The sequence below is a fragment of the Scardinius erythrophthalmus genome (genome assembly GCF_964197995.2).
Source record: "Scardinius erythrophthalmus genome assembly, chromosome: 12".
Taxonomy (NCBI): Eukaryota; Metazoa; Chordata; class Actinopteri; order Cypriniformes; family Leuciscidae; genus Scardinius; species Scardinius erythrophthalmus.
This window is the reverse complement of record NC_138232.1, coordinates 29,082,794-29,226,972: the sequence shown is the minus strand read 5'-3', so window position 1 is coordinate 29,226,972 and position 144,179 is coordinate 29,082,794. Positions and strand designations below refer to the sequence as shown.

Genomic DNA, 144,179 nt, shown 5'->3' with positions numbered 1-144,179 from the left:
CATCTCTATACGATGTTCTGATGCAGAGATATAGGTCTTGCTAAACGGTTGCTAGGGTACTCTGTTTGGTTGCTAGGGAGTGACTTGGCAGCTGCCAATGATGAAATTAAAAAGGCTTCTTGTCACTATGAATGATAAAAAACCAACTCCCATGCATCTGTGACATACAGAATGGAAGATATCCCTCTTTGGATTTTTGTTGCTAGGGTACTCTGTTTGGTTGCTAGGGAGTAGCTTGGCAGCTGCCAACCATAAAACTCCAGAGGCTGCTTGTCAGTATGAATGATATAAACCAACTCCCAGCTCTATACGATGTTCTGATACAGAGAAATAATTTTTGCTAAATGGTTGCTAGGGTACTCTGTTTGGTTGCTAGGGAGTGGCTTGGCAGCTGCCAGTGATGAAACTGCAAAGGCTTCTTGTCACTATGAATGATATAAACCAACTCCCATTTCTTTGTGACATTCAAAATGGAAGATAACCCTCTTTGGATTTTGGTTGCTAGGGTACTCTGTTTGGTTGCTATGGATTGGCTTGGCAGCTGCCAATAATGAAACTCCAAAGGCTGGTTGTCAGTATGAATGAAACAAACCAACTCCCATGCCTTTGTGACATTCAGAATGGAAGATATCCCTCTTTGCATTTTGGTTGCTAGCGTACTCTGTTTGGTTGCTATGGAGTTGTTTGGCAGCTGCTAATGATGAAACTGTAAAGGCTTATTGTCAGTATGAATGATATAAACCAACTCCCATCTCTATACGATGTTCTGATGCGGAGATATAGGTCTTGCAAAACGGTTGCTAGGGTACTCAAGTTTGGTTGCTATGGAGTGGCTTGGCAGCTGCCAATGATGAAACTGAAAAGGCTTTGTGTCACTATGAATGATATAAACCAACTCCCATTTCTCTGTGACATTCAGAATGGCAGATATCCCTCTTTGGATTTTGGTTGCTAGGGTACTCTGTTTGGTTGCTATGGAGTGGCTTGGCAGCTGCCAATGACGAAACTGCAAAGGCTTCTTGTCACTATGAATGATATAAACCAACTCCCATTTCTCTGTGACATTCAGAATGGAAGATATCCCTCTTTGAATTTTGGTTGCTAGGGTACTCTGTTTGGTTGCTATGGAGTGGCTTGGCAGCTGCCAATGACGAAACTGCAAAGGCTTCTTGTCACTATGAATGATATAAACCAACTCCCATTTCTCTGTGACATTCAGAATGGAAGATATCCCTCTTTGAATTTTGGTTGCTAGGGTACTCTGTTTGGTTGCTAGGGAGTGGCTTGGCAGCTGCCAATGATGAAATTAAAAAGGCTTCTTGTCACTATGAATGATAAAAAACCAACTCCCATGCATCTGAGTGACATACAGAATGGAAGATATCCCTCTTTGGATTTTTGTTGCTAGGGTACTCTGTTTGGTTGCTAGGGAGTAGCTTGGCAGCTGCCAACCATAAAACTCCAGAGGCTGCTTGTCAGTTTGAATGATATAAACCAACTCCCAGCTCTATACGATGTTCTGATACAGAGAAATTATTTTTGCTAAATGGTTGCTAGGGTACTCTGTTTGGTTGCTAGGGAGTGGCTTGGCAGCTGCCAGTGATGAAACTGCAAAGGCTTCTTGTCACTATGAATGATATAAACCAACTCCCATTTCTTTGTGACATTCAAAATGGAAGATAACCCTCTTTGGATTTTGGTTGCTATGGTACTCTGTTTGGTTGCTATGGAGTGGCTTGGCAGCTGCCAATAATGAAACTCCAAAGGCTGGTTGTCAGTATGAATGAAACAAACCAACTCCCATGCCTTTGTGACATTCAGAATGGAAGATATCCCTCTTTGCATTTTGGTTGCTAGCGTACTCTGTTTGGTTGCTATGGAGTTGTTTGGCAGCTGCTAATGATGAAACTGTAAAGGCTTATTGTCAGTATGAATGATATAAACCAACTCCCATCTCTATACGATGTTCTGATGCGGAGATATAGGTCTTGCAAAACGGTTGCTAGGGTACTCAAGTTTGGTTGCTATGGAGTGGCTTGGCAGCTGCCAATGATGAAACTGAAAAGGCTTTGTGTCACTATGAATGATATAAACCAACTCCCATTTCTCTGTGACATTCAGAATGGCAGATATCCCTCTTTGGATTTTGGTTGCTAGGGTACTCTGTTTGGTTGCTATGGAGTGGCTTGGCAGCTGCCAATGACGAAACTGCAAAGCCTTCTTGTCACTATGAATGATATAAACCAACTCCCATGCCTCTGTGACATTCAGAATGGAAGATATCCCTCTCGGATTTTGGTTGCTAAGCTGCTCGACAATGGTTGCTAGGGAGGGGCTAGGAAGAGTTGAGGTGATTCATGATTGGCTGTTTGCTGCCCCAAGTCAAACGAGACCACCCTCTAGTTTCTATGACAATTCAGTCCGGAGATATCCCTTTGAACTCTTTCAATGGAAGTCTATGGGACTTGTTGCTAAGGTGCTCTAAATGGTTGCTAGGGCATGGCTTGATAGCTTCACAATGATCCTGAGAGACTGATTGGTCGTCTGAGTAAAATGAGCCCACCCCCTTGTCTCTATGATACTGTGATCCAGAGCTACGTTCATTACAAAATCCCTATGCAATTTACCATAGTAGGAAAAGCATGTGTGTTTCACGGGACATTCCTTCCCCATAGTAAGTCAATGGGGCAACTTTGGGACGCTCCTGCCCCCCAGGGGTGCAACTTTTACCCCATTGTGAGGTATGTTCTTACAGGGCCTGTCAGCCTCTTCAAATGTGGCAAATCACACGTTTCTGCGAAATCCTCGCTCAGAGCTATGAGTGCTCAAAGTTCGTCGCAATGTTAAGTCAATGGAACTTTTTGGGCCGCTTTTTCGCCCCTGGGGTGAACACCGCACCCCCGATCGCTTATAAAAGTCATAGCACACCTCTCCTCAATGAGCCGGTCGATTTGACACCTCATTCATGGGTCTGTGACAAACGGTGTGGGGCGAGTTACGCGCCAAACTTTGTCCAGAATAATAATAATAATAATAATAATAAGAATAATAAGTATGAGCAATAACAATAGTGATGCCTTGCTTTCAGCAAGCACCACTAATAAGTATGAGCAATAACAATAGTGATGCTTTCAAAAAAGCACCACTAATAATAAGTATGAGCAATAACAATAGTGATGCTTTTAAAAAAGCACCACTAATAATAAGTATGAGCAATAACAATAGTGATGCTTTTAAAAAAGCACCACTAATAAGTATGAGCAATAACAATAGTGATGCCTTGCTTTCAGCAAGCACCACTAATAAGTATGCAAGAGAACACTAATGATGCCTTGCTTTCAGCAAGCACCATTAATAAGTATGCAAGAGAACACTAATGATGCCTTGCTTTCAGCAAGCACCATTAATAAGTATGCAAGAGAACACTAATGATGCCTTGCCTTTGGCAAGCACCATTAATAAGTATGAGCAATAACAATAGTGATGCCTTGCTTTCAGCAAGCACCACTAATAATAAGTATGCAAGAGAACACTAATGATGCCTTGCTTTCAGCAAGCACCATTAATAATAATAAGTATGAGCAATAACAATAGTGATGCCTTGCTTTCAGCAAGCACCACTAATAAGTATGAGCAATAACAATAGTGATGCCTTGCTTTCAGCAAGCACCACTAATAAGTATGAGCAATAACAATAGTGATGCCTTGCTTTCAGCAAGCACCACTAATAAGTATGAGCAATAACAATAGTGATGCCTTGCTTTCAGCAAGCACCACTAATAATAATAAGTTTAAATAGGATTTCAGTAAGTTGGCTTTCCCAAGCCAACTTAATTAACATTTTGAACTCACTCTTGTGAAGTTAGCATCACCATTTGAGGCAAAGTCTCACCTCAGAATACATCTCTCCCCCCACTCCCCCTCTCTCATGCTGAGATCACATGAAAATCACCCAAAAATCCATATGATTTAATGTGAATAATTATCATTGAGTATTATACATGTTTGATATCATTTGAAATGTCTCTGATACAAAGGTCTCATTCCCAAATAAGTAAAACAAAAGGTAATAAGGCTTTTAAGAGTTTAGAGATAACTGGCACCAGGGCCGGCCCGAGGCATAAGCGAACTAGGCTGCTTGGGGCCCCCTCGCCACCAGGGGGCCCCCCAAGCGAGTTTTTTTTTTTTTTTTTTTTTTACTTATTAATTAACTTAAACAAAAGACATAAATGAATGAATGGATTAATAATTCAAGACAAGAAAATTCTGATTTCAGTACTGCCTACAACTGGTGCTGTGACTGCCAGTGTTTGAATCATGCGCATAACCTTGCGTGCACAGACAATTCGTGCGCAAAGTCACGGTAATGATAAGCCATGTCACAAAAATTTGATTTGATCAATGATTTATCCTTTAAGTTTAATGATATTCAGAACAGAACAAGGATAAAAAATAACTATAAACAAGCCAAAACGAATTAATTTAAAGCGAAAGTGAAAGCGGCGTTGGGCTCACGTATCTCTCTCATTAGAATCAAAATGTTTCAACATTCGCGATGGATTTGGATGGCAAACTATTCTTTATTATAGGCTTATTTGTACTTCACCCACGTTCCAATATCGAAGAAAAAAATAATTGTGCTTGAAATCCAATCGAGGGGAAAAATTATTCTCTTCACATGCGCAAAAATGTGCTTGGAAACATCACAGTGGGGGGTGCTTAGGCTGCGCAGCGCTGAATGGTACGAATTAGGCTACTACTGACTATTTAAACAGAGCAGTGTAATTTGTATATGTTAGGTTGACTATTTTTTTATTATATTTTATTACGGCTATAACGAACAGGCTGCGATATCATTGCAATGGTATGTTGTGTGTCTGTGTGTGTGTGTGTGTGTGTGTGTGTGTGTGTGTGTGTGTGTGTGTGTGAGGCGCGGACGCGATCGAACAGTGGAAACATAAAAACATACTCCGTCATGTTCATACAAGACATCATTCAAACTGCAAAGTGTTGCAAAAATGTTGGAGGATATTTTGCAAATTATTATTTTTTATATGTTTTGTGACAATTTGTTTTCAGAAGTTTCAAAGAGTTAGTAAAAGAGTAAAGAAGAAGTTAAAACATTTTTATTTAAGTATATCTATTTTTTATTAAGTATTTATTTTGTATTAATACATAACCTCATTGTATTAATTTATAATGTAACATTATAGAGTGACATTGTGTCAATAATCGTCAAGCACATGTGACTCCGCATGTTTGGAGGGGGCCCCCAAATCAAATTCTGCTTAGGGCCCCCAAAAGGCTCGGGCCGGCACTGACTGGCACACAAAGGAAGGTGGTCTCTAGGCAAATAGTCTCCTACTCCCAAAAGGTGTCAACTCTGAATGTAAATTCCCATTGTTAGCAGATGTTTCCATGCAAGAAGTTTCTGTCTACAGTATAAAATGAAATGCAACTAGAGGATCGAAGCGATTCTGTACCTCAGATCAACCCATGATGTTGTAGGATCTCAAAGACTTAAGCATCATGTATTTCCTAATGTCGGGTTCGCATCTCTTCTCTTTATTCCAGAGCATTAATTGTGATTGTCAAAACATTTGGTAACTAAATAGAATTTTATGAAGTTTAGTGACAACATGTTACAATGTTTACATTGTACAATGACTGGTAGGATACAGTTTTTATTATTGCTTGACAAAAATGTCAAGTTTTCAATTCCATTCTTGTGATTTGATTCCGATTTTGATTCAATATTGACTAATTTGGATACATGTTTATTTTAAATTTTATTTAAAAAAATAATCTCACCTAATGCTGTAAACATAGAGGGCCCAATCTGCTGGTATTATTAAAAAATTAAAAATAACAAATTAAATGAAATATAATGCAGTTTTTGTTATAATAACAATTATTTAATGACATAAGTAAAAATATGATAAATATGTAATATAGTGCTCAGCAAAATCTCCTCTCTAGCTATTTTTTCTATTCAATTAACATGCTATGGTCATTAAATGGCTTTCCTGAGGTAAATGTTACGTTATGTGACATAATTGTTCTCCTGCTGTTATATTGACCTCTTTCCGTGGTTGAAAAACACTAATTGGTCGATATTATGTATACTTTCGGTAAGTTGTACTGCATCTTTAAATAAAAAAGTAACAGATGATCGGTTCACGTGCACTTAAAGGTGAACTAAGTAACTTTTTTTACCTTAACTCAACAGCTTCGGAGTCATTGGAATGGTTATATTACTTATTTCGGGTTGAATGGGGGTCGTTTCCCACCCCCCTGGTGCCCGTGAGCGGAAAATACGCACTTGCAACTTTGAGCCGGCGGGCCGCCGGCCGCCGCGTCAGGAAGTCTCGCGTGATATCAGGTCTCGCGATGTAAACAATTGCTTTACGGCCAAAAGAAATCTGCTAAAATGCTGTCATTATTGCGCTCCCTCACGCTGTCCGAACCTGGATGAAGAAGACGTTTTAAAGAATGTCCCATCTGCTTTGATGTCGTTGATCTATAGCCTCTGGTGTCTGAGAATCACCAACGAGTTTTTACAACAGTGTTATCAAATATCTATTCCGAAGCTGTGGGGGGAGCTCTAGAGAGAAACCTGCGAGCAAAAAGCGAGAATACAGCGAAGAAATCCCGAAGCTACTGAGTGCTGCTTTAATCTGAGGCGCTCAGCGATCTGTCACGTCACATTTACAAACGCCAAACGTATTTTTGTCTGAATAGGGCTTGGGCGTTGTGACGTCATACTTGGCGTGGCGGCCATGTTGATGGCCTCGCGAATGTAAACATACAGCAAGTCGAACGAGGAGAAGCAGAGTTGGGAGAAAGAAAAAAGATGTTAAAATCCCGTAAAGGATGTAGAGTTTACCGGGATACGTTAAATAGGGAAACCAGGGACCAGTATGTGGACAAATTTTCCTGTAAAATATCCCGTATTTGAATACGTTACTCTCATAACATTAATGTTAGCCCTTCCATCGGACCTGTCAGTCTCTGTACTGTTGTTACCCCCTTGCCCTTCCAGCGAAACAGATGTTTTCAAAGCATCGGTTTGCTTACTTGAAGGCAACCTTAGCGTGATATTGGCCTTTTTAAGATAACAGCGTGGTTGTTGTGAGAGCACGATTTCATGCCAATCTGTAAGCAAAGTCACGTTAGACCTAGCTTCACAACTCGCTTAGTTAATGCTGCAGTTTTGTAGTACGAATTTTTGCTGTCAGCAGAGGGATAGCAACAGAAAAATGAATGTTGAAATTTTCATTTTTCGGGATATTTTATAGGAAAATACTAAAACGGGAAGACAGCGGGAAAAGAGCTCAAATGCGTGAGAAACCCGGAAAAAACGGGAGGGTTGACAGCTACTAACTACACTTTTTGCAGATTTTGTCCACATAACGTTACTGGTCCCTGGCTTCCCTATTTAACGTATCCCCGTAAATTCCACATCATTTTCGGGACTTAAATATCTCTTTTCTTTCTCCCAACTCTGCTTCTCCTCGTTCGACTTGCTGTATGTTTACATTCGCGAGGCCATCAACATGGCCGCCACGCCAAGTATGACGTCACGACGCCCAAGCCCTATTTCGTAATAAAATTGACGAAATCTAAGAGCTGAGAATTAGTTTAATATTAAAAGTAGGTTACCTCTTTGCTCCGCAATTTTTCTGTGCGTGAGAAAATGGATGTGTGGCGTGAGAGCGTGTGAAAAGTGTCAGTTGCGTGAGTCTCACGCTCAATGCGTGAGAGTTGGCAGCCCTGAGTGGTCCACTCGTTTATTGCACAGTATCTGGTATGAAGGTTTTAGCCGCGATGCTAACTATGTTGATCTAATGAACAAATGGAAATTATTGACTTATTGTCTTAGATTGATTTAGTCATTCAATTCAACTTATTTTGTACAACTGTGTCTTCAAATTGCTGATGTAGCCTAACTTATAGCTGATTCCTGCTGTTGTCATTGGCGTTTGTTATGAATAACAAAAGCAGGTTAATATAGTTTGGTCTGTTTTTGTTTAGCCTAACTTTACTTACTACAGGTGCCCTCATTCTCTCAAATACCATTTTAAAGCCATTTACTGGTCAATAAATATTATGTTGTGAATAATCAGCTTTGTTCTTTTGTTTCCCCAGAACAACCAGTACATTTCTAAAATAATCTGAACATTTCTGTGGCAACATTGAATTACAGTAAGTTACCTGCACCACATGCAAGTACTTTATTACTATGAACTTTCTCTGTTTGAAATTGTATTATTTGACTGTGTACTTGTGTTTTTTAATCAGTTATTCTCTGAAAATCTTCCCTCATGCTCTCAAATCTCATTCATGTTACTAATAATATAATATCAATGTTAAAAATAATATCACAGGTTTGGTGCCAATAATGCTATGCATTTTTTCTTATATCTATTATCATTTGCATTTGAATATACAACTTTTTAACTCTGAATTATAACTTTAAGTTTAGTGTTTTTCGACCCAAAAAAATAAAATAAAGCTGTTATATGGCTTCAGAAGACATAACACAACCCATAACACATGAGTTGTGAACTCATTGATTATTTTTAGGATCTTTTCTGGGACATTTTTGGAGCTTAACCATTTTTACATAAATTGTTGCATTGAATTGAACTAGACAAGTGTACATAAGAATGGTTTCATGAATGATTTACACAATGATTTACAATTTTGTTCTGCTTGTGTTTCATGCAGTGAAACTGAATGGTCACAGGGGTTGCATTATACCCGAGATCTGCTTTTGGGTTCCACAGACAGAAAGTCAAACAGGTTTGGAACATCACAAGGCTGAGGAAATTATTTAAATTTCACAACTATCACTTTAATAACCTTACTAACAGTAAATGTTGTACTTTGCAGGGATCTCGGTAAGCTGAAATACAAGTTTGAAAAAGAATAAAAGTCCTGCTGTAGACCTGAAAATCACTGAAGTGCCTGGACCATCCACCAGAAAAGAGGAAAAACAAATGGAAAACGAATCTGCTGTACCTTTTCACTTTTCTAACTCTTTAAGTACCTCACATGTCCCTTTTGAAGATTTTATTATTGATTGCATTTTATGTTGCAGCGAGTAAAGGTGCGTCACATTTGTGAATTTCGTGAAATTACACAGGCAAAAAGGTCCATTGACCATTGTCAGCAGTGTAGCGACGTAATGTATGAAGCACAGCTCACACAGGAGTCACTTTCAAGCAGCTTTCTGTTGGTCAAATCCAGCGAATTCCAGTGACCACCTTGGTCCCATATTGACATTTTTGACCACAAACGAAATTGCTGATTGTGTGGATTCTTATTGAAATGACTGGAATTCACCAGTGAACATTCACAGAACAACAGATAATTTTACTGCACCTTAATAGGGGAGAGTGGGGTGAGTTGTGCCAGTTTTTACTCAAAGTGGCTTTAAAGTGAGGCCATGACAGTAATGCCTTCAACTTAAGGATGTACATGTATTTTAGGATGTTGTGCATCCCTGAGAATAATAACTTTGGATCTGAAATAAATTGTTTCAGAAATATAGCTTTTGGGAAAAAAGTGGTCTCATGGCACAACTTGCCCCTGGTGCGGGGTAAGTTGTGCCTTTTGGGGAAATATGTTGGGGTAAATTGTGCCAGTGCTTTCTGAAGTAAAACAGAACATTTTACTGTTATGAACCGTATGCTATATGAAAGCAAGAAAAATTCAATACAAAATGACTAATTTAAGGTTTATTTAGATATTGTCACCCTGGAATACCATAGCATGCGTTTTTCCTACTATGGTCAATTGCATAGGGATTTTGTATTGAACACAACTCTGGATCACAGTGTCACAGAGACAAGGGGGCGGGCTCATTTTACTCAGATGACCAATCAGTCTCTCAGGATCATTGTGGAGCTATCAAGCTACGCCCTAGCAACCATTTAGAGCACCATAGCAACACAATATATGATATTTGTGAATCATTTCAGGCAAAAAAGGCTTTGGCAATAGATGCCTGTTGACAGAACGCTGTCTGTCAATTATGTAACATAAGAATAAAGTTACTAGGCTAATTTTCTAAACATCCTATTGTGACTTAGGCCACTTAAAAACGGAATAAAACTTATCTTTAATAACATAGTGCAAGCTCAAAACTGAAATCAGTGTTAGCTAAATTAAACAAATAGCAGGCAGGCCTAAGTCAAACAATGATGAGGCATGCCCATCTCCTCACTTCTCAAGATTATCCCCTGTGAGAATGTAGGTCTAGGTGGTCTGGATCTGGCACAACTTACCCCATGCCCTTTGGCACAAATCACCCCAGACCCACAAGTTTGAATAATTAGCATGATCCAGCAGTTAAGAGCTAACATCATGCTAACTGTATAGACTCATTGTGTAGCCTACTAAAGCACTAAAGCATGTGTGAAATGTTTTCAAACTTGTCTATAATTGTCCAGACACTACAATCAAAAAACCTTAATCATAGAAAATTTACTTTGAAAGGGAAAAAACAGTTTTTTGCCCTAAAATGTGCTTAACCCTCATGCCATGTATCTCTCTTTTTTGGAGGATGAGTAAAATTGATTGCTTTTCAAAATTATGTGGTCACATGACCAAATTATTCTATGGTTTTCCAGAACAAGGGGTGGAACTACTTCCCCCCCTGGCACAAATCACCCCACTCTCCCCTACTGTTTCCGGGTCGAAGCCTCTACTTCCACTTCCTCTATCTGGTTTCATGAGAATACTCAACAACCATTTATGAACACTGTTGATTCAAGTCACACATTTAAGCTTTTGAAAAGCCATAGTGTACATTACAGTCTCCAGTCTAACGGTATCCCAGACTTCAACATTTTATGATTCAAAATAACTGAATAATTAACCATCTGAGATTTCGGTATAGAGATAAAGGTTAGGATCACAATTTTCAGGAATATTACAGCACAATGGCCCTCATTTATCAAAAGTGCGTACACCAAATTTCCAGCGTACACCTGGCGTACACCCAAAACCACGTTGACTTTGAGATTTATCAATATGGACGTTGGCGTACGGCACGCTCAAATCCTACGCCAGCTCAGGAGGTGGTGTACGCACGTTTTGAGTGCGGGAATGCGCAAAAAACAATTCCTAAACACCACAAAATGCACTGACAAACTAAAAGATATGATATAATATGACCCACTGTAAAAAAAACAGTAATTATAAACTTCAGTGTTTATTTTTGTGCAACATGGACTTCAATGTTTAATTTGTGTGACTTTACCAAAGCATTTGAACTGTAGGCATATGTATTCCTTAAGTTGCGAGCCTGTGCGCTTTACCTGACGTTTCAAGCCTTGTTTATACTTTCGCCTGGCTCCGCAGCGCGAGTCTCCGCAGACTGCGCGCGCACCTCCCCAAACGGACGAGGCGTTTATACTCGATGCGCTCGCCGTTGTGCTATTCTTTGAAACGATGGTTAGGCCAGGGTTAGGCCCGGCAGGTATGCACGGATTGGGTTTAGTAATGAAAGGCTTTCAATGACCAAAAAAAATAATTCAGACTGACAAAATAATAAAAATGCCATTCTTCTTCTTTTAAATAATAATAATACAAATAATAATAACGACATTCTTCTTCTAAATAACAATACGCGTCATTAATAATAAAAATCTAGAAATCAATTTTGTTTCTTTCCACTTCCCTGGTTTCGCTTTCTCTTTCTCAAAGAAGTTTCTCTTTAATTTGCCGTCTTCCGTGTGTCCATGGCGTAAAATGAGGGCGTGGGGGGAGCGGAGACTTGAATATATAGGGGCGTGTTATTCTAATGACGATCGATTTCAGCCGCGGCATTTATCAAGGGCAGGTATTGCGTACACCAGAATTTCAAAGGTACGCACAGCTTCATAAATCAGGCGATGAGAGGAGTGTAAGCATAATCTTACGCCAATATATACGCCCGTTTCTACGCAGGATTGATAAATGAGGGCCAATGAGTGCATATTAGCACTGTTTGTTTTTGGCATCGGATAGATCTTTTGGACTTGAAAACAGTGATGTCAGACCTACCATCGGACCGAAACACAAATGTTTTAAAGTTAAGTGAAGGTGGACATTTTTAATTAGTCAAAAAATGTTTTTTTTTTTTGTACATTGATTTATTTTGTGGAACATGTGTTTCCATGCATTTTGTTGAAATGTCTTTTCTTGTATAGCCTATTGTATATACATGCTTGATTATTCATGTTGCTTATGTATTATACTATTGGTGAGGTTTGTGTATTCATTTATATTAATCTATAGTTAGCTTTTTTTGTATAAAAATGAATATAAAATATGTAATAAACAATTCTTATTTTGTATTTGGTTCAATTTGTTTATTATAATAGAAGTCAAAGGTAACCATAGTAACAACATGAAATTAAATATAAAAAAAAAATGAAATTTGATTCCTGGAGGCACCCAAAGTGGTTCCACACAGTGCCTTATATAAGAGTTCCTCAGGAAACCTGTGTGGTTCCTCAGAGAACCGGCCCTTTTTAAAGGGTGCCTTGAGGATCTACAGACGGTTCCGCCAGTGTGGCAAAGTGAAGAACCCCAAAAGGTTCCTCCAGGCACCTTTTATTTTTACAGTGTGGAGTCAGATGAAATAACGAGAAAATACATATGAGAAAATGTATTTCATTTAATTAAATTACTTAATTACTTAAATTACGGAAAGACAATAACACACAGAGACCTTCCCCCGCTGATCGGATGCCTACAATGGGCCGATTGAGCGCGGACTTACACATATACAATTATCACACCACAATACCTTTCCCAACAGTAAGTAAGTTGAAGACAAAGTAAAGAGAAAGAGAGAGAGAGAGAGAGAAAAAATGATAATAATAACTAAAGTAGGGGAGAAGGAAGTTTTTTCAAATTGTAAAACCAAAATCTTCCAATGAGTACAAATTCACTGCTTTGGGGCTTTTCATCCCTCTCAATGTCTCCAAATATATTAGAAATACCTCCTTAAAAAAACAATAATCATGGAGGAATTTTGAGAAACTTACATTTGTGTTTGTAAAATTTCAACAAAAGCAACACAGTATTTATTACATAAGATACCTTTTTATCCTTAATTAATAGTCAAAACTTAACAATTTCCCACGACAGTATCAGCCTTACAGGTATTCTTTGTTGCAACTGAACGCATCATTCCAGAATGTGTTTACCAAATTGCACTGAAAAAACAAGTGTTCAAACGTTTCTATCTCTAACTAGCATATTTGACATAAATTTGAATCCCCAACATTAAATCTAATTCTTACAATTTTTTTTTTGCAGGGTATATATGAATCAGAATTTTAAAGTGCACCTCTTTACATTTAGGATTAACGGGAAATGAAAGCAAATTAGTCCTAATTTTGAAAGAAACACTTCTTTCTTCTTATAATGACGGAATATATCATTTCTCAATACCTCAAACATTGATGTACTAAACAGTCTCTCAAAAATTTGTTAGAACATTTTCTGTCACCAAAGCTTACATTTTCTATAAGAAGTTATTGTAGTTTAGGTATTATCATTCAATATTTCAAATGTTCACTTACTAATTTAATCATCAGTAATGGGATATTCTTGATAATTTTTTCATACATTTTAGAGGAGCAGCTTAGATTGTATTTCCCACAAAAAGCATCATGGCTCAGTATATTCCCAACATTGCCCATCACATGTGTTAGTGACCATATGCCTTTCTTCCACCACTCATCAATAAACAAAGATTTCCTGTTCACGGTTATACATCTGTTGTTCCAGATTGACATGTTATGAGGACTAAAATTATGCTTGAAAATCAATGTCCAGTATAATACTTGTTGATGGAAAGCAGAAAGTTTTACAGGGAGTTTGGAAAGTTCGAAGTCACATTGCAGCAGAAAACTTATGCCACCCCATTTTTTTAATATAGGAATCTCAAACCATAAAGAGGACTTATCGTTAATGAAAGACTGTAACCATCTAAGTTTAATGACCACATTCATAATATCAAAGTCAATCATTTTAAGATCACCTTCTTCATAATCTTCAATTATTACTTTTACGAATATAATGACATTTTCCATCTAAAATCAAAGTTTAATTTGTTAACTGCCTTTATCTTTTTTGCAGAAACTGCTAGAGATAAACATGGATAGATGAATCTACTTTCGTCAATAAAATTCTTCCAAAAATCGTTATGTCTCTCTGCAGCCAAGTATTCATTATTAATTTACAATTTTCCAAAGTTTTATCAATATTTAAAAGTTCTAAATTATCCAACATCTTAGATAACCAGATACCTAAATATTTAACTTCATTTTTAACTGGGATATTGTATAATGTAAAATTAGGATGATCATGAATGGCCGATAGCTCGCATTTTGATCTATGTAGCATTAAACCTGAAGCTTCTGAAAAAAACTTGATTAACATTGCTTAAAAGTGCTAGGGATATTTGCCGTTAATTTCTAAAAAAAAAAAGAAAAAAAAAGAGTAGTGTCATCAGCAAATTGACTGATAATAAAATGATTACCCTCTAGACCAATGCCAGATATGGTTCCCATTTTGAGTAAAATAGACAACATTTCTGCTACCATAATAAATAATAAAGGTGAACATCCACATCCTTGCCTGATGCCTCTTCTAACCTCGAATCTTGGACAAGTACCTTGAGTAAGAGCTACAGAGCTGTTTATGTCTTTATAAAGCATTCCAACAACACTAATACATTTAGGACCAAAACCAAAGTGTTTAAGAGTTTGAAAAATAAAAGAATGCTCCACCATGTCAAAGACCTTATAGAAATCCAAAAATAAAATGAAACCATCTTCTTCAATTAGATATTCAATCAAATCAAAAACTAACCTAATATTATGCATTGACCTATCCTTTAAGAATCCTGATTGGGTCACACTAATAATTTGTGATATTCCTGTTTTTAATCTAGAAGGCAGTGCTTTAGTAAACAGTTTGTAATCTGTATTTAGTAGTGTTATGGTGGGTAGGTTATCTAATATCCTCTTATCTTTTCCTGGCTTTGGTATCAAAGCCATAAATATCTGTGGTTAACCCACCAGGACCCGGTAATTTACCAGGTTTACTCTGTTTAATAGCCGCATCAAGCTCTTGCATGGTTATGTCTGATTCACAAAGTTCTTTAAATACACAAACTTCTTTAAATACACTATCAATTGACGGGATATAATTTTTTATACAATTTATATAACACCTCTTTTACTATTAAGTTATGATTTGATTGTTCTACTTGGCCTGCTATTAAACTATTGATCGCATTTTTTTCTTGTCGTCTTTTCTCCAAATTAATGAAGTATGAGTATGTTTTAAATATTCCCAATTAGTACCACTTGGCATCTTTTTCACTTTAAATTCAGCAATTATTTTTTTAATATATGCACAAAAGTCAATGAACCACGAAAAGTGTCTGGCATGGATAAGCAGAAATTTTGAATAATTCTGTAGGGTAACTAGTTTTTAGGTCATTTATGACATTTGTTATCGTCTCCAACAGGCCTTTATTTTGGGTTTGGACATTACACCCATACACATTAACTAAAATGAAAAATATTTTGTCTAAGTGTAGGACCACTGCAAGCCAATGACCATTTGCATCAGCCTTGTGAGTAATAATCTTGCCTGGGCATTTATTCATGCATATAGCAGCCCCTGAAGACCGATTTGAACCATGACAAAACATCATATCATCCCCCCACTTTTTTTTCCAAAAGGTAGCATCTGCTGACTCTGAATGTGTTTCTTGTAGAAAAAAAAAAGAAGTGATTTTTGACTTTTGCAAAATAAAAAAATTGCCTTTCTCTTAACGGAGTCCTTTAAACCCCTACAATTTAAAGAAGAAAATGAGATGTCAGATTTTAATGCAAACATGAACAATTAAACAGATAGAACTTCAAATTGAATACAAAAAAAATGGAACCAAAATAAAGATGTAGTCTAGACTACAGACGTGTAGAGTTTGTGGGATAGAAAAACAAAGTCCCATTTCTTTATCACTCCATCTCACCTCATATCAAAGAGAAGCAGTCAATACCCTTTTTAAGAGATACGTTTACCCCTGATATATCCAAATGGACCTCTAAAGCCAGCTGCTTTGCCTTCCTTTCTGGCTTGTTTGATTCTTGGCCATAATTCATGTCTCAAAAGTCTATCTTCCTTCGTCAGGTCTTCGGCAAAACAGATGCCAGCTTCTTTGCACACTGAAGACGTCTTGGTTCTTTTCCATAGTTCATCACACACACGTCTGCATGTAAAGTGAATGATCACCTCTCTTGGACGGCTGCTTCCTTCCCACTCGATGCACGACATCCATAGCCTCCCCCATGTTAGAAGCAAATTCAGGCGTTATCTTGCCCAGAAGTTGAATCATATCCTCTCTTATGCGCTCATTTGAGTTCTCCTTGAGACCTTTTATGTGAAGACACCATCTTCTTTTGTACCTTTCCTCTTCCAACACACAAACTTTCAGATCAATGTTGATTTCGGTCAGTTTTTCAATTTGCGTCTCCATCATTTTGATTTTGTCTTTGCATTCTCGTAACTCCTGCACATTTATTTGGACGGACTTGACAAAGCTCGCAATCATCGCACTGTGCTGCTTCATTTGCATGCTTAATTCTTCGTGCTGTACATCTACCTTAGTTCCAAGGGCTTTAATCGCATCCAGTATAGCTTAATTTTCCTCACTCTCTGTCGTTTTTTTTAACTTTTTCCCCTTTTGGGGTTTGCTTGAACCTACAGCTATGTCCATTTCGTAACAGTGGTCTTCCATATCGATCATATTTACACCACAACTTGGTGTATGTATATTAGCAGGTGGAGGTGGAATAAAACTTGTCAAAGTAAACAAACTTGGGAAATTATGTGAGAGCACGAAACGTCTCAGTTACATATGTAACCCTCATTCCATGAAACCCCCTCGCCAGTCCTGTTCACACAGGTGGACCAATGCCCCTCTCTTCAAGGGGCTGGTCTCGTTTCTTTTGGTGGATCAGACGAGGAGGATGAGAAGGATGACAGCCACACGCAGCAGGCTAGACGACGGCTACAGGCCCCTCAACAGAGACCCGCCCCCTTCTTCCCAGAAGTTCACAGCGAGCTGAGTAAGTCATGGAAAGCACCTAATTCAATGCGTTTAAAGCCTTCCTTTTCCTCAACGCTCTCCACTGTTGATGGCGCTGCGGAAAAAGGTTATGAGGCGATTCCTCCCCTCGAGGAAGTGGTGGCCACGCACCTCTGCACGCCCACCTCTGCAGGATGGAAAGCTAAAGCTACGCATCCATCCAAGCCCTGCCGCGCCACTTCAGCTCTTGCTGGCCGAGCATACGCCTCCGCTGGCCAAGCTGCTTCAGCGCTCCACACTATGACTGTCCTCCAGGTTTTTCAAGCCAGAGTCTGGACCTGAACCGGAAGCTTTTAAGGACCTGCGCAGCGCCACTGATTTGGCCCTGCGAGCCACAAAGTCAACAGCCCAGGCGGTCAGACAAAGCATGGCGAGCTTGAAGGGCACCTATGGTTGAACTTGACTGACATGAAGAATGCAGACAGGGCAGCTTTTCTTGACTCCCCGATCTCCACCGCCAGCCTGTTCGACCCAGCAGTCAAAGGCATAACATATGTAGGTCATGTGCCCACAAAAAAGTTGTTTTACGGTGTGTCCTTTACTCTTAACACCTTTTACCTATTTATTTATTATTCTCAGGTAAGGTAAAGAAAGTCAAATCTGACCTAAACCATAAGCATTCAAAAGGTACTTACAATTTGGTCAGACGACTCCTCTGTGGTATGTTCTCATTAAAAGTCTTCCAGCATCATAAATCTAAGTCTCAGTAGGCAGATTTTGTAATCAATTAAATTTCTTTTAATTGGTTACTTTTCTTTTTATAATAAGCAAAAATATAAAGGCAAATAAAACTTCATCGTTTAAGAATAAAAAACAATAATCATGTTTTGAATCAAAGGTGTAGTAAGCTCTGGGCTTCTTATCTTCTGCTTGGGGTTTCTTGTCCTAAGCTCTGGGCTTCTAGGCGTCGGGGGCACTGGCGTATCAGTATCCCAAGAGGCAGTCAGTTCATAAGTCTTTTATACTCCTGTTGTTTACAACAGGCGTTAGGTTGACACTCCTCCAAAGTTTCCCAGATCCTTCTCCAGGCAGGTGCAAGCGGTCCACCTCTTCATGTCCTTGAACTCCAGTAAACTCAACTAAGATAGCTGAGTTCATTTAAAGTTCTAGGAGTCCTCTAGCGCACACACATAATCACACTTTTCTGCTCCTCTCAACATGGGTTGGCACAGTCACATATACATACATAACCAATTACTGTACATCTATGCCAAAACAATATAAGCCATCTTTTACAACCAAAATAAATAACAACATTGAATGCAATGCATTATATCCAATACATTGGCTAAATACGTGTAACAAAAAGGCATCTACAATAAACAAGGAGGCAGGTAATAGCATTTTCTTGATATTATACAACAAAGTACGCACTCCTACACACAAGCACTGTTCACACAGTTTCAAGCTCCCCCCCCCAGCTTATGCTGGGAATGCAATATATGTAGGTTCTGTGCCCACTATAAAGTACGCACCCCTGCACACAAGCACTGTTCCCACAGTATCAAGCTCTCCTCCAGCTCACACTGGAGATGTATTAAATGTAGTGCGTGTGCCCACTGTGAAGTACGCACCCCTACACACAAGCACTGTCACCACAGTATCAGTTCTCCCCCCAGCCCGTGCGGGAGACGCAATAAATGTAGAATGGGCGCCCACTATGAAGTATGCGCCCCTACACATGAAAACTGTTCCCACTGTATTAACAAAAGTGCTCTCTACTCTGTTCAGAGTACAGATTATTTCGCTAGCAGCTCTTCCCTCGCCAGAGGACGAAAGATACGCGAATCTACTTTAACCGGTCAGGGCTCTCAGAGTTTATCTGGAACGTTCTGTCTCGTTCAGACAGTCAGAACAACTCTTTATATGCTTTGGCGGCCACACCAAGGGGCTCGCTGTTACAAAGCAGAGATTATCGCGCTGGATAGCAGACGCTATCGCGCTGGCTTATGAGTCTAAGGGCCTTAGTTGCCCCTTAGGCATCAGAGCTCATTCCACGAGAGGTATGGCCTCATCTTGGGCTTGGTCAAGTGGAATACCTATTGAGGATATCTGTGCGGTGGCCGGCTGGGCCTCGTCGTCCACATTTATGAGGTTTTATAATTTGGAAGCAAGGGTTCTTTCAGTATAAAGTATTAAGCACAATCCCCCTTAACTTAGGGCACGATATATGTCTGGCCCTGGTCAGACTCGAGCTACGGATCTTATATACAGTATATATATATATATAAAGGACTTGGCCCTTTAAGGCCCATTCCTTGGTTCCCCTATATGTAGCCCGTCAGAGACTAGCTCTATTAGGACTCATAACTTTACTCTTCTATGAGCCTCAGGCTTCCTGCCCTGGGCTATAGTATGGGGCGAAGTTTTAAGCACGCACAGCGTTTTGAAGGGGGTTCCCATAGCGCAAACTAAGCCTTACGCAATTCGAGAGACCTCTCGAAAGGGAACGTCTCGGTTACTCACGTAACCTCGGTTCCCTGAGATGAGGGAACGAGTATTGCGTAACCCGCCGTGCGACTGTGCTTCGATCAGGGGATCGCTTCAGTCGATTAAACCTGAATGCCATGGCTGAATGGGTGCCTATATAGTCATAGGCCACGCCCATTCAGGCGGGCTTTGGGGTGGCAGGGCGCGAAGCGACCTAATTGGTTTACACACCAGAGCCGCCTCGCCATAGGCTTATGCAGTTGCCGCAGCTGCGTTTGAAAAATTTGCTTCAATATTCTGAGAAAATTAGTTTTCCCATAGCGTAAGCGAAGCCTTATGCAATACTCGTTCCCTCATCTCAGGGAACCAAGGTTACGTGCGTGAGTAACTGAGATGTTTTCCTGTACCACATTTACTCAAAGTTGTCCTTGTATATTTTACTTGAAGTTTTCTTTGCAAGGAACCTACTCACACTGAACGAATAGATCGCATGCGATGTAAAGCCAAAGCTCAGGATTTATGTGCTCACACTGGCCCTCATTTATCAAAAGTGCGTACACCAAATTTCCAGCGTACACCTGGCGTACACCCAAAACCACGGTGACTTTGAGATTTATCAATATGGACGTTGGCGTACGGCACGCTCAAATCCTACGCCAGCTCAGGAGGTGGTGTACGCACGTTTTGAGTGCGGGAATGCGCAGAAAAACAATTCCTAACACCACAAAACGCATTGACAAACTAAAAGATATAATATATTATGACCCACTGTAAAAAAAAACAACAACATAGTAATTATAAACTTCAGTGTTTATTTTTGTGCAACATGGACTAAAATGTTGTGTGAATTTACCAAAGCATTTGAATTGTAGGCATATGTATTCCTTCCATTGCGAGCCTGTGCGCTTTACCTGACGATTCAAGCCTTGTTTATACTTTCGCCTGGCTCCGAAGCGCGAGTCTCCGCAGAATGCGCGCGCACCTCCCCAAACGGACGAGGCGTTTATACTCGACGCGCTCGCCGTTGTACTATTCTTTGAAACGATGGTTAGGCCAGGGTTAGGCCCGGCAGATGTGCACGGACTGGGTTTAGTAATGAAAGGCCCAAAAAAATAATTCAGACTGACAAAATAATAAAAATGCCATTCTTCTTATTTTAAATAATAATAATAATAATAATAATAATAATAATACAAATAATAATAATAACGACATTCTTCTTCTAAATAACAATAAGCGTCATTAATAATAAAAATCTAGAAATCAATTTTGTTTCTTTCCACTTCCCTGGTTTCGCTTTCTCTTTCTCAAAGAAGTTTCTCTTCTTTGCCGTCTTCCGTGTGTCCATGGCGTAAAATGAGGGCGTGGGGGAAGCGGAGACTTGAATATATAGGGGCGTGTTATTCTAATGACGATCGATTTCAGCCGCGGCATTTATCAAGGGCAGGTATTGCGTACACCAGAATTTCAAAGGTACGCATAGCTTCATAAATCAGGCGATGAGAAGAGTGTAAGCATAATCTTACGCCAATATATACGCCCGTTTCTACGCAAGATTGATAAATGAGGGCCACTGTACGGTCCGAACGTCGAGCTGCGACTTGACTGCTCACACTATACGTGTGAAATATGCGCGAATCAGCGCGATAAATCCTCGTGCCGGGTTGCGCCTATGGACGATATGTAGCCTATCCAGAGATATTGTCAAAACAAGCATCAGCTATCAATATCAAGAAGATTGAGCATTTCCAATTTATATATTAAATTATTAGTAGGCTAGTATTATTGTATTATTATTAGTATTAGGGAAGGCTACTATTATTATTAAACTGATAGGCTATTATAATTAAATAGCCACGCAACAATTTCATAGCGCATCACCGCATAACCAATGCGCTGTGAGGATCATAAAATATTAGCCTACATAGAAGCTTTACTTCTCCTCATTAAAAATTGTCTAAAACATTTAGGTTGATTACAATGAATTATATACATATATAATTAATTATTAACAGTCTATAATATGTCCGAACACTGCAATAATTCATCAATGAAAATTAAAAACAGCTTTATTTCAAAAAATTTTTTAATAATAAAAGAGGCAAAGTGTACATCGCAGGTGGCTTGGAAGAAGTGGGTAATGGTTAATCCATTTTGCAACACGAACTGGAGGTAAGCAACAGTAATAGCTTTGAACTACAACTTAAAGATTTCCCTTTTTTTTTTTTTTTGCTGCAGCTGAAACTGTTTTCGCGCAGGCGCAGTGAGGGAAAAAACACTGAGTTTAGGGCAATCGGTTCGTAGCTCTGCTTCAACTGTGCGATATAGTCACGAGGAGTGACCAAAATTGCCTGAAATTCTTCCGACCATCCGATTGCCGGTCGTGAGAGGTTAATCGCCTCTCGTTTCCCCCTGTACACTGCACGAACACTGCACGACAAACAACGCAGACAAAGCTGAAAATCGTCCCGACCCGAAAAAGAGTCGCACGAGTCAGAATTCGGCTCAAAATCGGACGAAAATCGCACAGTGTATGCCCGCCTTTAGACACTTCAACTCCAAATAGAAGCAAGAAAAAGGTGGCTTTGATCCTTGTTTCTATAACCTCTCTCAAACTCCTCAGTGAGCGCCCTCTGAGAACCCCCCGATTCTAGTGTCCGCTCTTCCGAAGAGGGCTAGACGAGAGCGGCAAAGCTTCCCCAAAGCGGCATCGATGCAGTGCGAGTTCCCTTTCGAAAGGGAACAAGTGCTAAGCACATACAACACTGGACCATGGGGGAGAATAGGTGAGGAACTTAAATACTCAATGGTAATGAACATAATGACAAACAGCTGTGATGATTAATGAGTGTCCATGGAAACTGATGAGTGGTTGGTGTCACATTATTAAATAAAAGAGATCAGGCCCATTGAACGTGTTTACTTGTCATTCTTTTATTGCTAAACCCCCTCACACAAAAGCTGGTTCCTCCAGCCCCTCCCAGCCTCTGTCTCTTAAAGAGGTCCATAACAAACACATAATAATCACACCACAGAGGTAAACTTGAAAAAAGGAAACAGGGAACTGATGAATATAAACTAAAAGTCCATGAAAATGAATCTAAGGGAATGTTTACACAATTGTCAAAATCCCCATTCACACGGATCCGCGAAAACAACTAAAAACGCTGTATTCTGCTGTCAGGCCATTAGATGGTGAAAAAACACTAGCCTATAGACTAAACACGTAATATGAAGGTGCAAGACGTCTTCAGAGATTTGCGTTTTTGTTGTTTAAACTCGTTTTCAAAAGTTTGCGTTTTAAGGAACCCAAAATGCTGTTGTGTAAACGAACGGCTAAAATGCATAAAAAGTTTTATGTTTTTAGTTGAAAACGGTGTCGTGTAAACGGCCTCTAATGGCGCTTTTCCACTGCATGGTACGGCTCGGTTCAGCTTGGTACGGTTCGAATCGGCGCTGAACGGTTCGGCTCGCTTCGCTTTTCCACTGCGTGGTACGACTCGACTCGGTACGGCACGGTTCGCTTTAGCTCGGTTGCTTTTCCACTGCAGTTAGTACCGCTTCAAAGTGGGTGGGACTGATCGTTATAGTTGCCGTCTCTACTGCCATGACATCATCATATTAAATGCGAATTTTTCATTCCATGTTGCCCCATCCGCTCCTCGGCAACCAACGAGAGATGCACCTCGTCCACTGACCACGATTCAGCCATTTCTTTTTTTTAAGTTTATACTCTTTTTTTGAAGCAAATACTTTTAAAACAGGTGCTACAGCGTTGGCTGTTGTCTACTGGCTATTTAAATCTAGCGGGTTTAGTGTCTCGTGTTGTAAATACAATGACGCTGGTAGTGATGATTCTGTCTGACCAATCAGTGATCTGCAGTGTTTTCACGTCACATTTTAGTATCGGTACGGTACGCTTGGAACCTCAACAGAACATAATTGTGAAAGCTTAACAGTGATAACAGAAAAATTATGCATTTCGGCTGTTGTTCAGCTGAAAAGTCAGTTCAGTGTTGATTCAGTTCCTTTGTAAAGATAATCAATTAATAAATTAGTTCATTTCATCTATAAAGCAGTTCTACAAAAAAAAAAAAAAAATCATCCAGCTCAGTTCAGTTCTCATACAACAATACAGACAGATCAATAATATTACTGAATATTTATTTATTTATTGAAATGTAAGCACATGGTAGGTAAAGACGCCAATTAAAATGTGGGACCAGGTTTTTGCTACATGCTGGAACAGATTACTGGAAATGTGAAGTGAAATATGAGTTGGGTTTCTGTTGTGTTGTGTTCAAAGGAGCAACCATTATTTATATAGTATAGGCTACACACACACACACACACACACACACACACACACACACACACACACACACACACACACACACACACAGAGAGAGGGACAAGGTAAAACTCTGTTATAAGCCCTACTCTTGGCATTATAATACTTTCATCTATTTCAAATTCAGCCCACTTAAGAAAAAATCTCTGTGCTGTAGGCCTAACTAAGATGTAACTACGCCTATAGCCCAGCAGGTTCCGATGATATACTATAAACTATACTTTTCCTAAACTGAGCTAAACAGAGAAGTTTGCACTATTGCAAAATCAGCTTGGACAATAAGTAAGATAAAGGTCACCTGGACCAGCTCCTTGTTAAAAGTCATGAACAATGAAATAAGTAGCAGTTCTGGTAATTCAGGAGAGTTGCCATTGTACTTATAATTACTGTTAGTCAGATGGAATATAGATCACAAATGGATTTAAAGTGTTGTTTTAACCTTTATGTCAGCCTTTTATTCTTAAACTGACCTCCTTCTTGTTATGTTAAAGGCTGAAAAGTAGAGGAATGTTCAGGAAGTTCACTCAGGAAACAGGAAAATTGTCTGCACACTCCTGCACAACACAGTTATTTATTACTTGAAGAGGTTGTTAAGGTGGTTTATGCTCATAAGTGTTCTCACGGTAATACAGAAAATAGCTGGAGCTGCATTATTATCTTTTATAAAGGTATGTGCATTTTTAAAAGATACCTTTTTTGATTCTCCCAAGAATGTTAACAAACAAATGAGTTACTTTGTTACTAGTGGCAGATCTATATCATGGAAACTTGGGGGGCCAGACAGGGGCCACTTGTTTTATATTAACCTAATTTCAGGATTATTGGAAGTAATTTTACTAGGTCACTTATCACTCTGCAGTCTTTACACATAAGCTAAAATGATTTCAAGTTAATTTATTTGTTTGATAATAATCTTGTATTATAGTGTGATTATGAGCAATGATGACATAACACACTTTTAACATCAACTTTTCTGCACCTGTAAACATACACATACTATTTACTACAAAACAAACTGATAAAAAATATATAATAATCTGCTGCATAATCTTACAAATAGGCCCAACATAAAATGTACTTAGGAAAAACAATTAATCTGTAACATTATCGTGCATGCTCAATTTACAATTTATATACACCCAGCAGAATCTGCAAAATGTTAATAATTTTAACAAGAGGATTTAAAAAAGGGACAATTTTTTTGTACTGCCCTGATGAAGATTTCAAATAACTTATGTTTATTGCCCACAAGACAATATAATATAAAGCAGAAAAAACAATGCCTGTACAAATGTTTACATATGCTTTAAACATGATGCATTAAATTCAGCCATAATTTTGTCTATATGTTAACGTGTGTTATGTGTAATAGCTTCATCAGGGCAGTAAATAAAAACAACATGCAATTTTTATGATCTCTCTTGTTTTGTTAAATTTATAAACTATAAAAATGTATAAAAATAAATAAATAAAATAAACATTTTGTTTGCATGTTATGTTGTAGCCTCATACATCTGGGGCTGTATTCACAAAATATCTTAAGGCTAAAAGTAGCTCCTAACTTGCCGATTTAGGAGAACCTCTCAAAAATAATAGGTGTCAGTCCTGATTTTGGACTCCTAAATTTTTGCTCTAAGAGTAGGCTGTTTTGCAAAAACTAGCTCCTAAATCTGTGAGACATTAGGAGTAGTCAAGAGGACTCCTAAGTCACTAAGACCAAATCACAAATAATCCTAATGGCTGTTGCTGGCAATCCGCCAAAGACAATGTACACCATTGAGACAATAGTGATAGAGTCTGGGTGCTGAACCAATCTTATTTTGCAATACATATTTAGATTTTTAGATTTTCATATACGATAAAATGCCAAAAATAAATCTTTAATAAATAAATAAATAAATAATTTATTACTTGTACTTGTGGCAGTTGCTTTCACGAGTTCACATTTAGGCTACAAATGATTGAATAGGGCAAAAAAAAAATATATAATAGGCTAAGTGTATTTGGCGTGCTGTCCAAGCGGGTTGAGGGCTTCGAGCTCGGAATTTAGCCCAAACCCCAGAGTGCTCCCTCATTTCCCCAGCCAAGAGCGAAGAGTCGGTTGGCGGAGGGATGCAGAAAACTGTCGAGGTAACTAGAGCCCCTTTCACACAGCGCGATGATACCGGCAAATTGCCGGGAAATTGCCAGAACGCCTTCTGTGTGAACGCAAACACGACCCGGTAGGCTATTGACCTAGTAACATTGCCGTGTTCAGTCCCGGAACGCGCGCTGTGTGAACAAAAGCCGTAATAATGCCGTGTCGTGATGACGCTGAAGCCGGTGTTGTGCTGAATTTCGACCCCCGCCAAATTATTACCCCCCTAGCAATGGTAGGTTTAGGATTAATTGTGTGGGAGGGATTAGGATTAGGGGTGGTGTTAGGATTAGGCAATCAGGTACTGACTTCAGCGAGGGGGGTAATAATTTGGCAGGGGGTCGAAATTCGGCACAACACCGGGATGGTTCGCCAGCTAGTGAACAAACGGTAGCCTACGTAATGGGCAAGTTTATGATCGAATCAGAGAAAAAAATGCACAAGCGTGGTTTCTCGAGAGAGAAATCGCAGCTCACAAGCAAACTTAAGACGCTGAGACATTACAAGACATCAATGTCACGTGTCTTTACGGGATTTTTACGGGTTGTGTGTGCTCTGATTCCGGAAAATCACTGGCAGTGTGACTCAAACGAACAAACAAAATCAAACGAACCCGGGTCAAATCCCGGGTCACTTTATCCGTGTATTTTCCGGAATCTCTGTGAGTCGGCTCTCGGCTGTGTATAAATGCCTCCTCTCGAGCTGATTAGTTAGACGGTTTGATCCTCCCGAACTTTATTTATAAAATATAATTTGTCGCTTGAATTCCGTAATCTCTCGAAATGCTGACAATTAGCTGAACATAATTAGTGACACTTTAAAACCTTTATTTGAATATGGCAACATTTTTATTTTAAAACCTTTATTTGAATATGGCAACATGATAGGGCTATACCTCATTCTACAATATTTCTTATGCTGCGTCTCAATTCGCCAACTGATACAACACCCTAAAAGTATACTTTTTTTTTGTGAAGAAAAAGTAGATACTTTTAAGTGTGTAGAAAAAGAGTACACAAGCTTTGGGACATAGGCCTACTGTCACGCCATAAAATGGTGTCTGTCGCTTAATTACATGCATCCTGTCACGTAAACTGACCTGTCAATCATCTTGTCACAGTTAAAATACTCCACATTTAATTTAATTTAATTTAATTTCCTACCAAATCGGAGAGAAATGCAGTAGCACGTTGATCTGCAGTCAGTTCTTTCATTTGGAGAACTTTCCTCATATTACAGGTTTTCTCGATTGCATTTCTTGATTTTTTTTTCTCGAAACATATTTCTTGAAACTATGCCTCGTATTCTCAAAACAGTAAACACAAATCCATAACGTCTCACCAAATTCCCCAAACATCCTATTTTCAGGTCAAAATGAAGCTCTACACTCAAAACCATTCACTCTTGCTGAAAAACCAAACTTTGCCCTTTAGACATCACACACAAGCCCTCACAAACCACACTACAACATAGTCTTAGACACTGGTGCAATAAATTCAAAACAACACTTCCAAAACTGGTAAGTTATGTTGCTTGTGGTTTCCCCCCCCCTCACAAACCTTTTCACATGATGAACACAAAAGACATTTTTATTCATTAATTTACTACACGGTACAACACACACCAAAAAAAAAAAAAAAAAAAAAAAAATGAATTGTTCGGCCTCAGCATCCCATCTCTAGTCTGGGTCAGGCCAGAGAATCTCATCCACATCACAGGCTAAATTGGCCCTAGCCAGGCATGCCTGATCCACCCCTGGCACGCATCTACTGATACGTCTAGGCAGGCTTCTTCCATGGCCTGGAGGAGGTGAACACGCACATAAGGTTCTCGGTCATACACTTTCCACCGCCATGCCGAAAAAAAACTCCTCTATAGGGTTTAGAAAGGGAGAGTATGCAGGCAGAAAGATGTTTGAAAATCTCTGGTTATTGGAAAACCAGTCACGAACCAGAGCAGCGCGATGGAAGCTGACATTATCCCAAAATACAACGTAGTGAGAGTGCTCTGTTTGTGCTGGTTCCCTGTGGTCCAGCTGGAGCATATGCTTTCTTAGACCGTCAAGGAAAGCAAGGAGGAGCATGTTATAGGGTCCTAGAATGGCATGGCGGTGGAGTACCCCTCGTTGGGTGATGGCTGCGCACATATGGCTCATTTCCACTGAGCGGTACGGTACGGTTCGGGTCGGTAAACCATGAATCGGCTAGCGTTTCCACTGCCAACAGTAGCCTTACTTGATAGGCGTGGTGTAGCCTATGCCGGAAAGAAGCGATCGACATCATTTTGGCACGAAGAAGAAAGCGACATAAACATCAATGGATGACATACAGCAGATCTTGTTCTTGCTTCTCGCCATGTTTGTCACAAGAAGCCAAGCGCAGACATTAGGCGTTTCTCAATAGCAAGTACGCAAAGTTCGGACTTGCCAAGTCCAGCTCAAGAGAATGACTCCCGAGGACGCGAGTCCGGTAATTCTGCAAATGGAACAGCGCGTTCTTCAAAGCATCACTCAGCTCGCTCTGCTACTTCGGTTATCTCTGTATGTACATTTTAGGCAACCACAAAACGAAATATGTTATAAAACACCACACTGCCTCTTTACGTTTTCATTTAAAGAAATCTTAAACATTATAGCCTCACAAATGTGGTTCAGGCAACGCGTATGGATTATATTCACTGCATGTAATGTTAGCCTATTTATAACAAAAAAAATAATAATAATAATAATTAACACAACCCTGCCTCTTTTTGTTTAAATTTTAAAAATATTAAACTTATTAATAAGGTTCAGGCAATATGTGCATTTGTACTCTGATTATCTTCACTGTAATAAAATAAAAAAATTACAAAACTAAACCCTGTCTCTTTTTGTTAATTTTCAGTTTTATCAATAATAGCCATTATAAAAGTATAAGTAAAAAGTACAAGAAGCTATACAATAAGAAATAAAGCAAACAATTCAGTCAAACATACAAAGTCAGCGCTTTAGTCTAACGTTACAACGGTAAAGTTAAATAACCTAAAAATATAAAGTTACGAAATTTCACTTAGCCCTCAGTTTGGCCAGGGAACAAATTATAGATTCACAAGACCAAAGATCGCCCGTTAGGTTTACACAAGACAAATTATATCTCGTTTAACCACTACAGAGACGTCAGCGGCAAACGTCAGAAGGACCAGCCGAGGAAAGGCTGTTCCAGGCGGGGTATATGAGCGCCGAGCGCCCGGTGATTGCCTGGATCTCACAACCTGGATCAAATTTTCATAAATCTTTATATATAAATAAACCACATATTTCAGCTTTAAACAACTACATTCTCGCCTGAAAAACTCTTAAAATTACATTTCATGACACAGTAACAGTATTATTATATTTAAACTGTATATTAAAAAATGGCACTTCTTATGTTGTCATTCCCCTTGTAGCACGCGCGAGTGACGATTCTCTGTCAACCAATCAACGTCCTGAAGAGTTTAGCTCCACCCTTTAGTACCGTACCACTGTTCTAGGTACCCCAACGGAAGGGTACCCAAAAAGTGGTACGGTACGGTTCGGCATTTTGGCACCATTCACAACTTTTGACAGTGGAAACGGAAATAAATGCGTACCGTATTGTACCGTACTGTACTGCTCAGTGGAAACGAGCCAATAGTGACATTCCCTCCGTGCTCCTCCTCCTCCTCCACCACCTCGTCTTTCACCACGTCCTCCTCGCCTACCTCATCGTCCACCTCCTCCTCCTCCTCCTCCTCCCCCTCCCCCTCCTCCTCCTCCCCCTCCCCCTCCCCCTCCCCCTCCTCCCCCAAAAATGTTTTGGCCCCTGTTCTCAAATATCGGACTCTTTGCAAAGTTTGCCAGTATTTTTTCATGTTTATATAGTTTGAAACCTCTATTAAAGGGATATTTCACAGCTGGAAAGATGAATGTGTATTTAAATTGGGTCATTTATGTAGTAGAAATCTGAAATTATTTTAGAAGTTGGTGCCTTCTAGACTGAGAAAAGCCAGAAAATGTATTTTTGGCTCATGTGGATGAAAGACAACAACTTCCAGAATGCACTTGCTTTGCTGCCCTATGAGGCCACTCCAAAGCTAACGCCTACCGGTTACAGAGGGCAGTATCGGAAGAAATTATACAACTACGCTACTAGTTGACTCAAAACTGAAAAGACGCTGTTTTATCGTGAGATCCCACCCCCTACGGGCGGGTTGAAAACATGCGGAACTAGCTCCCACTATTGGCTGTAGTCTTTAGCCTCTGGCCAAAATAGCCTCCGATGAAGCAAAATGACAATTTTTGCGTCATCTGAGTTTTTTTATTCAGACACAAAATACAGAAATATCTCGTCTCAAGGGGACCTGAGGGAGGGAAGCATGGTCATTCGAAAATACTACCGGGTCTCTACTGATACAAAGCTTAATGCTAATCAGTAAAGTATCCCTTTAAAACAAATGTCTAAAAGGCAACACCGGACAACTGTGGCGCTTTTCCACTGCATGGTACGGCTCGGTACAGTTCGGCTCGGCACTGCGCGGCATGGTTCGGCTCGCTTCGCTTTTCCACTGCGTGGTACGACTCGGCTCGGCGCGGCACGGCTCAGTTCGCTTTAGCTCTGTTTGCTTTTCCACTGCAGTTAGTACCACTTCACAGTGGGAGGGAATATAGACTGATCGTTATAGTTGCGCGGCCTCTACTGCCATGACATCATCATAAATGCGCCACATTTCAAACGCACAACACAGGAACAGTGGAGCCTATAGAGTCTGTCTTCGTCTTCCTGCCAGCACACGCCTGTGACACCTGGATGCGGGGAGTGGCATGCGATGCAAATCACACTTTCCAATGTAGAATGGCTTGTTTTGTTTCCACTCGAAGGTGATTGGGCTCTCAGGAGAGATTCCAAAACATCAGTTCAGTTCGACGTAATGTTGAACGTGACTGATAGGGAACTATTTGTTTATAGTCACTTGACAAAGGAAAAAAAGTCTCTAGAGGTAAACATTAGGGGTGTAACAATTAGAGCTTAGATTCTCTGCCCGAGCCCGAGCCCGGACTCGACCCGACCCGACCCGCGGGCCGGGTCGGGCCGATATTTCCCGCCACTGTATTCGGGCCGGGTCGGGTCGGGCCCTTGATAGGCTAAAGCACGTTACGTGTCATGCGCAGCGTCTCGTCCACTCTCACTCGCAGTCTCGCACGCGTGACGCATCACACCTGCTGTGCGTGCTGTAGGCTACTATTCTGCTGCTTAAGTGCAACATGGAGCTTGAAGAAGCAAAGAAAAAAATTTAAACAGAAGAAATAACTTTGAGCAAGTTTGGAGGAAAATCGGAGGTATGGAAACATTTTAAACTAGTCGTGCGGAGTGACAATATGTGTTGGCTTTGTCTCGTGCATTAAATGCGGCACGCTGCTCGCCTATGACAGCAAAAAAAAACGGGGACTTCGACGATGAACAGACACATGAAGCAGTCTTGCCATGGCAGAAATTATGATAGTAGTCAGCCTCAGGCCTCAATGTCCTCTTTTGTTACTTTTCCGATCCATTCAATTATTTCTGAATAAACAATGTTTACATGCTTCTTCCTTGTCGCATTATTCATACGATAATTAATAAATGCACGCACATGAACTTGATAAATGTTACAGATATGTTTACTATGCACAAACAAATGCCTTTCCTTTACATGTGCAAAATTCAGAATTAAATGAATGTGCTGCAATTTGTACAAAAAGAGTGTCTGTAGTAACCTACGTGTTTTAGCTATTAAATAAGCACATTTAGTTTCAAGTTTGTTAAGTTTCATTTTGAAGAAAGCTTTTCTTTAAAGTGAATTTCGTTTTGTATAAATTGTATCTTAATTTTAATACATTCCAATTGCCTGGATTTAATACATAAAAAGCAATAGGCCTATAGCAGACAATATAATCATGACATGCAATCGCCGGCGCGTCGCGGTCACTTAGCCTACAGTACACCATTTGAAACTCGTAACACACGCTGTCACCGAATTTACAAATCTTGCTTGTTGCTCACACACATATTATGTTGAAATAACAATATGTTGTAGTAACATTATTAATCTTTAAGAATATTTGATTGAATGCTGAATGTTATGTTTGTTCAATTTAATAAAATTAAAACTTTAATTGTGATAATTAAAATAACTGAATATTTAATATTGAGTGGGCAATTTTTGCTCATTTATTAATAGTATTTATATAATATATATAACTGCGCAGCTCCCCCTGTAGCTTAAATGATCTAGCACAGCAGCACCTGCGTTAAAAAATATTCTGGCGCCGCCCCTGGTTATAACGGCCCACATATGGTCAGGTTTAAATCGGGCTCGGGCTCATAATTACAGTGAATGTGTCGGGCCGGGCCGGGCTCGGACACAACGTGCTCGGGCTCGGGTAGGGTCGGGCTTGATTTGTTGGGCCCGATCTAAGCTCTAGTAACAATACACTCAGCTCACGATTTGATACGTATCACGATACTGGGTTCACGATACGATATGTATCACGATATTTTGAACAAAATTAAAAAATTAAACTGAAAATCAAATAACAGATTTATTTAACATTAACAGATTTATTTAACATTAACAGTGTTCAATAACTGTCTTGTTATACATACAACTTAAAGAATTTACAATACTTCAATATAAATCAAGATTTAGTTTAACCTTCTTTATGTAAAATTAACAATTGACTAGGTGTCACTGACCAATAAAACTGAATTGTATCATGAAATTAGAATTAGGATAGCCCAAGAGAAAACTTCTTTAAGCAGTAAAAGTGCAACATTTTTAAAAATAAATAAACCACCACCAAGTAGTGTCTTGTTCAAGTAATTTCAACACAAACACTTTGGGGTTTGTTTAGATTACTTACAGGTTTTTTTTGCAAGAAAATCAGCATATCTACATTTTCTGGCAGTAGCTGGGATCTTTGTGCATTTACAATATCCCCTGCTGTAGAAAAAACACGTTCACTAGGAACAGAAGTTGCTGGAACTGTGAGGTAAGCCTTGCTGGAACTGTGAGGTAAGAGGTGAAAGAAGTGGGTACATTTGAGCATTTTCTTTCCACCATTTCAGTGGACAGCTAATGAGGGGAATAGAAGTGTCCTTTTTGTACATGTCAATCTCTACTTCTATCCTACTTTTGGACTGGGTGACTGGTGGTTCAGAAAAAGTTGCACCAAAGAGCTCTTCTAGTGCTGTCTTTTTGCTAGGTGGCTGTTCTGGCTCAACTCTGTGTGCTGTATCTCTCTGATCTGCTGCATCAGTGGGATCTCCATCACTGCCACCTCCCTCCTTCGTTTGCTTCACAGTGACAGCCTTAAAATATAATAAATAATTAAGGTATACAAAGTATAGTTTCAGTTACACACACATAAAATGTGTGGAAAAGTAGGTTACACAAACATGCAATTGGAGTGACAAACACACACAAATGCAAATACACTGATTCTCAGACAATTTGTAATGCAGACATACCTGCTGTAACTGGTTTGATTTGTTCTTCAAGCAGTGGAAAACCTCTTCACGTTGTTCAGGGAGTACAACGTGGGGCAATGACCTAAATCTGGGGTCCAAGGCAGTACCCTCTAGCAGATAATCCTGTTCCTCTGTGATTCTGCTTGAGAGGTTTTGCAGGATGGCCGTCTTCATGTTAGCAATAGTTGTGGGGTCTTTCTCGTCCAGTGTCATGCTCTGTTCGATCATGGCTTTCAAGGGCACAATGAGTGACAGCGTGGGGCTCTTTTCGTCAGACAGGACAGTGGTGGCTTTTTTTAGCGGTTTAAGAAGGTTTACGATTTCTTCGGCGTCACTGATGTCAGCGCTATCCATAGTATCGAGTTCAACTTTTTGCGCACCTCTGTGCTCAAGAGGGCTGCCGTTATAGCAGCTTGTTGCTCGAGATAGCGTTCCAGCATCTCCATTGAGCTGTTCCATCGTGTAACAACATCCATGATAAGCTTGTGTGATGCGATCTTAAGCATCTTTTGCTTTGCCGCGAGCACAGCTGTTGTCATGCCATTTTGTGTGCACGTGAGATCCTGATAGGAAATTATGTAATTTCTGCATGAGTGAAAAAAAGCAATCTGCCTCAGTCACCGATTTAACACTATCCACAATCACAAGATTTAAGCAGTGAGCCTTACAATGCACATAAAAGGCATATTTTGCTACCTCCTGAATTCTTGTACAAACACGTAGCCCTGTCCAACGAGGTTACTACGATACTCCAGCCCATGTTTTTCCAAGCATTTTATAATCAGTCTACTTAGACCTGCTGCATCAAGCTGTTCAGCATTCACAAAGTCAAGAAAGCTCTCATTGATGGTACCATTATAATAATACCTCACAACAAAAGACATCTGCTCTTTCTTTTGCAGGTCTTTTGTTTCGTCTGCGATTATGCTGAAGACCTCGCTTTGTTTAACTTCCTTGATTACGTCAAGTTGAACCATCTCTGCAAGCTTTTCTAAAATTTCATTTTGAATGTTCTTACTGGTGTATTTTGCATTCCCATGTGCATTCATGCATTTCTCAATTAATGAACAGGGGCGTGTCTAGAGCATTTTCAGTATGGGGGGCCATGCTGGGGCACTGCCTCCAAACGGGGTGGCCGCAAGTGACCCCCCCAAAAAAGCGAAATTCTACAGTATATTACGTAAATCCTATTGATTTTTTTTTTAACTTGATTACTTACTTGTAAACTTGTAACTTACTTGAAAGTTACTTGTAAACAAATGTAGTAATAAAGCACATTTTTGATTAATTTAGTTTTTTTGTCACCCCTGTAATCCATTAAGTTAAATTTGAGAACCAGTGTTTATTATTTTTAGTGTTTTCATAAAACTAACAAGTTTATAAAATAAAAGCAATTTTAATAATGAGCAATTTTAAAAACCTTTTCTTTTAAAGTTTGGCCATTACAATACAGTAGTTTTATTCACAATCTCTTTCAAATAATAAATAAATAAATAAATAAATAAATCCCCCCACTGTAATAATTCAAATGGTTTGGCCAAAACATCATAGTGTTTCATTCAACATTTCTTTCAAGTTAATTTACAAAAAAGCTGAGTAACACAGAGTTAAAGTTTTAGCACTGTAACAGTTCAAATGAAAACACCACAGTTTAAAAATAAAATATAGAACCATTACATTGTGCTCTGCTAGTCTTTAGTTTAGAAACAATAAACAGTCGAAAAAGAAAGAAGGCAGACCTCAACTAAAACAGCTGGATTTGTCTGTTTCGGTGGTGACTGGCAAACCGTCTAACAAAATTACGGTGCTTACGGTGCGTGTCCACTGGCACGGTGCGAGTGGAGCGGAGCGAACGTTTTCAATTCATTCCTATGGAAGTCGAGCTTCACGCTCGCGCAGTTGCATTTTGAGATTGACAGCGGACCGAGAAAGCGTTGAGAGCGACCGAGAGCGTCAAAAGGTTGGACAGTTCTCGACAAAGCTTGTCTATTTCTAAACGTAATCGCGTGCATCGCTGATGATTATACTGTCCGTGTGTTGAAAAATACTTCGATTAAACACCCTCGCAACAGACACACCCCAGAGCGGAGACGTTACAGCGTTGCCAGCGGCACTGAGCGGACTTTTGCCGCTGTAGTGGACACGCACCGTGACTCCAAGATTCCTGAGTCTGTCATGAGTCATGGTAGTGCGTAAATGTGTTTTTATGAGCTTAAGTGCAGAGAAGCTGCGCTCACAACTTGCAACCGTTGTTTCCCTGGCGCTGCACTTCTTTGAATCGCGAACTTCATTAGTCTATAAACTGAATGGCCGTAAAATGAACCAATCACAAGACATCTTATAGGGGGGGCACCTGGGGTGGCCAATCAAATTTCAGGGGGGGCCGGTGCCCCCCCTGGCCACCACGTAGACACGCCCCTGTTAATGAATCGTGCTGTGCAATTGCATCCAAGATGGCTAAGAAATTGCCGGGGTTATCCGAGCCTTCAGATTCCCTGTGTCCACGCTGAGAAATGTTTTGAACAGCTGTTAAGAGCAGCACCTGAGCAGTGGTTTTGATATATATCTGGTTCTATATATACTCTATATATACTATATACTCACCGTGTTTGTTGACTGATTCTTACTCACCTGAGCTTTTTATGAACTCAAAGGCGCGGACGCGCGAGAGAAAAATAAATAAATAAAAATAGCTGAGCGCACAGGTGGCGCGTTAAAAGGCTAGCGAATTACTAGCGTTTTGTGCTAGTAGTACTAATAACAGAAGGTAGCGATGTCAGGTTAAGCTGAGATGTTGGGTAAAATGTAGTAGTATAAACAACTAGAAATGGTAGTAAATGATGGTTCAAAACAAAGAAATACAAGGCTAAGACGGAGCTTACAGCACCGAAGCAAACAAACACACTCACAGCAGGCAGCGAGGCAGACAGGAGCAATCGATCCCCGTATCTACCCCGAATTGATAAAATAAAATAAAATTCTGTATCAAAATTATAAGGAAACACCAGTACTTTGTTTAGGTTTGGTTTGCAGGGAATTCCAAACCTGCGCACATATATTCAAACGCACATAAAGGCGTCCGCGCCTTTGAGTTCATAAAAAGCTCAGGTGAGTAAGAATCAGTCAACAAACACGGTGAGTAATGTCTTGTCCTGTTATTGTCACCTGCACTTCATGTCACATGTTTAGCATAGCCTTCTCTGTCGGCAATATAGGATTTATATGTGATAAATGTAAGGAGACAGTTAGGTTGACAGAGAAGATTTCAGAATTAGAAACACGCATCCAAACTTTAATTGAGGATAGTAAGAGTGCTAGTGCTTTAGATGTTTTGGATGCGCATGTAACCCCTCTCACCCGGGTCCTTCACACCCCGCTCCGTGCGGGTCTCGAACCCGGGTCTCCAGCGTGAGAGTCAGGCGCTCTAACAAGGAGGCTAAAGACTGCAGCCTCTAGCGTCTGTCGCTAGAGCGCCTATTGAGATCAGAGGAGTGAGGTTTACTCGCACAGCAACTACTAGCTGGCCTCCGTTACACTCACCCCCCTAAACCTCACTCCCATCCGGGTCACGGCACCAATGTAACCCCTCTCACCCGGGTCCTTCACACCCCGCTCCGTGCGGGTCTCTAACCCGGGTCTCCGGCATGAGAGTCAGGCATTCTAACAAGGAGGCTAAAGACTGCAGCCTCTAGCGTCTGTCGCTAGAGCGCCTATTGAGATCAGAGGAGTGAGGTTTACTCGCACAGCAACTACTAGCTGGCCTCCGTTACACGCATAGCATAGTGAACACTTTACATGAGTCGATTCCGGCTGAAGTAGAGCCTGTGCAGCCGGGCAAATGGGTGACAGTGAGGGATCGCTCTAGTCGCGGATCTAAAAACCACTCTTCCGTTCCGATTGCCATAACAAATCGATTTGCCCCGCTCAGTGAAACACCAACTGAGAATGATTGTGCCCTAGTTATTGGCGATTCTATTACACGGAACGTGAAAATAGAGACAATCACCATAGTCACATGTTTGCCGGGAGCCAGTGCTCTGGCCCCCTTCCTGTTCGCAGGAGTGATGAGATAGTTAGTAGATTGTGTTCGCTTAACGGTTGGCTGTCTAAGTGGTGTCCGCTTAATAATATAGAATTCATAGACAATTGGAAAAGTTTTCGGGGCAAACCTGACCTGTTGAAAAGAGATGGTATTCATCCCTCCTGGGATGGTGCTGCTCTTCTCTCTAGTAATATGGCTCATAGTCTTAGAGCTCAAACATGACAATCTGGGGCTCAGGTCAGGAAGCAGACCGACTGGCTAAACCGACCGTCTGCTAGCGGCCTCGCGTCACCAAGGTCAGATAAATCCCATCACATAGAGCCTCTTTCACCTAGCTATCATCACATAGAGACTGTGTCTGTTCCCCGAACTTGGAAATCCAAAAAACGTTTAAACCCATCTAAGGTTAAAAATTTAATTGATGTTCAACAAATAAAAAACAGCTATAATACAGATGAGCAAATGCTAAAGCTTGGGTTGCTGAATATTCGATCGCTTACTTCAAAAGCACTCTGTCACGGTAGTATTAAGAAAACGAGAAAAACTCAAGTGCAGAGAAAAGATTTTAATAAACAAAAGAACAAAGTAAAACAAACACCCACGAGGGGGAAAACACAACTAAATACACAATAACAACTTCCAAAATAAACATACCAGAAAGGTCACGGGAGAACAGGAGACGTATACAAGACAACGATCCGACACAGACTGCAAACACAAAGGAACTTATAAAAGGGACAAATCAGGCAGGTAATGAGGGAACAACAGGTGGGACAAATTAAACCAATAATGAGATAACAAGGAGGGTGGGGTCAAAACAGAGGCAGGAACACAAACACCACATGTGCTACACAAGACAGGACAGGCATGTGACATTACCCCCTCCTTAAGGAGCGGCTACCAGACGCTCCACTAGGGACGGGAGGGACAGACCAGGGCGGGACGGGAGGGACAGAACAGGGCGGGACGGGAGGGACAGACCAGAGTAGGGCAGGGGAAATGGACAGTTCGGGAGGCCAGGGCGGCCCACAGAGTTCGGGCGGCCAGGGCGGAGACCTTCCCTCGGGCGGCCAGGGCGGAGACCTTCCCTCGGGCGGCCAGGGCGGAGACCTTCCCTCGGGCGGCCAGGGCGGAGACCTTCCCTCGGGCGGCCAGGGCGGAGACCTTCCCTCGGGCGGCCAGGGCGGAGACCTTCCCTCGGGCGGCCAGGGCGGAGACCTTCCCTCGGGCGGCCAGGGCGGAGACCTTCCCTCGGGCGGCCAGGGCGGAGACCTTCCCTCGGGCGGCCAGGGCGGAGACCTTCCCTCGGGCGGCCAGGGCGGAGACCTTCCCTCGGGCGGCCAGGGCGGAGACTCTCCCTCGGGCGGCCAGGGCGGAGACCTTCCCTCGGGCGGCCAGGGCGAAGCAGACCATTCATCGGGCGGCCAGGGCGGAGCAGACCATTCATCGGGTGGCCACGGCGGAGCAGATAGTCCATCTGGCGGCCAGGGCGGAGACGACCCCTCGGGCGGCCACGGCGGAGACGACCCCGGCTCAGGAACTGGAACAGACTCCACCGGCTCAGGAACTGGAACAGACTCCACCGGCTCAGGAACTGGCACCAACGGCTCAGGCACTGGAACTGGCACCACCGGCCCGGGCACTGGAACTGGCACCACCGGCTCGGGCACTGGAACTCCCACCACCGGCTCGGGCACTGGAACTCGCACCACCTGCTCGGGCACTGGAACTGGCACCACCGGCTCGGGCACTGGAACTCGCACCACCTGCTCGGGCACTGGAACTGGCACCACCGGCTCGGGCACTGGAACTGGCTCGGGCACTGGAACTGGCTCGGGCACTGGAACTGGCACCACTGGCTCGGGCACTGGAACTGGCTCGGGCACTGGAACTGGCACCACCGGCCCGGGCACTGGAAGTCCCACCACCGGCTCGGGCACTGGAACTCGCACCACCTGCTCGGGCACTGGAACTGGCACCAACGGCTCAGGCACTGGAACTGGCACCACCGGCCCGGGCACTGGAAGTCCCACCACCGGCTCGGGCACTGGAACTCGCACCACCTGCTCGGGCACTGGAACTGGCACCACCGGCTCTGGCACTGGAACTCGCACCACCGACTCTGGCACTGGAACTCGCACCACCGGCTCGGGCACTGGAACAGACACCACCGGCTCGGGCACTGGAACTGGCACCACCGGTTCGGGAACTAGCACCACCGGTTCAGGAACAGACACCAACGGCCCAGGAACAGACACCACCGGTCCAAGTGTGTGCGTAGCCCACACACACCACATGGCTGTGGTCATAATGGCCAGTGTCGCGGTCACTGAGGGCTCAGAAACAGGCACAGGCTCAGGAACAGGCACAGGCACAGGCACAGGCTCAGGAACAGGCACAGGCACAGGCACAGGCACAGGCTCAGGAACAGGCACAGGCTCAGGAACAGACACTGCCTCCGGCTCAGGAACAGACACTGCCTCCGGCTCAGGAACAGACACTGCCTCCGGCTCAGGAACAGACACTGCCTCCGGCTCAGGAACAGACACTGCCTCCGGCTCAGGAACAGACACTGCCTCCGGCTCAGGAACAGACACTGCCTCCGGCTCAGGGACAGACACTGCCTCCGGCTCAGGGACAGACACTGGCTCCGGCTCAGGAACAGACACTGGCTCCGGCTCAGGAACAGACACTGGCTCCGCCTCAGGAACAGACACTGGCTCCGCCTCAGGAACAGACACTGGCTCCGGCTCAGGAACAGACACTGGCTCCGCCTCAGGAACAGACACTGGCTCCGCCTCAGGAACAGACACTGGCTCCGCCTCAGGAACAGACACTGGCTCCGCCTCAGGAACAGACACTGGCTCCGCCTCAGGAACAGACACTGGCTCCGCCTCAGGAACAGACACTGGCTCCGGCTCAGGAACAGACACTGGCTCCGGCTCAGGAACAGACACTGGCTCCGGCTCAGGAACAGACACTGGCTCCGGCTCAGGAACAGACACTGGCTCCGGCTCAGGAACAGACACTGGCTCCGGCTCAGGAACAGACACTGGCTCCGGCTCAGGAACAGACACTGGCTCCGGCTCAGGAACAGACACTGGCTCCGGCTCAGGAACAGACACTGGCTCCGGCTCAGGAACAGACACTGGCTCCGGCTCAGGAACAGACACTGGCTCCGGCTCAGGAACAGACACTGGCTCCGGCTCAGGAACAGACACGGGCTCCGGCTCAGGAACAGACACGGGCTCCGGCTCAGGAACAGACACGGGCTCCGGCTCAGGAACAGACACGGGCTCCGGCTCAGGAACAGACACGGGCTCCGGCTCAGGAACAGACACGGGCTCCGGCTCAGACATGACGGGAACACTCTCGGCGGCGGCCATCTTGTCCGAAGACACAGGCGTGATGTGAACAGACTCGGCGGTGGCCATCTTGTCCGAAGACACAGGCTCGACAGACGTGACGGGATCACCCTGGGCGGCGGCCATCTTGTCCGAAGACACAGGCTCGGCAGGCGTGGCGTGAACAGGCTCGGCGGCGGCCATCCTGTCCGAAGACACAGGCTCGGCAGGCGTGACGTGAACAGGCTCGGCGGCGGCCATCTTGTCCGAAGACACAGGCTCGGCAAACGTGACGGGATCACTCTTGGCGGCGGCCATCTTGTCCGAAGACAGAGGCTCGGCAGGTGTGACGTGAACAGGCTCGGCGGCGGCCATCTTGTCCGAAGACACAGGCTCGACAGGCGTGACGTGAACAAGCTCGGGCTGGGCAGACGTGACGGATCGCTGAGGTGGTGCAGGTAGTGCGAGCAGGATAACTGGAACAGGGACCACCGGAACAGCGACCACCGGAACTGAGGCCACCGGAACAGTCACGGAGGGAGTCTTCTTCTTCCTCCTCCGTTTTGAGACCACTGGAACTGGGACCACTGGGCTCGGGACCACCGGAACTGGGAACACTGGACTCGGGACCACCGGCACTGAGGTCACCGGAACTGGGACCCTCTTCCTGGTCTCTCGCTCCTGCAAGCGAGCGAGACCCTCCACCATAGCCACAAAGGTACTGCGGTCATATGCCCTTCTAAGCACCCAATCCATGGGCTCGTCAAGAGCATAAAAGAAAAGGTCCTTGAGGGGCTCTTCATTAAGGCCCAGTCCCTCGGCTGCACTAAGGAATTCGACCGCGAACTTCCTTAGGTCAGCTCCCTGTTGGCGGAGCGCAATCAGTGACTGAACGCGAAGAATGCGTTCATACTGAGGGCATGAGACGGGGGGAACAAGTGGATGTTGGGAATTCCTCTGCTGAGTTTTTGACATGGTCGGATCGTTCTGTCACGGTAGTATTAAGAAAACGAGAAAAACTCAAGTGCAGAGAAAAGATTTTAATAAACAAAAGAACAAAGTAAAACAAACACCCACGAGGGGGAAAACACAACTAAATACACAATAACAACTTCCAAAATAAACATACCAGAAAGGTCACGGGAGAACAGGAGACGTATACAAGACAACGATCCGACACAGACTGCAAACACAAAGGAACTTATAAAAGGGACAAATCAGGCAGGTAATGAGGGAACAACAGGTGGGACAAATTAAACCAATAATGAGATAACAAGGAGGGTGGGGTCAAAACAGAGGCAGGAACACAAACACCACATGTGCTACACAAGACAGGACAGGCATGTGACACACTCGTTGTTGATGATATGATTTCAGATAATAACCTAGATGTGCTGTGTTTGACAGAAACCTGGCTAAAACCAAACGATTACATTACTTTAAATGAATCAACCCCGCAAGATTACTGTTATAAACATGAGCCTCGTCTGAAACGCAAAGGGGGTGGTGTTGCTGTAATTTATAGTAATAGTTTCAAAACCACTAAGAAATCAAGTTTTAAATATAATTCTTTTGAAGCATTGGTGCTTAATGTAAAAATATATAGTGTAAACGATAAATCACGTTTGAGATTTGTGCTGGCTACTGTATACAGGCCACCAGGGCACCATACAGACTTTATCAAAGAATTTGCGGACTTTCTATCAGAATTAATATTGACTGCAGATAAAGTACTAATTGTTGGTGATTTTAATATACACATCGATAATGAAAAAGATGCATTGGGATTGGCATTTAAAGACATTGTAAATTCAATTGGAGTTAGACAACACGTGTCAGGACCTACTCATCGTCGTAATCATACTCTAGATCTAATATTATCACACGGAATAGATGTTGATGCCGTTGAAATTCTGCAGCAGAGCGATGACATCTCAGATCATTACCTAGTCTCGTGTAATTCGCATTTAGCCAAGGCTGCAAAGCCGACTCCGTGTTTCAAATATGTGAGACCTATCACTTCTGCTACTAAAGATTGCTTTATTAATAATCTTCCTGATCAGTTTCATCATCTCAGCATCCCAGATAGCTTAGAAGAACTAGATATTACAACAGAAACGTTTAACTCTCTCTTTTCCAGCACTTTAGACACAGTTGCTCCGTTGCGCTTAAAGAAGATTAAAGAAAATAGTCCAACGCCGTGGTACAATGAGCACACTCAGGCCCTTAAGAGAGCAGCCAGAAAAATGGAGCGCAACTGGAAGAAAACAAAACTAGAGGTATTTTGCATTTCATGGAAGGAGAGCTCAATTACTTACAGAGATCTGGATCCCTGAGAGAGTTACAGAGAGCTAGATCTGCTTATTTTTCAACCCTATTAGAAGAAAATAAACATAATCCTAGGTATTTATTTGAAACGGTGGCTAAACTAACGAAAAATAAAGCTTCAAGCACCGAAATTTCCAAGCAACACAGCAGTAATGACTTTATGAACTTCTTCACTTATAAGATTGATAATATCAGGGAGAAAATTAGAACTATGCAACTGTCTACTACAGTATCGCATCAGGCAGTGCATTGTAGTCTCCCTGAGGAAAAATTTGATTCATTCGTTGCTATAGGAGAGGAAGAATTTACTAAACTCATTAAATCATCTAAATCGACAACACGTATGTTAGACCCTATACCAACTAAGCTACTGAAAGAGATGCTTCCAGAGGTCATAGATCCTCTTCTTAATATCATTAATTCATCTTTGTCTCTAGGATACGTACCAAAAAACTTTAAGCTGGCTATGATTAAACCGCTTGTTAAAAAAAACGCAACTTGATCCTACAGAATTAGTCAATTACAGGCCGATCTCGAATCTACCTTTTCTGTCAAAGATATTAGAAAAGACAGTATCCTCACAACTGTGTTCCTTACTTGAAAGAAATGATATCTGCGAGGATTTCCAGTCCGGATTTAGACCATACCATAGTACCGAGACAGCTCTCGTTAGAGTCACAAATGATTTGCTCTTATCATCCGATCGTGGTTGTATCTCGCTATTAGTGTTACTAGATCTTAGTGCTGCATTTGACACCATTGACCACAACGTTCTTTTAAATAGATTAGAACATTATGTTGGCATTAGTGGAATTGCATTAACATGGTTTAAATCATACTTATCTGACCGTTATCAGTTTGTAGCAGTAAATGATGAGATGTCTCATCGATCACAAGTTCAGTATGGCGTACCACAAGGCTCAGTACTAGGACCGCTGCTGTTCACTCTGTACATGCTACCATTAGGAGATATCATTAGGAAACATGGAATTAGCTTTCACTGTTATGCTGATGATACTCAGCTGTATATTTCTTCAAAACCTAACGAAACTTACCAATTCACAAAATTAACGGAATGCATTGCTGATATAAAAAATTGGATGACTCGTAATTTCCTACTTCTAAATTCTGAAAAAACAGAGATTCTAATTATTGGACAAAAAACTTCCTCACGTAATAACCTAGAATACTGTCTAACACTCAATGGCTGCTCTGTTAAGTCTTCGTCGTCGGTTAGGAACCTGGGTGTGCTCTTTGATACCAATCTTTCATTTGAAAGTCACGTGTCTAGTATCTGTAAAACTGCATTTTTCCATCTTAAAAATATATCTAAATTACGCCATATGCTCTCATTGACAAATGCGGAACAATTAGTTCATGCGTTCATGACCTCAAGGCTAGATTATTGTAATGCTCTACTGGGTGGTTGTCCTGCACGCTTAATAAACAAACTACAGCTAGTTCAAAACGCAGCAGCTCGAGTTCAGAACCAGGAAGTATGACCATATTAGCCCAGTTCTGTCAAAACTGCATTGGCTCCCTATTAAACATCGCATAAATTTTAAAATATTGGTGATTACTTACAAAGCACTAAATGGTTTAGCTCCGCAGTACTTGAGCGAGCTCTTAATGCATTATAGTCCGTTACGTCTATTGCGATCTCAAAATTCCGGCCAGTTACTAATACCTAGAATATCAAAATCGACTGCTGGCGGTAGATCCTTTTCCTATTTAGCACCAAAACTCTGGAACAGTCTTCCTACCATTGTCCGGGAAGCAGACACACTCTGTCAGTTCAAAGCCAGATTAAAGACACATCTCTTTGACCTAGCATTCACATAATACATTATAGACTTCTATAATTTAATGTTAGGCTGCATAGATTAGGTCAGCCGGAACCGGGAACACTTCCCATAAATCCTGATGTACTTGTTACATCATAAGAAGAATGGCATCTGCGCTAATTTTAGTGTCTGTGTTTATCCCAAGGTTTTCCTGCAGCCTGCCGGATCCAGGCCGTATCCAGATCTGACGAAGGACCTTCGCCTGGACTGATGACAACGCAGTGCTGAAGTGCCAACTAGTCTCTCCCTATGGAGGATCCCTCTACCACTATACAGATAAGGCGTTGTCGGGAAAATTCGTTTCGCGTTCCTACCCCAAAGCAACAAAATAAAATAAAATTCTTTATCTAAATTTATAAGGAAAGACAAGTACTTTGTTTAGGCTTGGCTTGTAGGGAATTCCAAACCTGCGTGTTTTCAAACGCACATAACTATAGAACCCATTCTAAATGCTCATGTGAACGCCATCAGCGTTTCTCACAGGTTCGCGTTTAAAGGCAAGGCAAGGCAAGGCAAGTTTATTTATATAGCACATTTCATACACAATGGCAATTCAAAGTGCTTTACATAGAAGAAATTAAAATAATAAAAAGAAATAAGAATAATTAAAACAGTTTAGAAAAATAAAAAACAAAATACAGTAGAGTACAGTACAGTCGAACGAACATTGGCACAGTGCTCATTCAGTAAATGCATAGCTAAACAGATGTGTTTTGAGTCTGGATTTGAATGTGACTACTGTAGGAGCACGTCTGATCTCCTCTGGAAGCTGGTTCCAGCTGCGGCTGGCATAATAGCTAAAAGCGGACTCGCCATGCTTTGAGTGAACCCTTGGTATTTCTAGCTGATATGATCTTAGTGATCTGAGTGATCTGTTGGGTTTATATTCAGTGAGCATATCTGCAATGTATTGAGGTCCTAGGCCATTGAATGATTTATATACCAGTAATAATACTTTAAAATCAATCCTAAATCTAACTGGGAGCCAGTGTAAAGACCTGAGGACTGGTGTGATATGTTCATATTTTCTGGTTCTGCTCAGAATCCTGGCGGCAGCGTTCTGTATGAGCTGCAACTGTCTTATGGTCTTTTTGGGAAGGCCAGCGAGGAGTCCATTACAATAATCTACCCTGCTGGTGATGAAAGCATGCACAAGTTTTTCTAAGTCTTGTCTGGAAACAAAGCATCTAATTCTTGCAATATTTTTCAGTTGATAGTATGCTGATTTAGTTATTGCTTTGACATGACTACTGAAACTAAGGTCTGACTCTAGTGTCACACCAAGATTCCTGACTTGATTTTTAGTTGTTAGACCCCTAGAGTGAAGGTATGCGTTCACCTTGAGAACTTCATCTTTGTTTCCAAACGCAATGACTTCAGTTTTGTCTTTGTTTAACTGAAAAAAGTTTTGACACATCCAACTGTTGACTTCATCGATGCATTGGCACAGGGAGTCAATGGGGCTGTAATCGTTAGGCGATAGGGCTAAGTAAATCTGTGTGTCGTCTGCATAGCTGTGGTAAGCAATTTGGTTCTCTCTTATTATTTGGCTCATTGGGAGCATATACAGGTTGAACAGGAGTGGCGCAAGAATTGAGCCTTGAGGGACTCCGCATGTCATGGATGTCCACTCAGACTTATGATCTCCTATACTCACATAATAACCTGTCCCATCTAAGTATGACCTGAACCATTTTAGGACTATCCCAGAAAGCCCCACCCAGTTTTCCAGCCTCAAGAAGTATGTTATGATCGACAGTGTCAAATGCAGCACTGAGGTCGAGTAGTACCAGCACTGATAATTTGCCTGAATCAGTATTTAAGCGAATATCGTTTATTATCTTTATGAGCGCTGTCTCTGTGCTGTGGTGCGGTCGGAAACCAGATTGAAAATTGTCAAAGGATCCATTCGAGCTCAAGAATTTGTTCAGCTGATTGAAGACAACTTTTTCAATGATCTTGCCTATGAAAGGAAGATTTGAGATTGCCTATAGTTGCTTAATATGGTCTTATCCAGATTGTTCTTTTTCAGGAGGGGCTTGACAACTGCAGTTTTCAGGGAGTTTGGAAAACTCCCAGAGAGAAGTGAAGCATTTACCACTTCTAGAAGATCTGCTTCTAAACTGTTTAACACACTTTTGAAAAATGATGTGGGAAGTGTGTCAAGAGCGCAGGTTGATGTTTTAAGGTGCTGTACGGTTTCTTCCAAAATTTTGCCATCAATTTCTTTGAAGTCAGACATAGTAACTACTTTCTCAGGTGGTTTGATCTGTCTGACCCCAGAGCAATTCAAGGATGTGCTGATCACCTTTCTGATATTATTGATTTTCTCAGGGAAGAAAGAAGCAAACTCACTGCACTTGTTATCTGAGAGCATTTCACTGGGAATCTGGCTTGGGGGGTTTGTCAGTCTCTCTACAGTAGCAAAAAGAGTGTGTTTGTTGTTTAAATTACTGTTTATAATAGTTGAGAAGAAAGTCTGTCTAGCTTTGCCTAGTTCCATATTGAAAGCATGAAGGCTGTCTTTATAGATGTTATAATGGACTACAAGTTTTGTCTTCCGCCACATGCGCTCTACTTTTCTGCATTGTCATTTCATATTTTTCACTGCTGTTGAGTTTCTCCAAGGTGCTTTTTGTCTGCCACACTTTTTCCTGACTTTAACAGGAGCAATATCATCAAACACACTTTTAACTTTTGAGTTAAAATAATCAAGGAGAAAATCAACAGAGTCTGCAGATATGCTTGGTGTTAAGGATATAGCCTTCATAAATAGTACACTAGTGTTCTCATTTAAGCATCTCTTCTTGACAGACACAGATCTAGCTTCAGTGGCAGGAGAGATCAATATATCAAAGAAAATACAGAAATGATCAGACAGCGCTACATGCTTAATAACAATCGATGAAATTTTTAGACCCTTACCGATAAGTAAATCTAGAGTGTGTCCACGATTGTGTGTGGGTCCATGTATATGCTGAGTCAGATCAAAAGTTTTTAAAACACTTTTGATTTCTTTTGCCATATTGTTCTCTGCACTATCTATGTGGATGTTAAAATCTCCAGCAATGGCAAAACAGTCAAACTCTGAGGTAATTGTTGATAACAGTTCTGTAAAATCCTCAGCAAAGGCTGGAGAGTATTTTGGAGGCCTGTAAATAATGATAAGTAAAATGCGTGGAGCACCTTTTAACACAATACCCAGATATTCGAAAGACAAGTAATTCCCAAATGATATTTGCTTACATTGATAGATATCTTTAAAAAGGGCAGCTAGACCCCCACCTCTCTTAACAGCTCTGCAGACACTCATAAAAGTAAAGTTAGGAGGGGCTGCTTCATTGAGGACCGTTGCACTGCAGCTGTCTTCTAGCCAGGTTTCATTTAGAAGCATAAAATCCAGATTGTTTGTGGTTATTAAGTCGTTGACTAGAAGTGATTTATTTTTAAGTGAGCGGATGTTAAAGAGTGCTAACTTAACAGACTTACTTTTCCCCACAGCAATCTTAGTTTGACGTGTAATAGGCACCAGATTAGTTAGGTTTGCTGTACGGCTATTGAAGGCCTTAGACTTTCTATCTTGTAATAGAACAGCAATAGAGAAAGATACTGGCACACTGGGTTCCCGCTTGTTTTGTAAACATTTGAGAAAGTTACTGTTATCAAAACGGGGACCCGACACATATCACTGAGAGCTGGTATCAGTTGTTTTTGGTTCACCTCGAGCAGATGGAGGAGGGTGTGGGCCCTGGCGTTGTGGCAGAGGCCGAAGAGCTCTCACCGGAGGGGAAGGGCGAGCTGGGCCCGCAGGCTTGGGTGCAGGCTTTGGTGCGGGTGGTTGAGGTGCCTGTCTTTTTTTGGTTGGTATCTGGGGGCTTGCAGCAAAAGAGTGGGATAGTCTGGTTCCAGCATACACCAGTTCTTCCATTTTCTGTGAGAAACACAGAAGTGGCGATGCTGGGGAGAGGGAAAAAGTGTCTGGTGAAAGGCGCTGTTGCTCTGGTGTTATCGGAAGCTGTAACATGCTGTCCTGGCTTCCCTGGCTGTTTTCCAGGAAGTCGTCCTTAGGTGCTGAATCTTCAAGCAGTTCTGATATGTCTGTCTGTAATGAGCTCTGTGGGCAGGGCTCAGCTGAGATTGTGTCCGTGAGCAGAGGTTGTTGTGGCGGAGTGGTGTTATCATGTCCATTTTGCTGCTGAAGTGAAGTCCCGTGGTCATTCATACTGTGTCCAGGTGTGTGTGTGCTGTTTAGAATGAGTGGATTGGCACAAACTGCAGAAGGATGATTGAGGGAGAAGTAGATATTGTCCTTTAACACTCTTGAACCAAGTTTGTTTGGGTGATGGCCATCCCGATGAAACAGTTGTCTCTGACTCCAGAAAAGATTGAAATTGTCAATGAAGTTCACTCCTTTTATATTGCAGGTTTTTGCAGCCATGTATTAAGCCCAAGCAACCGTGAAAACCTGTTTGTTCCTCTTGCTGGGAGAGGTCCACTGATGAATGTTTGAACTTTCAGTCTTTTAAGTGTTTCAAAAAGTTCATGGAAATCCTTCTTAAGGAGTTCTGACTGCTCTTTGTGAATATCATTCTTCCCCACATGAATGATGAGTCGATTTGCAGTCTTATGTTTCATCAGAATGTTCTGAAGTTCCCTGTTTACATCAGAAGTTGTTGCTTGTGGAAGGCAGCACGTAGTTGTATCCCTGCCGCTAATGTTTCTGATTATGGAGTCCCCCACTATCAGAGTCCTGGGCTCGGCTGCGCTCTGAGCTGAGTGCCGCTGTCTGCTCGACCTTGAGCGCCAGTTAGCATCAGTGTTAGCTACTGGCCCATTCAGTCTGTGTTCGATCACATTCATCACGTTTGGGGATTCCTCATTTACATTCCTTAGTACTTAAAATCTGTTCTCAAGATGTATAGGCGGTGGTAGGAGTCCAGTGTTGCAATCCTTGTCAGAGCTGTATCTGGGGTAGAGGATGCTACTGCGGCAATATGTGATGCTCGTGACAATCTGATGTCTCGAGTGCCTTTGGGTCTCACTCCCTGTTTGTGCCATCGATTAGTAAGTCGATCGGCTTGTTTCTCTACCTGTCGAGGAGCACTAGTTTCATGGGACTCACCGGTATGCTGAGGGTGTCCATGACGAAGCTCTGATGTGTGCTCCGTCTGGTTTAGTGGTCCCGTAAGTAACTTTGTTTCAAGAACTGCAATCCTTTGTAAAAGTCTGTGGCAGTTGGTGCAGCAAGTAGATTCCAGAAGAGGCATTTTCTCTTATCCTTGAGGCAGCTGTGTTTTCCTTTCCCGGAATGTAAGCTGGTCGGGTAAAAGAATTCTTAGTTTTTGTAGTAATCCAAACTTTGTCGTATGAGCACTGTGCTGATTTGCTGAAGTTAAAATTAGGTGATAAAAGGAAATAAAATGTAAAAAAATAGGAGATAAAATGTAAAAGCGATAGAGCAAAGCGCGGAGCAGTAAGCAAGAGCGTCTGAACAGTAGCTGAGCAGGAAGTGAAGCCGCAGTACGCAGTATGCAATGTAGAGGGAATGGTGTCGTCTTAGTGGCCCCTAATTTAATAACAAGTGATCGTTGCGACGGAAGCAAATCAATCAAAACTAACTTTAGATGGAAAATAACTTAACTCTGCTATAAAGCCAAAACAATCTCTGTTACCTTAAATTATACGCTTATCTCTGTAAAGCTGCTTTGAAACAATCTACATTGTTAAAAGCGCTATATAAATGAAGATGACTTGACTTGACTTGAGATACGCGAATTGAGTTTCCCGACGACGCTTTATCTGTAGAGTGGTAAAGGGATCCTCCATAGGGAGAGACTAGTTGGCACTTCAGCACTGCGTTGTCATCGGGTCCAGGCGCAGGTCCTTCATCAGATCTGGATACGGCCTGGATCCGGCAGGCTGCGGGAAAACCTCGGGATAAACAAAGACACTAAAATTAGCGTAGATGCCATTCTTCTTATGATGTAACGAGTACATCAGGATTTATGGGAAGTGTTCCCGGTTCCAGCTGACCTAATCTATAATCATAGTGCATGCAAAAACTCTAAAGCTAGCGCCACAGACGTTTGATAAAGTTAACTATAAAATCTTTGCTAGCGCTATCTTAGCAAAAACATGTTAACATTGCTAACAAGTTTAGTGGCTTACAAGTTTATTGGTTTACTTCGACAGTGCTTCCAGCGCTCCTTCCACAATTTAGTTAACAAACCTAAAATAAGTGAGAGCAGCAGCTAAATATCCTTTCATATTTTAATGACAACCAACACGAGGATTTGTGACTCACCAAGAATTGTCTTCAAGTTGGATAGATGGATTCTTTCTCCCGCCTACTGGCATAACGCCAGAGAATGTTCTGGTGTATTGCTTAAGCCAAAGCCATTCACAGTCAAAGTTTCAAGCAAAGATAATATAAAGCCAAGACCTCTGCTTCTTCTCCCAAGTGTTATCGACACATTACTGCCGCCAAATGTTTGGGGGTGGAATTGCATCTGTGATCGTTGCGAAGAATTCTCTGGTTGCTCTTCTCGTCGACGATTGATGGAACGGGGGCCAATCAGGGGCCAATCAGATTTCAGCAGGGGCCAGGGCCCCTGTGGCCCCGCCTCTAGAACCCATATTTGTAGTGTTCGACGTCGTGTATAACAGTGTTTGTTAACAGTATTTACACACAGTTCGTGTTTTGTCTGTTTTTTTACCGTCCTCCTGTCGAGTAACTGGAAAACCAAAATGCTGCCAGACGTCGGACTTGTAAGTGGATGGTGCATCCTCTATTTCAATTTCAGTCAAACTCATTTTGCCCTGCTACTGCTCAGTTCAAGCGATTCATTTGAGCGTGAATGCAGTGAATGCAAGCGTGACGCGGGTGCGGTAGCTCAACCAATAGGATAAAACGAACGTCATATTTAAAAAAAAAAAAAAAGATATCGTCATAACTCTACGATACATATCGTAACATTTTTGCATCGCGATAGATCGTACCACGATATATCGTTACACCCTTAGTAAACATATCAATAATTTTTCTCAAAATAAATTTGTCTGCATTATAATTATTTCCTAATTCATATTATGGTCAAAAATTACTTATGTGCACATATTTGAACAATTTAACTACTGAAAAATAACATAACTCTGCTTGAATTTAATAAATATTATTTCATTTTGCTAAACGAAATTCAAAGATCAAATCAGTAAAATGATACATCACTGCTTTGTAAGGACTAAACAGTTACACACAACATAACTTGTATTAAAAAAGAGAGCTATTTTATGTATTATTAGGTGCGTATCAACCATATTAGTCTGCATTTTAAAACTAAAAATGCAGAACACAGAAGAAGTGTAAAATCATTCATGAAAGGTCATCACACAATGATTTGTTAGGCTACAGTATTTACTAATCGTTGTTAATGTTATAAACATTATAAATAAATTATTTGTATCTGTGTCTGTATTTGGATGAAATCGGACGTGGCAGGACTTAAAGCAGAAGTTTGTCCAAACTATATGAAAAATCCATTTTAAATGTAATTCTGTTCACTTCTTAGTTAACATACAACTCACAAAAAAGCAGCTCAAATCCCTCATTCTTCATAATTTAATGCATAATTTAATGTAACATGAAATACATTTGCAAATTCGTTCGTCGCCGTGTAACCTACTGTGTTGTATGGATGCACTCGACACAGGTTACCTTGAATGAATATATTTAATTGATAGGGAAACGCAAAAAGAATACAAAATGTCGCAGCATATGTTGGCCTCTGTCCAAGCCTCAGACCATTACAACCCATTTATTATAAAATCCGATGACACAGTTCTCTACAACCACTGCCGCACGCAGGTGTGCTGAGTAACCAGCCAAATGGCTAAGAACTGACAGTGAGGATGTCCTAGTACATCTTAAAGGGGTCATGAATTCTTCATTCATTGAATCTTTTGAAATTTAAGAGGTTGTTGTACTATAAAAATATACTGTAAGATTTAGAACTCAAATCTTACACATTAGTCCAAAAACAGATTTTATTGAAAAGCTGCCAAAACATTACCTAATAGCGATGAATATATTAGCACTAGACTGCTTGCACAGACAACAACAATGGCCACTTCTACATCTTTGCCTCTTTGGCCCTGCTTTGGTGGTAAACCAGTAGCAAGTTAATGAATGTTTGTAAACAAACTTTTACAGAAAGATATAGACCTGATAGTAATGCTGTAACTTAAGTAACCATGCTAATGCCTAATCTGTAATCATAAACATCATGCGAAAATGGAATTGCTATGTTGACTATGAAAGTTTACTTTATAAGTAAATCATTTTCTGATCTTTGTGTGTTCACAGAACCATATTTTCGAAAAGCTTTCACAGAAACTTTGGACAGACAATGTGACTGTATAGATATTTCAGAAACACATCGAGTTTAATCTCTTCATTTTCACCACAGGAAAGCACTTCTTAAAAACAAACAGGAAGTGGAAAGACACAAAGCAATTTTCCTATACTGTCCAGCTTTCCTGAGCTTTGTCCAGATTTGACCTTGGTGGCCAATACACGCTCTCTCATAAACTCTCCCAGACAAAAACTAAAAAACATTTTCAGTAACTGAATATATATATAAGTAAGTATATATATATATATATATATATATATATATATATATATATATATATATATATATATATATATATATATAGGAAAAACTGACACTGAACTAAAAGTCTACATTTTCATTACTCTGAAACTATTATAAAATAAAATAAATTATATAATATAATAAAAATATAATAAACATTTTGTTTTGTTGTGTAATAATACTGTAACATGAAGTCACATTTCACATCTAATTTGAAAATGGTAATGCATTTGCATTGAAGTTAATTAGATTAACAGTGTTTATTATGTAGGCTAATTATATCAAGTAAACTTATCATGCAAAAGAAATATTAAAATTCCCTATTTATGATAATTGAAATAATATTGATACTGAAATAATATTTCATTCATAATATGAAAGGACAAGCGGTCAGTGTGTGAATACGGGGAGATCGCTTAAGTGTTTTTTTTTTCTTAATATCCAGTTCTTCTGTTGCTCAGTTTACTATTTGCCACTAGGTAGGGCTATTTTTGATTCTCTGCTTATTTTTAATTTTAAAATAGTTTTAATTTTAAATAGCTGTCCAACAGCTAGTTTCGATTTCTCCCATTTTCTGGATATTTGCTTTTGCTGTGCTAATTGCAAGGGCGGGGACAGCTGTCCTCACTCAAGCATTTGAAAGAATTATATTTATGTAGTGTGCGGAAGTGTTCAGCCTCCTCGTGTGAAGACCAACTCGGGTAAAGACCTTCGACTCTACCTGTGCGACTCCACCGAGCAAGGACACCTCTAAGGCACTTAATTATCTTCTTCTCCACTTTCCTTTCCCACTTTTATCTTATTTAACTTACTCAACGTGCTTTCAATACATTCCTATTGTCTCTCGACAACGCTCTCTCATCATGCACAGAAAGCAGCGCAATACTGCTAATCTGCGTCCCATTCTCTCATCCTCACACACACCTCTCTCTCTTTCTGTGGATCTATGGAATTGTCAGTCAGCAGTCAATAAAGCTGACTTTATTCCAGCCTTTGCATCTCAATCTACTCTTAAAGGGGAAATGAAGCAGTCAATCAAGTTTACATGATTTACAAGATGGATTTCCACTTTAATCAACAATTATATAAGAAACATGACAAATGTAAACATATAAAAGAAAAAAAAGAAAAACCGTTATATCTTTTGCTGCCAGGGCGCTGCCATTGTGTGCAGTATTCTAAAGTGTGACGTCACGGGGTTGGTTGGCTTTAATAAACCTGGCTGAATGTATTAATATCACGACGTGAAACTGTCTACACCACGGAGTTTTGACCGCGAACAACTAACGTTAGGTACAGTCATTATTAGCTAACAGCTGTAAGCATGAACTAGCTAACACTAACTTAGTGTTTAGCTAACTTTAGTGGAGTTTATTAGTACCAGACAAAAAGACGACGTCTAACGTTAACGTTATGTTAACAAACTGCACATGGAAACATTGTTCGCGATGTCTGCCATCATATTCATGTCTCTTGTCAACAACACCATGTAAGTTAGCATGTATTAATATATGCATTTGAGCCGATACGGCGTGGGAACCGAGCAGTGGTAAGTTACGTTGTTATGTCGAACAGCCGGTGGTGGTTTTGGGCGAAGAGCGGGTTGGTAAGTTACAGTGCGTGTGGCTGTTGTAATGCGATGCCCACCGTGTCAGAGTCCATCTGCTGTGTTAGACTTCATTAGTTGTTCGCGAATCGCGGTCAAAACTCCGTGGTGTAGACAGTTTGACGTCGTGATATTAATACATTCAGCCAGGTTTATTAAAGCCAACCAACCCCGTGACGTCACACTTTAGAATACTGCACACAATGGCAGCGCCCTGGCAGCAAAAGATATAGCGGTTTTTCTTTTTTTTCTTTTATATGTTTACATTTGTCATGTTTCTTATATAATTGTTGATTAAAGTGGAAATCCATCTTGTAAATCATGTAAACTTGATTGACTGCTTCATTTCCCCTTTAATATCTTGGGCTTGACTGAGACCTGGATTCATTCAGAAGACTCAGCAACCCCTGCTGCTCTCTCTAACAACTTCTCTTTCTCTCACACCCCTCGCCAGTCTGGAGGGGTGGGGGTAAAGGTCTTCTCATTTCTAACAATTGGAAATACTCAACTCTCTCTTCTCTATGCAATAACAACTCATTTGAATATCATGCTATTACACTTACAACTCCAATTTAGATCCATATTGTAGTCATATATTGCCCCCCAGGTCAACTGGGAAGCTTTGTAGAGGAGCTGGATGTGCTGCTGTCTCTTTCTCTGAGGGTGGCACCCCACTTGTAGTCTTTGGTGATTTCAACATTCATCTAGAGAAGCCGTATGCAACAGACTTCATCTCTCTCCTAGCCTCATTCGATCTCAAATGGCTCATCACCACAGGTAATATGTGTACACTTAGGGAGCCTGTCATCTTCGAGTACTGATAAAACGAGCCAATGCACATTGGCGTGTGAGATTTGCATCTCGCGCTGCACTCCGCCCTGCAGCGCGGGTATAAACACGGAAGTGGATGCACGCACCACTTGTCTTTTGCTTCGGAGCCGATCGGTCTTGATGACAGTGTCTCTGAAGAGCGAGTGTGTCAGTGCTTCTTCTAGAAGTCTCTAGAAGTACAGTGGTGGTCGCAAGCCTTCTGAGCTCTCAACTGCTGTTCTAACAGGATTCCTTTTTGTGTTTGTTTGTCTGACGGCCGGTTGAGGGCAAAGAAAGTGAATGCTTCACTGGTACAGGCTGCACCATCCCTGTCAGTGTTGCCGCGATCCTTCCCCTGTGTGCTCCGGCACTGGTGAGAGTTTTAATTTCCTGAAAGAGCAACACAGGTGTGTTTGAATCTTTTTCAAGATGTCATTCCACCCGTGAGTTTCTGGATGCGGTCGTTCCCTGTCCCCATCTGACGGTCAAAATAGTTGCATCATGTGTTAGGGCTTACAGCATGCTGAAGCAGCTTTTGTGGATGGTTCATGTTCCCATTGCGGGAATATGACCATCTCGGTGTTGAGATCGAGACTCGCCTTCGTCCGCGAAGGTGGAGTCCCCATTACCACACCCCACCCTAGGGTGCCATGTGGGATGGGTGATCGGAGGATAATAGTGATGGCTTCCCCGCCCTGTAACCAATCCCTGTGGGCCCCTCACTCCTCTATCACACCGCAGCATCGGAGGGTGAGCTGACTTCTGGAGATGATGACTCAGCTGCGTTATCTCCCTCTGGGAGTGTAACGTTGCCCAAGCCAGATCCAGAGATGTCAGCTATGCTGAAACGGGCCACCCAGGCTGTCGGGCTCGAATGGAAACCTCCACCGTGTCCCGAACAGTCTCGGTTGGATGATTGGTTTCTCGGGGCGGGCCGCGCTGGTTCTCAGCCCGCTGCCCTAATGCCTTTCTTTCCCAAAGTGCATGGAGAGCTTACCAGGTTGTGGACGGTACTGTTCACTGCCAGAAATTGCTTGAGTAACTACTCCCCCCTCACTACCCTTGACAAAGGAGCGGTGAAAGGTTACGAGGCTGTCGCGGCACACCTGTGTCCGGCGGCCGCTGCCTCTTGGATGGGTGATCCTTGTCTCTTACAAGGCCTCTAAGCTTACAAAGCCTGTGAGCAAGCTGTTTCCTCTTTGCATGCCATGGCGTTGCTACAGGTCTACCAGGCCAAGGCACTCATGGACATTCACGAGTGTTGCCCAGACCGTGCGCTCTTAGGTGAGCTCTGCACTGCAACTGACCTCGCCCTCCGGGGTACGGCCGTTGTAGCTTGCGTGATCGGTCTGGCGATGTCCACCTTAGTGGTCCAGGAGTGCCATCTCTGGCTCAACCTGGCTGATATGGGGGATGCGGACAAGGTTTGGTTCCTGGACTCCCCTATTTCCCAGGTTGGGCTGTTCGGCGACGCGGTAGAAAACTGCGCCCAACAGTTCTCTGCCTCCCAGGTGCAGACGGAGGCCATCTGGCACATGCTGCCCCGGCAGCCCATTGCTGCCTCCAACCCGCCACCGGTGGCAGATCCTCCGCTTGCTCGTCACCAAAGGTGTCCACCTGCCGCTGCTTCTGCTCCTGCTGGGCCTCCTCAGAAGCCTCAACCCAGGCCTCAGCATGGAGCCAGCTGCAGGCAGATAGTTCCTGTTCCGGTTCTCGATTTGTCAAAGGAGCAAATTCCTCCGTTCCTGGGTCCCAAGAGAGCCAGACTGGCGGTGTGCGACCCTGTAAAGCCTTGCACTCCTCAGCCCCCTCTGGTGTCGCCAGCCGGCAGCTGGGTGCGGTTCGAGGACCCGACTACGCCTTCTCACGCACACTCTGCCGACCAGTGGAGACAGGTAAGTGTTGCATCGCACACTCAGACCCAAATTCGGGCCGCCCCCGTGCCTTCCAAGCCAGGTCCCTGTCCTCCACCTTGCTGCCCCACCCCGGGTACATCTGAGGTGCCTCTGGTTCCCCAGGCCCAATTCGTGGAAGCCTGGAGAGTCCTTCCCAACAGGTCCAGCTGGCTCCTCAGTACCATAAGACTCAGCTATACGATTCAGTTCACCCGGCGTCCGCCCAAGTTCAGCGGCGTTCATTACACTTCTGTGTTGAGCGAACGTGCCCGTCGTGCGCGCAGAGATCATAGAGCCGGCCTTTAGCCAATATGAAGACTGGCTTCTACAGCCTGTACTTCATTGTACCCAAGAAAGGCGGTGGGTTACGGCCAATCTTGGGAGTTTTGAATCGGTCCTTCACAAGCTTCTGTTCAAGATGCTAATGCAGAGACGCATTTTCGAATGCATCCATCCCCGAGATTGATTTGCAGCAATCGACCTGAAGGACGCGTACTTTCATGTCTCCATCCTGCCGCGACACAGGCCATTCCTGCGCTTCGCGTTCGAGGGTCGAGCGTATCAGTACAAAGTCCTACCCTTCGGGCTGGCCCTGTTGCCCCGCGTCTTTGCGAAGGTCTCAGAGGCGGCCATTGCTCCCATGAGAGAGCGTGGTGTTCGTGTCCTCAACTATCTCGATGATTGGCTGATACTAGCTCACTCTCGAGAGCAGTTGTGCGAACACAGGGACTTGTTGCTCCATCATATCAGCCAGTTGGGTCTTTGGGTCAACTGGGAAAAGAGCAAACTCGCCCCCGTGCAGAGGATCTCTTTTCTCGGTATGGAGCTGGACTCGGTCCAACAGACCAGGCCTCACAGAGGAACGTGTCCGGTCGGTGCTGAACTGCCTGAATACTGTCAAGAGCAGAACAGTGGTCACACTGAAACTTTTTTTTTCGTGTGACAATCAGCCTGGCCTGCCGCCAAACTCTCAGCCTGTGGTCAGACCCTTCATTTCTCCTGGCCGGAGTGCCCCTAGAACAAGTGTCCAGGCATGCTGTGGTCACCACAGATGCCTCCAACACCGGCTGGGGGGCCACTTACAATGGGCATGCAGTAGCGGGGATCCCCAACTGCATCGGCACATCAATTGCCTCAAGTTGTTTGCAGTACACCTTGCCTTTGAGACGCCTCAAAACGCCGCTGCTTGGCAAGCATATACTTGTCCGTACGGACAACACTGCGACCATTGCGTACATCAACCATCAAGGTGGTCTATGCTCCTGTCACATGTCGCATGTCGCAACTTGCCCGCCACCTCCTCCTATGGAGTCAGAAGCATCTGATGTTGCTTCGTGCCACTTTTATTCCCGGCCTGCTCAATCGTGCCACTGACGAGCTCTCACGACAGCCTGTGGCCCAGGGAGAGTAAAGACTCCATCCCCAGGCGGTTCAGCTGATCTGGGACCACTTCGGGGCTGCACAGATAGATCTGTTTACCTCTCCGGACTCGTCCCATTGCCAGTTGTTTTACTCCCTGACCGAGGGGACCCTCGGCATGGATGCGCTGGCATATAGTTGGCCCCGGGGACTCCACGAGTTTGCGTTTCCCCCAGTGAGCCTTCTTGCACACACACTGTGCAAAGTCAGGGAGGAAGAGGTGCAGGTCTTGCTAGTTGTCCCTTATTGGCCCAACCGGACCTGGTTCCTCGAAATTATGCTCCTCTCGACAGTCCCTCCCTGGCCCATTCCTCTGAGGGAGGACCTTCTCTCTCAGTGACGGGGCACCGTATGGCACCCGCGTCCAGACCTCTGGAGGTTCTAGGTGATCTACCACAATCAGTTGTAGACACCATCACTTCTGCAAGAGCACCCTCTACGAGGCATGCTTACGCCCTAAAGTGGAACCTGTTCGTTGAGTGGTGTTCTTCTAACCGAGAATACCCCCAAAGGTGTTCGATCGGCTCCGTGCTTTCTTTCCTGCAAGATGGGTTGGAGCGAGGGCTGTCTCCCTCCACCCTCAAAAGTGTATGTTGCCTCGATTGTCGCACATCACGATTAAGTGGATGGGAGATCCGTGGGAAAGCACGACCTGATCGTCAGGTTCCTGAGGGGAGCGAGGAGACTGAATCCGCCTCGCGCCCCCTCTATACCCTCTTGGGACTTATCTCTGGTGCTGACCGCACTGCAGAGACCTCCCTTTGAGCCACTGCAGGCAGCTGAGTTAAAAGTCCTGTCTTTAAAAACAGTTCTCCTGCTTGCTTTGGCCTCTATCAAGAGGGTAGCATACGCATTTTCGGTCAACGAATTGTGCCTGGAATTCGGGCCAGAAATTCGGGCCGGCTACCTCTCACGTTATCCTGAGACCCCGGCCTGGATATGTGCCCAAGGTTTCTACCACTCCCTTTCGGGACCAGGTGGTGAACCTGCAAGCGCTGCCCCTGGAGGAGGCAGACCCAGCCCTGGCTTTTCTCTGTCCCGTCCGCGCCTTGCGGTTATATGTGGACAGAACGCAAAGCCTCAGGACCTTAGACCAGCTCTTCGTTTGTTACGGAGGCCAGCAGAAGGGAAAGGCTGTCTCTAAGCAGAGGTTGGCCCTCTGGATAGTGGATGCCATCATCTTGACGTATGAATCCCAAGATGCACCTTGCCCCCCTGGGTTGTGAGCCCACTCTACTCGGAGTGTAGCTACCACCTGGGCATTGGCACAGGGTGCCTCGCTGACAGATGTTTGTAGAGCTGCGGGCTGGGCGACATCTAAAGCGTTCGATAGATACTATAGCCTACGTGTCGAGCCGGTGCTTCCCGTGTGCTCTCTTCGCATAGAAGCCAGCCAACACCGCTCGAAGTGTCGGCTTGCTGCGCCATTCCCCTCCTATGGACCGGATACTTGCGCCATTCTTGCTCTAGTAGAGTTCCTCTTTAGCCGAACCCTCTTTAGCCGACGTGGCCGAGCGTCTGTTGCCAGGCCTATCACTTGTATGCACCTTGAAATCTGTGTTCCCTACGGCGATCCCATATGTGTATTCTTCCATGGTACGGCTCCCTGCAGTGAGCCCATGTCTTTCCCTTAGCAGAGCCACATGTTACCATGTTATCTCCCTACGAGCAGGATGTGGCTTCCGCAGCGTATTCCTTTCCAACGAAAGGGTACGCTTTCCCAGTGCTATCCAAGTCTGACTGAGTGGGTCTTGCGGAACAGCAGTGACTTCCCTGGCCTAAGCCCTGTCCCATCTCCGCCTCAATAATGCGGGGGGATCAGAAGGCTTTTGTCTAGGCACAGGAAGGTGGCAGCACTAGTGGCGTTTTAATAGGAATCCCAATCGGACCTGATTCAACTCATCAGCTCATTAACCCATGTGATAATGAGCTGATGAATTGAATCAGGTGTGTTTGATTAGGGAGACAAAGAAAACGTGCAGTGTTGGGGGTTCTTTAGGAGCAGGGTTGAAGAACACTGGTCTAGAAGGTGAAAAGGGGGTCTGGAACAATGGCTCTTCCATCAGCCAAAAGCCTGCATGTATTCCACAGATCTATAGAAGGAAGTCAAGTCTGTTAAAGTTGTTTCGTTGGTTAGGAACCTGGGTGTGCTCTTTGATACCAATCTTTCATTTGAAAGTCACGTGTCTAGTATCTGTAAAACCGCATTTTTCCATCTTAAAAAAATTGACAAATTGACATTGACAAGTGCGGAACAATTAGTTCATGCGTTCATGACCTCAAGGCTAGATTATGGTAATGCTCTACTGGGTGGTTGCCCTGCACGCTTAATAAACAAACTACAGCTGGTCCAAAACGCAGCAGCTCGAGTTCTTACCAGAACCGGGAAGTATGACCATATTAGCCCGGGTCTGTCAACACTAAATTGGCTGTCCATTAAACATCTCATAAATTTTAAAATATTGCTGATTACTTACAAAGCACTAAATGGTTTAGCTCCGCAGTACTTGAGCGAGCTCTTAACGCATTATAGTCCTTCACGTCTATTGCGATCTCAAAATTCCGGCCAGTTAATAATACCTAGAATATCAAAATCGACTGCTGGCGGTAGATCCTTCTCCTATTTAGCACCAAAACTTTGGAACAGTCTTCCTAACACTGTCCGGGAAGCAGACACACTCTGTCAGTTCAAAGCCAGATTAAAGACACATCTCTTTGACCTAGCATTCACATAATACATTATAGACTTCTATAATTCAATGTTAGGCTGCATAGATTAGGTCAGCCGGAACCGGGAACACTTCCCATAAATCCTGATGTACTCGTTACATCATGAGAAGAATGGCATCTACGCTAATTTTAGTGTCTGTGTTTATCCCGAGGTTTTCCCGCAGCCTGCCGGATCCAGGCCGTATCCAGATCTGATGAAGGACTTTCGCCTGGACCAATGACAACGCAGTGCTGAAGTGCCAACTAGTCTCTCCCTTTGGAGGATCCCTTTACCACTCTACAGACAAGGCGTTGTCGGGAAAATGCGTTTCGTGTTCCTACCCCGAAGTGACAAAATAAAATTAAATTCTTTATCAGAATTTATAAGGAAAGACAAGTACTTTGTTTAGGCTTGGCTTGTTGTCCAAACCTGCGTACATATATTCAAACGCACATAACTATAGAACCATTTCTAAATGCGCATGTGAACACCATCAGCGTTTCTCACAGGTTCGCTTTTAAAGTCTGTGTAGAGAGAATGGTGTCGTCTTAGCGGCCCCTAATTTAATAACAAATGATCGTTGCGACGGAAGCAAATCAATCAAAACTAACTTTAGCTGGAAAATAACTTTATTAAAGAACCGCTATAAAGCCAAAACAATCTCTGTTACCTTAAATTATACGCTTATCTCTGTAAAGCTGCTTTGAAACAATCTACATGGTTAAAAGCGCTATATAAATGAAGATGACTTGACTTCCTTGACTTGAGACAGAGAAAACTTTTTTAATACATACATCCTTAATATGTCAGCCATTTTCACATTTACACTGAAAATAAACTCTATGACAGCCAGAAACAGAAAAAGATTGAAAAGCATAAAAAATAGATCTTTATTGTTCTTTATCCCATTTTTTTGTAAATGCTAATTTTTGCCAACTATCTGATTGTGGCCTGCTTTTATCTTTTATCATATTCTTAGTCAATAAATAATAATGTTTTAGGAACATAACAAATAATTCTAATTTAATATGTTTCTCTCTTTTGAAAATAAAATATTTACCAAGAAGCACAATGGTATTTAACAACATGTTTTCTTCTTCATGCACACCCCAAATTATGTATATTGGTGACATTAGTAAGATAAGTCCTTGCTCATATAACCAAGCTGCCACCTTGTGCCAAAAACGAGCTACATTTGGACAATACCAGAACAAATGTAAAATGTCTTCCTCTTCTTCTCCACAATATCTGCAATTATTATCCTCAGTTATTCTCCAGATTTTTAACATTTTCTTTGTTGGTAGAATCTTGTAGAAATTTTTAACTTGAAAGGCCCATAAATATGTTGAACAAGATGATTTGTACAAATTCTTAAAAATGTTTAACCAAGGAAGCGGAGTATCAAAAATACTCTTCCAGTAATCATGAAAATAATATGGAGAAATTGCTGTATTTTTAAATGATACAAAGAAAGTGTACATATCAAAATTAATTTTTCTATGTCCCAACCATTTATAGTTTTTTATTGCCGGACGGCAAACGCCTAGATGTGTATTTGAGTTAATTAATATTGTTTTCCAAGCTGGAGAAATTGCTGATATCAACTGCAGATACCATAATTTTGAACAAAAGTCTCCATATATTGAAGTAAAGGATTCATAGCTAAGAAAATCTCCTTTATCATTCAGTAAGTCATTTACAAAAAGTACATTATTATCTAAAAAAAGACTGCCAGTATACAGTTTTTTTTTATCTATGCAAATATTTGAGTTTAGCCACAATATCTGCTGTTTAATCTCTAATATATTTTCTGGCGTAGAAAACTGAAAGCAAAACCACATAGACAAACAATCTCTAAAAAAAAGGGAGAGATCAGGGAAAAAAATATTCAAAGTTACTCTTGATTCTTGATCTAGTTGAAAAAAAGGATAAAGTTTGGCTATTGATGATGCACCACATTGCGCTATGAATAATTTAGATGAAAACCAGTGTTGGTTATTATATAATCGTTGGATCCAAGCACCTTTTAAGGCCATATCAAGTGTTGCAAGACTCTTCAATCCTAAACCTCCATTTTCACGTGTATTATACACATATGTACGTTTTATTTTGTCAGTTTTACCATTCCAAATAAAATTAAAAATAACCTTTTCATATGTTTTCATGAACAGTGTATCAGGTGAAGGTGAGGCTTGCAGTAAGTATGTAAATTGTGAAAGTATCAATGAGTTAATTACAGTTACTTTTCCAAATATAGAAAGATATTTGCCTCTCCAAGCCTGAAGAATTTTATTCATTTTTTGGAGTTTTATCTCAAAATTAATCTTTACAAGGAGCTCTTTATCTACTGGTATATGTATACCTAGAAGATTAACAGGGCCTTCTGAGCATTGAATAGGTACAATAAAAGGAAAATTGATTTGATCTTGATAGAGATCCAATTCTAAGAATAGAGCATTTATCGTAATTTGGTTTTAATCCAGAAAGTAAAGCAAAGGAATCCAATTCTGTAATAAGTGAATCTAATGACAAAACATCCGATTTTATGTAAAATGAGGCATCATCTGCATAAAAGGAAGACTTTGATTCTAACCCATTCACTTCCAATCCCTTAATATTTGCATTATTCCTTATTCTAATGGCCAACATTTCAATTGAAAGAATAAATAAATAAGCTGAAAGGGGGCAGCCTTGTCTCACTCCTTTAGATAGAGCAATTTTATCAGAAATATGCCCATTGTTAATTATTTTACTGCAAGGGTTTTGATATAGTACATAAATCCATCGAATAAAACTCTCACCAAAGTTGTAAATGTTTAGACATTGATATATAAAATTCCAATTTATCGTATCAAAAGCCTTCTCAAAATCAGCTATAAATATCAATCCAGGCAAATTTTCTTTATCATAATAATCCATTATTTCAAGCAGGCGTCTAATGTTATCGCCTATGAAGCGTCCTTTTAAAAAACCTGTTTGATCAGGGTGTATTAAGTCCTGAATAACTTTTTTTTAATCTCAGTGCTAAGCATTTGGCTAAAATACATGTATCACAACATAAAAGTGTAAGGGGTCTCTAATTTTTTAATTTCACAGGGTCTTTGTCCTGACCCTCTACGTCATGTTACAAAAGTAATGAAATTAAACCTTCTTTCTGAGAATTTGATTGACAACCAATCTCAAAAGAGTAATTGTAGCATGCCAGTAAAGAATCTTTGATCTCTGTAAAGAATGTTTTGTATACCTCCACTGGTATTCCATCTTAACCTGGTGTTTTTCCATTTTGGAAGGAACAAATTGCATCATATAACTCTTTCTTAGTAACAAGACCTTCACGTAATTTTTGCTGAACATTGGTAAGTTCTGGGTGGGGATACATTTCCATATGCTCAAACAATGAAAGATGAGATAAATGAGGTGCCTCTTCATTAAATATCCCATTATAATACTCCATCAATGTTTCCAAAATGCCATTTTTTTAAATAACATTTGTTCCGTCATCTTTCAAATTTTTTTATATATTCTTTCTGGGATAATTTCTATTTTGGAGTTGCAGAAAATACTTATTACATTTTTCACCTTGTTCCATCCAATTGGCTTTAGTTCTATATATAATTCCTTTGATTTTATTCTGATAGAACCTCTCTAATTCTTTTTCTTTGTCATCTAATTTTTGTAAATCTTGCTCAGTGCAATCAGATCTGTTTGTATCCAAGCGATTTTTAATGTTGTGCACCTCATTTAATAAAATTCTTTCTCTATTACAAGTTTGTTTATATTTCCATGAAGAGAATTTTATAGCATGGCCTCGAAAAGCACATTTAAATGCATCCCAAACAATATGTGGATTTGCTGAGTCAGTGTTAAAAAAAAAAAAATCTGAAATGAATTGTTTTGTTTTAATAATGAAATTACCATCTTCTAACAATGATTGATTGAATTTCCAATAGCCTTTACCCCTATCAATGTCAACAAAATTTAATTTTAATATAATAAGATGATGATCAGATCTAAATCTTTCAGCAATTGTTACTTGAGTAGCTTTTGCTATAAGAGAGAAAGAAATCAAGAAAAAAATCTATTCTACTTGCAGAAGCATTCCACCGCCAAGTATATCTAATTAAGTCAGGATTTTTTAATCTCCAAACATCAAAAAGATCCATTGCAGACATCATAGATGTAAGTGCATGTCTTTTTTGTCCATGACAGTCCCTGCTCTCTCCGGCTCTATCTTTAGAAGGCTGAAGGGCAATATTATAGTCTCCAGCTTGAATTATAGGAATATCATAATTTCGAATCATATTATAAACAGTATCAAAAAAGGTTGGCTCATTATTATTTGGAGCATAAACATTAACCAAACAGAAACGTCTAAAATAATTATAGGACCATCCATGTCTCGTTCTATTTTATGCACACAAGTTTCAAGATGCTCTCTAAACAATATTATAACTCCTTTTTGGTTTCTTGTACCATGATTAAAGTAAATAAACCCCTCCCATTCTCGCCTCCATTTCACTTCAACATCCTGAGTAGAGTGACATTCTTGTAAACAGATTATATCCAATTCCTTTTTTCCAGCTAACCAGGTAAATATTTCAGTTCTTTTTGTGTCATTAGCCAGGCCATTACAGTTATAGCTGGAAATACATAAGGATGCAAGATTGATAATACTTAAAAAAATTGATTTCTTGCCATTAGAGTTTTATTATTAATCGTAGTGGCCTTATTCTGAAGACAAAATATTATGTATGCACAGACAAACAAAAAACTAAACAAAACAAAAGACAATAAACAAAACAACGGAAAATTAAAGGAAACATACCATATGTTTGGCATATTAAAAGACCACAAAGTAGGCTATGTCAGTAGCAACAACCAAAATACGTATTTCAGGGAGATCAATTTTAAATTCATTCTGGTTCACATTCATTTAAGCTATCATCATCACTCGGCTCCAGTAAAAATAGCCATGGTGTGATTGTTATATCTGTATATTTCACCATTGATATAAAGTTTATCAGCAACAAGTCTTACCCTGCCCTTTTCTTTTTTGTTCTTTTTTTCTTGTTTAAATATGCTTTTCGTCTGTCCACAATCTCCACAGGGTACTGCTGATTAATGCCATAGCTTTTACCCTTGAGCTTTGGTCCCAACCCAAAGACCATTTCTCTGTACCTGTAGTGCTCGAAGCAGGCGATGATGGCTCTTGGTTTGGCCTGCTCCTCCACCGCAGCGTTCGAGTATGAACTTTTCTCAAGTCTCGCAGGTCCGAGTCTGTGCACTCTGAGGAAGGAAATCTTCTGAACAATCTCCTTATTGATACCCAGCTCGTTGATAAAAAAGGTTTTGAGCACGTCTTCCACATTCTCGTTTTTCTTCTCGGGGATACCGCTGAATATCAAATTGTCTCGCATTGAGTGCGCTGTCATCTCCAGCATTTTTTCCTTCAGCTTGTGACGGTGTAATGGAATTAACTTATTATCCGTTACAGAACGGTACACAATTACCCAACCAATTCAACAATAATAAAAAAAAAAGATTTATTTTTAGTTTAGGTCTGTCTTAACTCTTTTAGTTTTTCTTTCTTTTTCACGAAAGCAATGTCAAAAGAAATTAGGACATATTTTTCACAGAATCATCACGACTCATAATGAAACAATGTATTTCATCAACACTGATAACGTTACATGTAATATCAATTTCATCAGTTTTTAAACATTTCATGTATTGAGGCCCACAAAATAAAATAAAACAATAAAGGTCTTTGGTTTAATTCAACGTAAAAGCAATAACTCAATGCGAGTAAACCTTTCAGTTCGTAAACAAACCACCTCAGAAATGTTAGCGTTCGTTAGTTAAGTGTGTGTGTATGTGTGTGTGTGTGTGTGCGTACTGCGTAGATGATCACAGTTTATAGCGTCTTTTTCGTTGTTGGTGGGGCGAGTGAATGAATATCTTGTAAAAGGAAGAGTGGTGTACTATTCCAGTCCTACCTGGAGTCAGACGCACAGTATCTTGAACTCAAGAGTCCACAATGAAAAGGATACCTCACTCGTAGCGCTGTAACGTTCGGCTCGTGCTCAGCCCAGGCACCTCTGATAATGTGTCTTTTAGGACAAGCAACAGCGATGATCCAGACACTCTTTCACAGTGCAGCCAGCAGTTACTTAGGAACACAGCAATCTTCTGTCGAGGTTTGTCTTTTTCAGCAGCGTTGTAGTATCAAAACAATGTCTATTTAACTCACGCACAGCCCAAACGCAGTCGGTGAACGAGCGTCTTTTAGGAATAGCAACAGCAAAATCCCAACACTCTCCCGCAACGAAGCCAGCAAAGTGGTTAGACATCAGGTAACTCAGGCGTTTTTTTGGAAAAACTCCAGCTCGAACTCGTTCACTCAGTGTTCACTCAAACTTCCCCGCCTTAAGCCCCGCACACCTGTTGCTTAAATAATTCGCTACGTACTTCCATCTCACCGCACCGCATTGCATTTTGGTCAGTGTAGTTCCTTATTTTCGCCACACTCTCCTCCCCTTGAACAAAACATCTCATAGTTCTCTATGTAGATGTGTGAATATTAAAATCCTAAGAACTCCTCTTCCTCAGTTAAAGATTCATTGAAGAGATCGAGGATTGTTTGTTTCTCTTGAGTCTCCAATTCGGTGGCAGTTGGAAAACAGGGTTTTAAGTTGCAGACATGGACAATGCGGACATCCTCACCTGTGGATTCCAGTGCTATTTGATAATTCACTGGTCCCATTTGTTGTATTACCCGGTAGGGTCCCTTCCATTTCGGTGCAAGTTTAGCAGTAAAGTTTCTCGTTGCACTGGATTGGGGAAACTGTCGGATCCATACTCTGTCTTTTTCCTTAAATAAGACGTCCCGACGATTCTTATTATAGTTTCTCAGTTGCCTCAAATGTGCTTTCTTACAGTTTTCTTTTGCCTTTGCTTGCAGTTGACTCAAGTGATACACTACTTCATAGTGTGGTGCATCTGGTGAGAGATCATGACCTTTACCTTTTAAAAGCTTGTTCATCGGTCCTTGTAACTTCCTTCCTAACTGAAGTTCCGCAGGAGTCATTCCAGTCGTTTCTTGTACTGCCGAGTTGATGGCAAACCTAAATTCAGGTAGGTATTGGTCCCAACGCTTATGATTTTCATCTACATAGGCAGCCATCATACTTTTAAGGGTTCGATTGATTCTCTCTGTCATGTTCGTCTGCGGGTGATAAGCAGTAGTCAGCTTTGGCGTTACGTTCCAGCTTTCACATAATTCTTTGAACACTGCAGACACGAACTGAGTGCCTCTATCAGACACCAGAAAATCTGGGACTCCCCATCTGGTTAGGATCTCTTTTCTGAAAAGGGTAGCAACTGACTTAGCAGTAGCTACTCGCATGGGAAAAAGTTCTACCCAGCGAGTGAAGTAGTCAACAAAAACCAGAAGGTACTCGTTTTGGTTAGTGCTACGGGGTAAGGGTCCCATGATGTCTACCCCCAACATCTGATTAGGTCGGTCACTGACAATTTTCTGCATCTTCCCAGCAGGTTTCTGTTGGTCAGCTTTTAAGGTTTGGCATTTTACACAACTTTTCACAAACTGTTTGATGTCGGACCACATCCCAGGCCAATATGCCGCATCCTGAATTCTTTTGTACGTTTTATAGATCCCAACATGACCACTCATAGGGCTACAATGATAGTGTTCCAATATACAAGGTACAAGATCTTTGGGAACAAAGATACGGTAATGGAACTGATTCTCTGTCAGCTGAGTTTTGAGGTATAGCTTATCTTCTACGACTTCATATTTGGCTTGCTGGTCATCATTGTTCTCAGCCAAATTTTGGAAGATTTTTGTGATTTCTGGATCATTATGTTGTTTCTCCCAGATCAATTCTGCAGTAACTGGAAGTAGGTTTTGGGCATCCTTCTGATTGGAATACAAGTTACAACTTGTGTGTGGAGTTATCCGTGATAGAGCATCTGGAGCTGCGTTTAATTTACCCTTTCGATACTCAACAATGAAATCGTACTTTTGCAACTGTAGGGCCCATCGAATAAGACGGCTGGTGGTTTTGGGTGAATTCATTACCCACTGCAAGGCAGAATGATCGGTAATGACAGTGAACATTCTGTGATCCAAGTAGTGCTGCCACTTGTCTAATGCCCATACTACGGCTAAACATTCCTTCTCTGTTGCAGAGTAGTTTGTCTCTGCAGGATTAAGGGTTCTACTGGCATAAGCTATTACCTCTTCTATGCCTTGTCTCCGCTTTTGAGTCAGCACTGCACCCAGTCCTATCTCGCTGGCATCCGTGTACACAATAAATGGATGCTCTAAATTGGGATGGCCCAGGATGGGTGGAGTCATCAAGCAAGTTTTCAGTTGTTCAAAAGCCTGTTGGCACTGCAATGTCCACTGAAAAGTTCGGCCTTTTTTCTTTAAGGAGTTGAGTGGTTCAGCAATTCTAGAGAAATTGGGAACAAATCTGTGGTACCACCCAGCGAGTCCAAGGAAACGTTGGACTTCCTTCAGATTTCTTGGCACAGGATAGGTACGAATAGCTTCCACTTTACTAGGATCAGCTGAAATGCCTTGGATGTTGACTAGATGACCTAGAAAAGTAACTTCATGCAAACAGAACTTGCTTTTTCTGAGGTTGATGGTTAAACCAGCATCTTGTAACTTCTGGAAAACAGCTTGGAGGTCAAGGAAATGCTGAGTAACAGATGGAGAGTAAACGATAATATCGTCAATGTACACAAAGCAATTCTTGCTACGTAGCTCTCCCAAGACAGTCTCCATAAGACGTTGGAAAGTGGATGGAGCATTTTTAAGACCAAACGGCATTACATTAAAGTGAAATAGTCCTGCAGATGTAATAAAGGCAGTCTTGGCTTTACTGGAAGCATCCATAGTCACTTGCCAATATCCACTGTTAAGGTCCAGAGTGGAGAAAATAGCTGACCCCGAAAGGGATTCTAAGATTTCAGTAAGATTTGGCAGAGGATAGGCGTCACTTTCTGTTATGGCGTTCAATTTGCGATAGTCTACACAAAATCGAAGACGTCCGTCCTTCTTCGGGACAAGGACTACAGGGGAGGCCCATCCTGACTGTGATGGCTCTACAATACCTGCATCTAACATTTCTTTGAGTTGTTGATTCACTATGGCTCGTTTAGCAGGGGACACCCGATAAGGTCGTTGCTTTATGGGAATTTGGTGATGTGTATAAATTTGATGTTGGAGAACAGCTGTTCGTCCCAACTGCAGAGTACACACTTGAGGGTTGGTTCTTAGGAGGTGACTTAATTGAAGTTTTTGACCAGGTGGTAAGTGAGCTGCATCCACTGCTTGATTAATGAGTGTTGTATTATCCTCACCTTCAACTTTCAAGGGCATGGGTGGCGTTAAGGGTGGAATAGAACTTAACAGGGAAATGCTTGATGTGGAGTAGTGAGCTTGATTTTCATTTAGCAAATGCTGGTACCTCATCTGTGTTGGCACACTTGCATGACCGGGTTGGAAGAGGTAATCCACATCAGGAACAGAAGTAAAGGAATACTTCCCATCCGACACCTTTAGCTGCATCCCACTAAAGAAAATAAAGTCTAATCCCAAGACAATGGAATAAGCAAGAGCTTTGGACGTTAACACAGCAACAGGAAGGGTGCAAGCATGGCCGTGCAGTTCAAGCGAAACATTTAACCATCCCAGAGGTACTTCTGTCATCCCGTTTGCCAAATATAAAGGTCCAAGAGACCAAGGGTTAAGGCTCTGTTCTGTGGGGTTGAATTCTTTCCACAAGTGCTCATGAATTAGTGTAAAACTCGCCCCAGTATCCACAATGGCTTTGCCTACCCAATTACCAATACTAATTGGTACAATTAACTGTTGTGGTACAATAACAGCTTCCTGTGAATGTGTTGTCACTTTCTGTTGTAAAGCATTTGCAGTGGTCATTGAGTTGTTGGTGGGTTTACCTCTGGATCTAGGAGGACAGGATCGTTGTAGATTAGCAGAAGGTTGCTCTGGTGGTGGAAAAGACGGAGAAGGCAAAGAAAAATGTGGGCAAGCACTTGGAGCATGTAGCCCTTTACACCTCCAACACTGTACCTGTGGTTTATCGACTGGCCGGTTAACGGGTGGTAGGGGTCCTTTGAGTCCAGACTGACCTTGTTTTGAGCTCAAACGGTAGTTATACTGTAACTGCTGTAAATGATCCTTCTCAAGTTGCTGTCCCAACCGTACCAAGTCCTCTACAGTTGTTACACGACCACGTAGCTGGCTAGCTAAGTAAGGCTTTATGTTCTTTAAAGTCATTTTAACCAGTTCAGACTCAGTTAAAGTAGGCTTCCACCTTTTGCAAAGTGCTCTATAGGTAAAAGCAAAGTCTCTTATGGACTCCCTCTCTCCTTGAGTTCTGATTCTGACACGCTCTGCAAGTTCATCCTCATAATCTTCAGAGAGAAAAGCAGTAAGGAATGAAGACTCAAACTCATGCCAGGTAGTTACTGTAGTTCTAGCTACTTCCCACCAATCACGTGCTGTACCATGCAAGACTGTTCGGAAAGTAGCCAGGATTTCAGAATCAGTTAAAGGATGTAATGCAAGAAAATCCTGACACTTAGCTAAATACAACAAGGGATCAGAATCGTCTGATGGTCTCCCAAAAGTAGGAAAGGTTAATTTGAGATGGTCGCTCTTGACAGCACCCGCATTTACAGGGGGGATCACATTCATGGATTGACTTGAGGATTCAGAATTCTTCGGTGGATCCTGATCCTCTGTTTTATTTTCTGGACTCTCTTGCAGTTCAGTTATTTTAACACTTAAGTCGTCAAGCTGGGCGGTCAATTGAGTGAAATCCTGGTTTAACTCATCGTGGCTTTTTTGAAAGTTTTGCCGGACAGTTTTAATATCTTTCTGTATCTCTAGTTGAAGTTTCTCCACCATGGAACAAATATTTGAAACTAAAGACTTTTCAATTTTTTGAAATTCATCCAACATGAGCAACTTCATGGTCTTAACCATTTGATCAGTCTCCGTTTCAGCTTGTTGTTTGGTTGTTAATAAAATGGTGGAAATTTGCTGGGTGTGATTGTCCACTTTCTCTGACAGACTTTTCAATTGGCTTTTATGTTGAGCAGAAGTAAGTTTCAATTCACTGGTAAGTGCAGTTACAGCGGTCTCCTGTCTTCCCATGAGATCATATAATTTGTCCCAATTTCCCTGGACTTGAGCAGTGAGGTCTCCAATTCCCCTTGCAGGTGTGGGAATTGTACCAGGCAAATCATATTGGACATGTGAAGATACTGGTGAAGACACTGGTGAAACATTAGTTGCTGCCTCTGTTGGAGATGGAGTGCATAACTGCATCAGTTCCTCGCTATGCACAAAGCTATGCACAGGCGTGCTACGGGCTATATCAGATGAAGCAAATTGCACTTGAGTTCTTGATTGTATAGGGCTAGGTGGAATATAAGGGAAAGAGGGATAGTTAGGCAACAGAGGTTGAGGGGGGCCAGCCGTCCAGTCAGGAGTTGCAACATCTGGAACCTCAATATCAATAAGGGTTGACGATGGGTGTAAGGAATCTGCCATGACTTACCATGTAAAAAGATGTGTTTGTATTTTGTCAGTAGTGTGGAAAAACAAAAGAAAAAGGAGAGGGAAAAAAAGTAAATACTTCAATTACTCACTTCATAGAATTTCTCAAAAATACTTGTGGCAACTGACAACTGAAAAATAGTTAAACTCAATTACCCCCACACTGACTACAACCTTAACACAAAGTTCACAAGACAAGAGTCAATTAGGCTACTTCAGTTTGACATAATCTGGTTAATGTACTCATTTAAATAAAGTGATTTACATCAGTCAAAATAATCACTTTCATACCCCACATTGAACACATTTCATCATTTTCATCAGGCACTTTTAGTTCAGTCCCACAGATGAAGTATAGTTTTAAAGCACAAACACACAAACAAAAAATAGATGCATTAAATAACACAATAGTAAGCAATCTGAGGGACAGGTCAGTACCCAATTATATTACACAATTAAATTCAAGTCCCTGTTCGGGCGCCATTTTCTGTGACGGTGTAATGGAATTAACTTATTATCCGTTACAGAACGGTACACAATTACCCAACCAATTCAACAATAATAAAAAAAAAAGATTTATTTTTAGTTTAGGTCTGTCTTAACTCTTTTAGTTTTTCTTTCTTTTTCACGAAAGCAATGTCAAAAGAAATTAGGACATATTTTTCACAGAATCATCACGACTCATAATGAAACAATGTATTTCATCAACACTGATAACGTTACATGTGATATCAATTTCATCAGTTTTTAAACATTTCATGTATTGAGGCCCACAAAATAAAATAAAACAATAAAGGTCTTTGGTTTAATTCAACGTAAAAGCAATAACTCAATGCGAGTAAACCTTTCAGTTCGTAAACAAACCACCTCAGAAATGTTAGCGTTCGTTAGTTAAGTGTGTGTGTATGTGTGTGTGTGTGTGTGCGTACTGCGTAGATGATCACAGTTTATAGCGTCTTTTTCGTTGTTGGTGGGGCGAGTGAATGAATATCTTGTAAAAGGAAGAGTGGTGTACTATTCCAGTCCTACCTGGAGTCAGACGCACAGTATCTTGAACTCAAGAGTCCACAATGAAAAGGATACCTCACTCGTAGCGCTGTAACGTTCGGCTCGTGCTCAGCCCAGGCACCTCTGATAATGTGTCTTTTAGGACAAGCAACAGCGATGATCCAGACACTCTTTCACAGTGCAGCCAGCAGTTACTTAGGAACACAGCAATCTTCTGTCGAGGTTTGTCTTTTTCAGCAGCGTTGTAGTATCAAAACAATGTCTATTTAACTCACGCACAGCCCAAACGCAGTCGGTGAACGAGCGTCTTTTAGGAATAGCAACAGCAAAATCCCAACACTCTCCCGCAACGAAGCCAGCAAAGTGGTTAGACATCAGGTAACTCAGGCGTTTTTTTGGAAAAACTCCAGCTCGAACTCGTTCACTCAGTGTTCACTCAAACTTCCCCACCTTAAGCCCCGCACACCTGTTGCTTAAATAATTCGCTACGTACTTCCATCTCACCGCACCGCATTGCATTTTGGTCAGTGTAGTTCCTTATTTTCGCCACAAGCTTGAGGTTTTCCCTGGTAACATCTCTCACAGACCTCTGCACATTCTTCACCTTTTTTTTCACAGACTCAAGATCCTTGCGTGTCTGCTCCAGTGATATCCCATTTGCGATCACAGTCTCTTTTAGATCTTTTATATCATCCGACATTGAGTCCAGCTTGTCAAGTTTCTTTAATTTCTCATTTATTTCGCTCAATATTCCCTCCATATCCGGCGTAAAAGAAAAAGAATTATCCGGACTGCTTTCTAGTTCCGTGTTTAGTCGTTTGTTTGGTGGCTCAACTCTTTTTTTGTTTGAAGCTACGGGCGTCTTTGTTGAATCAGACGCCATCAAACAAAAAGGGATAATCAATCGAATCAAAAAGTATGCCACTGGAGCGTAACGCCAACTTAAATTTGGCCCATTCACAAATCAAAAATAATTCTTAATTGAATTCTACCATTTTTTCACGAATAATACTTAAAATTCTCCCATATATTAATACATTTTGCCACGCGACATCACCTGCTGCTCACTCACTCACGCATGCGCACTTCGCACTTCCGAGACAGAGAAAACTTTCCAGGCTTCCATCACAGATCTATAGAAGGAAGTCAAGTCTGTTAAAGTTGTTTCGTTCAGGTTCAATATAAAGAGGTGTTTGTCAAGTCCCATGTTGCCTGCTTTTCTCAAGACTGCAACTGCAGTGTTGGACCAAGCAATATCACTATTATACAGCAGTCTCTTAGCAGCTTGCAGACGAAAGGCCATGAGTCTAGATCTGATGTCCACAAGACCTTGCCCCCCTTCTTGCACTGGCAAAAAAAGGACAGCTGATCGGACCTAATGCTGTCCTGCCCCCCCAAAAAATTACCAGCATCCTTTGAATGTCTTGAACTAGTCAAACGGGAGGCTGTAACACAATAGATTTATGCCACAGCGCAGAAGTGACCAAGTTATTTGCAAGTAAAACTCTCCCCCTATAGGATAACTGGGGTAACAAGCAGTTCCATTTAGACAATCGGGTGCATACTCTCTCCAGAACTCCCTACCAATTTTTCTTCTGAAACTCTTCTGATCCCGAAAACACACCAAGTAATTTTAGCCATATTCTATTCCAGTTTAAAGTACCTGGTAGTTGTGGGAGATTTTCTAAATTTCTTTGACCTGACCAGAAAGCTTCAGTCTTATCCCAGTTTACTGTAGCTGACGATGCCCCTTCATACAACTCAAGTGCTCTAGACAAAGCTTTTATATCATTATTAGAATTGACAAAGACTGTAACATCATCAGTGTAAGCAGTAATTGTAGTTCTTAAATTTTGAGGCATTGTGGGCATTGATAAAGCATTTAGAGTTTTTCTTATATTAAAAAAGTAATGGCTCAATATCAATACTGTACAATTGCCCTGATAAAGGGCATCCTTGTCTAATGCCCCTTGAAACCACAAAGGCCGACTTAGGCTTCCCCCCACCTTAACCATAAAAGTAGTGTACAACAACCGTATCCATTTGATAAATCCTGGCCAAACCCAAATGCAGCAAGTAGATTAAAAAGATAGTTATGATCATCATTATCAAATGCCTTTTCTTGGTCTAAAGCAATCAACCCAACCTCTGCATCAAACATTTTGCAGATATCCAAGGTAGAGCCCTGCACGGGCCAAAAATTCCAGCCCTAACCCGGCCCTGGCCCGTGGTGTTCAAGCCCTACCCGGCCCCAGCCCGACAACGGCTGCAATTTTTCAGCTCGAACCCGACCCGAGACCAACATCAATATCACTTTTAGCTCTCTCTGACGCGCGCTCTTTGATGCAAGCTCTCTGATGCGACGGGCTTGCAGACCTCTAATCCAAGGTATCTCTCACTAAAAAAGATTATCCATTATAGATCTTTTTGGAATGCAATAGGTTTGGTCTTGATGAATTATCAAATGTAAAAACTTCTTTAGCCTATTAGACAGACATTTAGATAAGATTTTATACTCTGATGTTAATAAAGCAACAGGTCTCCAGTTCTTTAACGGAGTCAAGTCTCTCTTTTTAAGTAGTAGGGACAATACAGCACGTTGACATAGCAGGTAGAATGCCATCTTTATAACTTTCACAGAAAACTTCGTAAAGGTCCATTCCAATATATTTCCAAAAATGTTTATACAATTCAGAAGTCAACCCATCAATTCCGAGAGAGCGTCCGGATTTCAACAGGTCCAACAGCAATAGTGAGTTCTTTTGTCAGCAATTTGTGTGTCCAAAACAGTCTTAGAAACAGAGTCTATTTGAGGAAGTTCATGCAAAAGTTGTGCTGCTCAGCTAGAGTTGCAATGATCAGCTTTGTAGAGAGAAGATTAAAAATCAACAGCATGACAACACATTTCTAAAATATCATTTGCAATCTTCCCATCTAGAAGACGTAAACATGTCATCTGCTTATATTGTGCCACTGAACGTTCTAAATGGAAAAAAAAAATAAACACTTGGGGCATCCATCTCAGTGAATGATGTAAATCGTGACCTCACCAAAGCTGCTTTAACCCTCTCATTCAAATGAAAACTTAGCTGCTTCTTTTTCTGTTGTAAGTTGTTGATAAAAGCTGGGTCATGTTTAATTTCTGTCTCTATAGACTCTATATCTCTTTCCAGGGCTTGAATTGTTTCTCTTTGAGTAGTCTTTTTACAACCTCCCACCATTGTTTTAAATTTTCAAAATCATTTTTCTTCCTCTTCCAATGATTCCAAAATACCACAAAATGTTTGTAAAATAAAGCATCCTGCAACAGTTTAGCATTAAAATGCCAATAAGAGGATTTTCTTGGAAACTGTGTCATATTTCCTGAAATAAAAACCAGATGGTGATCAGAAAAACCTACAGGAGAAATAGAGCAATCAATAATCCTGTTATTAAAAATGTTTGAAACACAGATTCTGTCTGAACGAGCAGCACTTATTGTTTGTCTTCTGGATGCTTGATTCTTCACATATCTAAAAGTTCGGCCTCTTTCACCAATCTTGACAAATAGTTGGATGAAAGCATATAAGGCTCTTCATTATTACGGTCAACATTGAAACATTCTGTACAGTTCCAATCTCCACCAATAATGATGTTTCCATCACTAAAATCCTGTTTTAAAACATTAGTTAGTATTCTAAAAAACGTTCTGGTTGCGTATGCAACCCACCGTTCCCTGAAGGAGGGAACGGAGGACGTAGTCGACGTCAACTGAATGGGGATCACGCTTAGGGAGCCTGTCTTTTTCGTACTACTGTTTAATCAAGCCAATTCAACATTGACGTGCGTGATTACACGCACCGGAAGTGGACGCACGCACCAGTTGCTTTTTCGCTGAGGAGCCAAGCGGCCCCCAGAGTCAGCGGTGGTCCAGCAGTAGTGGCGAGGGGACTACGTCCTCCGTTCCCTCCTTCAGGAGGGACTAGTACTGCCACCTTCCAGTGCCTAGACAGAAGCCTCCTGATCCCCCCCGCGAATTAAGGCGGAGAAGGGACAGGGCTTTAGGCCAGGGAAGTCACTGCTGTTCCTACAGGACCACAGGGAAAGCGTTCCCTGTACATGAAAGGAAGGGACGCTGCAGAAGCCACATACTGCTCACAAGGAGATACATGTGGAGTATACATAAATGGACTGGGTGAATTGATGGGTAGTACAACATATGGAATGTCACTGGGGAGGCTCCAGCCTATAACCGGGGGAGCTATTTAACGGACAGTGACGGCAGAAAACTCTGCCAAGCGAAGACACAGGCTCGCTGTAGGGAGTCGTATCGTGGAAAAATACACATATGGGATCACTGTGGGGATTACAACATATGGACCCAGCCTAGCACAAGTTCCACTAGTGCATACAAGTGGTAGGCCTGGCTTCGGACGCTCCGCCGCCGGAGGGTATGGAGGAACTCGACAGGGTTCAGTTAAAGGGAACTCAACTGGAGCAAAAATGGCACATGAATCCAGTCCATAGGAGGGGAATGGTGCAGCAAGCCGACACTTCGAACCAGGCTCGAGTGAAACTGGCTTCATGAGAAGGGAGCCCACGAGAAGCAGCGGTTCAAACATAGGTGTCGCTCAGCCCCCAACTCTAGAATATCTGTCAGCGAAGCACACTGTGTCAACGCCTAGGCGGGAGCACCACTCACTAAGGCTTACATTCTGTGCACGTATAACCGCAATGAAGCGGACGGATAGAGAAGCCAGGGCTGGGTCTGCCTCCTCCGGGGCAGCGCTTGCAGGTTCACCACCTGGTCCCACCTGGTTTAGGGAGAGGTAGGAACCTTGGACACACATCCAGGCTGGGGTCTCAGCTAGTGAGAGTTAGCCGGCCCGAATTCCAGGGCACAAATCGTTGACCGAAAGCGAGCAAGTCCCTACCCTCTAGTAGAGACCATGCAAGCAGGAGAACTGTTTCTTTAAAAACAGAATTTTTAACTCACTGCCTGCAGTGGCTCAGGGACTGTCTCTGCAGTGCAGTAGCACCACAGATAAGGCCCAAGAGGATAAAGAGGGGCGCAAGGCTTTTAGTTACCTTGCTCCCTCAGGAACCTGGCGATCAGGACGTGCTTCCCAGCTACTGCATCATGATGTGCGTCAAAGAAAAATAGAGGCAACATCATTTTGAGGGTGGAGGACACAGCCCTCACTCCAACCCATCTTGCAGGAAAGAGAGCACTGAAATGACCGAACGCTTTCAGGATCTCCTCACGGAGAGAAGACTCACTCAACGAATAGGTTCCACTTCCATTTGGCGAAAGCAACACTTCCTCTTAGGGGGTGCTCTTGCAGAAGTGATGGAGACCACCACATATGGCGCAACGGTCGTAATGCTGTCTTTTCAGACCAGTACCAGCTCGCTGACCAACGTCTTTTTCTGTCGCTCTACATATGTCATCTGGTATAATTGAAGCGGTTGGCTATGAGCTACGTACAGGTGCATTTGATAGACATTCATATCGCCCAATAAACGGCTCTGGGCATTCGTAAACCACGCCTCAAATACGAGAAAATGAACATGTAGTTCCCAGACCAAGTCTCAAATGAGACTTGGTCTGACAAAAGCCAGGCTAATAAGTACTAGTACCTTTACTTGAGTAGTTTTTGGATACTCTGCCCACCTCTGCGTACACATAATCAGTACATATCAAATGTAACAAAGCAATAGTGACACAGTAAAAACTTTTTTACTCACATAAAGTCAAATAGTTGCGCCATTCCTATTGGATCCAATAAAGAAGGCACAGCATAGTTTTTTTAATTTCAGTCTCTCTGCAAATCTAGCATCAGAAGGAAGGTTATGCAGCGATTGTGTTTTTCCAAAACCTGGCACTGCGCAACATTTTGCACTCTTCAAAGGCATGTTTGCTCGATCCAGTGTAAGCATAACGTATGTTATTTACCTACTACATGTTACCTACCTACTTTCACCTATAAATAGACGCATTCCAAAATGAGTCATTCTCTGTGCTTGGTTTCAATAAAAGCTGTTTTTGGACTATCAATTAAGTTTTCAGTTCTGAAACTTGCAGGATATTCTTATAATATGATGACCTCTTATATGTCAAAAGCTCAAGGAAAATGTGATTTATCTATTCATGACCCCTTTAAGGTAATTTATTGTTAATGTTTTTATTGTTTTTTGTTTGTCTGTTTGTTTTTTCATACTCCTAAGGCTGAAATATCTTCAGTATGCAATTTTCTGCTCTTCTCTTCATCTCATCTATATCAGCAGCAGTTGGTGAGTTATTACTCTCATTGATAAATTTATCTTTTAGCATTTCTCATGTGTTTACAATAAATTCTTGAAATCAATCACTGTTAGATAGTAGTTTGCTAGACCTAAAGCAAAGTACAAAAATTTACAAAGATCCTAATTCTGCCATTATTAAATCTGTTAATATGGTATTTAAGTTATACTGTTTATTTAGATTTGCATGTGTTTTTGCTTACTGGGTTAAAGCAACCTTTTGCCAGTTACATTATATTGTGCATGACTCATGGTAACACTTTATGTTCAGTTATAAGTCATTTAAGTTATTAGTTAATGATTAACTAATCATTTACAAAACATGACTATACGTTCATAAATAATTAATAAGTGATATAATAACATTGTATGAATGTTTTGTTAATTCAGATAAAATCCCTTATAAGTTACTAGTTAATGATGAACTAATAATTTACAAAACATGACTAAGCATTCATAAATGATTAATAAGTTCTATGCTAACATTTTATGAATGTTTTGTTAATTCAGTTGTCACTTATATGTTATTAGTTAATTATGAACTAACCATTTTTTAAAAACATGACTATACATTCATAAATTATTAATAAATGGTATGCTAAAAATGTATGAAAACTAGAAGAAATTGTTGCGCTCTAAATTGACAAAAAAAAAAAAATCAGTTTTCTTCAGGTGCGTGGAGCCAAACTCAAAGAGATATGGAAAACGAGCAAGAAGGTAGCTGGCCGCACACTGAATTCTGTACAGACTATAGAAGTCTATCAAAACATTTTTTTTTTTATTTTCTGGATTGCATAGTGCAAAAACTGCAAAGTGAATTAAAAACAAATGAACAGGAGCAAACGTTTCAACACATCACTATCTTCAGTGCTCACTCTGCAACAAACATTCACCCTTTTGTTGGTAAATTAGCATTTAGGGGCCATCAGCTGAAATTCATTATCACAAGTACAACTCTATGACAGGTGGAGCTCCAAGAGAGTCTGATAATTGACATGCATGACAAAATATTACAGGTATTCAATTATAGCAACAACAAAAAAGGAGTATTAAAACAATGCATATAAGAGAACAAAACACAGGAAAAAAAAAAAACTTTACAAAAAACAGGAAAGTTCTAGTTCTTCATTCATACCATCAGGGAATAAAGACTTAAGTTCAAAGATCCAGAGGGCCTCCCTTTGCAACAATTTCTTATCTCTATCTCCGCCTCTTCTATGAGGTAGAATCCTCTCGGTGCCAGGGAACTTCAGTGTCAGACAAAGAGTGTTTGGCAAACTTAAAGTGGCGATAGATTGAGGATGTATCATCCAGTCTTCAAATGGCACTTGTGTGTTCAATGATTCTTGTGCGTAATACACGTGCCGTTTTGCCTACATATAACAGTGAACACGAGCAGATGATAATATAGATCACATATGTACTCTTGCAAGTAATCAATTGTTTAATCTTGTACAGATGGTACGCAACCAGAATAATACCGTTCCCGCGGCAGTAAATTGCGGGTGTGTATTTGCAGCCTCTTACCGCTAAGAGGCGCTACAATCACAGACTTTGCAAAGTGTCAGTTTATTCTCTCTATTGCGAAATCTGCCGCCGCGCCGCGGCTCATTGAGAGCGATTGAAAGCTGGTAGCAAATCAATTCAAATGAAACATTGACCGAATTCATAATCACAATACTGAAATTACTGAAATTAAATTGAATAATGAAAAAAAATTCAACATAAAACATTACAAACAAAATTGATAATTAATAGGCTAATATAAAAATTTCAGTAGTCCAAGTTGGTTCGGGATTTGAACACGTGTTATCTCATTGACCATAACGTAAGTTCTAGCTACCACTCGGCCATGACTTTACTGGTTGCGAAATGCCCAAACGTTCCAGTGTGTGCCAAGTTTTGCTCATTTATTAAAAGTAGCCTATCCTATTATATGCCTAAGTAGGTCATATTAAGACAAGGCCTATATTAAGTTATTTTAGCTGTTATGAGAAAAATAAATCTAACGAAATCTAAAATCTAAATCTAATAAATCTAAAAAATTTCTAACGCCAATTCAACATGGCAGAATAAAACCTGATTTTTGAACAATGCCGCCACTCGGCCTGGTGCCAAAACACTAAATTTTAAACTTCAATATTTAATTCAAAACAATCTCAAAACGCGTTGTGACATTTTTTTTTAAAGCAGTAGCCTATATACATTAAGAGCATTGAAACCAGGATCTTAACTAAAACGCGCTCCGCGTAATCTCTCAAAAATTATTTCTGTAGGCCATGGTAGGGCTATAGGCCTACCCCATGTAGTTTTTTTTTTTTTTTTACATGACTGCTTTTGAAATCACTATAAATTACTATGCAATTATATCGCTCACGAGAGAGAAGCTCTCTTCATTCATCTAATTCCTCAATAGAATAGTAAAAATATTCAGCGTCATTGCTCCTAATATCGTCTCTATTTTTAACTTTTGATTCTATTTGTTCAGTTCTAATATTGATTCTATCTTTGGTTCTATTGTGTTGTAGCCTAATAGGCCTATTTATATATATATAAAAAAAAATGCCTATTAGGCTAGGGTTTTATATTTAACCCACTTACATTTTAAAATATGGCAATTGCTGCTGTTTTGCACAATGCCCCTTTGCGCCACCTGGCGGTCATTTCGCGAACGACTTTGAAATGCGGCTGGTTTATTTTTTCCGTGGTTATTTGCCGCGGCGGTAATAGGCATTCTGGTTGCGTACCATCTGTATGTTTTTAGTGTAGAAGGATGTGTGAATGATTTACATTTGACATATTTAGTGCAATAAGTACAATTAAAGCATGGAAAATTACCCTGGGCATCGACAAGAGTAGTCGGAAAAGAGATGTGAGCGTCCGCATGAACAAGCTTGTTCCTCAGACTAGAGCTCCTATAAGACACCTAAACCTACCCATCTCCACCCCTTAGATGCTTTTACCCCGCCCACTTCCGGCATCAGACTGTTAGGCTGGCGCTGTCATCCTCACACTGCTATGACGTATGGTTCTGCAGTTGGTTAATAATGCTTCTTTGTATTATTTGTGATAAAGTTGCTTTCTTCCTGTGCATGTAAAATACGAACATTCTCAGGTGCAGTATTGAGACACTTACTAGGATATCCCCGTGATTTGAAATCTGTATACAGGTTCTGAGCTTTAGCCTCAAAATCCTCTTTCTTAGAACAGATACGGTGGAGTCTTAAAATGGCTAAACCTTGGCTAAACGGTAACCCATGTTTTAAGTGGATTGGATGAGCACTCTTAGCATGAAGGAGGCTGTTCTTTGCTGTATCTTTTGTATAGCCTACAGAGTAGAGACAATTTGTATATCAACAGTTGATATGCATGTGTCCAAGAAATTGACATTAGTGATACCCACATGATATGTGAATTTGATTGAAGGTCTTAAACAGTTCATATATAAAGCAAATGCTTCAAAATCACTTTCAGAGACTTTGTAAATGACAAACCTATTAAGGTAAAAGAGTAGCAAAACTCGAGAGCAAGTAGATGTGAATTTGAGAACTTGTACAATAAATATTTGTACTTGTACACAAACATTTACACTCACAGCTCCAATGTAAAAACCTGTAAAATAAAAATCTGAAGTTGAATGTTAAAATTTGCACTGTAAGAATAGTCACAAACCTGTATTTTTAATTTGAAGAAGCAGACAAGTAGTCACAAATGTGTAAAATGCCATTCACAGAAATACAATGACAGACACAAACTGCAAAGCCTGCTGCCTGTGTTTTATTAATAATGTATAACGAATTGTTTTTTTATTTTATTTTTTATAACTGTTGGTCCATTAAGCCTCATTAAGCGTTTTCTTGGTTTTCTATGGGAGGAAAATGCCTAACGTACAATTAAACGCGTTGCGTTCATATTCTGTGCTCAATTGCTTTTCTGTATGCTTCGTTTGTAGGCTATACATACAGACGGTTGGTCTGGGAACGCCCCCGGGAACGCCCCGTCACGTGATGTGAATTTAGCCCGTGGGGGAAAACCATAGACTGTAAAAAATATGGACAAAGCGTCTGTGACGTCACCCATAGACTTTCTGAAGAACGTTTTTGAGGCCGTTTATGGGGGGTATGGGCGGCGCCATCTTGGAAAATCCTAACCCCGCCCACCTTCTGGCCAATCCATATATGGGTAAAGGACGCGAGTCCGGTTATTCTGCAAATGGAACAGCGCGCGTCACTCAGCTCGCTCTGCTACTCCGGTTATCTCTGTATGTATATTTTAGGCAACAATAAAACGAAATATGTTATAAAACACCACACTAACTCTTTTCGTTTTCATTTAAAGAAATCTTAAACATTATAGCAACACAAATGTGGTTCAGGCAACGCGTATTGATTATATTCACTGCATATAACGTTAGCCTATTTATAACAAAACGAAATATAAAACACAACCCTGCCTCTTTTTGTTTAAATATAATATAAAAATATTAAACATTTTAATATGGTCCAGGCAATATGTGCATTTGTACTAAACAACAGATGTTGCAGTAAACAACATTACAGATCATCTTCGTTGTATTAAAATTTAAAATTACAAAACTCAACCCAGTCTCTTTTTGTTAAATTTCAGTTTTATCAATATTAGCCATTATAAAAGTATAAGTAAAAGGTACAAGAAGCTATACAAATAAAGCAAACAATTCAGTCAAACATACAAGTTATGAAACTTCACTTAGCCCTCAGCCAAAACGATTGGCCAGGGAACAAATTATAGATTCACGAGACCAAAAATCGCCCGTTAGATATACACAAGACGAATTATATCTCATGTTTAACCACTACAGAGACGCCAGAGTCAGCGGCAAACGTCAGAACGACTAGCCGAGGAAAGGCTGTTCCAGGCGGGGTACATGAGCGCCGAGCGCCCGGTGATCGCCTGGATCTCACAACCTGGATAAAATTTTCATAAATCTTTATAAATAAACCACAGATTTGAGCTTTAAACAACTACATTCTCGCCTGAAAAACTCTTAAAACTAGTCAAGTCAAGTCAAGTCATCTTCATTTATATAGCGCTTTTAACAATGTAGATTGTCTCAAAGCAGCTTTACAGAGATAAGCGTATAATTTAGCGCTGTCAAATTTAGCGCGTTAATAACGCGTTAACGCAAAATCATATTAACGGCACTAATTTTTTTAACGGACGATTAACGCAGCGCGTATTTTCTGTTTGACCCGTGGCCCAAAACCTAGTTGGAGAAATGCAGATACACAGTGTTGACAACTTAGCCACATTGCAGACCCCTTTAGCGATTTTTTTCCCTTCAACAAAGCGCCCAAACCTTATTTAGTTTCTGAGAATATACCGGTACCGCCGGTACTGCTCTCCCAGCACGCGCGCGCGCCTCTCTCTCTCTCGCTCTCTCTCTCTGCGTCTCACGCGGAGGAGCAGCGCTTTAATTCAGTTAAACACAGATATTATGTTGCTTCTCTAATTTTACAAATATAGCCGAAATCAGAGCACGGATATTGTCTTTAGCTTATGTGTATTTGATTTCACCAGACGACGGCTCGATTATCAGAATTTTTGTGCAGATTAACGTCTTGGAAGGGAGAGCTGGTTATGTTTATTTGGTCGCGTTTCAGTCACCATTTCAAATTCATTCCGTTGTTTGACAACAGAAACAGTAAAATATACGTTTTATTGAGAATGTATTGAGAATTTAGCTTCATCAAAATGGGCACAGAGAGAGACAAACTACAATGTAATAATAAATGCTAAATGTACATTTAGCATTTTCAGAAGAGCTGCCCTGTCATGCAAAAATCTAAACATGTTTGTGTTAGTAAATTGCTCAGTGCAAAGAAAGAGAAGTAATGGGAACCTGGTATTTCTTTTTTCTTTCTACATGTGTCTAATAGACATGAACAAGTTCTTTGAAAAACATCTATGACCTTTGAAACATGTCTCGTCTTCATGCTATATTGACTATGGTTTCAATAATAAACATACATTTGCATAAAGCATCTATATTTATCAATGCCCACGTTGATTAGAGTATTACAAACTTGAAAAGTATTAATTTAAGGTATATTTAGAACAAATAAAAAATGTGCGATTAAATGCGATTAATCGCGAGTTAACTCATGACAACCATGCGATTAATCGCGATTAAAAATTTTAATCGATTGACAGCCCTAGTATAATTTAAGGTAACAGAGATTGTTTCGGCTTTACAGCAGAGTTAAGTTATTTCCATCTAAAGTTAGTTTTAATTGATTTGGTTCCGTCGCAATGATCATTTGTTATTAAATTAGGGGCCGCTAAGACGACACCATTCTCTCTACACAGACTTTAAACGCGAACCTGTGAGAAACGCTGATGGCGGTCACATGCGCATTTAGAATGGGTTCTATACTTATGTGCGTTAGAATATACGCAGGTTTGGAATTCCCTACAAGCCAAGCCTAAACAAAATACTTGTCTTTCCTTATAAATTTTGATAAGGAATTTTATTTTATTTGTTGCTTTGGGGTAGGACCGCGAGACGGATTTTCCCGACAACGCCTTATCTGTAGAGTGGTAGTGGGATCCTCCATAGGGAGAGACTAGTTGGCACTTCAGCACTGCGTTTCTAAAACTACATTTCATTGTAGCATATACTACTCTGGGTAAATATGAATTAGCTCAAGAATATGGGGAATTTTGGGAATATTAATATTTATGACTCATGGTCATAATTCATAAGTCGCATGTACATTTATTTTATCAATTATCGAGATTACCTTGTTCTGTAACTGGTCTGACCAATATTTAATTCGTCCAGCGAAATAAATGTAAGATCATTACAGTTAAGAAGAGGTATTCACAAACTCCAAGAAAATTTTATGTTCTGGCCACGGACATCAAACTTTCTGAGTTTATTAATTAAAACTACTCAAGTAGTCTATATATCGAGCTTTGTTGCTTATAATTGGATCTTTTAAGTTTCATTGACTTATAAGGTGGATTTTCAAACACAGAGACAGTGAAAAGTATTTATGAATTTTAATAAATGCAAAACTAGAGATTATATGAGCTACGAATATAAACGTACGTAAAAATGGAAACAATAAACAAACAAACATATAACCAAACAATAACATAAGTGATCAGAATGAAATGAAATGAAAGAAAGAAAGAGAAGAGAAGAGGAAGAAGGGTAACTTAATTCACAGACCTAAGAGATAGACACCAGGAAATCAGCTTTTAGATTGAGAGATAGTACTTGCAAGCTGTTGTACTCTTTCAGTGCGATGCTGGAAAAGGGGGCACGCGCGTGCGCGTGTCCGGCTGGTTCGCATCTAGCTTCGTCTTCTGGGTCGTTTCGCAAGACGATGTAAAGGCTTACTTGAATTTAACGTTACCGAGAGAGTTCAGAATTAGATCGTTTCCCTTTGGAGGGGAAAGGCACGTATGAGCTTAGTTGAAAAGACGGCAGGCAACTCTACATGACGCGGGGGTTTGCGTCCCAGAGGCCAAGGCAAGGCCTGTCCAGCTGGAGCAGCGCTGCACGTGGAGAAGGAGGAGGAGGTCAGGGACCGGAGAAGCGAGGAAGTGGGATCAGCGGGATCGAAGAGAGAAGAGAGCGAGGAAACAGGGTCTCTTGCTTTTTAAAGACATCTGTTTACGCCCTGTTTTCGGTGACAACAGCCAATCAGATTTTCTGATCTGTAGCGGGAAGAAGTCTTCTTTGTGTGAAGAAGACACGCCTACTTTGACCATATGTCTTATGAGAGAAAGGATTCATACTTAGAAATATGATATTTCCTGGAACAAATGCATATTATTGTACTTTGCAGTCAAGATTCGTCTCCGTGAGATGGAGAGGATTACAGAGATATCAATTATGACAGGTAAAGATTGGGGAAACATAACGTTACATTTATATGCATAATTACACACAAATAAAGTTTGATTAAACACACAATGAAATGGTCAGTATTTCCGTTATGGCATGTGAAGACACTTGAGAAACACAGGAATACATATCAAACATTTTAGGGGTACTTTTCTCTGAAAAGCTCCATGAATGGTGTGTGTGTGTGTGTGTGTGTGTGTGGGTCATGAGGTTGTAAAGTCACAGGGAGTCCATGCTGAAATGGGGGTTTTAGAGGGGATTGTCCAGAACAGGGTTCCTTTTGTGACTAAAATGTCCCTCTGGGGAGCAACAGATTGCAATTTTGACTGTTCATAGTAGACTTAGCGGCACCATGCACAGACTGTTGTTTAAGGAGACAACGAAGGATGTGTTTGGAGACAAGGATTTACTAATTGGAACAGCATGTGACCGCATGTCAGGCATTGTCGCTACATTCCCCCTTTGTGTTGGATGAAGACTTGGGGATGGACTTCATCGAACAACAAATAGGCACAATGGATGGCAGGTGGATCATGATGGTCAAATAGCAGGTGGTTGCTAGGCTGATGACTCAGCTCAAGTGAGGTTGAGGTGGTCGATGGTGTGGGACCCCCCCTTTTTCAAGGTTCGTAGGAAATCGCCAGATACGGCTTTGTGAGCTTGGCTGTGGATTCTCACGTCTCGTTGAGTCTGGTACAGGATGAAAGCCAAGACGAGTGTCGGGGCGTGGTCGGTGACCGTGGAGATGCCCATCACAGTGTTAGACTTCCTGAGTGTGAGTCTTGCCTTGGTGATCAGGAGTCGGGCTGCTCTCTCTCCATGCGATGCCGGATGCCGGATCTGGTGATGTCCGATTGTGGCTGCTTTCTAGCGAACCACCACAGCATCCTGTTAGAGGAAAAAGGGAGAGAGAGAGAAAGGGAGGAAAAATTTCAGCGATGGATGTCCTTGGTTGGCTAGGACAGTCTTGTTGCTTCGCTGAGATTGGTATACCACATGCTTTGATGTGCCATGCGTGGCTTTTGTGCTGCGGTGTTCAACACATGAGGCGTCATTGGTGGCATAGGAAAGGTCTGTTCATCAGAGGCCCGCATGACCTTTTCTTTGTACACAGCGGAGGTGGCGTAAGCGGCTCTGAGGCGTGCAGTGTAGTTGGTAAAGTTTGTTTGTGCTGTGTAGTCACTGCAATCGTGATAGTGGTATGTATGTGGCGCAGACATTGGTCTGGTTACACAGCTGCAGGTCAGAGATGACCTTGAAGCAGTAGGTGTCAGTGTTCGTTTTCTGTGTCGGTGTCAGACGTGGCTGCACTGTCTTCATCTGTTGTGTAAGAAGACTCTGGCTCACCAGTGTTCTGGGGAGAGTGGCTACAGGTTCGACGGTCTGGGCTTGGAGTTCTGGACGGCGGATGATGCTGGTTCCAGAATCTTTCTGAGCGCTCGGTCCGACGCTTTGGATGAGCACCGTCACAGTCGTGCTGCCACCTGCTGTCTGGCTCTGAGCAGTGCTCAGAGACGGAGTGAATTGTGTGTGTTTTTACCGTCTTTTCATCCATAGCCCTTTGCTTGGTGTAAGCCTTGTGGGCTAAAGGCGGGCGTACATGGTGCGATTTTTGCTGTTTTTACGAGCTCGCAGATAATTTTTTTCACTCGGGAGAAATCGAGTGGAATCGGTGATGCTCGCATGGTCGTGGCTCGCAGCGTGTGAGAGGAATTACGAGCCGAGCCGAGCACGTTATAAGCACCTCCCCGACCTCCCGATCATCTTTAAACATGTTTAAAAAATTCGGGGAGTCGGCCCGATTTTCACCAGCTGTCCCCTATTTCCAAATTATACACAACCACGTGGGGCTATACTATACCTCAGTGGCAGCAACCATACAGCGTGCGCATACACTGTCTCTCTCCCTCTCTCACACTCTCACACACCCACACACACACACACACACACACACACACACACACACACTTCTCTCAATTCAATTCTGTTCAATTCAATAAAGCTTTATTGGCATGACAAAAATACAATTGTATTGCCAAAGCATCAAAACAGCATAGAAAATTATTTTGAACATTGTACTACAGAAAATAATAATAAAAATAATAATATTAAATAAAAATAATAAAATAAAAATAATAATTCTCTCTCTCTCTCTCTAGTTTTTATGTTGAATGGCTACTGTTCTCTGCTTTACAACAAATCATTTGCACACACATTTCTGTCATTTTTTCAATCTGAAGCTTTGCCTGCATGCAATATTGACGGTCTCTGTGTTTAGCGCGAAAGCTCACGTGATTGCTGCCGGCTCGGGATAAAATTCGTGCAGGACAGTCGTGCCGTGTACCAGCTGCATTGACGCGATTATCAGTTAAACTGACTCGCAACGTGTGCAATATCTCACGACCTCCCGAGTGTCCGATCCTGATCCGAACTCGCACCGTGTACGCCCGCCTTAAGTCTCTGAGTTTTCGAGTAGACATGGTTCGTGGGCAGACGAGCACACCGAGATGTTTACTCACAGTGCTATGTAGATTTCGCAGAAACAAAGTTCTAAAGGTTACATCTTCTTCCATATGTGGAGTGTTGGCTGCTCCGAAGAACGTTTGTCGGAGTCGGCCATAGTAGGAGTGTGGGTGTTCAAGTCGGGCCTGTTTGACGTCAAAGGCCTTGATAAACCCTTGGTCTGATTCTGGATCAGAGAATTCACGGATCAAAGCTTGTCGCAGTTGCTTGTAATCTGCTTTGACAGCCTCTGGTTGGCGATCCAGAAAACTACGCACTTCTCTATTTGCGGTGATTCGTAACAAGTACAACTTGTCCCAAGCTGTCACGTTAGCGACAGTTTGCAGGTGAAAATCAATGTCTTGAAGGTATGAATGAACACTGTGGTCTCCGGCAAACGTAGGAATGTTTCTGGCCAGCTTGTCAAGGCTTGTTGGACGAGAGCTGTTGCTGGGGGCCCAATCCGTCTGGAGAGGATTCTGACCCTTTACAGCTCCGCCCCCTTCAGCTTTTGGATTTTGGCTGACAGGGTTGGGGTGGCTGGCCGGGAGAAACTCTGTGATGTGTGTTTCTCTGTTCCAGCCACTCTGCAATCTGTAAGAATGTTTAGTTCTGCATGAACAGTGTCAAGTTCATCTTGGAGCTCGTGTCTCTGCTGAGCAAGCTGATGGATTTTAGTCTCTGCTCTCTCAAGGAGAGCTCCAGCCTGTTGGAGCCTTTCGTTGAGTTCCTTCCGGGTGAGTTCCTCCGACTGCTGTATTTGGTCTTTGTGCCGATGAAGATCGTCTAGGGCATTTTGAAGTCTTTCAACTTCCTGTTGTAGCGTTGTGTCCGTCTCATCCTCTTCCTCGGTCAGGAAGAGTAGCTGGTCTAGACGGCTCTGTGTGTGTGCTCGGTCCTCCAGGGCCTCTGTGGCCTGGAGCTGTAGTGCGGCTGCCTTCTGCTCCAGGTCGAGGTTGGTCCTTTCGCTGGCCCGGGCCTTGATGACGAGGTTGAGTGCGAGTTTTCTTTAGATTTTGGCAAGCTGCTTGTGGTCGTACTTCTGGGCTGGATCGTAGGTCTCAACCTGGTCCAGGTCCTGAGGGTCAACGGCGTCCTGGGCTAGGATGGTTGCCGTCATTTCTCTCAGCCATGTTTCGAGAGTGTGCCAGCGGACTGCGGGACTGGGTGAGCACGACATCTCTGCTTACTGTGGTGAGAAAAGCACAGCACACACAAAAAGAGACAAAATGCAAGTTTGTTTTAGGGTCAAATGAGCTATACTCATACGGGCTATGCCGTCTATGAGAATTTCGGGCTAACTGATGCCGACAGTTAGCGGAGCCAATTTCGTGGGTAAGGATAAAACCCACAATAGAGATTTTGACAGGCGGTAGCCTGGGGGTCGTCTAATGACGCCGGCTTTGATCGTTACTCTATTATTCAGCTTTCCTGGGGTCTCTCTTAGGTTCTGTCTCTAAGTGAAATGAGAGAAACAAATCACAACAGAATGGAGAAAGACAAAGTTAGAGGTAGGGAAGAAAAGGGAAACACAACACAAGGAAGTGCATTGGTCTGCAATGAAATGTCACAAACAATAACACGGGGAGCGTTATTAAAAATAATATATTAAAAAAAATGAATCAAGAGGCCTAAGCCTATTAACACTGCTAGAGTTATCGGGACAGGACCTCGAAAGAAGGTGTGTCTTAGAGAGAAAAAGGTGGGCCAAACACTTAAAATATACCAGGAGGAATATCTAGTATTCTGTGGTTCATAATAAGTTCTATCAAATTTTAGTTACCTGGGGTGAATAGAGGTCATCCAGGTGGAAACCAGCGGGCGCGGTCAGACCCCCCGACGGTCCCAACACCAGACAGAGCGCAGTGTCAGTAACGTCGGACAGATGATCCCCGCCCACCGGAAACCAACCAGTGATGACGTCTCAATCACCACAGTGCACTGACTGAGTCCTGCCAATAGATACACAATAAGGGATTAAGAGGTTAGATTTAATGTAAATTAAGGCTTTCTGGTTTCATCAAATTGAGTAAATATGTATGCAGGAGTCAAAGGCTTTACTAAAATAGTGATACAATAAAAGGGAAATTATGATAACTGATGGTGATTTATCAGAATAACCTACCCCCCCCCCCCCCCCCCCAGGCAGAGGGATAGGCCCCGGCAGTGGGTTTGTGCCACCAGGGTGAGGGGCGTATGTCCTCTCAGTGGTCTACCTGGTGGATTAGACACAATTTTAAATCAAAATTCAAACTAGTTTGAATTGAAATTCAACTAAGCGTGCAAGGAGAGGTCCAAAATAATAAAAATAAGTAAGGAAAGAAAATTAGAATGATGACAGTGATGTATCAATACTGAAATTAATTAAACTGAAATTCAGAATGACTTCCTATAATCCTTACAATAACACTGAAGTTATTAGTATTGCTTATAAAAATAATCAAACGAAAAGGGTAGCAATAAAGCACTTCCATGCAGACTGGGACTGGGTGGACTATCAATAACCTGAGTGAATCAAGTCTAAGCTTTAATTCGAAAAAGTTTTTTTTTTCGAACTTCACTTAAAGTGTGACAGTCAAAAAACAGAAAAAAAAAAAAAAGAAATGTCTAACTCCAAATAATATCATCATAAGCTAAGCTTTGAATACAGTTAAGTATTGGAGAGAGAAAGTGAATGCAGAGAGAGAAAAAGAAATTGAAAGCAGGTATTATCTGAGAACGCCACCAGAGGGCGTAATTGTGCTCGCGCAGGCTGACGTCAGTGGGAGGCGACGCTCACGCAGGATGACCGGTGGGGGCGCGTAATTTGAGAACTGCCACACACTTAAAGGCTGCCCTCTAGTGTCGGTCAGTGGCATGATTCAGCAGATTTTTTTTTTCTCTGTGGAATCACGAGTATTTTGCGCTCTGTTGCATGCGGAAAATTACACGAGTTTCATAACATGTGACTAACAGGGATTACACATCTGTTAAATTACACATTATATATGAAACGGTTTTACAATAAAAACAGGAATTAGCATCTGTTTACTTATTACATTATACACAAAAATGGTTTACATAAAAACAGGTATTAAAACTTCTTGTTTTAATTAATAGAAACTGTGAGCAAACAGGCATTAGACTTCTGTTTACTTAAGCTGTGAGCACACAGGCATTAGACTTCTGTGAACAGGAATTATCTTCTGTTTTATTAGGCTACTACAGCTATGAACAGGTATTATCTTCTGTTCATTACAGTAACAGGAATTATTCTTCTGTTCACCTCCCATAAACATTAATCAAAATAGCACTTTATGATAATGCGTTACCTCACAATTCAAAATAATTTTACAATTTATTAATACCACTAATACACATTCAACTGAAACTGAGTTTGTTCCACCAAATAACGTTTGAAACTGCCAAGCGTTCTTCCACCAAACATGTAGCATATACGACTCTGGGTAAATATGAATTAGCTCAAGAATATGGGGAATTTTGGGAATATTAATATTTATGACTCATGGTCATAATTCATAAGTCGCATGTACATTTATTTTATCAATTATCGAGATTACCTTGTTCTGTAACTGGTCTGACCAATATTTAATTCGTCCAGCGAAATGAATGTAAGATCATTACAGTTAAGAAGAGGTATTCACAAACTCCAAGAAAATTTTATGTTCTGGCCACGGACATCAAACTTTCTGAGTTTATTAATTAAAACTACTCAAGTAGTCTATATATCGAGCTTTGTAGCTTATAATTGGATCTTTTAAGTTTCATTGACTTATAAGGTGGATTTTCAAACACAGAGACAGTGAAAAGTATTTATGAATTTTAATAAATGCAAAACTAGAGATTATATGAGCTATGAATATAAACATGAGAGAGAGAGGAAACAATGGAAACAATAAACAAACAAACATATAACCAAACAATAACATAAGTGATCAGAATGAAATGAAATGAAAGAAAGAAAGAGAAGAGAAGAGGAAGAAGGGTAACTTAATTCACAGACCTAAGAGATAGACACCAGGAAATCAGCTTTTAGATTGAGAGATAGTACTTGCGAGCTGTTGTACTCTTTCAGTGCGATGCTGGAAAAGGGGGCGCGCGCGTGCGCGTGTCCGGCTGGTTCGCGTCTAGCTTCGTCTTCTGGGTCGTTTCGCAAGACGATGTAAAGGCTTACTTGAATTTAACGTTACCGAGAGAGTTCAGAATTAGATCGTTTCTCTTTGGAGGGGAAAGGCACGTATGAGCTTAGTTGAAAAGACGGCAGGCAACTCTACATGACGTGGGGGTTTGCGTCCCAGAGGCCAAGGCAAGGCCTGTCCGCTGGAGCAGCGCTGCACGTGGAGAAGGAGGAGGAGGTCAGGGACCGGAGAAGCGAGGAAGTGGGATCAGCGGGATCGAAGAGAGAAGAGAGCGAGGAAACAGGGTCTCTTGCTTTTTAAAGACATCTGTTTACGCCCTGTTTTCGGTGACAACAGCCAATCAGATCTTCTGATCTGTAGCGGGAAGAAATCTTCTTTGTGTGAAGAAGACACGCCTACTTTGACCATATGTCTTATGAGAGAAAGGATTCATACTTAGAAATATGATATTTCCTGGAACAAATGCATATTATTGTACTTTGCAGTCAAGATTCGTCTCCGTGAGATGGAGAGGATTACAGAGATATCAATTATGACAGGTAAAGATTGGGGAAACATAACGTTACATTTATATGCATAATTACACACAAATAAAGTTTGATTAAACACACAATGAAATGGTCAGTATTTCCGTTATGGCATGTGAAGACACTTGAGAAACACAGGAATACATATCAAACATTTTAGGGGTACTTTTCTCTGAAAAGCTCCATGAATGGTGTGTGTGTGTGTGTGTGTGTGGGTCATGAGGTTGTAAAGTCACAGGGAGTCCATGCTGAAATGGGGGTTTTAGAGGGGATTGTCCAGAACAGGGTTCCTTTTGTGACTATAATGTCCCTCTGGGGAGCAACAGATTGCAATTTTGACTGTTCATAGTAGACTTAGCGGCACCATGCACAGACTGTTGTTTAAGGAGACAACGAAGGATGTGTTTGGAGACAAGGATTTACTAATTGGAACAGCATGTGACCGCATGTCAGGCATTGTCGCTACATCATGATACAAAAACAGTAGTATTATATTTCAACTGTATATAAAAAAATGGCGCTTCCTATGTTGTCATTCTCCTTGGCGCAGCCTATGCTTGTTATCAGCTGTCAATCAAGCTGTCAATCAAAGTTAACCACGCCCTTATTTGTCATACATTTCATATCTAAATACGATCTAAACTAACGAGTTAGAAAAAAATTCACCCCCCTCACAGTTGTCAGGCACTCGGAACCTATCGAAAAATACAATAAAAGTCCATGAGACCAACCTGTAAAAAAATGAATTTATGCTGTGAAAACGGACATTTTAACATGGGGGTCTATGGACATTTGCTCCCTTTTGGGACCTGCCCCTAGCGGATTTTCGATGTATTGCAGTTTTTCGCACTTCCGGGTAGGCTTAATTTTTCAGATTAGAATGTTGCCGCTTGGGGAAAACATTGCCTTGGCGCTAATTGAAATACACAGGACAATCATGCCGAAGAGTTGCTGTGTCGTTTTCTGTTCCGCCAATAAACAAACAAATTATGAATTGAAGTTCTACATCCTTCCTAATAAACACACAGAACCGAAAAGGAGGACAGGGACTTGTAATTTTTGAGATTACTGTGTGAGTAGATCCCTGTGTGATATAGTAGTGGGTGTTAAACTCATATTAGGCAGTGGGCCAGATTTCTCTAATGTTACATCCCTTACGAAAAAGAACTATAGTAATCCTATAAGATTTCTATAGTAGTGTATAATACTTCTGTGATGTTCTGTAATACCTCTATAGTACTTCTATAGTATGTCCCAAAAAACTATAGTATTCCTATAGTATTCCTATAAGATTACTATAATATTTTGTCCCAAAATACTACAAGATTCCTATAGTTGTTTTTCATAAGGGATGTCTCATTCACATTAGCGTTATCAGCTGAAGGCTCGCTTGATAGGCCAATCGCGAACCTAGTAGTTCGAGGTCTACACTCAATACAGACTGCAGTCTGTGAGTTAGGGATAACTGTCAGCACAGTCCCTCGGCAACTTCGTACTACTGATCACCGTTTTACAAAAGGATTAAAGGAGAACTTGGTAACTTTTTTAACTTAATAAAACTGTCTAGAAATCATTTGGATGGTTAAACAACCTGTTCTGGTGATATTGGTGACTTTCCCCACTCCCCCCAGCGTTCCCAGGCGGAAAACCAACCTTGCAACTTGGGGACTACCGTCCCGGCAAAATAGAAATTGGAAGTCTCGTGAGAAGCGAGAACGAGAACGAGCGCGAAACACGAATCGCTTTACGGCAATTCAACATAAACACACACGCATGTATGATGTATTACCAGATTACCCACCTCGGTAGACATAGCTCCACACGATACAGTTGGCTTGCTCTGATCAAAACAAACGCACATGAGCAGTGGTAGAGAGGGGGAGGAGGCCACCGCAAGTGAGTTTTTTACGACCGTGTTGTGAAATATACGCCCCCCCACAGCTGTAGGGGGAGCTCGTGGGGAAAACATGCGACAACAAAAGGGAAAATCAGCGAAGAAGTGACTAGAGTTCGCTAGAGTTGCCGAGTTCTCCTTTAATAGTTTGGAGTGAAGCATACTTACAATTGGTAAGTGACAAGGTTTTATGGAGTTATAGTATGCAACATATACGAAAGTTGATTGAGTTATAGGCTAATGTTACCGCTACAGCTACCGCAATGTCTTACCTGGAGATTCAACCAGATAACAAAATATGTCTGGAAACGCCACCTTCGGCCATTTGGTTGGGTCATTGACCCAGTTTTTAATTAAATAAGGGCAATCATAACCTATTGCAGTTAATTTTGAAATGTACCGTTGCCGGTCGGCAGGGGTCAATGACTCGCAATACGACATTTTTGTCATTCAAATACACACGATGTTCACCACGACTCCACCTTCACCACGCCCCCAACTATGAGATGCCGACTGTATGGTGTTTCCTGAGTTTGGTCTTTTAATACTACTGTCTTAATTAAACACATATTCTGTGCTCATCTGCTTTTCTGTAGTATGCATTATTAGTATGGTGTTTACTACGTTTGATAATATCATTTATTTCTTTTAATATCAGTCTAATGCATTTAGCCATGTTAGCGTTTCAGAGCATCCCCGGGACGCGGGTTTCGTGACATCAATATAAGTCCCATTTCATTGGCTAGGCGCCAACAAATAAAACAGCTCCTTTGAACACCAAACATATCTTTGAAACTGAAAAAGAAGAAATCGCAGGCATTTTTTTTAACTTCATTTTTAATACACTGTATGTTTTGTACGCATCGGGAACCCCTTGTTAACGCCGTGCGCGCCGAGCATCCAGCACATGAATCCCAGGGAGACCGGGGAAAACATAACGCTGAAAACAGGTGGCCGGTCGGAGAAACGGGCCAACACATGTACAAAGCACTTCACTTCGTAGATAGATAGAGCGGCACAGCCGGTCTATACATATCAATGTAAATAGTGCGGCCGGCAGCGCGGGCCCGCACAGTACATAAGCACATATTAGGGAAAGAAATAGAGCGGTTTCACAGTCTATTTGTGGGGAGAATAATCCCAGCGCGACAGAGTGTAGGGCGGGCGGCCAGCGGCGCGGGCCAGCACCAGTACACAAGCGCGTAATGGGGAATAAAGGAACAGAGCGGCACAGCCGGTCTGAGCACAAAATACTCCTTCCCTTGGTGCCATACCAGAAATATCACCAGTATGTGAACGTAGTCTGCGCATAATCGACTGGGCAGAGCATACATGCCACTTATACTGATAATAGTTTAGCTTGCAAGGCAGGAACTTCCAGGTTACAAAACCTCACGAATGTTGATGGGGAGGCCCAGCCCGCTGCCATACAAATATCGTGAATAGAAATTCCGCTGGACCAGGCCCACGAAGAGGCCATGCCTCTAGTGGAGTGGGCTCTGATACCCAAAGGGCACTGCAGGTGTTTGGAGGCGTAAGCTGCTGCAATCGCGTCCACTATCCACCTGGACAGGCTTTGTTTCGAGGCGGCGAGACCCTTGGTGCATCCGCCAAAAGAAACGAAGAGCTGCTCGGAACGCCTGAAAGCGGCGGAGCGCGTGATGCAAACTCTCAGCTATCCGTTGATTATCCATGCATGCAGAGACCATCGCTCCGGAGCGCGTGATGCAAACTCTCAGCTATCCGTTGATTATCCATGCATGCAGAGACCATCGCTCCGGATGGGGATGCCAGATCGATCCACCGGCTTGAGAGAGGAGATCCTTTCTCACCGGGATCGGCCATGGGGATGAGTGCGACAGCCTCACTAGCTCTGGGTACCAGACTTGGTTCTCCCAACGCGGGGCTATGAGAAGCACTGGGTGGTGCGTTTCCCTGATCCTCGCTATGACCTGTGGTAACAGGGAGATCTGAGGGAAAGCGTACAGCGGGAGGCTGGGCCAGGTTTGGGACAGCGCGTCCTCGCTTTTCAAGAAAAATATCGGGCAGTGAGCGTTGTCTTTCGACGCAAAGATGTCGACCTCCGCTCTGCCGAATAGGCGCCAGAGAAACTGGACTGTCTGAGGGTGCAGGGACCATTCTCCCGGGGGAATAATGTCTCTGGACAGTCTGTCTGGGCCGACATTCAAATGGCCCGGCACGTGCGCGGCTCTCAGCGAGCGCAACGAGCAGTGAGCCCACACGAGAAGGCGTTCTGTCAGGTTGCACAGGTTCCTGGACCTGACACCGCCCTGTTGGTTCACATAGGACACCACGGTCATGTTGTCCGAGCGGACTAGCACATGGTGATCCTGTATGAATGGGAGAAAGCGCTTGAGCGCGTTCTCGACTGCTATCATCTCCAAACAATTTATGTGGAGGCGTTTCTCTTGGTCTGACCACAGGCCAAAGACCGGTTTGCCCTCGAAAAGAGCGCCCCAACCTGAGGTGGAAGCGTCCGTCGAGATAACTTTGCGGTGTGAGACGGCTCCCATTGTCACTCCCCGCTGGTACCAGTCGGCCGCTAACCAGGGCTTCAGTGCTGAAACGCAGCTCTGAGTCACTCTGATTCGAATGCCGCCGGAAGCCCAGGCTCTGTGAGGCACTCGGGCGTTCAACCAGCGTTGCAGCGGGCGCATACGCAATAGACCCAGCTGAAGCACTGCTGCAGCTGAAGCCATACAACCCAGCATCCTCTGAAATGTCTTGAGAGGTGCGGTGCTGCCCGGTTGGAAGGACGCAGCCTGGCGTTGAACGCAGCGCGCGCGCCGTGGCGATAGGCGGGCCGTCATTGCCACAGTGTCCAGATCCAAACCCAGGAAAGAGGTTGATTGACTGGGCACTAATGAGCTCTTGGTCCAGTTGACCGTGAGCCCCAGGCTTTCCAGGTGGCTGAGAAGCACTGTTCTGTGGGCGATGAGTTCGGCCTCTGACTGTGCTAGAATCAGCCAATCGTTCGGATAGTTCAAAATTCGCATCCCCTGACCTCTCAGGGGAGCGAGAGCCGTGTCCATGCACTTTGTGGATGTACGGGGTGCCAAAGACAGGCCGAACGGCAGGACGGTGTATTGATATACCTGACCGTCGAAGGTGAATCTCAAGAATGGCCTGTGACGGGTTATTATCTGGATCTGAAAGTATGCGTCCTTTAGATCGAGAGAGATAAACCAGTCCCTCGGGCGAATTTGCGCGAGGATCTGCCTGGTTGTGAGCATTTTGAACGGTCTTCTCATAAGAGCTTTGTTCAAATATCTCAGATCCAAAATCGGTCTGAGAGCTCCGTCCTTCTTGGGAACGAGGAAATATCGGCTGTAAAAGGGACACGGAAACGTGGGCACATTCACTGCATTTGAAACACATACGGCGTGAGCCGTGCAACCGGACATTATGCTCATTTGAGATTTCTCTGGGTCGCCGTGAGAACGGTGGTTGCGCGCAGGCGAGCGGGTAGATATACCGGTTCGTTGGCTGCGAGGTAAACATCTGCAGTAGCCGTGGCAACGGGGACTGACAGAGCGTGAAGCTTTGATGGTGGTCCAGCCGCAGCGGGACTTAACCGTCTTTTCTTCCCTCGTGTATAGACGCTCATAAATAATCGAGCACCATGTGGTGCGAGTGGTGCGAGAGGCGGGTTCGCTTTCTGTATGTAAGAAAAGCTGGCCGCGAGCTCGGAGAGGCGAACAGTAAAAATTTTTATCTGCCATGAGAGCTGGGCTCGAACATGGGTCTCTGATGTTACAGCCTATGATTCTGCCACTGGGCTACAGGGGAGAACACAATAGCTTTTGGTTAGCGCGAGCATATAAGAGTACGACCTCATGTTTGTTTGCAGTCGTGCGTGTATTAAAAACAGGCTCGTTTACTGCAATAGTAATTTTCCAGCCGCCTGAACTTAAGAGGGGACTGAGAAATGTTAGAGAATTGGCGGTTTGTCCGGCCACAGCGGGACGAAAACACTCTCTCTCCTCTTTTCGCCGGTGAGTGAGGCGCGCGCGCTGAACGTTGCTCGAGACCGTCCGCTCTGTCATCCCTTGTGAACGGCGCAATCTGCGCGGCCCAACAAGGGGGAGTGCGGGTTCGCTTTCTGTATGTAAGAAAAACTGGCCGCGAGCTTGGAGAAGCGAACAGCATACATTTTTATCTGCCGCGAGAGCCAGGATCGAACCCGGGTCTCTGGCACAAAAGCCTAAGATTCTGCCACTGAGCCACAGGGGAGAACACATTAGCCCGCAGGGTCGACATTGAAAGTTCTTCGCACTCGGGGCAGCCGCCCGTAGAGAGTGCGGTGGCGGCGTGCTCGCGGCCCAGGCAGAGAGCGCAGAAGAGGTGGCGGTCTCCGTTGCTGAGCGGGGCGCGGCACGAGCCGCAGGAAAAAAACGAGGCGTTTTGACAAAAACGCCTCGTGCTCTTTTAGAACAGTGAGAGATAGTGTGTGTCGCAGGGCGCTGTCCTAGGCTTGCTGAAAATCAGAATTTCAGCCTGTGAGCCCTGCTTATATACACACTGGCCACACCCATCTTGACGGTTAGAGGGGTGTGGAGGGCGCGAAGCGCCCTCATTGGATGTGACGTCACTCAGGGCTCACTGGTAGGCTTAAGCAGTTGCCGCTGAGCAGCCAATGAGCACGCTCATACAGCCTGCCATGGTCTGCCGGCTGCTGCACTGCGTTGACAATGAATACAAAATTAAGGATAATTTTTGGCTTCAGATCTCGAAGAAAGAAGACTTTCCTGATGCGTAAGCAACTTACGCAATACGAGAGAACCTCTCGTAAGAGAACCAAGGTTTGCAACCATGGCCATCACACTACTCATTGTTAGAATATACATTTACACCATCAAAATGAATGATCACTTAGCTGCAGTAGGTAACTTTTGTAAAAATGTATTTTTAACATATTTGTTAAAACTATCATTATGTCCTGACAGTAAAATATGAGACAGATAATCTGTGAAAAAAAATCAAGCTTCTCTGGCTCCTCCCAGTGGTCCTATTGCCATTTGCAGAAATACACCGCTCCCGGTCAGAAACAACAAATCAGAGCCAGGAGGAATGTCTTAGCAGTGTCAATCAAGCTCGTGTACGCGCTGATCACACCCCTCTCTTGCACAGCGCGCGTACAGTCGTTCAAAATCAAGATTGCCGGTGTGCCGCAGCTGTGCTAATGACGGACAAACCAAAACTGCCAATTTCTCGAGTGGCACCAGCTCATACAACAAAGACAGGTAAACGGAAAAAGACCGATGACGATAAACAAGCCCGTCGGAGCCCATTGACTCAGTGTCAAAACTCTGGCCGCACAGCATATAGATAAAATGTCACGCACTGTGCAAAGCAATAATTGAAACCTGCCAATTCACTGGCTTGTCATGTTGCTGAAATAATGTACTAGCAAACCTTATTTAGCATTACATATCGCTAGAATAATTACTTACATACTGCAACGTTAGTTACTGTTATATTATCTTACTAGCTATTTATAGCTTATAGAAAGAGTGCAACATTATAAAGTTACATTACATGTATTGTCAAATACGTAATGATTTGAGGACCAAGTTTGTAGTCAAAATATGGGCAGGCCATAGTCAATGTAAAGCATATTGTTGATGTTTCGTCCCTACCAGTGATTGTGTTTATCCGAACTGTTTATCCGCCGTCATCGGTGACCCTGCCTATTAGCCTGCGCGTTCACGGCAGGCTCCGTAGTGGTGGGGGAGGAGCTGTGGAGAGGGACGGCTGTAGCGCAGCAGAGAGTAAGGGGGAGTGACCTGTAAGTTGTGCTTGTTCAAATTTTCAGGCTAAGTCAACGTTTTCTAGAAACTCCCTTCTGCAGCTTTAAATAAGAGGAATTTAAACAATATGAAAATTACAATCATGGCCTGCTGTCAGATGATACAGACCTCAAAGGGCATTTCATTACATATATTACACAAAGAATGTTCTTGTTACCATTTTTTTTATCATGCTGATAATTTTATTTAGTTATTTCATTTAGTTAATACTATCTTCTAACATTTAAAATTGTAAATATATTTTAACAATCATCAACAGTTTCAATTGTGACTTATACAACCAGTTAAATGAATGTAATTGAAAATATGAATTCAAATAAATTTACATTCTTTATTGTCACTAAAGATCTACACAAGTATCAAAGTGAAAGTCTTGGATGCAATTATGTTGTGACTGGAAAGACCAGAATCCACAAAACATTAACTGCATACTAGCCTATACATGTAATACACAGTATAGAGCTGGTAAGTCCCGCCCCAACCGCTAATCCCCCTGGACCTCTAGGTTGAAAAATCGTCAGTGCAAGTGAATGGGAGAAAATAATTATTTTCTGGTCCCGTTTGAATTTTGCCATGAATGTGAACCTATGTTGTCTGTGAATTTTTTATATAACTTTTTGTGTAAATAATGCTACAATTTAGCGGGTTTGATACGGTTAGACTTTGTGTGAGAGCACTTTGTGGACTACAACTCTTCGCTGCTTTCGACGCATTTGAAACGTCACCACCACTCACACACGGACACTAGCTCACGGATCCCGCTAAACATGACTGTGTCTTTGGTGCACTTCACCGCCTTCTTTCAGGGAGAGGACAAAATCGTTGAGGTTGGTGAAAACCACGGGTAAGTCAACTTTATGGGGTGACGTCACATAGGCTACATGTAGTCTTTCTCCTTATGTCTTTTCCACAACTGCTAGCCGAAGAATCATACCATATACTGTCAAACTCGTAACATGAAAAGTTATATAAAAAATTCACAGACAACATATGTTCACATTCATGGCACAATTCAAACGGGACCAGAAAATAATTATTTTCTCCCATTCACTTGCATTGATGATTTTTCAACCTAGAGGTCCACTTGGGGTTTTACGGATGGGCGGGACTTACCAGCTCTATTCTCATGATATACATTACTATACAAAATGCACAATTGACCCTTCGCAGGGAGCATGTTGCAGTACAAGTAACAAGGCAGTGACTGGATACAAGCAGTACAAGGATAGTCCACCCAAAAAAATGAGAATTCTCTCATCATTTACTCACCTTCATGCCATCCAAGATGTACAGTATATGACTTTCTTCTTCACATAAACATACACAAAGATTTTTAAGGAAATAATCCATCTCTGTGAGTCCATATAATACAAGTGGATTGTAACCCATGTAGGCGACAGTTGGTCGGAAGTGATTTTTAATAGTTAAAACAGTTTACATTATTAGTATTTTTCTTATGTAGTCTATTGTTTCACTTCAGAAGGCATTGATTTATCCACTGAGGTCGCATGGATTACCGTCACGGTCACTATGTGTGGTTTTAAAGCATCTTTAGGACTCGCAGAGATGGATTACTTTCCTTACAATCTTAATTCGTGTTTATCTGTAAAGAAAGTAAAATGCATCTGGGACAGCATGAGGGTGAGTAAAATAAGTGAGAATTTTATTTTTGGGTGAACTATCCTATCCTAACATTCATATGCTGTTGTTGGTATGCTAATCCAAGATCCGCATAGACTAATAAGAATAAAGTGCAACCTCTTGTGTACTTGTGAACTGTGTTTGTTTTAATCTAGAGGAAATTAAAATATTTGCAATTTTATAATATTAAAATAAATCAGGTGTCTGAAGATCAAGATCCCAGTCATTCAAATGTGTCTGAACAAAGTAAGATTATTGTCTGATAGGGTCAGTGGATCTCTGGTACTATCACTCCATCCTCTATGTCAGCATCATAATTTTGTTTATGGAAAAGTTGCTCCACTCCCTGGAAAATGAGAAAGGAAATGTATTATAATCTAACAATACAAACTGCTTTGAACTCCCACATACAGTAACAAGTTGCAGACTTAAAATATTTATTTCAAACAAATTATATAAATGTTTTAAGGGATTTTACAGTACTAAATATTTACCTCTGAGTCATGCACCATTTATCATCTGTAATACTGTTGTGTAACCAGTAGATGGCTGTATAGCCCTATATATAAACATATATCCATGGCTGTGTATTAGAGTCCTGCACGGGTCCGATTTTGTAAATCCGCACCCGCCCGTACTCGCAGTGCTTAAAACCGCATCCGACCCGTATTCCGACAGCAGCACTAATTCAAATCCGCACCCGACCCGACCCGCTTAAAATAAAACCGACACCCGACCCGCACCCGAAAAAAAATCAGTTTAGCCAATCACATTATAGACACACTTACAAAAATATTGCCAATAAAAACAATTATTGCCAGGTCATACAGAAGTTATTACACAACAATTAACACAAGGACAACTTCAGCCGAAGCTGTCAAAAGGCCGGTACATGAAGAACATGGCTAACATTACCACAAAACTGAGTAACATTTTACCAATCGAACAGACACGGCCACACTATATGCCACGCAATTTCGTCTAGCCTACATCTGACAATTTTGGGTTCAAACACGCCCTGGCCCTGCACACCACACATACTTAACAGTGTTAAATGTGAAAACTACTGTTAGATAGAACGGCTTGGTTTGTTACCACAGTTATCTGTGTGCTTCCTCGGCGATGAAGTTCCACATTTGCGGCTATAATCCAGCACGAAAATGCAGCAAAGCCTTTCACAATATTTTCTTCAGATAACTCCAAATTTCTCCCACACATTGGACTTGATCCCGAACCCGTGCAGGACTCTACTGTGTATTCCCTAGTTGCTGGATGTTTTCAGTCATAATTACTGGCATGTATTAAGTTTTTAATTTGGACATATACAGTGGTGTGAAAAAGTGTTTGCCCCCTTGGTAAATATGATTAAATATGGCTGTAAAAAATAAATCTGCATTTTTAATCCTTTTGATATTTTATTTATAAAATGTGAAAAAATCTAACTTTTCATTGAAGTAAAATAATTGAAAGTGGGGGGAAAATCACATTATGAAATAAATGTTTTTCTCCAAAACATGTTGGGAACAATTGTTTGCCCCCTTTTATTAAATACTTTTTGCAACCTCTTTTTTCCAAGATAACAGCTCTGAGTTTTCTCCTATATTGCCTTATGAGTTTGGAGAACACCTGACAAGAGATTAGAGACCATTCCTCCATACAGAATCTCTCCATCCTGTTCTCCGTTATAAGATTTCTAGCACAGGCTGACAGGTTTAGATTTTTTATCTGTTGGTATTTGATCAAATCCGTGATGCCATGTATCTGAACAAGATGTCCAGGACCTCTGGCAGAAAATTAGGCCCACAGCATTAAAGATACAGCAGAGTATTTAATTTTACACATGGGGTACTTTTTTATCCCTGTGTGCACCAAACCCTTCTTAAGTGTTTGCTGCCAAAAAAGCTAATGTTTTTGTTTCATTGTTTCAGTGCAAATTTCAACATTCAACTTCAGATTTTTATTTTACAGGTTTTCACATTGGAGCTGTGAGCGTATTTGTTTGCGTAGTACGAATATTTATTGTACAAGTTCTCAAATCTCAAAATTCTCTTTTACCTTCATACAAAACCATCATCAATGTATCTCTTAAACAAACAATTTACAAATGTGTTGTAAGTTATATAAAAAAAATGGTAAATCATAAAATGATCAAACAGATCATTAGTAGATATTTAATAAGGTATTAGCTGTTATAATATTATTAATCACTTATAAATCATTAAAATATTTATGTTATTGTAAAATTGTATCGTTATCTCAATAAACAATGGTCATGTCACAGTTCTGTTAGTTTGGACTTTTAGTTTGTTTCATCACATGTATCCCGGCTCGTCATGGTCACGAGCATTATGAGTACGTTTAGTTCAGCTGTGTTTAATTAGCACCTCGTTATCTATGGAGGACCAAACCTGCAGAAGTTAAAAATGAATAAATACATAAATAAATATGCAAAGAAATGTAAAAAAAATAAATGACTATTTATACTTTTATTTCCCTATTTATGTATAATTACAGTATATATTTTCCCACATTTATTTATTTTTTAATTTATTTATTTATGCATTTATTTATTTCCACTTTCATTTATTTTCACATTTATTTATGTATATATGTATTTATGTCTACATTTATTTATTTATAAATTTATTTAATCGCTGGGTGGAACACTACAGCTCACTGTATGCTGAGCCTGTAACAGCTAGTGAAGCTGCTATAATATCTGCTGTTCCCCAACTCCCAATCCTGCTTGAGCTTGACAACAGTATCACTTTAAATGAGGTTATTAAAATCATCAGCCTCCTGAAGAACAACAAATCCCCTGGTGTGGATGGGCTTCCACCTGAGATCTTCTTAAGCGATGGCAACACACTTGCTGTGGAACTCCATCACCTCTTCTCAACCTGCTGGAATGAAAGCACCATCCCAGACGAATTATGTAACGCTAACATAGTTACTCTGTATAAGAACAAAGGGGATCGCTGCGACTGCAAGAACTACCGCGGCATAGCTCTACTCTCCCAGCCTGGCAAGGTCTTTGCCCGCCTCATCCTCCCACGCGTACAGGTCATTGCTAACAGGATACTCTCGGAGAGCCAAAGCGGCTTCCGTCCCGGTCGCTCTACCATAGACATGACTTTCTCAGTTCGCCAAATCCAAGAGAAATACATTGAGCAAGGTCGGCCTCTGTATGCAGTATTTGTCGATCTGACAAAGGCCTTTGACTATGTCAGCAGGTTCGGCCTCTTTACCATCCTCCGTCAACTGGGCTGTCCACCCAAACTCTTGAAAATCATACAAGAATTTCATGTTCATATGAAGGCAACAATACAGTTTGAGGACTCTCGCTCTAAGGAATTTCCAATTTTCTGTGGTGTGTGAAGCAAGGTTGTGTACTAGCTCCAACTCTCTTTGGTATATTCTTTTCCGCTGTCTTGCGCCGAGCTTTCCCTGTTCCATCTGGAGTGTTACTTCACACACGCAGCTCTGGCAATCTCTTCAACCTGGCAAGACTATGCGCAAAAACAAAGATCAACCGCGTCCATATCCGGGAACTCCTATATGCAGATGATGCCGCCTTCATTGCCAACTCTGAGACTGAGCTGCAGGCTATGTGCTTCCCCTTTGCTGCTGCTTGTGAGGAGTTTGGATTGAAGATCAGCCTGGGAAAAACAGTGGTCTCTGCCCAACCTGCTATGCTCTCACCCACAATCACCATCAACAACGGCATACTGACAAATGTCACAAAGTTCACCTATCTGGGTTCCACAGTCGACACCTCCAACAGTCTAGACTGCGAATTGGACATCCGTACTGGGAAAGCATCAACAACCTTCGGCAGGCTTACTGTATGTTCACACCGCCGCCGGCGAGAGCGGCAAAATTTGCTCTCGCCGCCCTGCCACCGACAACGTAGAAAGATTCGGGGACGCTCTGACGTAGATTAGAATGCATGATTTTTTTTAAACTTTATTTAAAAGGGCCGCAAAGCAAATAAGAACTCAACATAAATCAGTATCCTATTTTGTGCAGAGTGGCCTGACGTAGGGTATAAGTTAACCTAATGAAATCTTTTAAATGTGAAAGTAACAAAAACACCAACAATTTCAGACACCTTGTTCCATGCGTCGTTCTTTTTATTAATGTCCCAGTATGTAAACAGGGACAAGTCGTACAATAACAGGAAATCCGCAACAGAAATGATTAATTTTTCCTCCATTTTGCTTAGGAACTAATGTGGTCGGAACCAAAGTTTACAGGATTGTGTTCTCTTGTATCCTCTCAGGCGGAGGACTTCTACATTCCGATTGGTTGCCGCCGAACCGCGTCATAGCTTATTACCATAAAGTTTACTTGATTTCAACTCTTCTCGCCGCTCTCGCCGTCCAAGACGCGCCGCGCCGCCCTCGCTGGAGCTCGCCGCCGACTCTCATTGAAAATGAATGGCTTCCAGCCACTTTTACGCTCTCACCGCCGGCGGTGTGAACACACAGTCAGCGAGAGAGTATGGAAGAACAATTCACTGTCTCTCCACCTAAAAGTCAAAGTTTACGAGGCCTGTATTCTCAGCACCCTCCTGTACGGCAGCGAAACTTGATGCACCTACTGCAGACATGAACACCGCCTGAACAACTTTCACTTTCATTGTCTGCGCTCAATTATTGGCATAACTTGGAAAGACCATGTTCCAAATTCGGCTATCCTTTCCAAAAAGCACACTCTACACAGCACAGACCTCTACACTATGTTGCGCATCCGCCGCTTCAGTCGCCCAGTCGGCCAGCCGAAGCTCCGCTACAAGGATGTCCTGTAGCGTGACCTTCAGGCATTCAGCTTTCCAAGCGAAAACTGGGAAACGCTTGCTGGCGACCGAGCAATGTGGCTCGCCACCATAAGATCTGGTGCCAAAAGATCTTGCCAGCAGTACACAGACTTCCTTAACAGTAGAAGACTGAAGCGCCATGCCAATCGTCGTCCTCGACGTTAAGGGCCTGAATGAATGAATAAATATGCTATGTTATAAAGAAGTTAACCATGCATCATGCATCACCGTCCTTTGGATGAGACTTTAAACCGAGGTCCTGACTCTCTGTGGTCATTAAAAATCCCATGGCACTTCTCGTAAAGAGTAGGGGTGTAACCCTGGTGTCCTGGCCAAATTCCATCCAATGGCCCTTGCCAATCATGGCCTCCTAATAATCCCCATCTATTGAATTGGCTCTATCACTCTCTCTCCTCTCCACCTATAGCTGGTGTTTGGTGAGCGCACTGGCGCCGTTGTACTGTGGCTGCCGTCGCATCACCTGAGTGGATGCTGCACACTGGTGGTGGTTGAGGAGAGATCCCCTGTTATGATTACAGTAGTACATATGAAAGCGCTATATAAATGCCTCGTTCATTCATTCATTTATTCATTCATTCATTCATTCATCATCTTGTAGCGACGATATAAATGTTTGGAAATAAAGCTTCATGTCTTTAAATCCATACGCAGTCAGTGTCACTTCTCTGAATAGGTTGTAATATGTGTAGGGTACAAAGGGTCTAAAGGTGCATCGGGGTGAAAGGCGCATTTTACTCTTTTAAACCCTAGATGGCACAAAAATTCAGATCAGCATTTTTCTAAAAAAAAACGAATTTGATGATGCATGTAAAAATTTGTCTTATCCTTGATGCGATTGCGGACAGCAACTCAAAGTTGATTCTGCACTAATTTGATCTAATATTTAATGTTGTCCTAAAAAGTTGTAGATTTATGAAGCAAATGAGAATCATTCAAATGAATGTCTATATTTTGAGAAATGTCTTGATATAATGATTTGATATAATGAAGGTCATTTTTCAATAATGGAAGAATATGTAAAATAATGGTATTTGTGGTAAAATACCTCTGCTTTTGGGGCTAAAGACCAATAACCAGTCCCTCCAGTTTTTCGCGATTCCGCGATCGCTGAATACAACGCAAAATCAACAAATTGTCGCATTTTTTTGCGATCCTGCATAATTCCTCATTTAACCGCAAAATAATCACAAAAATGAAAAAGACCTCACAAAACATTAAATTATAATCACCCAATTGAAATATCTCTAGTTTAATTAAAGTTTCAATGCATTTTTACGTGGATACATATGTTGCGGGAAAAGGGGAAACTCCTTTTCCTCGATTTACTGAAGCCTGTAATGTAAAACGCATTTAAACCACAATCGCCGTCCCCGTGCAACAGAGCCACACCGGGCGGCACGTCACCATGGTTACAGATGGCAAAGAGATGCATTTTTCCTTCCTTTCCAAGTACAGGGATGCAAACAGCGTGCTTTTCGGCGCCTCCCGCTTTTTTTCACGTCAGTTTGGGTGACAAATTCATCTGAAGCCTATTTCATAGCTTAATGTGAGGGACAGAAGTCTATTTACATCATTAAAGTTTACGAAAACTCGTTTTCCCTCCTCTGCGGCTGTCAATCATTCTCCATTCAGTATTCAAACAGCGTGCGCGCCTCTTCCGGTTACAGCAGCATACATGCATGGTAAAACTCTCTCCAATATGATATTCACATTATAATGCTTGATCTGTAGAGAAAAGGCTGTGGATTTGCATAAAATGACTTTATTTTGTTGGAGTTTGTTGCTGTTTTTAAACGACTTGCGCTACCGTGTGCCTGTTAGATCACACACATCACAAGGACTATGAATCGGCATCAAACGCACAATAACTGGAATTTAAAACTGTGAAGAAACAAATGATCAATAAACTGTTGGACAGACAGACACTAGGATTCGTGCGCTCGACATTTCTTCGCTTTGTGCCGTGAACTTTTAAATGCGCACTTGTGCAGCGCAGAACACTGTGACTCCATGTTGCTTTGAGCACATCATTCTGCACCCGCGATGCGCATATGCGCTTTGTGCGCTCTGTTTTGAAGCGTTTCATATTTTCATGGTTTTGCGCACTGAAAGATTATTAAAAGCCTATATTTTTGTATACCTAGCCTGCACAATGCATTTAAAATAAGCATAATTTAATTGTATGTTATTTTTGTGTAGTGTAGTGTAGGCTATATAAATATACACACTTCTGAATTCTTGACATTCATATATAAATATAAAATTGTGAAATGTATGATTGCCTGATTGAATTTCAGTATATTTTCCTGCTTTTTTGTCCTTCGCCAATCACATGCCTGATTACTACACCTGCTGTTAATATTTACATAGGTCAGGTAAAAAAAAAAATGCCCATAGGTTGTTTCAAAAGTTTTTCATTTGATGAGAATTTGATTAGACCAAAATAAACAAGTTTTATGCATTTTGTTTGTGATTTGTGTCATGTATGACTATTGTGCATCTGACATAATACTATTATTGTAAATGTGATGTCCTAATTATAAAATATAAAAATCGCAAATTTTTTCACAAATTTCTGGAAATTACCACCACAAAATCAGTCATTTTGATCGCAAAAATCACACAAAAAAATCGTGAAATCCTGGAAGGACTGAATAACTGACATGATAAGAAATAGCTGGCTGACTTTTCCATTTGTTGACATGACATGGTTAGATTCAGAACATTAATCTAATGTTCTATATCAGAATATTTATATATCAAATTGGGTGTCCATGTTAGAGATAATCACCATGTTTATAATGAAACCATTCATATTTAAAAATATGATATTAGTCATGTCATAACAAAAGATCATATTTATTTGTTACTACTGTAAAGCTTTATTAGATTATTATGGGATCTCATTCAATGCTTTCAGAATCATAACTTTTTAAAATAATTTTGTTTCAGTATTTTGTTTTAATGAGATTTTAATGACATCAACAAATATCATTTTAATGATATTTATTGAACAAAATAATTTATTTTTAATTTGTCAAAATAAACCAAAAATAGTGCATAAGTTGCTAAAGTGATTGTTTTGAACAAGTATTAACTTAGACATTATTAAAAACATTATTATTTTATCTGAAGTATTTGTATCAATAGTTTGTGCCTTTTGCCCCCTGCCAGTAGGCGTGTTTCCATTACCCTTCAAATTGCGCAAATTGAAATTGCGCATTGAAAATACGCCCAATGGAAACACGTCAATTTCGCAAAAACTCCCATTTATCGCAAAAAAGTTTTTACGCTTGCATGAGGTGGTTTTTCAGGCAATTCGAAAAAGGAATATTTCGCAAAACTGCAATGGAAACAGTTTTTTCGCATTTACAGTCACCTGACTTAGAAGGCGCGGTGTGTTTGGACAGAATACGAGACAGAGTTCTTTATTGAATTCATAAAAGACAAAAGAATGACAGAAATACTGGATTCTAAACCTCAAAGAAATGCCACAATCAAGACCTCAGAGCAGAAATGAGTGCGAAAAAACCCAGAAACACCTCATATGTGCCGCTCACAGTATAAGGGTCTTTCCTTGCCATTAATGCTTTGATAACACTCCTACGTTTCCTTCCATTAATAATAATAATAATGTCTGGTGCGGTACGTGGCTGTGATATATATAAACTTACCAACGTCCGTTGCCACGATTTTTGGAATGACTTATCGCGTGAGGAAAAAAATGATGTTTTAGTCGCATAACATCGGTTAATGGAAACGGTGTAATTTCGCAATAGTTTTTTATCGATATTTAGAAAAAATCGCAAAAGTTTTGCGCAAATCTTAAATGGAAACGCGCCTAGTGAGCCTTTTCCCCCGTGTGTGGGGCAAAAGGCCCACCTTGTCACCTAATACATGTATACGATTTTTAAACAAACAAACTACTTTTATGATTTATCACCATCAATGTTCAATAAAAACATGAATATTTTTTCTGCAATCATACACTATGGAAGTAGTGAAAAGCACATTTTTGTTAGGGTGTGCCCTTAGCCCCATTGTATGCTCCCATTATTTCCTGATGTCTTTTTGTTGACCAACATCTACTTCAAACTCTTGGAGATCGTGGAAACCGTTAAAAAGCTACAGGTCAGCTTAAATTCTATGGATTTTTTTACTAACATGAAAGTTTGCATGTGAATTAAGTGTTATTTGTATATATTGTTGATCTAATTATTCATTTAATGCCCCTAAGGCTCAGATTTTGACTGATGGTGTTTTGTCGGATTGCTTCTCGCTCTTCAGGGGATGTAGGCAGGGATGCCTGAGCTCACCTGTACTATTTCTATTGCCATAGAGCCGCTGGCTATTGCCATTTGTTCAAACCCGTCAATTACTGGCATAACATTTGGCACAGATGAGCACAAACTATCTCTGTATGCAGATGATCTCTTATTATTAGAATCAATACAATAAAATTAATATACTGCCCAAATTCATTTACTTATGTCATTGTATCCCTTTTCAAATCCCTAAATAGTTTTTCAAGGACCTCAACAAAGCTATTTACACATTTTTCAGGCATAAGAAAATCGCAAGGGTTAACCTAGCCCCATACTGTATGCTAAAGGCTAAATCTCCCACCTTTTTCAGCAAGGTACTCTGTGTCAACGCCTAGGAGGGAGCAATACCCTCGCTTAGGAGGAGCTCACCGCCCAGGTGGGCACAAGCATCTTGGAAAACTTTCTCACCAAGATGAAGGCAACCACATGTAGTGGGCCAACCTCTGCTTGGAAACAGCCTTCCCTTCTGCTGGTTTCTGTAACAGACAGAGCTAGTCTAAGGTCTAGGCTTTACATTCTGATCACGTATAGCCGCACTGGAGTGGACGGACAGAGAAAAAGCCAGGACTGGGTCTGCCTCCTCCGGGGCAGCGCTTGCAGGCTCACCACCTGATCCCGTATCCAGGCCGGGGTCTCAGGTGTCATGAGAATTAGCCGGCCTGAACTCCAGGCACGATTCGTTGACCGAAAATGCGGGCAAGTCCCTACCCTCTAAATAGAGACCAAACAAGCAGGAGAACTGTTTCTTTAAAACAGAATTCAGTCTCAGTTATTCAGTCTCCTTGCTCCCTTCAGGAACCTGACGATCAAGTCACACTTCCCACAGATTTGTATCCACTGCATCATGATGTGCGTCAATTCAGAGGCCACAACATTTTGAGGTGGAGGAGACAGCCCTCACTCCAACCGTTAGCTGGAAGGAAGCACTGAAGTGATCGAACACCTTCGGGATCTCCTCACGGAGAGAAGAGACTCAATGAGTCACAGAGACTCAATTCAACGAATAGGTTCCACTTCTAAGGAGGAGTGAGCCTCTTTTTGAGAGGGTGCTCTCACAGAAGTGATGGTTTCTACGGCATAACATTTTTTGCGGTTGTAACCAGAACTTCCGCGTCCCGTTCTTTTTAGAACCAGACCTGGAACTCTCCAAGGTCTAGACGCGGGTACCATCATGCCCCATCCCTGAGAATGTACTCAGAGGAAGGAGTCAGGATGGCTGTTGAGAGGAGAGGTCGGTTGGGCCAATAAGGGGCAACTAGCAAGACCTGCTCCATCTCTTCCTGATTTTAGCACCATAGTGCAAGAAGGCTCACTAGGGAATGCATTTCTGCGGGGGCCCCAGGGCCAGCTGTGGCCAGAGTTTTTTCTGTGTCGAGGGATATCCACTCAGACGGAGAAGAAACAACTGGCGGAGGGATGAGTCCGGAGGGGCAACAGATGTAACTGTGCGCCCCCGAAGTGGTCCCAAACAGCTGGCCAGCTGGGGACGGAGTCTCTACTCTCTCTGGGCCAGAGGCTGTCGTGAGGCTTGTCAGTGGCACGATTGAGCAGGCCAGCAGTAATAAGTGGAATGAAGCGACCTTAGAAGCTTCTGACTCCAAGGAGGAGGTGGCGGGCGAGTTGCAACATGTGAGGGGAGCGTAGCTCAACGGTCGCAACGTTGTCTATTCAGACCGGTACATGCTCGCTGAGCAGCGGTGTCTCAAAACGAGGAAATTGTAAGCAACAATCGAGGCAATAGATGCCAATGCAATCGGAGGGCGCCCAGACCTCTGTTACTGCATGCCCTTTACACGTTGCCCCTCAGCCGGTATTAGAGGACACTCGTTCTAGGATCCATTGGCCCGGGGAAACGAAAGGTCTGTTTACGGGCTGAGGGTTTGGCGACAGGCCAGGGTGTTTACCAACCTTTCATTTAAAAGTCACGTGTCTAGTATCTGTAAAACCACATTTTTCCATCTTAAAAATATATCTAAATTACGCCATATGCTCTCATTGACAAATGCGGAACAATTAGTTCATGCGCAGCAGCTCAAGTTCTTACCAGAACCAGGAAGTATGACCATATTAGCCCAGTTCTGTCAATACTGCACTGGCTCCCTATTAAACATCGTATAAATTTTAAAAAATTGCTGATTTACTTACAAAGCACTAAATGGTTTAGCTCCGCAGTACTTGAGCGAGCTCTTAACGCATTATAGTCCTTCATGTCTATTGCGATCTCAAAATTCCGGCCAGTTGATAATACCTAGAATATCAAAATCGACTGCTGGCAGTAGACCCTTTTCCTAATTAGCACCAAAACTTTGGAACAGTCTTCCTAACATTGTCCGGAAAGCAGACACTCTCTGTCAGTTCAAAGCAAGATTAAAGACACATCTCTTTGACCTAGCATTCACATAATACATTATAGACTTCTATAATTCAATGTTAGGCTGCATAGATTAGGTCAGCCGGAACCGGGAACACTTCCCATACATCCTGATGTACTCATTACATCATAAGAAGAATGGCATCTACGCTAATTTTAGTGTCTTTGTTTATCCCGAGGTTTTCCCGCAGCCTGCCGGATCCAGGCCGTATCCAGATCTGACGAAGGACCTTCGCCTGGACCCGATGACAACGCAGTGCTGAAGTGCCAACTAGTCTCTCCCTATGGAGGATCCCTTTACCACTCTACAGATAAAGCGTTTTCGAGGAAATTCGTTTGGCGTACCTACCCCGAAGTGATAAAAACAAAAACAAAATTCTGTATCAAAATTTATAAGGATAGACCAGTACTTTGTTTAGGCTTGGTTTGTAGAGAATCACAAACCTGCGCACATATATTCAAACGCACATAACTATTCAAGAACCAATTCTTAATGCTCATGTGGACGCCATCAGCGTTTATCACAGGTTTGCGTTCAAAGTCTGTATAGAGAGAATGGTGCCGTCTTGGCGGCCCCTAATTTAATAACAAATGATCGTTGCAACGGAAGCAAATCAATCAAAACTAACTTTAGCTGGAAAATAACTTTATTAAAGAACCGCTATAAAGCCAAAACAATCTCTGTTACCTTAAATTATACGTTTATCTCTGTAAAGCTGCTTTGAAACAATCTACATTGTTAAAAGCGCTATATAAATGAAGATGACCTGACTTTATCATACTGAGCGTGTCGCTCTGCCACGCCCACCTCTGGACTCGGCCGTGAAGCCGGTCCTGAAGCGGTTTTCATATGGAGGAAGCCGTGTGGCTGCGTCTGCCATATGCCCGCGTCTGCCATATGCCCCAGGAGCCTCTGAAAAAGTTTCAGTGGGACCCTTTCTCACTTCTTGAATAGCACTGAGCTGACACACCTCTATCTGAGAGATGCGCTGGACCGAGACCATCTCCATACTAGAAAAGAGATCCTCAACCCTTGGCTGAGTTTACTTTTTCACAGTTAACCTGAAGACCCAACTGGCTATGGAGCACTCGAAGGGTAGGACCATGTACTGATACTTTGTACCTTCGAACGCAAGAACACAGGAGGCCTGTGGAGCAGAAGGATAGAGATCTGAAGTAGATGTCTTTCAGGTCGAACGCTGCAGACCAAGCTTGGAGACGGGGCATTTTTGAAAATGCATCTCTGTGTTTAGCAAGTGAACGGAGGCTTTCAAAAAAGGGCCTGTTTCAGTTGACACAGATCCAAGATGGTCGTAACCCACCACACATTTAGGGTACAATGAAGTACGGGCTCATGGAAGCCAGACTTCATTTCGGCTGGAGGGAATGGCTAGCACACGTCCTTCGCCAGTAGGACTGCGACGTACACACACAGAACAGAAGCACTGCTCAACACCTAGGTATGATGAATCTCACTAATTTTTAGGAGCATCTCTACTTAACACCTGAGTATGGTGAATATCACTGAGCCTGGGCGGAAGCCGAGTGAAATGAATCACAAGCCGTGTCTGAAGGTACCGTTTGGGGCCAGGCTGGACTGGTTGGAAGCATTTTAGGCTTCCATAAACCGGGACGTACCCGAGGTGGGGCAGTGAGGTGGAGGACAGGGACCCAGCTCGAGAGGCCCAAAGGTTGTCCGAAGGCGGGGTCTTAGTGTGCAGTGCAACATGTAACAACAATGACTTATGTTAGGGAATTAATTAGCTCAAATTAGCATTAATGTGAATATGCATATGTTGCTTACATGAATTAAAGAATTCCCAAATAGGGAATTGGTCAAAACCTCGGCTTATATCAGAGGTTACACAATTACTTGTAGTACTCACTGATATAGACGGGTAGAATATGTTCAATTTGGGGAAATTTTGGGTATAAGTTGAAGAATGTTCATTTATTGTACGAACTGTACGTCCAGCACACAAAATGCACAATATCTGAACGGAAATCTCACGTCTTTAACACTGATAGACAATTCCTTTTTCTGTGGCCACAAAGAAAATAATTATCTTAGTGTTTTAGACCATTTGAGATTTCTTTCAATAGTAAAATTTATCGTAGAGCTTTAAGAGGTAAAAATCTGCACTACTCAGGGACTCAGTATTGAAACAAACAGGCAAACTTAATTCAAATGTTTTAACAAAGTTTATTCAAACGAGCTACTGGTTACATATACTATTTTAAATCACACAGGAGTAAATATGCATAAACAAAAACAAGATACGATCGCAAATAAGGAATACAACAAAATAAACGTAAGATCAAAGGTTAGAGTAGGGGAAGGAAAAGGGAGAATATAAGAGAGAGAGAGAGAGATTGCTTTTTAAGAATGGGTTTTGTGTGTGTACAATGAGAGCGTGATAAGCAGAGGGGTGTGTGTGTGTGGGTAGGAGCACACCTTTAGCAGCACGTGGTTGTGTGTTTCTGTCTAGGAACACGTGGGTATGTGGGCGTGTATGTGTGTGTGTATGTGCAGATGTGTGCGTAAAAGAGTGTTTAAGTGTGAGTGAAAGAATTTAGAGATAGGTAGAACAGTTCAGTCATTCACAACGAAACCCCAATAGACACAGTAATGTTAGACACTTTAAACAGCACTTCAGATTGTAAATTTAAAGTCTACGTTACTCTGGGTGAAGCTCGGCCTTTGTGTGTCCTTGCGTCGAGTCGGAGTAGACAAAGCATCTGGTCACGTGGTCACCGAAACAGATGTCACAGCGTCTAGTTGCTATGGCGACTGGAAACGAGCGAAAACTTAGCAAGATGATTTTAGCTTTAAGTTGATTTCGTTGGTTGGTTGAAGGAGACTATCAACTGAAGTAAAAGTAGTTTTAAGAAAATAAAACTTGGAAGAAAAATGAAAATAAAAGCGAACGAGGCTTCCAAGGATGGAAGAAGGCGTGTTGTCTTTCTCTCTCTGGCGAAGTGCGTCGTTTGTGAGAGATGCGCGAGATTTTGAAGGAGCCAAGCTTCACGCCCTCTGGTGTATGCCGGCCAATCGTCTTTAACAACGTATTGTCCCAACCTTCTGACTTCGCGAGGTGTATACGCCCTTTATTACTAGCTAGTGGAATTATAACTCCGTTCTTATCATCAATACTGCGGATATTTAGTCAAATAACACATTTTCTGCTATTTTGTGTCACAGATTCGTAACGATTGGAATTTTTGGAACAAAACGGTACCAAGAATGACACTTTTCTGGTCGAATTACACACGGAGGTATGATTTCTTGCGATTAAAATCACATCAAATTGATTACAAACAATTAAAGCTATATTAGCATAATATTTGGTATAAAGGATCATGCATACACCAAGAGAATACATTTTAAACATTTCACAAGACGATTTTGATTCACACGTGGTAGGATCTGTGTGTGTTTCTGTGTGTGTGTGTGTGCTGACACAGTTCGAGAGTTCAAGCTTGGCGCTGAACTTTTGTCCTTGAGGGAGGGGTGAGAGGTTATGTGTGTGTGCGCTTTTCTGGTCTTGATGAGATTATCAGTTTAGCACATCTGGTTAGACAGAGCTCTTTGTTTTCTGAACGTGTTAAATGAGTGTCTAAATGTAAATAAATGTCAGAGAGAGAATCCCTGGGGTTCTCTCGAGATTGCTCTTATTGGTCAGCGGATGTTCGCCAAGCCATAATTCCGAGGTCAGCAGTAAGGAATCTCTGTTTTCAGATAGGCAGTTAATGATTTGCGCCATTTGTTGGCGCCGTTGGGTCTGGTGTCCAGGAAGGCAGAATCTTGAGGCAATAGAGGTGTTTGTGGATTAGGATGCCAGTGATTTGATTAGGTCTCAGACCAAAAGGGGGTTTGATTACAGGGTAATTTCAGTAATTTAACATATAGAGAGAGAGACGGTGATCTGACCATGTCCTTTGCGTTACATTCCCCCCTTGATGAGTTGATGGGCGTGTATAGGCTTAGGCGACTCATCACGGTAGCAATGGTCAGATGGCAGGTCAGGGAGATGAGGCGGCTAGAAAGGGGTTGTTAAGATTGCAGGTTGAGTTCGATGAGGTCCTCAGCATTCTCTGGTGAGACGTCGTCCTTCCGAGGGTTTCTCCTGAAGCCTACGGAGACTGCCTCTGTGAGCTTGGTTGTAGAGGTTCGGATTGCGTTGACTCTTCGGTACAGGACATAGGCCAAGCCCAAGGTGAGGGTGTGTCCGATGATGGTGGAAACACAGTGCAGTATCAGCTGCGGTCCAGGCTTGAATGACAGGTGAAGTATTCAGGATGGGCAATCGAGACAAGGCTTGAAGGGCTGAGTCCAAGGGAGCTATGTCGACGATTTGTGACCCCCCTTCTGCAATTAGCTTTTCAAGTTCTGGGTCCAGAGTGAAGTTCTGATTCCTAAAGAAGGAGGGGATTTCTAGCTCGGCTTGGTATTCTTCGGTTGGCAGGTGGTACAAGGCCAGGTCATCCAGGTGGAGGATGGCTCCTCGTGGGACTTGAATCCACATGCTTTGGTTGAGTAGATTGACGCGGTTCGCAGTGTCGTGCTGGTCGTAGGTCAGTGTTGCTGACCGCACTGGAGTGTTCACGAGCCATCGATTTCCTACAATCTCGGCTTGTGTCTCGGTGACTTGGCCGCGAGGCTTAGCATCAGCTGGACAGCGTGCGTCGTTAGCTAGCTGTTGCAGGCCGCAGATTCCATCTGTGTTGTCCCTGAGGAAAGGCTTGCTCGGGCAGAGGTAGTGGATATCTTTGGTGAGAGTGCACATGTGCAAATTAGGGGCGAGATACAGTTGTGGGTCGCTGTCGTGGTAAGCTACCACTTCTGGAGTCCGTACCCTAAATTGAGTATTTTGCTGCCAGAATCCCAGGTTGACCACGTCTTTAAGTCTGTAGATTCGGCTTGATTCTATGATGGGTAGATTGAGGAGAAAACCGATCTCTAGCTGCGTCGGGTCAATGTACAGCGGAATGACGCTACCCAAGGAGTAGGCAAGGTGGATTTGTATCGGATCAGTGCGAGTCGTGACGGCGGAAGCCAGCACGTCTTGTACCAGGCTTAGGGGTATCAGATACGGCAGAATTCTACCCATGGCTAAGCTGTCCAGGGATGAGCTCACTTCTCTGAGCATCTCGGTCATTAATGCGGTGACTAACTGTGTTTGAGCAAAGTCATTTTGGAAAACTGTAAACATCTGTTTGATGGAGGTTACAGTACGGTTCAACATGACACTGTGGGTGTTGAGGACGGTTATCGTTCCTCTCAGTGTCTTACCTATGGTGGTCAGGGATGCGCTCTGTACGGTGAGTTGATCTTTCAACAGTGGAAGTTCCGTCTGGATTTCTGCCACATGCCTTCGTACAGTGGCTATGTTCACGGCGTTGACGCTGGACATGCCAAGGTTGAACAGCGTGCCTACGGCAGCAGCGGCTCCGAGCAGCGCTCCTAGAAACCTCTTGGAACGTTTGTTATGGCCGCTAAGTTCCGCTTGAGTGACAGTCATCTTTTCGAGTTGGCTCATCATGTAACTGATGTCGGCTTCAGCGTGGTTGAGGGCGGCTTCGGTCCATCTGGCACCCGCCCAACTGTACTGGGCGATTGCCTTCGGGTAATGTGCTCGGTAGACATTTCGAGGGTCGAGTCGCACGTACACCTTCTGTGTGTGGGTTCGGCAATTCGTGACAAGCAGTCCGGGCTGCTCTCTCAACACAATTCCCGAGGCGGGCCCTGGTGAGATGAGGTCGGATGGTGGCTGGCCTCTGGTCGTCTGAAGGCACATGATGACAATCCACAGCAGCATCCTATTACAGGCAAGAGAGAGAGAGGTGCGGAAGAGCAAAAGGGAAAGAGAAAAGGCACAGGTCAGCGAGAGTTGTCCCGTTGGAGGGTCCAGTCTTCTTTCCCTGTAACGACGGCGGTTGAGGTTAGCTTGCATTGGGCCCTTCCTGTCTGTTCCTGCTAATGGCCACATATCTCTTAATCTGATTGCGGTGGACCCATTTGAGAACGGGTTCTCTTGGTCCCCGTTTTAGCTGGATTTGGTACGCTACGGGGGAGAGTTTGTTCACAATTTCATGTGGTCCGGTCCAGTGAGGCAGAAACTTTTTTGACAGTTGCTTGGGTGGCAAGGCGAAACTGTAGTACAGGACTTTGTCGCCCACGCTGAGTTCCTGGTGTGACGCTGTCCGGTCGTAATAGGCTTTCTGGCCTTCAGCGCTGGTTTTCAGGTGTTTCTGAGCAAAAGCGAAAGTTGTTTTTAAGTGTCTGTGGAGCTCGTCCAGATATTGGGACGTGGTATAGGCAGTGACGAGGTTGTTGTCTCCTGGTTGGTACAACAGGTGTAAAGGCAGGGTCATCTGCCTCCCAGTCATGAGTTCAAATGGAGGCACCCTGGTTGATTCTATAGATCATACAATACTCTTAGATCGACTACAAAATTATACTGGTGTTCAAGGACAAGCATTAAGCTGGTTTAGATCGTATTTATCTGAACGCTACCATTTTGTTTATTTAAATGGAGAAAAATCTATCATAACTCCAGTAAACTATGGAGTGCAGCAGGGATCTGTGTTAGGCCCTCTATTATTCTCAATATATATGCTGCCACTTGGAAATATTATAAGGAAACATGGAATTAGTTTCCATTGTTATGCTGATGACACTCAAATCTATATTTCATCACGGCCAGATGAAAACGCTAAATTATCCAAATTGACAGAGTGTGTTAAAGATATAAAAGATTGGATGACGCATAATTTTCTTTTATTAAATCCAGACAAGACAGAGGTACTACTTATCGGTTCAAAAAACCACCCACAAAACCTCTCACAATACAACTTTAACATAGTAGGATGTCCTGTTACTTCATCCTCTACAGTAAAAGACCTGGGTGTTATATTAGACTGCAACCTGTCTTTTGAAAATCATATTTCATATGTTACAAGAACAGCCTTTTTCCACCTTAGAAACATTGCTAAGCTACGTAATATGCTATCTGTTTCTGATGCAGAAAAGTTAGTTCATGCATTCATGACCTCGAGACTAGATTACTGTAATGCGTTATTAGCCGGTTGTCCTGCATCCTCAATAAACAAGCTACAGTTAGTCCAAAATGCCGCCGCTAGAGTTCTAACTAGATCAAGAAAATATGATCATATAACACCGATTTTATCATCCCTACATTGGTTACCTATAAAGTCCCGTATTAATTACAAGGTATTGCTACTGACTTATAAAGCCCTAAACGGCTTAGCTCCAGTCTATTTAACGGATCTTCTATCGCCCTATAATCCATCGCGCTCTTTAAGGTCACTAAATTCGAGGCTTTTGGTCATACCTAGGATATCTAGGTCCACCAAAGGAGGGAGAGCATTTTCACATTTAGCACCAAAACTCTGGAATAGTCTTCCGGATACTGTTCGTTGCTCAGACTCACTCTCCCAGTTTAAAACTAGATTAAAGACGCATCTCTTCAGCCAGGCATTCATATAATACTTTTAATCTTACAGTTAAATCCGACCTCTAGCATATAAACGCCAGAGGAGAACTGGCCCCCGACTGAGCCCGGGTTCTCCCAAGGTTTTTTTTTCTCCATTAGGTCACCTGATGGAGTTTTTCGGTTCCTTGCCACTGTTGCCTTTGGCTTGCTCAGTTGGGGATATTTGGGGATATTTAATTTAATTAATCAATCAACGATACTATTGATCAGCATTACCAAACGTAGACGTTCCACTAGAAACAAACATTGATGTATTGTTCTAATTTATTACTGTGAAGCTGCTTTGATACAACCTGTGTTGTGAAAAGCGCTATATAAATAAACTTGACTTGACTTGACTTGACTTGACTTGATTCCTGCGGCGTGGCTCGGATAGCCATCAGCACCAGGGGAAGTTTCACATCCCAGTCTTTCTGGTTAGTTGCCACATATTTTCTCAACATGGCGACCACCGTTCGGTTAGACCTTTCTACCTGTCCGGATGAGATCGGATGGTGACTGATGTGAAGTTTGGCTTGTACCCCTAGGATTCTCCAGATCTTTTGCATGATCTCTGCGGTGAAATGAGTTCCTCGATCTGAGTTGACTCTGAGCGGTAGGCCGAATCGGGAAAAGATGTGGTTCATCAGGAGATATGCCGTTGTTTGAGCAGTGTCGTTGGGTGCTGGCAGACACTCTACCCATTTTGTAAATTGGCACACTACCGTGAGAAAGTACTTCTTGCCTCTTGATGACCGGGGGAGGGGTCCTACCCAGTCGATTTGAAGGTCTGACCAGGGGAACGTGATTCCTCTGCGTTGCAACGGGGCTCTGTGAGTCAGGTTTGTTGGGTGAAACTGACAGCAGACCAGGCATTCTCTCACATACTCTGCCACATCCTGTTGCATACATGGCCAGTATGCCACCTGTCTAAGTGTCTCATACGTGGCCCTGGCACCGTGGTGTCCAGAATATGGTGCGTTGTGGGCGTGATTCATCATTTCCCCCCTTTGGCAGCGGGGTACCACGAATTTGAGCGAAGTGGTGTCATCGTTGACAAACCAAAGAATGTCGTCCCGCATACGCAACATGTGTCTGGAGTTATGTAAATGTCTGAGGTCGGAGTCATCCGTGATGTCAGATGGTGCAATTGGGTTTGAGGAAGGGTCTGTGAGGTGGAGAATCATGGTTTTTATGGCAGTGTCTGAAGACTGCATTTCTGCCAGGTCATTGTTTGAAATTTGTGGGGTCAGTGACAACAGCTGAGAAGCAGGTGTAGCAGCAGGTGATGGTCGCTTGCTGCGGGTCACCACTGCCACGTTAGGGGTGGGTATGGGTATTGGGGAAGACCACAGGTTGCCGTGTAGGGCACCTGTTTTCGCAAGTGCGTCAGTGTGGTCGTTGAGGTTTTTGTCTTGGCCTGGGAGTTTAGAATGTCCTTTCACCTTCTTCCAGTACACGGTCATGTCGTGTGTTGTTGTGATGTTGACACATTCTTGGAACAGGTGTTGATGTTTGACAGGTTTGTTGTTAGCAGTTGTGAAACCATTTTGTTTCCAGGTTGGAAGATGGCACACAAAACTGAGTCTGGCATAGTTCGAGTCTGTGCAGATGAGCAGTTCTTTGAGGTTATGGGCTGCTGCGATTTGCAGAGTAATGAGAATTGCTGCTATTTCTGCGTATTGTGATGACTGGGGGCCCAGCTTGAAGTGTTGGGGTGGGCATGGGTGGTTGTTTACCCACAGTACCCCTGCGCCAGCTTTTAGGATGCCCTCGCTGTTGTAGGAACATCCGTCGACATAAGCTGTGGGCATGCCTTCGCACGCATTCTTGTCAAAGTACCTGTGGCAGGTCAGTTGTGGCTGCTGGGGCTCAGGTGTATTTAGCGTTGCAGCAGGTGCGTTGTCAGAGCAGTCTTGACATGTTGCCAAGCCGTTGCCTAGAGCGGATTTGTGGTTTTGTGCATATCTGGCCTCGACGTTTCGTCCTTGGAGAGCCATTAGCCATGTAGCTATGCGTGAGTTGGTGACCACACCGTCTCTTATCCGTTGGCTGTTAAGGAACATGACGGGCTGGTGGCAAGTCTCAATGATGACCTTCTGTGCTCCAATGTAGTTGGAGAAGCGCTGAATTGCCCATACCGTACAGAGCAAAGCTTTTTCACAGTCCGAGAATTTGCATTCTGGCGGGAGAAGTGTCTTGCTGGCATATGCGACCACCTTTTTGTCTTGGTCATGCCGTTGGTATAGGCCAGCACTGAGACATTGGTTTGAAAACCCAGCGTCGAGGTGGAATTCTTTTTGCGGATCAGGGTACGCAAGGCAAGGGGCTGAGCATAAATGTCTTTTAAGTTCTTTCATGGCGTGTTCTTGAGCGTCTGACCAGACGAAAGGGCAGTCCTTCTTCAACAGAGCTGTGAGAGGCCTGGCGATGTCTGAATAGTGTTCGATGAATTGCCGGGAGTAATTGCATACTCCCAGAAAGCTTCGAAGTTCAGAGACGTTGGTGGGAGGCTTGATGTTTTGGATGGCATGAATGCGGTTTGATTGTGGTTCAATGCCATGGCGTCCAATGAGCAGGCCCACGTAATTTACCTTTTTGCGACACCACTGCCCCTTGTGTAGTGCTATTTTGGCGCCGGCAGCAGATAACTGGTTCAAAACATAGTCAATTTCTTTTAGGTGGTCGGCCACCGTCGTGCTTTTCATGAGCACATCGTCAACGTAAATTAGGTTACCTCTCGTCCTGGCGTCAGGGCAGGCTTTGTTTAAGAAGATGTTGAACTCAGCTGGTGAGTTTGCATACCCAAACGGGCATCGGTTGAAGGTGTACTGGCGGTTGCCGAAGGTGAAGGCCAACTTGTGTTGGTCGTCTGGGTGCACTGGAATAGTCCAGAATCCAGAGGCCACATCGAGTGTAGAGAAGATGGTGGCTCCCCTGATTCTGGGTATTTCTTGCTCCAGTTGTGTCATGGGCCATCGTGACAACGGCACCTGCTGATTTAGTTTGCGATAGTCGATCGTGGGCCGCCATTTACCGTTTGGTTTGAGGACGGGCCAGATGGGTGCAGAGTAGGTGGAATTACAATTTCGGATTACACCTTTTTCAAGCATGGATTCGATAATTTCCTGCACTGGTTCGTGTGAGGCAATGGGAATCTTGTATTGCTTGACAAAGGTGGGAGGAGCCTTGGGGTGCGTGGGGATGCGCACTGTGTGGAGGTTGGTGAGACCACAGTCTAAAGAGTCTTTAGCAAAGTGTTCTTTGAATTTATACAGGACTTGTCGTAGCTTTTGGCGATCGGCATTGTCCTGAAGTGCGTCAGCATCCTGTAGAATTTGTTGCACTTGGGATTCAAAACCTGGATACGGTTCCTCCGTAGGCTTGTCGTCAGTTGAGTTGGTTGTGACAGGCATGGCAGGTGTATCAGTCTCAGTGACAGGCTGGTGGGAGACTGTGTACACTGTGAGCTGTTTGTCCTCTGTCAGCTCCGTTCTGCATACATGGTCTTTGGCCACTGACATGACGGAGGTGAGGGCAATGAATTGGAAGGGGGCTGTGAACAGTGTGTTGTCCGTATGCCCTTCAGGTATCAGTGCAGGTGGAATGGGCCCTATGACGGGTAATGTCAGGTCAAAGTCAAGGCGTGACTGACTAGCCATCCCAGCCGGTAGGCTTTGGGGATGCTGATGTCAGTTGCTGTGCAATTGTTGAATAGAATGTAGACTACCCGAGATGACACTTCAGTGAGGGGTGTGGCTTCGAGGGTGAGTCTGAGTTCCACACTCGGGTGACGGTTGGAAGAAAGCCAGTGTGTGGTTTAGGGTTTGGCCCTGTCGCAGGTTGAGCCGCACAGCGACCCCTTTGGTGTAAGCAGGTACCACCGTTCCCTGTTCGTTGATGAGAGTGCAGACCTCTGGGATGGTCTGTCCTGACAGTAGGTTGTCCTGAATGACGGGAACAGATGGCTGTGAAGTTAACGGAGCCCATACAACCTCATTAAACATGTCCACATGAGCCTTGAGGCGGATCAAGATGTCTGCTCCAATGTAGACGTCGTGGGCTGGATCCTCCAGGATCAGAAAGTAATGGGTCAAGTGCCGGTGATTCCATGTCAAGTTCAAGGCACAGATCCCTTTGGCAGATGTCATTGATGATGGCTCTGGACTCAAAGGGAAATGAGTGCGTTTGCAGGCGTAGGGCAGGTCTGCAGTTTTTTCAATGATTGCATTGAATAGTGAGAGGCTTATGGCTGAGTTATCTGCCCATAGTGCCAGGGTAATGTCTGTTGTGGTCACATCCTGCAACTGCAGGGGAGTGTTCACTTGGGGGCGGTAATTATCAGAGTCTGGCGTTGTTCTGAATGTGCAGAGTAGCGAACTTGAACCCTGATCAGCTGTGAGGACTTTGTCCTCGTGTCTGGCTGATGGAACTTCCGTGAACCCTGTGGCTTGACAGTCTGGTTCGATGGAGTCGTGTGGCTGAAGGGGGTGCGGTTCGCGCACCTGTGCCCAAACTTGTAGGTGCTTGAGGTCTAATAATGGTTCAAAGCGGTCCAGCAGGTCCTTGCCTACGAGAAATTGATAAGTGTTCATAGGAGAAATATATACAGGGTGGACTATGCTCATTGGACCGATTGTCAGGTGAATGGGAGCTACGTTCTTTAGCTGGATGTCATTCTGGCTGTATGACTGCACGTTCAGCTCACACGTGTGGAATTTAAGAGTTCTGTTTTGTCTTTGAGCTTCAAACTTCAGTTTTTCAAACAGTTGAACAGAAATAAGCGTTAGATCGGAGCCGGTGTCCACCAGTGCTTCGATCTGCATTTCCTTTTCCAAGGTAATTGTTAAGTACAGTTTTCGTGCCACTCCTCTCTCAATTAGGTTACCCAGCAGTTGTGGTGTAGGATCTTGTGTATTGATTGACAAGCAGTGAGGGTAAGTCTTGGGTGGCTCGTTGTGGGTGCAGATCAACAAGACCGCACTGTCTGGGACCTTATCGTGAGAGCTGCTGCAGTCCCGTTCAGGGAGTGGCATTGTCAGCTGGCTGTGGTGAGTGACGCGGTCATTTGGTGCTGTAACAGCAGGTTCAAAAGTCTGTGGTTTGACAGCAGTGTTTTGTGGGGCTGTCAGCTGAATGGAGTGAGTGGAGCTGTCATTGGGTAATGAAACAGCAAGTTCAAAAGTCTGTGGTTTGACAGCAGGGTTTTGTGGGGCTGTCATCTGAATGGAGTGATTAGAGCTGTCATTCGGTGATGTAACAGCAGGTTTAACAGTCTGTGGTTTGACAGCAGTGTTTTGTGGTGCTGTCAACTGGATGGAGTTAGTGGAGTTGGTAGTGTGGGAAGCATTGGGTCCAGGCCTGTGGGTTAGTCATGCAGTGTCTGGTTTATCTTTGTCTTCCTTGTGGGGTTTCCTTTGGAGAAGCTCTTTCAGGATGTTTACAAGTTCTGTTGTGTCAGGCATGGCTGCACTGTTCCCGCTGGATTTGGGCTCTATCTTGAGCTTACCGGTGTCTTGTCGGGAGGGGTCCCGTTGCCGGTTCTCTGGGCTTGTGTTTCGGGGAGATCGGGGTCGGCCTCTCCTGGGGTGTCGGTCGGCATCCCAGCTGCCTCCCCCCTTTTGGTTGTGGGAGAAGTGCTGCCGGTCCCAGGATCCCCTGAAACGGTCATTTTGTGGTTTTGGGCGGGCTCCCCCCCGCCCACGCTGTCCTCTGCCAGCTTGGAACGGTCGTGGCTGTCTGTTGCCGGGTCCGTAGTTGGTAGGCTGTGCACCTTCTAAGTTCAGTTCTGGAAAGGGTGCAGTGACAGGGCAAACTGTGGGGTATTTCCCAGGTTTTTCAGACATTGTCTTTTGTTTTACGTACGCTTTGTGAGCCAGGTCACGTAATTGTTGGATTGACATAGTCCGTGGACAGACGAGAACGCCCAAATGCGAACTTTGGCTTGGATGGAGATTCCGCAGGAAGAGGGTTTTGAAATTAATGTCTGCTTCCATATGTGCCTCATTTCGCGGTCCGAAGTAGGCGAGTCGCAGACGTTCGTAGTAGGCTTGTGGTGTTTCCAGACGAGCTTGTTTGAGGTCCATTGCCGCAATGATGCCTTGGTCCGACTCTGGATCAGAGAATTCGCGGATCAGGGCTTGTCGTAATTGTGAATAATTCGCTTTGACTGATTCTGGCTGTCTGTCAAGGAAACTTCTTACAATACGACCAGAAGTGGTCCGAAGGAGGTATAACTTGTCCCAAGTAGTGACGTTGTCCACAGTTTGTAAGTGGAATTCAATGTCGGTTAAATAAGAGTACACGTCACTGCCCCCGGCTGGATTTGGGTTGAATGTAGGGATGTTTCTTGCCAGCTTGTCCAGTTCTTTGGATGCGGTGCGATGACTGGTGGCTCGTCCTTCCGGGACGGGGTCAGCAGGTGAGATGGCGTCGAGACGTGGGCTTTCCTCTTCTTCTTTAGCTTTAAGGGTTTGGCTGTGAAGAGCAGGTGCACGGGTGGGGAGAGACGGGGTGATGTGTGTCTCCCCCTCCCGCTTACCTTGTAGTCCGTACGCATGTTTGAGTTCACGGTGGACAATATCCAGCTCGTCCTTGAGATCATGTCTTTGTTGGACGAGCTCGTCAATTTCAGCTCGGGCTTTCTGCAAAAATGTTTCACAAGCTTTGACTCTAGCGTCTCTGTCTTTTAATTCTGTGTGTGCTCTTGCTAGCAGCTCCTCTCCACGTAGTAGCTTGTCATTGAGGGCTGCTGTGTTCTGTTTCTCCGCCTCCACTGTCCTGTCTGTGTCCAGACGCAGGTCTTCCAGGGCCTGTTGTAGTCTTTCCACTTCCTGTTGTAGTTCCGGACGTGTGTCCTCCTCATCCTCCAGAAGTAGCTCCTCCAGACGCTGCTGTGTTTGTTCCTTTTGTTTGCAGGCCTCCTGCAGCTGAGTCTTTAGTCCAGCTGTGTCCTTTTCCAGCTTGGCTTTGTCCTCCTCCTGTAGTCGTGCCTGTGACACAAGATAGTGAGAGAGACTCCCGATGATGCAGCTCCAGTCTTTTGAACTGTAGGCCTGCGTGGGGTCCTGGGACATGATCTGGTCCACTTTGTCGTCCAGTTCCTGTTGGGTCAGGAGTTTTGGGTCACCGAAGTCTTTGGATAGACAACCCGTAGTCATGGCGGACAACCACGCCTCCAGGCTATTCCAGTGTTCCGCAGGACTGGATACACGTGACATTTTGACTCACTGTAGGCGAGAGAAACACAACACACAAGACACACAAGAAGGGCCAATGCAACCGGGTCGTGAAGCTAATAAACTATAGGACGGTGTGCCGTCTATAGAAATTTTGGGCTAACTGACTTTAGACAGTTAGGCGGGTCCGTACAGGGCCCGAAATAGAGGCTGTTCGGTTGTTCCTCTTATTACTTAGCCGTTTGGGGTCTCGTGGGTATTCTGCAAAACAAGTTACAACAGAACATGCAAGGCACGAGTAGGCGAGGATTGAAAAGGAAGGAAGAAACAAAATTAAACAAAAATGTCAGTGATTTGGTCTGGGCTGCAATTTGGACACTAATAGCACGAAGGATGTGCCTTGGGGAAAATATTTAAGATTAGGTGGTCTATAAGAAAGACAAGGGTTTGTTTTCTTTCTTTTGATTATCAAAATTCAGTATACCTGAAATGGACAGAGGTCAACCCAGCCGGCCCCCGTGGAGCGCGGTCAACCTTCCTGGCGCCCCAAACACTTGGCCGCTGTGACCTTGGATTCTCCGTTACTCTGCTCACGGCCACGCCCACTCAAACAGAGTGACTGTAAACACAACCCTAGTAGTCCCGGAGGTACCAACCAACCGAGCGCAATGTAAAGGAGGGTGCTGCACAGAACCCAACAGGACGAATCCTGGAGTGACAGGGGCTGTCGGTGGTTTGTGCAGCGGTCCCAACAATTAACTTTTGCGTCGGCGTGGAGGCTGGCACTCCGAGGCACCGGATTGCTGATGTCACTACTGCGTGCCGCTGACCGTGGCAGAGGTAAGAGAAACTCAAGTATCACCGCTCGGTCAGTGCCGGTAACGTCAGTCGGCCAACTTGCCCACAGAGGTCCAACCGGGGCTCCCACAGTCCACTGCAGGTGCTGAGAGTCTTGCCTGTTATGACACACAAAATGGAGTGAGCAGAGTAGCTTAAAGTGAGTTTAAGGTTTCTGGCTTACACCAAAGTGAGTTATGTGGAAAATAGGACAAAAATCACGGTGGGCCTTTGACAGGTAAATGAAAACAATGATAATAAAATAACACGTTAAAGAGAGAAAGAAGATTAAACTAACCCCCCCCCCCCCCAAAAAAAAGGAACCAAATAAAGGTGTGGACGGCTGTCACCACCTAATGTCTACAATAGAAAGGAGTTTGGATAGGATGAGAGTTATTGGGAAACAACCTAACCCGATAGAAGTTCAGCAGTAACCTCAATGCTGGTGGAAACCGGAAGAGGGGGTGGTAGACTGCTGCAATGGATTATTACGGCCTCAAGGGGGCGTCTCTCTGTGGTGCACCCTAATTGTTTGACACAATTTAAAATCTTAATTCAACATTGGTTCAAGATCACATCCAACTAAGCCTGAGGAAGAGTCACAAGTGAATTAGAATTGATTTCGTATAATAATCACAATAACTGAAGTTATTAAATTTAGTAACTCTATAAATTTGTAGCAGGCAGATAGCTGGCTTGAGAAAGGCTCGGCCACAAGAGGGCGGTGTCCTTCTCAGGGCTAAGATGACTGGAATGTGAAAATGGAAATAACAAAATTAAATTAAGTTTAAATTTCACCTCAAATCTAAATTTCCTTGGAGAGAAAAGTTTGGTTGTCTTAGAGATATAGAAAGATTTCTAAAAAAAACAAATAAAATAATCACTATAACATTGAATTTGTTATTAAATGATTATTGAATGGGAATAAAACCAAACAGAATCACTGAGCGAAAAGGGAAGAAAGTAATAAAACAAGTTTTTTTTTTTTTTTGAAATAGGAAGATTTCCAAAGCTGGAAATAATCAATATAACATTGAACTTGCTATTAAATGATTATTAGATGGAAATAAAACCTAACAGAATCATCGAGGCAGATTTAGAAATGGAAACAGCAGAGTAGAGTGACCACGAGAGGAGGAGGGATAGTTGACCCGGAGGGGCGTGGCCACGAGGGGCGCTGTTCGCTTCCGGGTGAGCTATCAGTGCTTTTGGATCGAGACACTCTATAATTTCCGGTTCCCTTTCTGGGAATTTAAAATTCACAATAAAATGTCTCAGTCCAAAATAAAAGGGTTGTTTTAACGAACTTAGCGTGCTGTAAATACAAATATGTATTTAAAACAACTTCTTAGATACTTACGACCGTAAATTTTGAATCACCAAAAATCAGGGCGGAAGGAATAACGACCAACAGGTCTTAACCTGTGGTTGACCACGCGGTGGCAGTGTTACGCTAACGCGGAACGCGAGTCACCGGAGCGGTGGTTTGAGAACGTTTCTGAAATCACAATTTTCAAGCGTGCGGGCCCTTGTGCAAATACAAAACACACTGCACTTTCCTAAAGATCACGGCGGATCTTTGCACATACAAAACACACTGCAAATCGATTTAGTACGATCGCGGCGGATCTTCTGGTCTTTACAGACGCTGAAACGGGGTTTTCAATTCTGGTTAGCTAGGCCAGTGTTTATAACCCGCATTTTATCGTTTCTTAACGACATACAATCAAATATATATTTGTTTCTGACCGGAGTAGCCTATTTTGCTCTCGGGGTTTACAGAAATACCGGTAACAATGCCTGATGGACTCCTCTGTTCCAAAACAGGTCTCAAACAGATTTACATGTATGGTCACAAGAAAAAGAGATTTTTCCTAATTCTGGACTCGCAACAACACTGTAAACTTAACTGCAGTTTTTCTCCACGACCAGATTTACTGGCGGGTTATGGCTTTTCGCCCTTTGATCAGTATTTTCGAGTCGACTTAGTACTTATTCAATAACGTTACAAGATTCAAGCGCGCACAAAATCGTTAAACTTTCAAAATCACACATGAGTATAAACTTGCACAATCTGTATCAAACTGAGTATGAGAGTGCCCGCGTTCTAGACACCAATATAACTGTAACAACAATGACTTATGTTAGGGAATTAATTAGCTCAAATTAGCATTAATGTGAATATGCATATGTTGCTTACATGAATTAAAGAATTCCCAAATAGGGAATTGGTCAAAACCTCGGCTTATATCAGAGGTTACACAATTACTTGTAGTACTCACTGATATAGACGGGTAGAATATGTTCAATTTGGGGAAATTTTGGGTATAAGTTGAAGAATGTTCATTTATTGTACGAACTGTACGTCCAGCACACAAAATGCACAATATCTGAACGGAAATCTCACGTCTTTAACACTGATAGACAATTCCTTTTTCTGTGGCCACAAAGAAAATAATTATCTTAGTGTTTTAGACCATGTCATGAGATTTCTTTCAATAGTAAAATTTATCGTAGAGCTTTAAGAGGTAAAAATCTGCACTACTCAGGGACTCAGTATTGAAACAAACAGGCAAACTTAATTCAAATGATTTAACAAAGTTTATTCAAACGAGCTACTGGTTACATATACTATTTTAAATCACACAGGAGTAAATATGCATAAACAAAAACAAGATACGATCGCAAATAAGGAATACAACAAAATAAACGTAAGATCAAAGGTTAGAGTAGGGGAAGGAAAAGGGAGAATATAAGAGAGAGAGAGAGAGAGAGATTGCTTTTTAAGAATGGGTTTTGTGTGTGTACAATGAGAGCGTGATAAGGAGAGGGGTGTGTGTGTGTGGGTAGGAGCACGCCTTTAGCAGCACGTGGTTGTGTGTTTCTGTCTAGGAACACGTGGGTATGTGGGCGTGTATGTGTGTGTGTATGTGCAGATGTGTGCGTAAAAGAGTGTGTAAGTGTGAGTGAAAGAATTTAGAGATAGGTAGAACAGTTCAGTCATTCACAACGAAACCCCAATAGACACAGTAATGTTAGACACTTTAAACAGCACTTCAGATTGTAAATTTAAAGTCTACGTTACTCTGGGTGAAGCTCGGCCTTTGTGTGTCCGTGCGTCGAGTCGGAGTAGACAAAGCGTCTGGTCACGTGGTCACGTGGTCACCGAAACAGATGTCACAGCGTCTAGTTGCTATGGCGACTGGAAACGAGCGAAAACTTAGCAAGATGATTTTAGCCTTAAGTTGATTTCGTTGGTTGGTTGAAGGAGACTATCAACTGAAGTAAAAGTAGTTTTAAGAAAATAAAACTTGGAAGAAAAATGAAAATAAAAGCGAACGAGGCTTCCAAGGATGGAAGAAGGCATGTCGTCTTTCTCTCTCTGGCGAAGTGCGTCGTTTGTGAGAGATGCGCGAGATTTTGAAGGAGCCAAGCTTCACGCCCTCTGGTGTATGCCGGCCAATCGTCTTTAACAACGTATTGTCCCAACCTTCTGACGTCGCGAGGTGTATACGCCCTTTATTACTAGCTAGTGGAATTATAACTCCGTTCTTATCATCAATACTGCGGATATTTAGTCAAATAACACATTTTCTGCTATTTTGTGTCACAGATTCGTAACGATTGGAATTTTTGGAACAAAACGGTACCAAGAATGACACTTTTCTGGTCGAATTACACACGGAGGTATGATTTCTTGCGATTAAAATCACATCAAATTGATTACAAACAAATAAAGCTATATAAGCATAATATTTGGTATAAAGGATCATGCATACATCAAGAGAATACATTTTAAACATTTCACAAGACGATTTTGATTCACACGTGGTAGGATCTGTGTGTGTTTCTGTGTGTGTGTGTGTGTGCTGACACAGTTCAAGAGTTCAAGCTTGGCGCTGAACTTTTGTCCTCGAGGGAGGGGTGAGAGGTTATGTGTGTGTGCGCTTTTCTGGTCTTAATGAGATTATCAGTTTAGCACATCTGGTTAGACAGAGCTCTTTGTTTTCTGAACGTGTTAAATGAGTGTCTAAATGTAAATAAATGTCAGAGAGAGAATCCCTGGGGTTCTCTCGAGATTGCTCTTATTGGTCAGCGGATGTTCGCCAAGCCATAATTCCGAGGTCAGCAGTAAGGAATCTCTGTTTTCAGATAGGCAGTTAATGATTTGCGCCATTTGTTGGCGCCGTTGGGTCTGGTGTCCAGGAAGGCAGAATCTTGAGGCAATAGAGGTGTTTGTGGATTAGGATGCCAGTGATTCGATTAGGTCTCAGACCAAAAGGGGGTTTGATTACAGGGTAATTTCAGTAATTTAACATATAGAGAGAGAGACGGTGATCTGACCATGTCCTTTGCGTTACAAACACTTACCTGTCTCCACGAGACGGCCAGGGATGCGTGAGAAGGCGGATGACCTTCATCGAACCGCACCCAGCTGCCGTGCTGGCGAACAAGAGTGGGCTGAGGCGTGCAAGGCTTTACAGGGTCGCACACCACCAGACTTGCCCTCTTGGGACCCAGGAACAGAGGAATTTGCTCTTTCTTTGAATTGTGGGTACCGCTTGCTCCACCTTTTTTGAGAGCCAGCGGTGGAACAGACACACACAGACAAACAAAAGACTACACCTGGCCCTCATCCGGGGAAAGGGAGTGGATCGGTGAACAACTCCAAAAGGAATGCTTCTGCTGTCGCTTGCCACCTGGCTTGGCAGCGCCTAGAGCGGGCTGGGCGTCCCTACTGTGGCCGGCTCTATGCTGAGGCCTGGCTGGAGGCTACTGTGGAGGCCCAGCGGGAGGGGCGGCGGTAGGGTGGAGGCAGCAGCGGGCTGCCGGGGCAGAATGTGCCGGATGGCCTCCGTCTGCGCTTGGGCGGCAGAAAATGTTGTAGCAAATTCTAAGTCCTCAAATCGGGTCTCGAAGAAATCTCTCAGGAGTCGAAGTTCCAGGTGTCAGAAGAAGTAACTTTATTGACAAGCAACAAAGTGAGATGCAGCTGTTCATCTGATCTGCAATGGTCAGAACCTCAGGTTTTATACCTTTTCTTATCACTAGGTAGCCAATCAGCTATCGAGATCTCGCTACCGTTAGCGTCATCTTTCTGGAGACATTATCCTATTGGTGGAAAAATCTTTGGTCATACCCATTTTCTAGAACATCTTTGGTCACATGATTCAATGCACCTGCAGTGTTGTGATACCATCCATCATTTTTAATTGACGTTTTTAGTACCATCTTATCAGCTACCTATACACATCTTCTCTCTGAGCTTGTTAGGTACTCTTTCATCCTCACAGACCACTTAACCTAATTTAACCTGATGTATCCTGATTTAACCTGGGTTCTGACTGAGACACAGAAATACAGACTTTTACATGAGGCAAAGGAAAATCTCCAACACAAACTGCTGGGCGCAGTTCTCCGCCGCATCGCTGACCAGCCCAAACTGGGAAATTGGGGAGACCAGGAACCGAACCTTGTCCGCATCCGCCATAACAACCAAGCTGAGCCAACGATGGCGCTCCTGGACCACTAACATGGACATTGCCAGACCGATCACACATGCCACGACACTCTTGCCCCAGAGGGCGAGGTCGGATGCGGTGCAGAGCTCACCTATGAGAGCACAGTCTGGGCTACCCTCGTGCATGTCCATGAGTGCCCTGGCCTGAAAGACCTGTAGCAGCGCTGTGGCACGCAAGAGGAGACGGCTTGCCCACAGGCCTTGTAAGCTCTGCCCATCAGAACGGGCGAGAACTCACAGGCTTTAGGGGGAGACGAGGGGCCCCGTCCAAAAAGCAGTGGCCGCCGGACACAGGTGCGCCAGACTGCTCTATTGGAGGCTTTTTGGAAGTATATTTTTGCAATAATTTCTGAAATATCAAAAAATAATATTGATCCTGATCCTCAAGTTTGGATACTGGTTGATGTCAGCTCACTTCACATGACTCATTATGTATTACTCATAAGTATTTTATATTGCTTGCAAGCACTGCAGCCAAAAAATGCATACTTAAAAACTGGAAATCAAAAAAAAAAAAAAAAAAAACCCGAATGGAAGCACTGGATTAATGAATTTATATCCTATAATATTATAATAATATATAATACTCCTGAAAAAATATTGTATTTTATGAGACAAAAACCCACATATTTTATGGGGGGGTTGTCGCTGTGGCTCTGTCGTGGACTGGGGGACCATCAGCATCACTCTGCTTCTTCCACTCTCTGTCTGCACCAAGGGCTCCACCTCCATCAGCTCTGTTACCTCCAATCGTCACCAGGGTAGCATGGAGACCCTTACCACCATGGCTCCTCCCTCCAGCAACGCGGCCGTGGGACGCCATCCTGATTTTGGCCTAGAGCGCCATCAGGCCTTTCCTGCTCAATACCATGCACTGGATCTGCACCTCCCTGGACTTCCTTCTGTTCCATACCTCTCCCAGACTTCCGTCCACCACCAAAACCTCCTCCAAGGTTGCGCCTTTCTGGGAGGGGGCGTAATGTCACAATCAGGGCTTTTTGTTTATTGTTTTAGTTTCTTAATTTTTTTTTTCTCTCTTCCTTTAACGTTCTTGTTAAATGTTATGATGGGAAAAAAAGAGAATGTATTGATACCAATAAATACATCTTTACAAAAAAAAAATACTTATGCTAACATTTTATATTTTGTAATTCAGTTATATCACTTATTCGTTTATGAATGTATATTAATGTTTTGTAAATGATTAGTTCATCATCAACTAATAACTTAAATGACTCATAACTGAACATTTTTATAAAGTATTACCCTGTCTTTCTTTTACGCAGGCATGGTTAGTGTACTGGTTACCAAACCTGTAATATCCTACTGCTACCAGGCCATCACTCTGCACTGCAATGTATCTCTATCTGATGAAAAGGACCGTGAATTCCAGGTTACTCATCTAAGCTGGATTAAAGAATCAAATAAAACAATATGCTCGGAAAGCAATACAGCAATCAGACGTTTTTTCAGCTGCCAATATATGGCAAACAAACAGCTGGTACTTACTATTGCCTACCCAAAACCAGATGACATTGGACGCTATATCTGCAAACTCCGATCTTCCCATGGACATACAAATGCTGATACCAATGTGACACTGGGTATGTAGGCTGAAAGTTTATGATAGGGAGTGAAGAATCAACTTATTTATTCCTTCAACAAATCCTTCATCATGAAATCAAACTGTTCTAAGAGCATGATGGTGTACTGTATGTCCATGCAAAATTGAGGGAATATTTTTTTATTTTTTTATTTTGTGTTTGCTTTTCTTCAGAGCTATGGGCAAATTTTAGCCAACCCTCGTTAACTTTGTTTATGTCATTCAAGATGCATTTTAGCATCACAAGTCAACATTACTCAAATTATCTTTCTTTCCTCAGAGTGTCCTCAGAAAATTGACCAGATACATGAAGATGGGAACAGGGTGACATGCAAGGTTGAGAGGTCAAACCATGATGGGCGCATCCACTGGTTTCATGGAACAGTCAATCTAACAAGTCAATCAACTCAAGTCATTTATCCTGCTGTTGATGGATCATATACAGTGATTAGTTCTCTCAATAACAATTCAAACTGGAAAACGTATAACTGTTCATACTGGGTACCTCAAATTGAGCAATATATAGCAAGCAAGAACATTGTTATGGAACATAGCACACAATCTAACAAACAGTCATTCAATAGTGGCAGAAGGTCTGGTCTGGTCTTCTGTTTGTGTCTCCTATGGACGCTTATTCAGCCCTAATGGCAGCAATAACTGCAAAAAAACTCATTTTGAACTTTACGTCAGTGGACATATTACACACATTAATACACGGTCAAATTTACAGATCAAAGGCACCAATTATATGTTCAAAGATTATATGTCATCGCCAGCGGCCCATGCATATCGACTGTCACTAAAAATCAGTGGTAAAACGTGAATAAATGATAGATTTTTTTATAGCTGACAAAGTCAAAGTCTAATGAAATACACTGACACCTTATTTTTGTCCTTTCAAAAGTAACTGAATGCTACATAGCCTACAGTAATCATAATTGTATAGAAATGTACATGCATATGTAGCCTATAATTATGACATTATAAAATATATATTTGTTTATATACACACTATAAATGCATATATTTGAAAATAATAAATTTTCCGCTTAAAAAAAAAAAAAAGTCCCGTACATAGCCTAGATCCATGCGCCCCCTAAACCCACATAATAAAGATGGACAGTGACAGAAATTTGCACAAATTAAGCATACGTTCCATACAATTGAGGTATTATCGAAATATTTTAATTTTAATAACGAGTGATTATTTAACAAAAGGCAAGTAAAATGGTCAGGGTTACATTTTAGACACACACACACACCTCTGAAGCGATAGAAAAGTCCTCGGGACTGCATCACTCGCAAGACGAAACCTGCATTGGTGTACAAGGCCGAAGTCCACCATTCTCCAGTTGAATGGTTGCTACACACACATAGTTTAGATGTGTCCGTGGTTGATGGCCAACCAACCGCCCACAGCCAGAGTCCAGCACTGGCAACATCGCGTGGAAAGATGCACGGGAACTTTTGCACCACGAAAACAAACGCGCGTCCCATCATTGTGCCCGCAGCCAGATTATTATTGATAGCGGCTGGTTCTGAAATAGATCTGTTATGACACTGTATTATCTTATGTACAGATTCTTTATAACTATTTATATATATTAATATTAATATTATTAATAGTTATAATTAATGAATAAAATTCTAATTACTGAAATTTCAGAACTTTTGACGCTAGCGCTATTTTTACTATTTAATACTGCAAAGCTGTTTATAGCAATCCATATTGGGTGGCATATTGTATAAAAAGCTATATAAATAAACACAACATAACTACAGAGTGCAATGATTCATGCTGTATGTTTGTACACATGGCAGTGTGTGTGGGTGTATGAGAGATACATTAAGTACATCTTACTTCCAAACATGTAAACAACCACAATTTTGAAGAAACACACCTGACTCAATTTGTCCAAGTATGGCCTTAGCTTGGTCCCCACAACATCTCCCTTGGCCCTCATCAGGGCAATTATTTTTGGTGTAAAGTGGTCAAGGTTGTACATGAAGCTCTGCTCCAGGGTAATTGTGTTGATTCTCCTGAATTCCTCTTTGATTTAATTTGAGAAATGATTCAAGAACAGCAGTCTGATGCAGGGAGTGAGGGTCAATTCTGTATAAGGCTTTTAAATCCAGTAGATTTTAATAGTAGAATGAACAATCTAGCACTTTCTTTTGTAATGTACAACTTGAAAAGAGAAACACTAATTTGGCATTCCAATTGTAACTTTGAGAAAAGTAGGCTACATTTAAAATTTAAAGGGTTAGTTCACCCAAAAATGAAAATTAGCCCATGATTTACTCACCCTCAAGCCATCCTAGGTGTATATGTGGTGGTTACAAAAGTAGATAAGTAAGTAAGGAATAATTGACGACAGGCCGTTGAATTATTAGAAAAATAATGCACACCCGAGGTGGTAATGCGGTCACGACGCGAAGCGGACTAATGCTGGGGACACACAACTAGCTGACACATTCTCTGACTGTTTTCATAGACTGCAGCAGATTTTAAACACAGACTTTGAACACAGACTGAACGCGCTGAACACGCGTTTGGGGTTTGGACATGATCAGTCAAGTATCAAATTACATTCATAACCGGCCTTAAAGTGTGTCCCTGGCTTTATGCAGTTATTAATGCAGTTATTAGAGAGAGATGTTGCAATAATGAGACAGAAAAACATGTGCGTCATTATTATTATTTATTTATTAATTCAATTCGTTTTAATTAATTAGTTCATTTTTTTTTCTATTATTGATAGATGACAGTAGACTAGCCAAATAAATTAAACACAAAGCCCTTTTAACAAGTAGACCTATCAATAATTATTTATTTGTTATATTATCTGCAATAAAAATCCGTGCTGCAGGACTATCCATTTATTTATCCTATATTCAGTTTAATTTTCTATTGATTATAGATAGGACTATATACTTTATTTATTAAAATTAAACTGCATGTTTCCATTGATTGTGAAGCTAGACATTGAAAATTGCAGATCAAGCACATGGGGCTAAATGCTTTTTTTTTTGTTATGAATTGTATCCTATTTTCCAATTTTACAGTTAACTACGCAAAGTGATATGGAACTGTAATGTGGTCAAGACCTGCTTGAAACTACTTTAGCTGTGCGTTTCCCTGAAAATAATGCACACCTTAGAACGTTCTTCAACCAATCAGATTAAAGCATTCAACGGCCCTGTAGTATAATTGTAAATAAATAAGTAGATAAATAGTAGTAAATAAATATATGATATGTAAGATGTGACGACAAGATAATGTATTTCTTAAATGTTTTTTTTTAGTGGTTATTTCTTTGAAGATTAATGTTCCCTGCTCAATCGTTCGATTATTTGATTGCTTTCACCTTTTGGGAGTGTTCGCCTGCTTGAGGAGGGGGCGCACACGCGCTACTCAAACAATACAGACTCTGATAAGTGAAGCAGCAGCAGCTCCGTGTCCTGTATTAATATATACATATACACTCACCTAAAGGATTATTAGGAACACCATACTAATACTGTGTTTGACCCCCTTTCGCCTTCAGAACTGCCTTAATTCTATGTGGCATTGATTCAACAAGGTGCTGAAAGCATTCTTTAGAAATGTTGGCCCATATTGATAGGATAGCATCTTGCAGTTGATGGAGATTTGTGGGATGCACATCCAGGGCACGAAGCTCCCGTTCCACCACATCCCAAAGATGCTCTATTGGGTTGAGATCTGGTGACTGTGGGGGCCATTTTAGTACAGTGAACTCATTGTCATGTTCAAGAAACCAATTTGAAATGATTCGAGCTTTGTGACATGGTGCATTATCCTGCTGGAAGTAGCCATCAGAGGATGGGTACATGGTGGTCATAAAGGGATGGACATGGTCAGAAACAATGCTCAGGTAGGCCGTGGCATTTAAACGATGCCCAATTGGCACTAGGGGCCTAAAGTGTGCCAAGAAAACATCCCCCACACCATTACACCACCACCACCAGCCTGCACAGTGGTAACAAGGCATGATGGATTCAAATTCTCATTCTGTTTACGCCAAATTCTGACTCTACCATCTGAATGTCTCAACAGAAATCGAGACTCATCAGACCAGGCAACATTTTTCCAGTCTTCAACTGTCCAATTTTGGTGAGCTTGTGCAAATTGTAGCCTCTTTTTCCTATTTGTAGTGGAGATGAGTGGTACCCGGTGGGGTCTTCTGCTGTTGTAGCCCATCCGCCTCAAGGTTGTGCGTGTTGTGGCTTCACAAATGCTTTGCTGCATACCTCGGTTGTAACGAGTGGTTATTTCAGTCAAAGTTGCTCTTCTATCAGCTTGAATCAGTCGGCCCATTCTCCTCTGACCTCTAGCATCAACAAGGCATTTTCGCCCACAGGACTGCCGCATACTGGATGTTTTTCCCTTTTCACACCATTCTT

The 144,179-nt window shown here is 42.4% G+C and overlaps 1 long non-coding RNA gene across 1 annotated transcript; it reads left to right on the top strand.

Moving 5' to 3' along the window:
- Nucleotides 1–24,506: 24,506 nt before the first annotated feature.
- On the top strand, nucleotides 24,507–140,805 carry LOC308699976. Its single transcript, XR_014031253.1, has 4 exons — nucleotides 24,507–24,616; nucleotides 81,078–81,143; nucleotides 139,438–139,755; nucleotides 140,035–140,805. It is a non-coding gene; the product is annotated as an uncharacterized lncRNA (long non-coding RNA).
- The last annotated feature ends 3,374 nt before the right edge of the window (nucleotides 140,806–144,179 follow it).